This window comes from Semicossyphus pulcher, unplaced genomic scaffold, assembly GCF_022749685.1.
Source record: "Semicossyphus pulcher isolate SPU_LCO1_2020_fin unplaced genomic scaffold, fSemPul1.0.p SCAF_10, whole genome shotgun sequence".
Taxonomy (NCBI): Eukaryota; Metazoa; Chordata; class Actinopteri; order Labriformes; family Labridae; genus Semicossyphus; species Semicossyphus pulcher.
In genome coordinates this window covers 27667378-27787630 of record NW_027211604.1, presented here as the reverse complement: position 1 = coordinate 27787630, position 120253 = coordinate 27667378, and the positions used below count along the sequence as shown (strand labels likewise).

Sequence of the window (120253 nt, the reverse complement as noted above, 5' to 3'; positions counted from 1 at the left end):
TATAAATTGATTGCTGTAATGGTTCTGCAGCCTAACACATCCGTGTACAGGTACCAAGAATCCGTGCATTACCAACACCTGGCAGACATGTCGAGCAGATGAGTAACGTCTTGCAGGAGATCTATTCCAGGCCCAGCGGTCAGAGATTAACCCTTGGCTTGGGAGAATTACGTCAGATCCCTTTAATCCCAAACAATTTAGCAGCAGCAGCGAAGGTGCCTCGGCAAGAGGTTCTCCTAGAGATGAAAGGCGTGCTGGTCCTGGTGTGATGGTTCATTGTGAGAAAGATAAAAGGCAGGAGTGTAGAATGTTGAAATGTGTGATGAGAGTCCTCATGACTCCACATCACTTTTAGATGTATAAATTTGAACTTTAAGTTAATCAAAATGACTCAAATAAATAAATTATTTCTTGTCATTCGGATTTTAAAAAGTGGCCATTGTGCTGAACCTAACAGTCGTACTTACAGTAGCAGTGACAGCTTTATTGCCTCCTTTTTTATTGTTGGCTCTCTGTCGACCTCTGGTGGACACACTGCTCTGCTGTAATTCAGTGTTTCAGCCAGCAGAGGGCGCCTGGACCATCTATACTGTTGTCCTCACGCGCCTCTCCTGCTCTCTTTTAAATCAGAGTGAGAAAAGCAAAACGTGAACAACTTTTAGCTAAAACTAACAACCGTTCTCTACGAATCAGTGCGAGCCGTGTCCAAGAAAAGTCGTTGCCTAGCAACGGGTAAAACGTCCCTGTCTATACATCTTCCCATTTCTTGAGCCTTTTGCACAGGAAGGATTAAATACAGGCCGGAAAGGAGCAAAGTAGACAATGACAGTGAGTTAATAAATGAAGAAATGGCATATTTAAATAATGTGTAGCACGAGTTTATATTTGTTTATGTAGAAATAAGCAACAAAGAAGAAAGAGTTGTAAAAGAAAAATAAATCTGGGTTAAATAGTAAGTATAGGCTACTTTAATGAGAGCATTAGATTAAATCAAAATCTAGTTTCATTACAAACTAAAAGCACACTTAAACATTGAGAAGGCTAAACGCAGGTTGGTTTTGCAGCAGTTTGGCCTCTGATTGGTTTAACACTAAATTAAATAACTCATTCTTCTACTGAGAATACATTACATCTGAAGAATGTAGTAGAGTCCTGTGAGAGAGTGTTGTCTGGCAGAAAACCAACACAATGCTATTACTGCATTAACATCTCCATGAGGCCCACATTGCAAAGGAACAGCTGCATAGATTTAATAACCGCCTCTGCAGGACAGAGGCAGCGCTACACCGGACACACATCCTGCTGTCTGACCCTCTTCCAAACACAGAGCGACGACTCCCAGGCAGGGGGAGGACTCACACACAACACCAGGAAGAAGAGAGGGAAGCATTCATGGGAAAATATGTAACCATTCAGTTCCCAAACTCAGATTACACACACTGAGCAGACTGCACTGATTTATAATGGGTTCATTTATGATACTGAATATATTTTAAAAAGTTCTGAGTAAGTTGACCTTAGTGGTCCTCCCTGTTGTTGTTGAGAATCAAACTTACACACTACAACAATGAGGGTGCTGTTACAGTTAACGAGAAGAATCGGGCAGGAACTGTCTGCCCCTCTGGAGTCTCTTCAGTGTTCATAATGTTGTTGCCCAGCAACATGAATTCTACCGTTTAGGCAGCTTCAATGAACATACATGTATAAATGTTCTGTAGGTTTCATAGTAGCACAGACCTTGGAGCTGCCAGGTTCACCACATTTGTCTCAGTGGAGTGCTGAATCTGAACAAACCACTTCTTCGAAAGATCAGCCCTAGTTGTTGTGTAACACTGATGTATCACACACGTAGCCTGAGGTCAGGTTTTTGCACTGCAAAAGTGTTTAAAAGCTTGACTCAGAGTAACACAATAAGCTGTGTCATGAGCTAGTCTTGTTTGGTTATGTATTTCATTTGTATTTCATTGCTCAAGATGCATTTCCTGTTCTATTTTGTTATTTACTGCCTTGTGATATTCTCCTTCCTGCCTCTGTGTGTTTTCCCACTTGTTTGATTGTTATATTCGTTTGTCTCACCTGTGTCTGTTCAGCCTCACCTTCCATGTGCATTCTTCCCATGTCTCTGTGCTAGTTCGTCGCCGTCTTTCCCTGTGATGCCCCTTGTGTTACCTCTCGTGACACTTTTGTCAACCGTTCGTGTCCCCAGTGTTTTCTCTAGTATGGATTTTTCTTTATGGTGGATTTTAAGTTGAATTGTGAGGATCTGCCTGGATTACAAGTGAGCCTTTTGCTTTCCCTTTTGACTCTTTGTTTAAATAAATATCCTATCAGTGTGTGCACCGGGGGCCTCTCCCTTTTTGTTTATACTCCTCACCTGAAAAAGCTGAACATTAGAAGAAGAATCAGCCTTTTGGTTCAAAAGTGAAGCCAATGCTTAAGTTCCTTAAACCTGCATTCCTGCTAATAGCCAGCAGGGGGCGACTCCTCTGGTTGCAAAAGAAGTCGGGTAGATTGGAAGTGGGTGAAACTGAGCCAACTTTGATTTAGTAAAAATTTTCCTAACTAGTTTATAGTCTCAGTAACTAGTTTAATGTTTTCTTTAGTGATGTTCATTTTGTAAAATATTCTTGAAAATGAATGAAAGTAGTCGTATCACGCTCTGCTGGAAGTGATGACACAATTTTTAAATCATCCCAGGTTTTTATATGGAAACATATACACATATACAGATATACTTGTGATAGACTGATAATATAGATTTATCACTTGAGCTCTTAAGTCCGGCTTTTTTTTTTTTTTTTTTTAGTTAAATCACAAAGAGACATTTAGCAAGTAGAGCAACTCTTGGATCACTGTAGGATAAGATAAACCTTTATTGATCCCAAAACGGGGACAGCAGCAAAGAAGTGACAGAAAGCACACACTCCGATACCTCAGTGTTACATAACAAATAGGGCAGATTTTTCACAGAAGTTGTTTTTTCAGATTAAACAGTACAAAAATGTGGTGAACCTGGTAGCTACAGTTGTGTGCCAACAGGAAGTAGGAGACGTGAGTTTTCTTTTCATAAAGTTTTACTGTCACGGTGCAGATCATGCTGATTAAACTTAGATTTCAACACCATTAGAAACAGTTGATGACTGTATAAATAACACAGCAGCAGCCCGCAGGTCTATTTGTACACTGAACAAAAATATAAACGCAACACTTTTGCTTTTGCTCCTATTTTTCATGAGCTGAACTCAAAGATCTAAGACTTTTCCTATGAACACAAAAGGCCTATTTATCTCTAATATTGTTCACAAATGTGTCTAAATCTGTGTTAGTGAGCACTTCTCCTTTGCCGAGGTAATCCATCCACCTCACAGGTGTGGCATATCAAGATGCTGATTAGACAGCATGATTATTGCACAGGTGTGCCTTAGGCTGGCCACAATAAAAGGCCACTCTAAAATGTGCAGTTTTACTGTATTGGGGGGGTCCGGGGGGGTCCGGGGGGGTCAGAAAACCAGTATCACCAGTCAGTATCTGGTGTGACCACCATTTGCCTCACGCAGTGCAACACATCTCCTTCACATAGAGTTGATCAGGTTGTTGATTGTGGCCTGTGGAATGTTGGTTCACTCCTCTTCAATGGCTGCCAAGTTGCTGGATATTGGCAGGAACTGGAACACGCTGTCGTATACGCCGATCCAGAGCATCCCAAACATGCTCAATGGGTGACATGTCCGGTGAGTATGCTGGCCATGCAAGAACTGGGATGTTTTCAGCTTCCAGGAACAGATCCTTGCAACATGGGGCCGTGCATTATCATGCTGCAACATGAGGTGATGGTCGTGGATGAATGGCACAACAATGGGCCTCAGGATCTTGTCACGGTATCTCTGTGCATTCAAAATGCCATCAATAAAATGCACCTGTGTTCGTTGTCCACAACATCTGCCCTGTAGTCAGGTGGAGACCCCGATGAGGACGAAGAGCATGCAGATGAGCTTCACTGAGACGGTTTCTGACAGTTTGTGCAGAAATTCTTTGGTTATGCAAACCTGTTGTTGCAGCAGCTGTCTGGGTGGCTGGTCTCAGACGATCTTGGAGGTGAAGATGCTGGATGTGGAGGTCCTGGGCTGGTGTGGTTACACGTGGTCTGCGGTCGTGAGGCCGGTTGGATGTACTGCCAAATTCTCTGAAACGCCCTTGGAGACGGCTTATGGTAGAGAAATGAACATTCAATTCACAGGCTACAGCTCTGGTGGACATTCCTGCAGTCAGCAAGCCAATTGCACACTCCCTCAAAACTTGCGACATCTGTGGCATTGTGCTGTGTGATAAAACTGCACATTTTAGAGTGGCCTTTTATTGTGGCCAGCCTAAGGCACACCTGTGCAATAATCATGCTGTCTAATCAGCATCTTGATATGCCACACCTGTGAGGTGGATGGATTATCTGGGCAAAGGAGAAGCGCTCACTAACACAGATTTAGACACATTTGTGAACAATATTTGAGAGAAATAGGCCTTTTGTGTACGTAGAAAAAGTCTTAGATCTTTGAGTTCAGCTCATGAAAAATGGGAGCAAAAACAAAAGTGTTGCGTTTATATTTTTGTTCAGTGTTTATTCCCTTTACATACATAGGCGTATATTCCCTGTTTGTATTCTTTATCTAACCATATGGCTATTAAAGCTAAAAGACCATTTTCATTGGAGGCATTTCTTTTCATTTGAAACATTTGTTTCCTTCAAGATTCTTCCACATTGGTGTTTAGTAAGGAGGGTGATGCTAAAAAGTGAATGTACCCATCTGTATGAGTGTGTGTGTGTATAAATCTGAACTTGGACAGCATTAGACTGGAGATATAAGCTAACATCTAAAATCTATTATTTAAAGACCTGATACTGGTGTTGGAAAATGAAAGTATATTGTGAATACATCAGTGATCATGCTGTGCGTGTTAAAGAAGCAATATGTTGAGAAACTTTAGTGTTAACTTATAGTTCTAACTGTCATTTCAGGATGTGTATCTCTGAATGAGGTGATTCCTGTACGGTGGCCTGGACAGACATGATGTAAAATATAAAAGTAGGTAAGTTCACATCCTTTTATTTCAGTTTAATAATTTGACTATTAACACGTTTCTCTTGTAAATGTGTGACTTGAATGTCAGACTTTCTGAATTATGAACCCCCTCCCCTGGCTCCTTATTGTTTTTCTTTACCTACAATTGTCCCAGTTAGTTTATTGTATATCACTGGCTAAAATAAAACTAATGAATACAAATAAGGGGATTAAATAAATGCATCTATAACATTTTATAGAAGCATATATATTATTACTAACCAAATAATCACATTGTTTTCATGTATGTATTAAATACAATCTAACAGCTGCTTTTAGAACATAAACACGACCAAGATGTGCAGTTTGAAGTGTCCGAATGTCACTAAATATCACATCTTTATCCAAACCAGCTTCTTGTTTTTTACTTTGCATGTGTACGTTCAAAAAACAAGAAATTTTACATCACCAGCAGATACACACGTGCTTTTCTCAGCCTAAAACCATTAGCTACAATTTGATTGTTCCCGTGAGGAAACTTGTCTTAAACTTGAAAAAAGTTAATTCAACAAAGTTACTCATTCTCAAGTGAATCTACAATCGCTGCAAAGATGTTTTGCTTCCGCTGCAGTCGTAGAAAGGTACGCACCAAAGTCTTTGTTCATTTGACTTTGACTTTGAGAAGATTTGACAATGTTCATGTTTTTTATCTGATATGTTTCTGTGAAACAGCTGATCATGTGTCTGTCATTTCTAACCTGGTTTAAATTGATTTAAACAGACAAAACATCAAGTCACCGTGGTGGTTGGAGACGAGCTCAGCTCCACCCCACAACAGAGGTAAGATATCATCACATAACTAAACCATTTGCTCTTAAAGCTATTTAATACGCTGTTTATTCCGTTTAGTGGGCAACACAGATAGTCTCACACTGTTTTTGTCAGAAATATATTAATATTTGTATCTAACTATGAAATCTTATACAGAGAACGATTAAGTCCTTGTTTGAAAAAGGTAAGTGGCATTTTGACTGCAGTACACAGAGTGATGACTTTAGACTGTATTTTCTCTTTATTTCCAGCGTCACTACTGAGCAGGACCCTGGAAACGACACCGTGCTCCCCAACACTCAGGCCACCTCTGCAGCCGCAGTCTCAGCTCCACCTGAGGCGCCAAACAAGAAAGTCAAAAAGACTTCCTGGTGGCGCAGGTTCTGCAAAAAGGTAAGTTTATCAAAAAAAGATATTGCAAAATAACGACTTACCTATCTCCAGCACCAACCAGGAAGAACCAGAGGGAGAAGAACAGGGAGTCCAGGACGTCTCACCTGCCTCCAACACCGCCAAGGAGGAACCAGACGGAGAAGAACAGGGAGTCCAGGACGTCTCACCTGCCTCCAACACCGCCAAGAAGGAACCAAAGGATGAAGAACATCGAGTCCAGGAGGCCTCCCCACCACTGACACCACCAAGGAGGAAGCTGAGTGTGGAGAAGCTGGAGCCCAGGAGATTACACCCAACCCTGACGCTCCAGCCTCAGCTGCACCTCAGACAGAAACTCCAAAAAAGAAGAAACCTTGGTGGCGTCGTCTCTTCTCTCGTCGTAAGGTATGTTCCACCTTCTCCTTGAAAAAAAAGGCACATTCACACATTCACCTCTACCTGGCCGAGTTTCCATCTGTTTGGTCTTGAGATGTATTTTATGTCCTTTTGGTTACATTACATCTGATGTGAAATCGTCTTTTCTATCTTTTAATTGTTCGGTCCACTTGGTTGAAATCATTCTTGATGTTGGGAATGTGGCGTGCAATGATGGATGAAAATGAAAATTACCAGTAATTCCCCTTAGATTCATGAAAGCTAAAGTAACAGGCCTGTTTTAAGGATGTGAGGAGCAGAAAGAACACATATTTGTTATATTCAGGAAGTAGGAGTAAAAAGTTGTCAGGTAGTCTTCTGTTACCTGAAAACTGGCTGTACTTAATCATGTTTGCTGTACTTGAACCCAACAGAAGAAGAAGTTGGAGAAAGCTACGAAAGAGGAAGGAGAGACCAGCCCTCCACCTGAGTCCACCAAAGTGCACAGTGACCCCCTCCCCACTGATGCACCAGAGCCAGAAGTATCCGAAATCCTCCCAGCTGGTCAGGGTGGGAGCCAACAGGCTGAAACAACAAATGTCAGTCTGGTGGTTACCCCGCCCGAAACAAAGACGTCACCAGTCAGCACAGAGGCCCTCTCTGCAGAAGAGCTCGTCTGCCTTGGGTACGTACCTGCACTGAGACTCACACACACACTGAATGTTTTAATATCTGCAAGTAATTCCAGCATTAGTTACATAAACTTTCACTGGAGCTCCAGTCTGACTTTGGTCCTCTGTCTTGTTGTGTTTTAGGTTTCCAAACCTGGCCAGACGTTCTATATGAACTCCACCCTGCAGGGCCTCCTCACACTGACTCCTTTTGTGCAGGAGGTCCACAACCAGCAGCAGGTGTGGAGGTCCCACCCAGAGTCTGACTTATTCAGGTACAGCATCTCCACGCAATCTAACACACACATTACTCTTTGGTGTCTCTGCTAACTCTGCAGGTCGACATTAAGCAACACAAAGTCAAAATATATATCTCTCTTTTGTCGTCTGTTCTCTCCTCTTTTCTTTTGCTCTCAGAGGGTTTGTGGATGTCGGAGTGTGCCGTTTCTCCAACGACAACAAGGTGAAAAGAGAGGTCCTCGCTGCCTTCAAAAGGACTGTTGCTGACTGTAACGTTGAATTGGAAGATGACAATCAGAAAGTAAGTGCTGTTTTACCGTCATCATAATAATGTATTTATCTTAGTCCCTTAGATAACACATTAAAGGTGCCGAGGTTCAGACAACGACACAGTAGACACAACTTAAAAAAATCACCTGGAAAGTTCAATAAAAAAACAAACACTTTCAAATGTGCTTTGAATCTGATTTGTAAAACTACTAAAACACTTTTCTCCACCTGCTCCCAACAGTAAAACCCAACAAAAGCTCCTCTGCTGCCTATAAACACCAAGATAAACATTAGACGAAGATACTGAATATTATATCTCGTCTAACTGACGTTGCCAGGACCAGCAGATACATCACAGAGTCACTGCTCTTGTGCAAGAAGCAGTCCAGAACATAAACTTTGTCAAACCATGACTTGTTAAGATTCACTGCTATAAATTGGTAACTGATTTTTATGTTAAAGATGTGAATACATCAGTGTGCGGAGCACCGGGTCTGTTAGACCTTTTAAGGGGGTAACGTTAGTGTATGGAGGCTTGCAAGGAGAAAGCAACGTCCGTAAATGCTGAAGTGTTTCGCAGCGATCCATCTAAAATCCAGCAAGGCAGCTTTTGGACTTCACATGAAGGAAAGAACATTTTACAGAAGTCTGTCCATTCGTTTGCTTTGTAGAAAACGGATTGAGTACTATGGCTGCAAGACAAATCTTAATACTCACCTGCTCAGATGGCAGGACAGAACCTGGGCGGCAACAAGGGTGCTTGCACACACAAGAAATGACAAAGACCCAAACAGCCACTCAGCTTCAACCCTCAAGCACTATCAACTATTCACTTCCAGCATGAATTCAAGAATCCAAACCTTAGAGGTCGGTGCAGCTCCTCTACCTCATCTCTCCCGGCCGCTGTGTTTACATCCCGGGACGCTTCCTTGACTGTGGGACCATCAACGCAGACCGATGACATCATTCCTATACAAATAACATTTGATTGATGGATTAAAAAAGAAACAAGATCCGACAAGTCTTTTGCATGATCAACTTTAATTTAACTAAACACAAACACACTAATAGTTTCTGTTGTTTACCCTGCTGTCGTTATTTGAAACAGTCTGTTCTCAGACGCACCATTGGGAGGCAGAAAATAATTGTTGGTGTTCCCTCTTTTAAAGAATTACAATAAAATGTGACTGTTTTCATAATGTTTCAATGTTATAAATATATATTATATATATTATTTATTATTTATAAATAAATATATTATATAAACGGTATTTGCAGGAGCACACTTCCCAGATATCCAGACAGTGTTGCATGTATGACGTCCACGGTTGGCTCCGGTTGTAACTCTTGATTTTCCTGGCTGACGGTCGCTTTCCTTTTCCAGTGCTGTCACACTGTCATGGCTTACGCTTGAATGGAACTAAAGTCAACATCTGCCTCTGCATGCAGGGGCGATTTAAGCAACACCTATTATACCTGCATGTAAGTACCAACGACCACATAAACTACAAACAATATAGATACATTTATTATAATTTAATTACTGAATTTATACAAATTTGCTGCTCTCCTTTCTGGTGAGAGGCCCAAAGTGTGACCCTTACTCAGATAATAGTTCTGTGAAAATTAAACTACACAAATTAGACATGCTTTTAAATACATACATATATATATATACACTGAAAAAAATATAAACGCAACACTTTTGTTTTTGCTCCCATTTTTCATGAGCTGAACTCAAAGATCTAAGACTTTTTCTACGTACACAAAAGGCCTATTTCTCTCAAATATTGTTCACAAATGTGTCTAAATGTGTGTTAGTGAGCACTTCTCCTTTGCCGAGGTAATCCATCCACCTCACAGGTGGGGCATATCAAGATGCTGATTAGACAGCATGATTATTGCACAGGTGTGCCTTAGGCTGGCCACAATAAAAGGCCACTCTAAAATGTGCAGTTTTATCACACAGCACAATGCCACAGATGTCGCAAGTTTTGAGGGAGTGTGCAATTGGAATGCTGACTGCAGGAATGTCCACCAGAGCTGTAGCCTGTGAATTGAATGTTCATTTCTCTACCATAAGCCGTCTCCAAAGGCGTTTCAGAGAATTTGGCAGTACATCCAACCGGCCTCACGACCGCAGACCACGTGTAACCACACCAGCCCAGGACCTCCACATCCAGCATCTTCACCTCCAAGATCGTCTGAGACCGGCCACCCAGACAGCTGCTGCAACAACAGGTTTGCATAACCAAAGAATTTCTGCACAAACTGTCAGAAACCGTCTCAGTGAAGCTCATCTGCATGCTCGTCGTCATTGTTGTGCCATTCATCCACGACCATCACCTCATGTTGCAGCATGATAATGCACGGCCCCATGTTGCAAGGATCAGTACACAATTCCTGGAAGCTGAAAACATCCCGGTTCTTGCATGGCCAGCATACTCACCAGACATGTCACCCATTGAGCATGTTTGGGATCAGCTCATGAAAAATGGGAGCAAAAACAAAAGTGTTGCGTTTATATTTTTGTTCAGTGTATTTATCTTAATAAGGAAACGTGTCACTCCAACTGAACTATCCCTACTTTTTCATAAAGGTGTCTTAAGGAAAAGGGGGGATTTGTTATGTTAAAGAAAAATCGACTTAAACGTCCCAAATAATAAGAAATATGATTGTTAATAGTTTATATGGACATAAAAAAACACACTGCATTCATCTGGTATAACTTCCCAATCTCATGCAGCCCTAGTGGGTGAAATTAAACTGTGAGTTCTCGACCAATCAGAAACAATTAGCACTGCAGGCCCCGCCCTGAAAGTTCCTGGACCTTTGGAAAGTACTATCCCCTGAGCAGGGACTTTTCAGGGGGTAAGTCAACTACCCTGGAACAAAATTTAGACCCTGGTTCCTGCTGTCGAAGCACACAGAGTTCCTAAAAAGGTTCCTAGTTCCTGGGGAAAATTCCTGCTGTCGAAAAGAACCTAAAGTTTGTGCTACTATGAAATTTATGAAAATGCTATGAAAAAACATTTATACATGTGAGTTCACTGACTCTGCCTCAACGGTACAATTTATGTTGCTGGTCTCATGAACACTGAAGAGACTCCAGAGGGGGCGGACAGGATCTGATGTGTTCCTGCCTGATTCTTCCTGTTAACTGTGACAGCACCCTCATTGTTAAAGTGTGTAATCAACATAGCTGAAAGACAAAGAAACAACCAACAAAATCTCACATCTAATCAACAGAAAATACACAAAAACAGGCGTCAGGGCGTCACTGAAAACAGCTACAGCAACGACCCTCTGCATTTGATATGTTACCATAAAAATATGAAAAACAATTGAGGTTCTTCTGCAGTGTCACAGGCCTTTTGTTCATTTACTTTTACTTTAAACAGGACCTCCGGCTAGCCCCCTACACTGTCTCAGATCCTGGTGGCAGAGGCCCAATAACAGGGTGGGGGAGGGAGGAGGAAAGAGGCAATAAAAGCATCAAAGGAACAAATAGGATCATTCATTTACACTAGTTGTTAGTGCCATCGTTTTCCTGATGTCTGGAATGCAAACAAAGTCTCACAGAATAACCACACATTCTTCATGACAGAGTTTGTTTTGTCGAGTGGATCAGCTCACACGTGAACAGGAATGTAAACTAGTCTCTACAGGAAGATATCACCATGGTTTGGCTGTATTTCCTTTAAATACAAGCAATATGTCTTTAAAAAAAAACACCACCTACAAGTGAAATTATCTGCAGAGAAGCTGAGAAAAAACAGATGAAAACAGCCAATATGTGTTTCTCTGCAAAGACAAGCAGTAAGTTCTGATGTGTAACTTTATTATGGGTCACTGGGTGTCTCCAGCTTGGCTATAATTTAAGCCTTTAGGGTAACTAAAAGGGGGAGGACTCTTCTCCCCCTCCCCCTGGATTGTCTGGGCGGGACCAGCCTGGAAAAAGATTCCAGTGCAGAGATTTTTATGCTCTGACTTACAACTTCTGCAACTCTCTCACACAGCTCTGCTTCTGACCTGTAGATACATAAACTTCACGTAACGCAGACCAGCACTGGTGGAGCTATTTCAAAGCAGCTTTGAGGAAAACCTGCCGAATATCTGACAGAACCTAATAAGGTAAGATAAAAGTAGTGGGAGTCGGGGGGGGGGAAGGGAGAGTCTCTTATGCTGTGTTCAACTAGTGGGAAGCGCCCAGGCATGTGAGAAGAGGCCACAAAGTCAGATCTGTGATAAACAGATAAAGATTCCTTTGTGGATTGAAGCAACATGGTTTGTCCAAGTTGTTGAAGATGTTTAAAAAGTAACAAAAACAAAAGTAAAAGAAATGTAAAATAACGGTGCAGGGAATTTGAAGTGCATCAGAGTTCAGACATTTAGGGAGTTGGCTGCAACATTTGACCGGGTTTCATATGTGACATGGGACATCTGCTTTTCCTTTAACACTGTCATTAACAACACACATTAGCCTAATCAGCTGACACATGAACAGTGTCTTTTGTGCGTTAAAACTGCAGATGTGATTTTTCATCATTCATTCATTCGTATCCGGTTGGATCATGTAATCATAGGTGACAGACGTAGAAGTAACGGCTTATAAAGGGCATAAACAAAGTCATAATGGGGTCAATTTCAACATTATGAAATGGTAAGGATCTGCAAAAGGAACAGGAATAAAAATATGTACAAACCATACCAATGTTAGTCTTTGGGTCATTTAAAGAAACAGTATGATTTTAAAAGGCCAAAAGCAATGTTCTTGTTGAACGCTACTGAGATTACGTCAACAGCATCTTATGGCTGTATTCGTCCATATTTAATCTGTTCTAAACTGTAGCTAGCAACATAGAGAACAGTTATCTTCACGTTATCATATAACATGGTGCTGTATTTGAAAAATGTTAACAAATGTAAGCTTTAAAAGTGATGTCTTTCATGCAAAGCGCCATCCGTATCTGTAGGCCGGTCTAAGCCTGTAACAACAAGTTTGGGAGACAGCTGAACAGATGTAATCCCTCCTTCTCAGGTAGACCAAGGTTTCTTTTATGCACTTTAATAACAGGCTTATTCTGGGTCAACTCATCTGCAAGAATACAAACAGATTTTATGAATTTAAAAGATATACAACTTCCATATGCCTTATGCACAAAGCCCCCTCATCTTAAAGCACTCTTCCCCGACATATACGTGGACTGAAACAAAAACGCTGACATTGGTTGTGTGTGCGCCAGCGCGTGGTCACGTCTACCACGAGGAACCAATCAGCATCAGCCAGACTCATTCTGCTAGAATTCTGTGTTGCCAAGACATGAAGAAGTCAGAAATAGCTGACCAATATTTTGGCTTACATGCTTTGTGCTGCTGCCTACGTGGCTGTTATGTAATCTCCCCTTGAGGTTTACTGGGAGAGCTTTAATTTAAATGGCATGGGTTCAAACAACTCTTTGTGCTATTATTCTGAAAACCTGCAGTGTAGGTCCAAATGTGCAATTAAAGGAGTTTGGAAAAAAACAAAACAAACAGAACCCAGCCAAAACTTTGTCCCTTTTCTTGGGTCAGTACATTATGTAAGGGATAATGTCCGACAATGTGTCCATTATCTAGGATTTAGAAGCCTTACCTCTCCAATACACAGCACCATGGTCACTTGCTCAAGAATAAAACAAATTAGATCATTCATTTGTTTTATATTTTCTTGTTTTTGTTTTTTTTAAATCAAAGCAATGAAAACCTTTCTAGTCTGTGGCCAAGCTAATAGAGTGCTTTGGCTAAAGTTATGCTCGCAAGACTCAACATACAAACAGTAAACATAATTTGACAGTATGTTCAACAACATGACTACTTATCTAAGCAACCATGTCTTGCTAGCCTTATGCTAGCAAGATTCAAAGTCTAGTAGTAAATTTACTCAGAAATTTAATTTGACAATATGCTTCACAACATGACTAGGCCTGTCTGTGTAACTAGCTATATCTTGCTAACAGTATGCTAGCAAAAGTCAAGGTAAATGACATTGTGTAAGGTTGAATTATTTGAATGTCTGTTTAACAACACGACTAGCTAGCAAACCAACAATGCCATGCTACCAGTATGCTAGCAAGATTACTTGTGAATAACACCAAGTACGGTGGACATAAAGTAATTCTAATTTGACTGTATTAGTCTGTTTAACTAGCCTTGTCTTGCTAACAGTAAGCTAGCAAGATAAAGTAAATAACATTGCTTATGGTTGATATATATAGTTTGACAGTATGTTTAAAAACAAGACTAGCTAGCTAACCAGCCATGTCATTGTCCCAAATTTACTTCAAGATTTTCACGAACAAATGTAGGCTAGGTCATGTTTACTGTCGGCTGCAGAGAGAGAGTTGAATAGTGAATGAGTCATGAGATTGTGGCTGTGAAATTCACAATCTCAGTAAGATCAGAGGGGCTGCGTACTTTCTGCAGATTGTGTGTTACAGGCGCCATTCTGTGGTGTACAGAGGAACAAAAGGACAACATTCATTGCTGTGAACAACAACTTTTCCCCCTCTTTCCCCCTGCTGCATCCTGGACATTTTTTATCAATCAGAGTGTACACCCAGTCTATGGTATAATGGCTGATGGCTGATGTTTTTACCTTTATGTTTCAGGTTTCTCTGATCAGCATTACACCATGTGGGTGACAAACCTGGTATCCCTGGTCCTCCTGGCCACGTCAGCCTCAGCTGCCACCTCGGCATCAGCAGACAAAGTCCTGAGTACCCACGCCACCATCCTGGCTGACAACAGCGCTAAACTGGCTTTCAGTCTCTACCAAAACATGGCTAAGGAGAAAGATGTAGAAAACATCCTGATTTCCCCGGTGGTAGTGGCCTCCTCTCTGGGTCTGGTGGCTCTCGGGGGCAAAGCCTCCACGGCCTCTCAGGTGAAAACCATCCTGAACGCAGCTAAGGTTAAAGACGAGCAGCTTCACTCGGGTCTGGCTGAGCTCCTGACTGAGGTGAGCGACCCAAAGACCCGTAATGTCACCTGGAAGATCAGCAACCGGCTGTACGGACCCAGCTCCGTCACATTTGTGGATGATTTTGTGAAGAGCAGCAAAAAGCACTACAACTGTGATCACTCCAAGATCAACTTCAGGGATAAGAAGAGCGCTGTGAACTCCATCAACGAGTGGGCCGCCAAGTCTACTGACGGCAAGCTGCCGGAGGTCACCAAGGATGTAGAAAAGACTGACGGGGCAATGATCATCAATGCTATGTTTTTCAAACGTAAGTAAGTATATAAACTGTTTCAGCATTATTCCTTTAAATGCTCTGAAAATTAACACACATTTTACCCCCACAGCTCACTGGGACGAGCAGTTCCATCATAAGATGGTGGACAACCGAGGATTCATGGTGTCCCGTGGCTTCACTGTTTCAGTACAGATGATGCATCGTACAGGTAGGTTGAGACTACAGTTAGTAGGTTAAGAAACAAAATTCTTTAAGTGATAAAACATAGTTCAAAATTAGACATATGTATATATAAGTGTAAGTCTCCCTTATTTTAATGTCAGTTTGTGGTCTCTGCTCTAAGCAGCAACTTTGTGGCCTTTCTAAAACATAAGAAATAGACATTGCCTGCTAGTTTCAAAGTGAAGCCAAGGCCGTAGTGTTAAACCTGCTTTCTTCATAATGGCCAACAGGGGGCGACTCCACTGGTTGCAAAATAAGAGATGATTGTATAGAATTCTTAAAACTAAACATTTTCCAGCTGAGTTTAAATTATATCCCCTAGTTTGAAGACAATAAAACGGGGTATGCTTGAGGCTGTGACTACCTGTGATTGACCTTTCAGCCATGATTGAGGCCTCGCATTGCACATCCACCCTCTTGTCCAAATGGTCACCTCTGGCTCCAGAACCCGAGACGGTGAAGACCTAAATGACAACAACCACCATGTAAAATAGCAAATTATTATTTTTAAATTTTCTTACAGATTAAGCATCAAGACATCAAGTAATAATTTGTGAGCTTAAGGGTTGTTGGGAGGTGGATTCTGTGAGCATGGGATAAACCAATTTGAATTATTTTCCCTAAAGCTAAGCTAAGCTAAGCTAAGCTAACCAGCTGCTGCTTTATATAAATGCATGAGTGTGATATCAATCTCCTCATCCAACTCCTCAAAACAAAGTTAAACATTTCCCTTAATTGTGAACTCATTTAAAGATTACTACAAGTGTTGCTCATCCAAAGAGGAACTCAGTAAGCTTCATATATTTCATGGCCTGTGCTGGTCTTATGTAGGCCTACTTGTATATGCTAAAGATAAGGGAGAATGACAGGTTGTCCATTATCTGGAATAACTACACAATGAATCTCTTGAAACAAGGTTAAACAATGAAACGACCAGCTTTACTGGAAAATTAGAAACCCCTTCATTTGAAATAATGTGAAAAACAGAGGTTCCCTAAAATGGACTGTTAGCAGAGATAATAATATTGATCATAGATTTAATTTGTTTCCTCAGGTCTCTATAGCTTCTATGAAGACAAAACCAACAAGCTGACCATCCTGAGCATGCCTCTGGCTCATAAGAAGTCCACTGTGGTGTTCATGCTGCCCTCCCAAGTGGAGCCTCTGGAGAGACTGGAGAAGTTGCTGACCAAGAAGCAGCTGGATACGTGGATGGGAAAGTTGCAGCAGACAGCCGTCGCCGTGTCTCTGCCCAAAGTCAGCATGGAAGTCAGTCACAACCTGCAGGTAAAAGAATGCAAGGCACCGACCGACATATCTGTCGGCCAATACTTTAATATGGACCTATCAATGATGTATTGATGTAAACTTTTTCTTTTATGTGAATTGAAATACACTTAAATTTTTTTCCGTTTAGAAACACCTCGGGGAGCTGGGCCTGACAGAGGCTGTGGACAAATCCAAAGCTGACCTGTCCAACATCTCCGGGAAGAAGGACCTGTACCTGTCCAGTGTGTTTCACGCCTCGGCCATGGAGTGGAGCACTGATGGAAACGAGATGGACACCAGCATCTTTGGCACAGACAAGCTGAAGAGCCCTAAACTGTTCTACGTGGACCACCCGTTCATCTTCCTGGTGAAAGACCAGAAGACAAACTCCATCCTGTTCATCGGCAGGATGGTCAGACCGAAGGGTGAAAAGATGAGAGATGAGTTGTAACCACGTGTTAAGTTAAATCCCTGACAATGTATGGCAAGCCCCTTTGACATTTAATCAGTAGGACTGACGAGTAGGAATACTTTAAAAAAAGACAAGTTTTAACAAGATTTCTTAATTGAAATATATATATTAATGATAGAACTTAATCCCAACGTGTTGAAAAAGTATTTCTTATATAAACAATAGTGTGTTCCTTAATTTCAACAAGCCAAAACTACCTTATTCAATTTAGATATGTAGGAACGTTTTTGGAGATATCTTCACTACATATTCTAACTTCTGGAAATTTCCCTTTTGAATATCTGAAATAAAATTCTGACTACTTATATAAAGAATTTAAGATATTGCAAAAATAGTTGTTGCTAGTAGGGATATAATTTCCTCTTGCTACAAGTATAATGCAGATATCTGTGATGAAATGTACACTTCCATTTATGATATGTGTAATGGCAGATACAAATCTAGATACAATTATCATTGGAACGAGTAAGAATTGCTGTTTTGTAATTCATATGTCCTCTTGTAAGAAATGGATTGATATCAATTATTTACACAGTAACTACTGAGAATGGAAGTCAGTGGTAGACGACCTGTTTTAATTAAGTTACAGATATCTTAACTTTTCCACTAATAAGAAATGTATTGTTTTATAAAATACATTTTAAAATATATATACTGTATGTCAAAATTAATTATTATTATTAATTATTCGAATTTCAACTAGTCAAAAGTCAATTGTTGAAATCTACAACTGCTGTTTGTTTTATACTGATTAAATTTCAAGGTGCCTGCCAGACACTGTGTGTGAATGCATATTTTCTCCTGCAGTATGCTGAGAGAAGTGGGAAATGAAATGTACATTTGTTATCCCACAAGAGCCAAGAACCAACAGCATTCCTCGATACATGACTGAATAGACGTGTTGAAACCTTTTCTCCTGTGTGTTAGTGAGCAGAGCATCGTGCACAGCCTTCATTTTATCTTGAAGAATATTTGATATCACTATGTGGCTTTTTATTTGTTATGTATTGGCAGATCACAATATGGACTGAAGACTTACATTAAGTATGAAATCCCTGATTAATGCCTCAAATGTAAATGCACCAGTATGTGTCATGGAGGAAAGAATACCTGTGGAAATATTTCTTATTGTCGAGTCTTAATCTTTGAATCAGATGTTCATTAATCTGACTTTTGAAGGGATTTATTGGTGCTTACTGTTGAATTCAACTAAACATATTTAAGTTGGCCAAGTAGGGCTACATTAAATCTGTAAATTCCAGTGATCTTCACAATTTATTCGCCCACCCTTTGCACTGCTTTCCATTATTGGCCACATTCCTGTATTTCTTGCTATTGATGTACCTTAAATGCACTGGTCTACACTGGCAAACAAACCAAATTATGGCTGATTTAATAAGATCTCTGTAACAATGTGTGCACACATGGTTTGAAAATTTCAAAGTACGAGTGGTTTTTCTGCAACAAATTCAGGTTTTTGAAATAAAAGCATGAAAAACTAACCAGTGTCATCTTACTGTTTAAGATATTTGGTGCCGACATGAACCTTTGTCTAGTAGAAGACCAGGATACCAGCTTCTCTTTGTCAGTTTGAAAGTGTGTTTGCACGAGCAGTTTGGCCTTGGGCAGCTCTGTTGAAGTCAGGCCTCTGGTGGGATTTTCCACCTGAATAACATGAGAAAATTCCAGTGAGAGAGATCGTGTGACCCCGAAGACAGCTCGAGTGCAGCGGGGAATGTCATAGAGCTGGAATGCAGTCTTTGATAAACATAACATCTTCATTATTTAGACTCACACAAAATATTTGTGTACATCCAGATGGGCTCTGAGACATCACTTGATAAAGGCCACATCATCAAACTCCCATTTCAAAGTTTGCATTAGGTCCTCCACGTAAAAAACAGTCAATGTTCTAATAATGGACTAGAATTAAGAAACGTATTTAAAAAAGATATATTACATATTAAATACAATATTATTTCGTATTTTAATTGTATATTTTATTGACCTATTCGGCAGTAGGAGGAGTACATGCTTGCTTTCTTCTTTTTAATTGTATTTTGTCTTTATTGTAATGTACCAAATAACTAAGACAAATCTACTTGCAATAAACCAACTTCTGATTCCGAATAATATAATTTCCTTTGCAAATGACACGATTTAAAAGTGTATTTTGTATTGTCATTGTTCAGGTGTCTATAGTCTGGAGCTTTTTTTGAGTGTATGACACCACCTAGTGGACAAATGGATTCATAAGAGAACACTGGCTGTTTTTTCTGTTGTAAACGAAATGCATGATTTAAACAATAATCATCATCATATAATCTCCATGAAGGAGGCTCATGTTTGCAGTTCATCAATCCACTGCAATCTGATGGACACTCTAAGAGCAAGAAATGGACTGCTTCCAAGACATCTTTCATTTTATAATCCTACAAGCTGTAACTGTATCTTTATGTCATTTTATTTTTGATGTTATTCTATTACATTATTATTATGTATTTTCTTGTGGCCTGTTGCTTTGATACTGATACTGTACATCCTGTTCTGTGTGTCATTATCTGTATTATATTAGTGATTATATTCAGCAACAGACTGATACACCCAGCCTGCAGGAAGAAGCCCTCTACCCCAGGTCTATCTTTCCAACTGCAGTAAGACTCTATAACATCAATAGTAATAAAATGCAATGCCAGGACTTCCATATGCAGAATTATGCATATTTACATATATCTATATATCCTTTTAATACTCTAATATATTTACAGTATAACTCTATTAATGCATGCTGTGCATTATTTTGTGCAACCTTTTCTTTGTACTGTGCATCATCACCCTGCAATACTTTATTTCATGTAGTCCTTTAATGCTACACACCATGTGTGTCTTTAACGTATTTATGCAGTTACCTGTGCAATCATCAAAAGTTTTATCTATGTAGTGTAAGGTGTACATAATGTATATAGTTTTTATTATTAGACATGTTATTATTATTTCATATATTATTATCTGACTTTGATTTTATTTCTATCACTTTCTTGTCTTCTCTGTCTGTGAGCTTCTGTTACCAAGTGAATTTTCCCCTGTGGTGGTGGATCAATAAAGATGATCTTATCTCTAAGGACCATGCATGCTTCTTGTCCCGAGTTTCTGTTTTGTCGGAGCTTCCTGGTAAATTTCTGTAAAATTATTGCTGATGTGGCAATAAAGCAGTCAAAATAATGGGAAACGCCTTTCTACAATAATGGATCATACGGGTATACCAGCAACTTGAGAATCTATCACATTTAAAGGAGCTATAGAGCAGTTTGTAATAATGAATGTGACTCAAGAGGTGTGTTAGGTAGGCCCAGCTAATGTAAAAATAAAAGCCTTTCATTTTGAATGTCACCAAAAAGAAGAATAGCTAGCTAGACATTAAAGTTTAACTTAACTTAAAGATAAAAATGTGTTTGAAATCACATTCATTTTTGATTATTTGTTAGATTAGAATGATGTGTAAAACTTTGCACGAGGAAAAATAATACACTTCGGTAATGTTTAACTATTGAATAGTGATGTACTGCATGTATCGATGCAGGATGTATCATGGACTCCTGTTGCTCACCATGAACAAATGATCAAATTCACCATGACTATATTTTCCATACTGCTTTCATTAGTCGTAACAGTATTTACATATTCATGTCTTATAGATGTTTGCATCAGGTTCTATCCTGCTTACAGAGATAATAACTTTATTTATATAATAGGCCTAACTTTATTTATATAGCACCTTTAAAAAAAAGAGTTTACAAAGTGCTTTGACAAACAAGCAATCATGAACCCAGTAGATAATGAACAAATACATGGGTATGGTTTTATGTAGGCTAAATGGACTCCAGCTAATATGATCACTGAATGTATGATTAATTTTCAACCAACAATACTTGACTGATGTTTTGAGTAGGCCAAAGTCATGCACAAACTATATCCTAAAGAGGATAAGGCCACATGTGGAAAACATAGTTTGAATAATGAGTTTAACCTCTCACTTTATTCTCAAAATTCATCTGTATTTTTAGAATTTTATCAGAAGAAAGTTTAAAGTTTTTAAAGTTGACATTCTGACTGCACTCATAATGTTGACTTAAAACTCAAACATTTTTATCTAAAGGGCATTTAAAGTGCATCTCAAATAAAATGAAAATACATACATTTTAATGGCATGATTACATACAAATGCATATTTGAGATAATTTGTACATTACATGGACAATTTTGATTAAATGTATGTTTAATTGTGCCAGGCAAAGGCTTTTAATAAAAAACAACAACAACGTAAATTTGTTCCAATATTACTCAGCACACAGCATAATGATTGATAATGACTAATATGTAAATAGCCTTTTTCTGTACTCGGTGCTCTTACACAGTAGTAGGCTGTTATTATCTGTAATTTATTGCAGAAGCACTTGTCCCGGACTTTGTTATCCGTGTTTCCGTCACCAATGAGGAGGAGAAGGAGGAGGAACAGGAGGGGAAAAGGGCTGGTATCGTCGCTGTGATGGGACTACAAATCCGTTAGAACCCACAGCCTCCTCCTTCTCTTCCATCATGGCTCCCACTATGGACAGACGAGGATACTGGGGGCACTCGACCTCAACGATTGACTGGTGTGAAGAAAATTATGTCGTCTCTTTTTACATCGCCGAATTTTGTAAGTAACGTCTAACTGCACCGTGTGTGCCTAAAAATGTGAATGTCGAGCTCGTTTTAGTGGAGTTTGCGGAAGGATAGCCGTACAGTGGAACGTACAGTCGCCCCTCAATAACGTAAACATGAAGTAGCAGCCGTAACAGTTTGTATCTATGTTATCATAATGGCTGATATGATTCGGCGGTTAGCTGTTATACGCCGACGTTAGCTCACACGACGTTAAACCAGCTGGAGGTGTAAAAACGAAAAAGAAACATGTCCACCAAAGACATAACAAGTCAACCTGTTTTCTGTCGAGCTGTTTTCCATAAAGGTTAGCTTTACTGTACGTTAGTATCAGCACGGTGCAGCGATGTAGCTAACGTTAACACATCACAGCTTAACGTTACTACTCAATACATTGCTATCACCAGTCAACTCTTGAACATGGTCTTCATTGTTTCCCTTCACTAGAAGCGTTGGCGTTCACAGGCTCAACTTGAAACTTGATAAAATGTTTCCTCAAAACTGTCAGGAAGCGCCTCGTTGCTTTGTCTAACGATAAGAACTGGTTCACCAGGAACCTTTATCTTAGATTCAGACGTTGTTGGTGTCCAACTGTTCAGAAAGCTGCCTCATAAAGTAATATCCTATAACAGAGACTTTAGCTTTTGCATTGCTTTTCTTTTAGGACGTTTAGCCAAAATAGCAAGAAGAAAGTACAAAGATCTAATATAGACATTATTTAAAAGCTATTATATTACATATAGGAATATTAGCTAAATTACATACAAGAATAAAATCTTGAAGGTTGAGGTGACGACCCATAAAAAGTGCAAACTCAGGCTGTGCCATACGGCCAAAATCCTTTGTCACAATATAGGAGTTTTCATATCTTGATAATGATATCACGATATAACATGTTTTCTGGTAATTTAACAAAAAAATTGATATAATTACCACATGGTAGAGCCTATTTTTGGATAATCCTGTGTGAATTAAATACTTGACAAATAAAAATTACTGAGTTTCCGTTTTCACTTGGGCTTTTCTGCCCGTTAATGTCCATGTTAATAAACAGCGCCTTCCTCTATGCTTCGCTCCAGGTTCACTCCCACGTGTAAGGATTAGAACGTAAAGCGACGTCAAAATGATGTAAAAATAGTCGTTAAACAGTTCAGTCGCTTTTTATGGTGACATCACGATGGAGACGATATAGAAAAACACATACAATAAACATTTTCGTATAGTTTTAAGGATATATACTGTCATATTGTGCAACCCTAGTGCAAAACTGACAAAAACACACACAATATATGTAAAACACAAACCTGGTGCAATCAGATCATCTAAACACCTATCTTAACAGGTAAACTTTTAGTTTAGTTTAGTCTAGTCGACAGGGTCAGCTGACCTGTTGACCCCAAACTACAATGGCTAACTATGTGGCTATAATCTCAAATCATTTTTTATACTTAAACTTTATAAAAAGAAAAAACATATTACTCCTCTCTCTTTATTTAATGCCTGCCACTAATACTGAAAGTTTGACTTTATTCAACTTACGTTTCAACTTTGATGCACATTTTTTAAAAATCCTCCTCCTCTCAGTGTTTTTTTCCCCTCATGCCTATCTCCAATACTATTGGTCCATTTTAAATTCACCGTTTTAATTCAGATTAAAGATTTAATTTGATTCAGTCAATTTAAACTGTATGTTAGAGGACCTACCCGTCGCTGTAACCATATGGTCTATGTTGCTCAGGGTACAAGGTGATGCAACTAAGAGTTCAAGGAAAGCTCAAGCAGATTAGATTACTGCTTTTAAGTTTTCTCTGTATTGTGCCCATGTTAAGAGGCCTAAAGTTGTAGTTATGTAGACTTTATTCTGTTGTCCTAAAAAGTCATTAAGTTTGGTACATTTTGTTGGCATACTGTAGCTAATCATTCATTTCAGTGAAACATTTTTTCACAAACATTGGCAATGGCCGGACTCCAGCATATCCAAGATACTGGCAGTTGAAGCTTTTGTTTGCACAAATGACACACGCTGGCCTTGCTGGGTAATTGTTTTCAGCCACAGAGGAACTGTTTGGCATTTGAACGGTGATGCAGGTTACAATGGCTGGAATGAGGCATTGTTTATGTAAAAAAAAAGAGATACCGACAGGGCTTTAATCCTCATTTGATGTCTGCTTTTGTGCATTAGCTCTGTTTTAAAGGATCAGCAAATAGTGACGTTAGAAAGCAGACAGAGGAAGGACACATTTCACACTGAAATGTGAAAAACAAAACTCTCTGTAGTCTTAAGCTTGTGTTCATTTATTATCAGTAACCAAAGTCCATACATTTTAAATTATCAATCCAAGGGCCCCAAGGGAACACCTTGACTTTTATCAGACCCCAGCAGATAAAGGAGAGCGTCCTGGTAGTTATGAAAATAGGCCAAGTGTTCAGCAGCATACGTTTTTAAACTGTTTAATATCCTGGTACGCTTGATTGTTTTCCGTGACTGAGTTTGTACATCACCACACCCAGAAAGAGTAAAGTGTGAATGAATGGTGAGCTGTCATTAGGCTCACTGTGGACCTGATGATGTGTACCAATAGCAGAGTAAGAATGCAGTAATGGCCTAGGGGAGGGAGTTTTACGTAAACACTGACACCAGTTCAACTGTAGACCACGTTTACAGATGAAGCTCTTAAATACCTTTTGCTTGAGGCAAACTTTAAGAAATTTGACTTGTTGAAGCGTTTTTCACCCCCACAGCCCAGGTTCACAGCCCAGGTTTTCCTCTTTCAAACCAGCAATGTTGTCGTCACACTCCAGTTCAACTAATAGACACTCATCAATAAGCTCATCTGCATTTGAGTAATAATGACAACATTGGCAATCAAAATAGTAGAGAAGTTCCTCTAACACCCCCCACCACCACCCAGCTGTATACTTCTAGCCCTGTGATACTATTGCTATCAGCGTTGTATGTCCTGTAAACCCTTTGTAAGAGCATGAACAAATGCATACAGAGAGTGAATGAAGTAGAATTTGTTTAATATCTACTATTAAAGTCCATCATTACTGGAAAACCACATAACAGAGCAGCAAGGAAGAATTCATTTGATTATTATAAACACCTTGTGTTGTAATCTCAAAGATCTCAGTTTCATTCTGTTTGGCAGCACCTGTGGCGATAAACGCTAATTGCAGGAGCACACTTCCCAGATATCCAGACAGTGCTGCATGTGTGACGTCCAGGCTCAATCACTATTGTGTTACCTCATTCGGCGATAGAAAATTACTTAACACAGGGGTTCCCAACCCCAGGGCTGCAGACCGGTACCGGGCCTTGGGTTGTTTAGTACCAGGCCGCAAAACCCAATAGGTGACTGTGACATCTCCTCCATACACAGAGTCAGAATCGTCGCAGTGTGCAACCACACAGGACCTTGCACCTGCAGCAATACTTCCAAAGTAGCCCAATTCAGCTGGAAAACCTGGCAACCCTGGCTTTGCATCCCATGACGTGATATGAAACTTTGTTTGATCATGAAGCCTGATGCTCCTCTACAGCTCTGTGTTATCAGTTATTTATTTACTCTTATTTGAACTACACAGCATATGGACATATGACAGCATGTGGAGACATTTAGTCTCCATGTAGACTTTAAACTATATTTAACAACTTTAACTATAGAGTGGATACTTTAACTTTGCATGGAAATACGGAAGTATCGTGACGTTATTGAGCGGGTACAGAGCATCAAAACACACAGGGGCAGAGCATGAGAACCACTCACAGATCGGTGTCCTCACTGCGCTGCATGATTATAAACTGCTCACTGCTGGATCACATTGTTATAATTGCTTGTAGATGACACTCTGGATCATCTGTCTGTGACCCGCGCCGTCTCTCCCTGTAGTCGGATCGGCCCGAATCAACACCCCCGCCCGGTCCGTCAGAAATATTATAGCTACTGTCTGGTCCATGTAGTCAAAAAGGTTGGGAACAACTGACTTAACAGACATTTATTTAAATGAAAATCTTTGAGATAATTACTTTAGGCTGCATCAGAGGCATTCCAGATATCTGTACTTTTGGAACTGCATTACAATTTATTGCAGCAACATATTGTAAAATAGTCGGCCTATTGTTTTCTTGATCAACTGATTAATTGCCTGGTCTATAAAAAGCTGCAACACTGTGTAAAAATGCCTTCATAATATGCTACAGCCCAAGGTGACATCAAGTTTGACTTGAAGGAAGATAACGCAACCCACTAGTATTATATGGTGACACATTATAAAGTGTCAGATACACAATAGTTTGAGTATTCAGTGCTCTGAATTCTGTTTAACGAATATAACAGACAATCCATGTAGGGTGGAAGCAAACAGAAGTGTGCATGAACTCTGGTGCAGTGATCAGGTTTCTGTAATAAGATACCGTTCATGTGGCTGTTATAATCATCACAAATATGTAACCCAGACTGTCCCTCTGAACTCTGAGTGCTCTCATGTCACCCAATCACAGAGGCATTCAGAGGTGTTCATATCACACAGGTCATTAAATATCACTCTTATGTATCTCTTTTGTCTTTTCAAACAGGGAACACTGTCAGCAACCTGATTATGATTATTCCTCCCATTTTTGGAGCCTTGCAGATGTTCCGTGACGGCCTTGAGCTTCGCTACATCTGCTCTTTCCTTGGACTGGCAGGTTAGTCTGTTTAAATCATACACTCAGTGACACACTGAAGCAAACACAGGTCTCGTTACACGTTTTAGGTAACAACAACTTTTCAGTTGTTAAGTACTTGCTTCTGATAATACATACACAGTATGTCCTGACTCTCAGTTTTGTGGGATTTTTTATCCAGTGGTTGGTGTTGGTTCCTGGTGCTTCCACATGACGTTGAAGTATGAGATGCAGGTGGGCTAAATTTTTTGATTGAACCATGTATAAAGATGAACAACTTGTCTCCATCTTCTCTTGTTGTACAAAAGTGAATCCAAAAATACCCCCGAGGCTGGCACTGCTATCTTGTGCATATGGAGCCAGAGTCTGCACTGAAGGGATCCGCCATATTGATGACCTGCCCCTTCTGCTAACCAAAACACACATTTCACTTTAAAACGGCAAAGATCCCTCACATCAGCACAGTCAACAGCAGAACAGCTTCTGTTGTTGGTCTTAAGCAGATGTTCCTCCTCTACTCTGCTACTCGGGAACAGAACGCTGCAGGATTTGTCAAAAAAGCTGTCAATCATGAGGTCACACTTCCTTTTTATAGCATCAAATAACTAATTGAAAGTAAACTTGTCAGAAAAATGAGCACTTGGACATAAATCAGCAGATAAGAACTAACTATAATGACAGAAACCGTGTTTGAGAAAAATGTATTTGAGGTGTTTGACCGTTTGATTTTATAGCTTGACTCATGTCCCATCTGTTAAAGGGGCCGTATCTTTTAAATGGATATTCTCAGATGGTGCATGGGTTTCACATGTTTGGGTGTTTATCATTCACAGTGAAAAAGTGAAAACTGCATAATTCCTGCTTTTCCAGAATGACATGTTTAAAAAGATGACGGCTCTGAAATGGGCCGTTCAGAACAGCTGCAGGTTTCTACGTAGAACCTTGCTTTCACTGAAATCGACCAATCGTCATTCACCGTCATTCACCTCAGGCTGCCTTCTCGCACTAGCTTGTAATCAAGTCGTCGTCAAGACTTCAACTTACCATTCCGATACCTCCTGATGAGTCTGGCTCGTACATATAAGGCCGAATAAAGGATCATAGAGCAGCCATGTTTTCTACAACTTTGGAGTGACAGTGCAGTGCGGCAGCTCCCCCGCGTGGGATCGCACATGTGGGGGAGGGCCTACAAGGAGAGGCTCCGAAAAATAATTAAATTAAAATATGTATACAATTCTTTAAACAAAACAAACTTTACCAACGTGATTCAAAAACACATTTCAATAATAGAACATTGATTGCATAGCTAAAATAGGTTCCCTTCAACATGGAGGAGGCGGGCTTTATGACCTATACTGCAGCCAGTCAGCAGGGGGCGATAGAGAGGTTTTGGCTTCACTTTTGGGGAGCTGTCATGTTGTCCATGTTTTTATACAGTTTATTCTTACTGATGCACGAAGGAGACTCATTGTTGCCTTGGAAAGTGTTGTTATGAAATAGGTAAAACTATTGCTGCCCTATTTCAATGTTAAAAAAATAATCCTGTAGTGATGCATTCTTTTTTTTTCCTCTTTGTTTTCATTCGCAGTTAATGGACGAGTTGCCAATGATTTACAGTACATGCGTCTTTGTCTACTGTCTGTAAGTGGCTCAACTTTTTGTATTTATTATTCATTGTGGCTCGAAAACGAACCAGTGAATCCCTAATTGATCCTCAAAAAGTACAGTGTGTCATCTTCTTGTGGCTGTAGAGTGTACTGAATCTAATGTAACTATTGATCTCTTCTCACCTCATCTCAGCCTGTTCTCCACCATGTTCACACTATCTCTCTGCCCTGCCTTTTACACATGTGCGAGGACTGATCTGATAAGAGGCAGCTGATTATCTGATTATCTAACACTTAGTTCCAGAGTTTAAATCTGATTTGGCTTTTCAGTACGAAGTGTTGCCTGTTTGTTCCTTTTTGCCACTTAGCCCAGAACCAAACTCCTATATCAGCCTACATGGGTATCATGTTTTACCTTTGAGAAACCAGGTGGCTGGTCCTTTGAATCCCCATGAAAACTTTGTGAACAAGCAAAGTAGAAAGTGTACAGCTTGTCGTGTTGTTGCTCCAGCATCTCTTTGTACATTGACACAACAATGAAAAACAAACCTCGACAGATGTTTGACAACAACATGACACTGCCGAATGCACCAGCTGGACGTTAAAAAACAAATACCAGTTGTAGCTGCATCCGGTCTTATGATGCGCGTCCACGTGAACACTCAACAGGCTGTGACTGTTACCAAGCAACACACGTCTGCACTCGCTAACTTCTCTCATCAAATGATCAACAGAAGATATGGATATCGAAAACAAAAGTAAGAAAAAAAAAAATGTACGGGTAGTGAAATGAGGAAACACAAATAATCAAGCATGCAGTGTCTGATGTGCTGATGCTCAATCAGCACCTGCAGGGTGGGGACAGCACCGCGTTTCTGTCCGACACATGCTGCAGCTGAGGGGAGAGCTATTTAATTAATTCAAACAGGAACAAAAACGAAACATTTCGATCAACTTACTGTCCGATCCCGGACGACTCTCTCTTGTTTTAATGCCCTTTTATTTATCCGGTATAAAAAAAAGACGTGCGTTTTCCTTTAAGGTTATGTGACTGTTACTTTTACCGTTTGTTCTACCTTGGTAAGTCTGACTTTCTAAACTGACACCTGCTGCATCCTAGGCGTAAAAGATACACCCGGGTGCAACACAAACGGGGCTTAAGTCAAACTGGTGCACAGGGTGTCAGTTAAAGTCTGTCTTAACTTTCAGCTCTAAGTTGGACGTAAGGTTACGACCAGGCATACGCCCAGCTGGTGCACTCAGCTCTGGGTGCTTAGCTATCCCATTTCTGATTCAGGGCCAGTAACCAAGAGGTTTAAAAGCTAGTAACCTGAGTCTACTGGATTGCATACAGTGCAGAACTGTCTGCAAAATCTCAGACTATTCCCACAGAAAAATGTGTACTCAGGCTGCACTACGACTATTTGGGCATTGCCCCTTAGAGGGCCAAGTTATTTGGCATGAGTTTACCCCATCCTGTGGCGAGGACTCTGCAGGGAGTACAGGCTCCAACTAGGGTAGCATAGGCCAATTTTTGGTGAGTATTTCGGCCATGGTGCCAGTGGGGAATGTTGAATCTGTACTCTTGCGCAACCCATTACATCCTCCACTGCCTCGAGGAAATGTTGGAGGAGTTTCAAGGCCCATTTTTTCTCTTTTTTTTTTCAAAGGTACTCCGTTTGAAACAGCTGATCTGAAATAGCTTCGTTTAAATTCAGCATTCTTGTAAGCCATTGTGTTTGCTTGTAGAATGAGGACTGCTGCCCCTACCTACAAGCTGATGCTCAGGGGTGTTTTGCCCATTTCTATGCCCTTACATTCCTGTCTCAATCTTTTTACCCTCTTCAGGACCATTTAGCAGGCTTGAGAGGGCAGTTCGAACTGTGCCCTGTCTGGCCTTAAGAGTTTGCTAGTGCTGAGAAGAACGCTTACTGGTGTTAAAGCATCTTCTTGCCATGATAAAGGATGTCTAAGTTTGTATTCAGATGCTGCATTTTTGTGCTGCAGAGCAGATGCCCAGTGAAATGTGTCATGTTTTTACTGGCTACACCTACACCTGCAGTGCCTGTATGTCGAAGGGTTGCTTTGCTGCTTCATGGGTCTATCTATGCCATGGGTGGGTACATAGTTTGTATTTGTCAATAGATCCTTTAATGAACACATAGGTGGCTTCTCTGGTGGTGGTAATGATACCATAGCTTGTGTGTAAGAAATGGACATAACCACATCGCATATTGGTTAGTTGACTACGGTTTTTAAGCCTTGCGTTCGTCATCATGACCGTCGCCAACTTGGTTTTTTGAAGCTAGAAGAGACTGTATTTGGAGGACAGGATGGATACCCATCGTTACTTCTCTATCCCGGTTGACAGGTTGCCATGGTTGCCATGGTGGTGACTTGTCAATTAAAGCCATGCTGGAAAGCATACCTTGCTTTATTGCCTATTTCACTCTAAATGGGACTATAATCTACTCAATAAACAGTCTTTATTTAAGAAGACTTTAAAGTAGCGATTGAGAGCACGATTCCATTAAATAAATGTTTATTGAGTTAATAAATCAAGCTTATTTGTCCGTTTGGTCTGACAATCAGACTTCTATTTACCTGCTGGTCTTTAGAAACAATGTCGGTTTAAGGTTGGCTTCACTTTTGAAACACAAACGCTATGTACACTACTTTATACGGTCTATGATTCAAACTGGGTTGCCATTTCTTGATCCTACAGAAGCAGTTAGACTGGATTAGTGTCCTCGCTGTGTGTCCAACAGAGTCTCCATACTTTTGGAATACGTAGAGTGGACAGAGAACCTGTGTTTCACATGCAACCTTCCATTACTTGCTTATTTACAGTTATTCAAGGAGCACATGTAAGATTAACTCACCTGTTTCATTTTTTCAGATATGAATGCTTCAAACAAGAAAACAAAATTGGCTATTTATCTATTGCGTTATTACTGTTCTTCAGTGTCTCAGTCTCTGCGGTGAGTATCTGTCCTCATTATGTGTCGATTACAGTCAGTTAAACCATTTTATAAATAAAGCTTAAGCTAACATTATATCCTCTTGAGTAGTTCTTGTATTTATTTTGCAGGTATACTTACAGTGGAAGGAGCCAATCTTTCACCAGGTAAGGGAGTGCTCTGTGTGTCGCTCACGTAGGTCACATCACTTATTGTTTGCTGTTAGGGCTCAGTGTACCACAAGTCATTTGAACCTTCGGTAAACATTGGGCTTGCCAGCTCAGCATGCAACATTCACTCTGGTGTATGCTGGATGACAAAAACTGAGCTCTAAACTCTGAATCCTTAAAATGGGATTAAAACACGTTCGACATTTGTCCCAAGAAGAAGAATCTCATAGCCACGGCTATAAACAACCAACCAAACCAAAACTAACCTCTAATTAAAACTACAGCCACTTCTCTTACACCGTGTCTGTACCTGCTCAGAGTCTCACATTCAGTGTGTGTTGCTTCACAACAGTAAGGACAATGTGACAAAGCTGCCTGTGTTTACTCTTCGGAGCTGGCTGTGTTTAGTAATCACACTGCTCTATGGTGGTTCATAAGGAGACTGAAAATGCTGTCCCTGCTCGAGCAAAGGGACAAGGAGAGTTTGGTTCGAATGTAGACTTTGTGTTTGAGTACTCTCCTACTTCTTTTAAATAGAGATCCCACTGAAAACATGTAACCCAATGTGTTGATTTGCCCAAGTTACTATTTAAAAGGGACTAGGGCTGTACCAAATTAAGAATTTCTAAAATTGAATTGGGTTTAGCTGTTCAACATGAAGTTTTGCACATACGTATGTATCCTTCTTTTCAGTTTAGCGCCAGAAAAAACTCTCATATCAGCTTACGTGAGTCTTGTTTTACTGGTAAAATATTAGTTTATCCAAGTTTTCAAAAAGCGCCGGCTGTCATCCAGACATTGTAATGCCAAATGCACTACTTTGTTAGTGTTTCATGTGAGAGTCGTTCTTTTACGTAGAAGAATTCATTTTGTCAGAATTAATTTCAGTCCGTTTCATAAGCAGAGAAAAACTCCTCACAGGAGCTTTAAAATGAGATCCCAACAGTGCAATATGATTTGCCTGAAAAAGAAAAACAAGCTGATTAAAAGCGACACCTCAACTTTCAGCCCCTAAAATCATCAAAACATGAAACAACTTTAAACAACAGCTCCCATTAATTCAGTAAAAACGTTGTTAATGAATGATGAACACTGAAGGAATCCTAACCTAAAAGCAAGCTGATAAAAAATATACAGTCTGCAGCTCAGCGTGCAGCCCTGACATCCTGCGTCTGCCAAACAGCGACAGAAAAACACTGATGTTTAAGGTCAAACTGTTTAAGTCAGCGTTTTTACTGGTTTGAATTACCAGGTCCTTTTGTTTTGGAGAGGAGGTGACCCCTGCAGTTAACTCAGCTCCCAATAAAAACTGAACACTGTTGACTTTTAGGGGGGAGAGCTAAAAGTCTTGAGCTTATGACCTTAGAATGAACTAGTAAATAGTCCATGGTCAGAATTGTCTTTTGTCCTGCCCCACAAGCTCTTGTGGTGTCTCGAATCCAGATAAGTAACTGTGTCTTCATCTTCTTCTAGGTCATGTATGGTACTCTAGTAGCTTGCCTGGTGATCAGATCTATCTACATTGTTACATGGTAAGTTAGCCTTGACATTAACATCTGCATGGAATGGTTGTTCATTCATACTGAATGAAATAACTCATGGTTTTCTTCATTGTTTTGTTGTAAACATCAGGGTGTACCCGTGGCTCAGACCGCTGTGTTACACCTCGTTAGGAATCTTCATGTTAGGGTTCCTCCTGTGGAACATGGACAATTTCTACTGTCTCACATTAAGGTGCGTAAATTTGTTCTCTCATAATGTTATAATGCATTAATTTACTTAATGTTGGAAGAAATGTTTATCATCGTCCTTTTTACAAGTTGTGTTGTTGTGAAAACAGTCACATCAACAGTTAGTAACTTTAACCTTGTTAAGAGGTCATGTAGATGCCTACAAATATTACCAACATATTTTCTGTGGAATATATCTAACTATACTTTTGTAAAATAAAAGATTTTCAAACATAGAAAAAAACACCGCTCACCCGGTATCAGACTTGATTGAGGTGTTAGAGCTATAAGTAGTGAAATATGATCTGTGCACAGATTTAAATGATTTAAAATGCATGATGCATGTTGAGAATTAGATATGAAAACATGACTATTAAATCAAACATGTAGATCAAATATTTTTCACACCATTGGCCTCCTGTCCTTCATAATCTCACTCTGTAAGAGATGCATGTTTGAAAATCAATTGAAGTTTAAGTCGTTTCATCAACTCTTTTTGTCTCCTCAGGACCACTAGATACAACCTTCCTCCTGTTGTTGGAGCAGTAACACAGTTCCATGCCTGGTGGCACATCTTCACAGGCCTTGGATCCTACCTGCACATACTTCTCAGGTGAGCTTTCCTAATGTGTTATAGCTGTGATAAACTGATGACATTTGTAGCTGAAAACATCAATTTCTTTTCACTGATACATCTTTATGTCCTGGAAACACACTTTAGCCATTTGTTCTGTCCTATTTTGTTGTGAACACATTATCTCTGGAACACCTGGAGGGAATAATCATCACTTTTGGCACAAATGTCCACTCATGCATGGACTGGTTAGCTTTTGGTGGTCAAAGGTCACTGTGACCTTGTGCTTTCCCATTCTTGTTAACCAATATCTCAGCAACAGACGGATTTCTTAAAAATCTGATTAATATTTTGTGGTTAATCTATCTGGGATGATGGTACCATCCCTGATGATTAGTAGGCAATCTACCCCATACGTACCTGTTGGTTCTGTTGTTGTGAGAAGGGTCTCTGCAGAGAAACACACAGAGAAAGACATTATCTTTTGTTATGTCCCTCCTTTAAATGAATTCGGTGCAACCTCTCCTGTTTGATGGAGGCCTACTTATAACAGTTTTTAGGGTAATGAATTCTTTAAAATATATTCAATTTAAAAATATATCCCTCGTCCAGGCCACAGTCCTTCTATGGGAATCAAAACTGCAACTTGACCGGCTTGTAGAGGCGTACAACCTCCCGGAGGCAATCCTTTTTGTGGTGATAAAAGTTGATTAATGTCTGTTCTGTTTTTAGCCTGCAGATCAGGACAACCTACCTCAAGTACAGACCAAAAGTGAAGGTATGTCTAACCTTATGCAATTAGATTGTAGCTGTTATTTAAACCCAATAATTGATTAATTTGTCTTGTGTTCTCCTTACTCTGTCCAGTTTGTCTTTGGAGTGTGGCCCACGTTGCACATAGAACCACAGAAGACGAGCTGAAATGAAGGGATGAGGACCAACTTCAGGATGGTGACTGCCAGGTCCAGGCACCATCAGCACAGGGACCTTTGATGCCCCCTGCTGGGAACTCAGCACACAGCAAGGGGGCAGGTGGACCCCAGGGCACCCCCCTGGGGACCCTTAGGTTCTGCACTGTGGGGATTAAGTAAGTACAGCACTGGGTCCAGATTTAAGAAATGGAAGATTTTTGTCTTTAATCATAATTTATTAGGGTAGCTTTTTTGAAGTGTAAAAACTTAATTGCTCATTAATTGTCAATGCAGATATGATGTGTAGTCCACTGCAGTGGTAAGTGCTGAAGGGGTTATGGATGTGATCCTATTTGTGATTTTGGGAGTAGGGAAACAGTGTCATTGAGAATCAGGATTCACACTAGTGTAATTATTGTTGTATGTTTGATTCTGCAGATATTCGAAGCCTAAAGATCTTTAAATAGACCCCTAAACTAAAGCATAACAAATGTGTAGTTTTACATGTAGCTGAGGGAGCTCTACTTACAACACAGTGTTGTCTAATCCCCTTTCAAGAACTATCGTGTTGTTTATGGACGTGCTCACTACATGTGGGACAGTAACCTCCAGCTAGAAAGAGATACTGTCTAACTGCAGCTCGTACGTCTTCATTTGCTTTGCCACTGGCTTCACTTTTACTTGAAAACATGCCAAGACTGGAATAACTTTTTTTTCTTTGCCAAAGTTGCTCTGGGAATTTAAACTGATTTGTTACGTGTTGGACATGCTAACCTTTGACCTCCGTATAATCAAAAAAAGGGATGCAGTGCTTTCAGTTTTGCTTCTCAGCCTCATAACACTGGATTTTAGTTTTACCGGGACAGGGTGAATTGTTAGCAGGTGCTCAGAGCAAGTTGAACCACTTTCCTCATCTCAAGTTTCTGTGGACAGAGAAAGACATTCACTCTCTTTAAAGTGATACTGCACACATTTGCTCAGGCCCACAGGGGCCAGTGTTGGGTTGTATCAGAATCACAATGAGCCTCATACATGGTGTGATGTGTTTAAAAAATGTTGCTAGGATTAGACCAGCATCTGATCTGATCAGACACAAATAATGCAACAGGCAGAACCATGACTGAAAACGCATCAGCTCAACATGAACATAGTCTGTCTGAAGCCGTTAGTGGTGATAAGATCATCAAACCCAACGAATCCAACACGCTAACAGAGGCAACCTGTTCCCTAAAGATTTCTTATTTGTATGGTTAATATTCAGTCAAAGGACCAAGAGGAAGAATGGGATATGTCTGCATCATTGCACCTTTATTGGCTTCAGGCAAGGGGGTGCGAGATGCGTAGCATGCATATTAGCAGCATATTGGCTATTTATTAGTCTTTAAAGGCACTTATTAATGCTTTATTCTGCATGACTTAAAAGGTCATTCACTTATATATTATAAGTAGAAACCTTGTTGTACTATCTAAATATGCTTTACGCAGTTTCAGCCCCAGTATACAAGTATTTATAATATTTAACTCTAACTACTAGTTGGACTCTTATTAACCGACACCTTTTCCAAAGTTTCCAAAGCAGATCCATTACTGCTGGCAACTATTGTAATTAACACGCCCTACTCCTTAAGAAACAGAGGTCTTTTGAAATGTTCTTTTCTCGTTCAGTTCTAGACGAACGATGTCAGCAGAAGTAGAAACATCTCCTGAATTGATGGAGGACTTGAGAGATATTCACAAATAACTATAACAAGTTTCTTCAAGGCTTAAAGAAGAAATCAGCTGCTTAAACCCTGAAATTTTAGCTGAACAAGCTTTCAGGTGTGTAAAGTATCACGCAGATTTTCAATAAATTCTCCATGTATTTGTCAACATACTGTTTGCTTTCATATGCTTGTCAATAGACCTCCAGTTTGCATAATTGTAGAATATAGTCATGCAGAATATGCCATTGTTAAAGGGCCAGTTTGCTGATTTTCAACCTCAGTTCTTTCATGCTATTATGGGGAGCTAATGCCATTATGGAAGAAATATAATGCAATGTTGCTCTGTGCCTTTGGAGGACGCTATCCGCTTCTCCAATGGGCCCTGGAAAACCTCCACCAGACTGCATAAAACGTGTCATCTGGCGGAGGCCAGGGAGCTCGCTAAACTACCCTTCCTCAATCCAGGACGCCCGCCTCCGATGTCATGTCTCATACAATCATCAGGTTTGAAATGTAGACTGCAGACCTGAAGATTTTTCAGACGATCCACCGGTATATTCTCGTAGTATTTCAGATTCTATACCGCTCTGAGCCATTGCTTGCAGTGAAACGGTCGTATTTCACTCCAGCGTCTCTCCTTTCAGAGGGAGGTGCGCAATGCATGCTGGGTGTTGTAGGAGTGTAGAATGGGCGAAACCTTGAGGTGTTTGTACAACTTTCTCCACAGCTATGGCGCCACTGTCAAATATTATTGCTTCTATTGATTACAGAGAACACCAGCTTTGACTGACAGTGGCTTTTTCCAGGGGAGAACTGCTCCTTTAAGTCCCTTAAAATGACATATAAAGAGCCAAACTACTACTAACATGCATGCTCACAAAAACAACTGGTGAATGATGCAGATGTGTAACATGACGTTAATACTTATCATCTCATTAATGCTTGTTTTGATGCTGTAAAAGTTAAACCAGTGTTCCCAACCTTTTTTCATAAGTCATAATTTCTCCAAGTACTTAATTCTATCCCACAGTACTACATTTCATTTATTACACTTTATTTATTAAGTGATTGAAGTTTCCTAAACGTCAGAAGGCACATACACCTTGTGAAGGAATGTCATAGTGAAACAGTTTATGATGCAACCACTAGGGGGCATAAATCTCCAGCTTATATTAGACAGTGCCATCATGCCATGGTGCATTGAAGAATTACCTACTGTAGACCTTTGCCTCAGTTTTCATGTGCTGGATCTGTGGTGGGAAATGAAGGGCTTTTCATTTAACTTTTGTTTTACTGTGAAATGATCGATATGTAACTAAAGAACCTGGAGCTTGAAATCATTGTGGTTAATCGGAAGATGCACAACATTATTATTTTTGTTTTCGTGGCCTCCTAAACTGCTGTGTGCTGGATTATCTCACACCTATATGCTATGTAACAAACTCTCATATAACAATGGTTTAAGTGTTACAAACAGTCATAAGCACAATGTATGAAAGATAAGTATTAGCATTGTTCAGATGTTTGCGTGGAATCATCCATGTTTGTCATTTTCTTGAACTCACGGCTCATCCACAGAGGTGAGCGGTGGTCAGAGAGGGTGCCTTATTGTTAACTCTGCAGTGTAATCCAAGTTGCCTTGATGTTCATGATACACAAACCATTCAGATGGTCCCCGGTGTTGTGCAGTGTGCCCTGATTATAAGCAGTAAAAGCATCATGAGGACAAACAATAACAGCTTCTAATGTAAAGTCTGTCCCTTCATTTATTGGCCTTCCATTCATTTCATGTGTCCAACCTCTCAGTGACGGGTTGTTCTAATGATGTTTACTGTAGCTGTACGTGATGATACTAATGTGTTGAGGCCAGAAGAGCAAACTCTGCCAACTTTTCTGTTCCACTTTGGTCATGTGCCAGTTTTAAACAATGTTCTGTGTTGTCAAATAAAAGACAAACGTGTCACAATGTATCTTATTGTTTCCTAATTCTGTTTCACGTCGACTTCATGACACTTTGATTGGAGCTGCTCGGAGCGTAAACGTATGACACATGAAACGTAGGCTGGAGTCTCCATAAACATAAGAGTACTTCTAAAATCTGTTACCTACAGATGTGAGCATCTTGTCACAGAGAAGGTTGTTGTTACAGGGTGTTATCTGGTTTATGTAACTTGAAGGTGTGGCACTCACTTACTGGCTGTGACACAAGCACAGGCACCAGCATATTCCCGTAATGCTCTGATCTGGATGGACCTGCATTTTTATTACTGAACTTTAAAGAAAAGATGCAGCAAATGTATATGTTAACTCAGCACAGCAGCTTTGTAAAATAAACTGCCTAAACTTGCTTCATAGTTTTGAGCTGGACAAGCTTTTTGGTTTGTGAAAGATCACACAGATTTTTCAAACATCTCCATGTATTTGTTACCATACTGTAAGACGTGCTTATAGAAAAGAAAGTCTAGGTAAATTGTAATATTTCTGAAGTACACTTTTAATTTACTTGTTCAAGAGCATTTCTTTCTTTCTTTCAAAAGATCAGACGACAATAAATGCACCTTGAAAGCCTCTTCCCACTTCAGTTCATTTAAGTACACAGATGTCCCACCCGCTCCAATACAAAACAATAGGATAGGCCAATCAGCTGTCAATAACAAACAGTGATGCTTCTGTCGAGGTTGTCAACGTCTGAACCTAACCAATCACAGCAATGTTGCAGCAACCTCCATCGACAGGTCAGGTTAGTTACACTGTACGCTAGTTGAGCTAAAGTGAGGAGTTTGGTGCTGTTAGCCTGTTAAGTCAAATTTATTTATTTATGATGGACAGTGAAGGGGGCCACGCCAAGAAAAAGCAGAAAACATACGATTTCCACGGGGAGGTGTGCCTCATCTGCGGTACCAGCGTTTCAGTCTTTTTATACAGTCTATGTCATATAAACTGTAAAATCAAAATCATTTTTCTCAAACATGGTTTCTCTCATTATAGTTAGTTCTTATCATGCTGATTTATGTCCAAGTGTTCGTTTTTCTCACACGTTTACATTTTATTAGTTATTTGATGCTATGAAAAAGGGGGTGTGACCTCATGATTGACAGCTCTGTTGAATTTTCCTGCTCCTGCAGCTTTCTGTTCTCGAGTAGCAGAGTAGAGGAGGAACGGCGAGAGGAGACGTACCTAACACTACAGTCACTGATCTTTCCATAAGTGTGAATATCTGCTTCAGACCGACACGAGAAGCTGTTCTGCTGCAGACTGAGCCCACCTGAGGGTCCAACACGTCAAGGCCACAAGGTAAAGGTGTGTTTTGATCTGTACTGCACAGACTCCAAATGCAGAGGATGGCAACGTCCGCTCCGAAGGTATTTTGGCGTCACTTTTGTGCAGCGGGAGGAGGTGGAGATGCGTTTACCTTCTTATACAGTCATTGTATGAAACCAGATAAGGAACTTAGCCTACTTCTCAGGTGATGTATTACCTCAGTTAATATTTTCCTAATGAGTTTGTGTGCTCTATCAATAGTTTCAAGTCTTTTCCAAAGCAGCATGATGTTCATTTATTAAAGTATGGTCCCATTTAGAGTCAATTAGAAGACAAAGCAGTGTGTGCTTAGGGTGTATCTACCGATGATGACAAGTTGACACCATGGCGGCCTGTCAACCAGGATACTGGAGTAGCATTGTTTATCCAATATCCACTATTCAGGGAAATAGTGTCACATAACAAATTGATCATTTTGTCATACAGCATAACAGTGCAAGCCACGCACTGCAGAGGTTGAGGCAGCTGTAAACACATCACTGCTGATAGAGCCCTGATAAACACCACAGTCCACAGGACACTGTGTTGTTTGAGTATGCATCACAGCCACTTGTCATCCCAGGATTCAGTTACTGATTTGATGATTTAGCAGGAAGGAACTTCCCCAAAGGTTCCAGGGAAGATGAAGGTGTGTGTGTGTGTGCGTGTGTGTGTGTGTGTGTGTGTGTGTGTGTGTGTGTGTGTGTGTGTGTGTGTGTGTGTGTGTGCTGGTTGTGTTGCTGTGTGTAGAGCCTGTTGGGACATTGACAGTTCAGGGACAGGACACACGGACTGACTATAAGGACAGTAATGTGAATACGACAACTTCAAGCTTTAAAGGTGTGACTGTTACAGTGGACAAAAGCAGCCTTAACCCAAGATTTGGATTTGTACTCATTCTGCAATATTCCTTTACGTCTAAGGTCCTTCCAAAAGGCTTTGAGAGGAACAATTGCAGGCAAAAAGACCTTTTAAAAGAGTCACTAATCAATCTGTTTGTTTGTAATGATGCCAATAAATTAAGATTCCTTTCGAATCTCCCTCTCTTTTTTCTTGTTATTATTAGTTCGTCACCTTAATGCCAAAACTCTTTTTTGCACATCATGTCTCGGTGAAATATATCATATATAAAAGCTAACACACATACTTACATAACATGTTTAGAAAAAGGCGTTGCAGATTTCTGGAGACAATGATCAGTAGCGTGTAAGTACTTGTCTTGATCCAGGGTTAGAAGGTATCAACCAATGACTGTATATATAGATGGACAACGCGTCTCCATCTGCCCCCGTGATAGGCGCTGCCATCTTGCGATGATGATGTCATTTAGAGCCAGAGTCTGCGCAGTAGAGACCAGCGGGTGGAGCCACCATAGCCACTTCTGCTAACCCAAATACACACTTACCAAAAAAACAGCAAGGATCCCGTGTTTAACAGCAGAACAGCTTCTTTAAGTTGGTCTGAGGTTAACGTTCACAGGTATGGAAACTTCAATGACTGTAGTGATTGTTTTTGTTACGTCTCTTCTCGCCGTTCGTCCTCTACTCTGCTACTCTGGAACAGATCGACTGCAGGAGCCCCATTTGTCAACAGAGCTGTCAATCATCCTTTTTACAGCATCAAATAACTCATTTAAAGTAAACTTGTGAGAAAAATGAACACTTGGACATAAATCAGCATGATAACAACTAAGTATAATGACAGAAACCATGTTTGAGAAAAATGTATTTGAGGAGTATTTGGATAGTTTGACTCATGTCCCATCTGTTAACATGGAGGAGGCGGGCTTTATGACCTATACTGCAGCCAGTCAGCAGGGGGCGATAGAGAGGGTTTAGCTTCACTTTTAGGGAGCTGTTACAATGTTACAATATCATTTAGCAGACACTTTTGTCTAAAGTGACGTACATCGGAGTTAATACAAGGGAGCAACAGGGGGAGCAAGGAGGAGACAAAGTGGCAACAAACAGCTTCAAGTGCGATGGGACACTGGAGCTGACAGGCAGTGTATCGGGCGTTTTTTTGTTTGTTTGTTTTTTTAAATCATCATCGTTAGTAACAAGGCTGTCATGTCGTCTATCTTTTTATACAGTCTATGGTATCAACCAGGCAACTAAAACACTAACACACACACAGACACACATGCATTTTGTTTATGGGGTGCTTAATGACCCCGTAAGAGCTACACTGAATATTACCCATTTGATGAACAGATGTAAAAACTATTAAATGAACAAAATAGAAAGTGAAGAATGAGTATGCTTAGTATCTTTTATTATTTTGTGATTCTGCATAATGATTAATTATGTTCTATGTTAGAACTGCATGATACAACATTAACCAAGGTCTGGACAGTAGCAGGGGCACAGGAGCCAAGATGTTTCACTAGCAGCACAGAGGTGGAAATAACGTATTAAAAGTATTTAAGTGTTTGTGTCCAGTGTGTTAATTATATCTCTGGTGGTTGTATCTGTGTCTTTTTATTTCTTTGACAGGGATAAAAGTTCTTTGTGGGAAGCAAGCAAATTAATTGGTTTTCTGTTTTAATGCTGTTTTATCGCATGTAAGCTCAATGCAAACCGAGTCTGAGTGTATTTTCAAACAATTCCTTATATGGCTTTCAAAACATGTCAGAATTGCTTTTCTTGGCCTAACTTATTTGACATCTACAGTGTAAATGAATGAGTAAAATAATCCAATATAGTGCATAATCTCATTTCTTATAAACATCATTCAGCTTCTTTGTCTTGTAATCCTGCACTCCCACTTTTCCAACAGCAGCAGGAGGAATCAAATCCTGACGTCTCATATACAGCACACATATGGACATGAAGATTTTCTTTGATATGATTTGGCTATTGCTGACATCCAGCCTCTTGACATCAGGAGCAAGTTAAGACAAAGAATCTTTTCCACATCCAAAGGCTGCACCACATTCCTGCCTGAGCATCAACCATAAACATCCTTATATAAAGTCAGTCGATGCTCAATGTTGCATCAGTCTTGTAATGCTGCTGCCAATTTTACTGCACAAACACCAGATAGTGTAATTTCACTGTAAGCACATCAATCAGGATATACTGTACACTAACAGTCAAAAGTTTGGACACATTTTCTCATACAAGTGAATGGGAAAGTGTGTCCAAACTTTTGACTGTTAGTGTACATACACACTAAAACACACACACACACACACACACACGCACACACTGTCAGTCAGAGTCGGTAGCAGAGAGAGATATCCTGACCTTAGCAGAGATCAAACCTGTCATTACTGAAGACACACAGTTCTGGATTAGAGTCAGACACACACACAAACACATCACACATGGCACAGTTTATTGGGCCTGTTTGACACAACTTTATGGGTTCCTTGAGAAAAGCAGGAAAACACCTCTTCAGTGTGGTAACCAGTCCGTGAAAATCCCCCTCCTCCTTCTCCTACAACAGGCATCCTGGCATGTCAACAACTCTTTTATCTATTCAAGACACTACTGCAAAAGTTTGGACTTTGATATTTGATGCCAAAAAACCTCCTCACGCAAACAAAAGGGGGAAATCATAATAATTAACAATTGTTAAATGATCATATATTTTCTACACATGAACACAGAAAAAATGAAATAACTTTTTTTGTCCCTAAAAGAGGAAAAGTCAGTGATTGAATCCACGGCTCTAAAAATTACAAAGCAAGACAGAAACCATGGTCTTGTTCTGGACATGCAGAAACATTACAGAAGAACTCAACTCAAGAATAACCCAGCCAGAAGGGAACGTTCCCATAACACTGGCTAACATTACCTACAAGTTCTAATTGTGTTAGCAAGAAAACGTTTAAATGTAATATTCAAAGAACATTTTAAGGATGTTTATCATTTCAAATAAAGTTATTGTAACGTTAAAACTTAATCTAAGACAACATTCTCACTGCAACTTTCTAAGAATGTTTTCAGAGAACGTTCTCCTGCTATTAAAAGGAACATTCTGGGAACCAAATGAAAACTTCCCACACAAACCATTACCAGAACATCTCACGTAACATTCTCAGAACATTCTTAGAACAAAACATTTCCAGCTGTGAAAGCACATCACACTGGTGCCTAAATCACTGCACTGCACTATAAAAAGCAACCTATTCTAATAATTCTTTATTTGATTGAGTACATTTTACACTATGTTTTGATCGAAGACAACCTAAATTTAACAACTATGATACACTAAAATAAATTAGGTACATTTTACTTAACATTCATCATTAGATCACAAAACTAATTACTTACTAAAAATGAGTAATAATAACTCTTGACACAGAGACAGACAACTTTTCACACTCACACCTACGGGCAATTTAGAGTCATTAATCTAGCAAGCATGTGTTTGGACTGTGGGAGGAAGCCGGAGTACCCAGAGGGAACCTACGCATACACAGGGAGAACATGCAAACTCCACACAGAAAGGCCCACTCGGTCCAAACAGGGGACTTTTGGGAATTCAAGATGCTCTAATTACAGGACTAGGTGAAAACCTTGTATGTGGCTCCTTATGAGGACGATGACAACGTGTTTGAAAGCAGGTGCGCGTTTCGGACACTGGTGAGGACAGCGGAGGAGCAGCCCCGCCTACTCCCCAAACAAAGTATCCAGAGCCGTATAGACAGAGAGTCGCGTCAGTGGAGGTCCAATATGCTCCATGATCCGCTATTGTGATGTTGCAACTCTCTCCCTCTATGGCTCTGAAAGTACCATCACTCAGTCATTTACTCACTCACTCACTCACTCACTCACTCAGTCAAATACAGACTCATGTTTGCTGACTTTAAAATCCTTTTACTTGTCTATAAAGAAACATGTTCCTTGGTCTGAATACATTTCTGATACACCTCTACTATCTACTACTCTACTATCTATTTAGCATCAAACTGTGTGTAATGAAGTAGTAATGAGAGCCATTAGCAGGTTTTTTCCCAGTACTCACACTTCCTTTGACTCACAGTGATTTATATTTACCGGAGCCTGTGATTAGTATGTGTTCAGGCACACGTTTTTGGTCCAGGTTCAGGTGCATGTCCCGGCTGTAAAACAGATTAAGTCAGGGTGACGCCTCGTCAGTGTTGATCTGACTCACGCTGGGAATGCCCGAGCTGCTGAATAGGCTGATTACTAATACGGGAAGCCTGGTGTTCCAGACGTCACTGAAGACACTCCTGGCAGACTTTCTGTTTGCTGGCAGACTTCTTGTTTTTTTAAATGTCACTGTACATTTTAAAGATACAGCACATATATGCACCTGTTAAGTGTATTCTTACATTAATGTGCCTGTGCATAAATATTATTTTTTCCTCTCTTCTTACTACAGTTTTCTTTCCAGCTTTATTTAGCTGAGCTCTATTTACTTGGTGCTTGATGATGAATTTCCTGTCTGTGAGGACAATTTGTACAACCACAGAAATATGATCAATTCACACAGAAGGTCAGTGTCTTGGTATGGTCACATGTCAGTATGGTAACATGCATTAATGAAATGCTAACGTAATGGTCACATGAATCATATATAATGTTTACCATGTTAGCCTGCTATGATTACAAGCAGCAAAACAGAGTAATATCCTATTACTGTGAAGGTATTTGGTCATAAATCATAGAGTGCTTATAAGTCAATACAAGGCCTTAACCTGCATTATTTCTGGCCAGCGCTGTTCAGTCAGTGTCTGAAGGTGTCAAGAAGGAGCAGCCTGATGGTATAAAATGGCATGAGGACACAGTCTCATTTGCCTCAGCACCACCACCACCGCCATCTTTCACTATATTAACCCTTCAAAACAATATCAGCTCAAACCACATCAGTCCTCATTATTGTTTTATTTGATCATTTCCTCATTATGCAGGATCATTACCTGAGAAAGAAAAGAAGAACAACAATAAAGATCAGCCATTTCTTATAATAATAATAATAATTATAATACATTTTATTTATAGTGCTTTTCATGATACTCAAAGGCACTTGGTTTTTTGGTGTAACAATGTGACAATAAACAGCATAGTGAGAGTGAGAAAAAAACAAATAAAGAAACAAAACAAAACAAAAAAAACACACGAAAAGAGTAAAAACAGTATCATTGTTAACAGTTTATGTGTTGATATCATAAAAGTCTGTGAGAAGAAATTATGTAGGCTGAGGTGTGTGTGTGTGTGTGTGTGTGTGTGTGTGTGGATGGTTGCATGATAGGTTGAGTTTGTGTTAAGTATCCTGGACAGATGAAAAAAATAAAATAATAGGTATAATGTTGCTGTATTAATAGAACTGTATAATAATTTTCATAAACATTAGATACTATATAACAATAACATATAAGCAATCAAATAATAATATAATATAACTTGATATATTACTGTATAATATTATATGATATATAATCATAATATAATAAGGAAGATGTAATATGATATAATGTATGTACAACCATATAATGTAAAACAATATAATTTCGGATGTTATGACATCGAGCAGCGGCGCCCCCCAGCCCCCAGTGGTATAACTCAAAGCCCCGACAGGAGACAGGCAGGACAGGTCAGCAAAGGCACTTTACATTTTTAAAACAACTAAAGAAACAAAATAAGAACAGAACAAACACAATAAGAGGAAACCAAACAATTAAAACAATGAAAAAATCAGCATGTTTTTTCATGTTGCAGGCGTTACAGACAGTAAAGATAAAGACTATAATAAGGGAATGTCTGTGGGTTACAAGCCAGCATGCCAGTCTCACTTTTTAACCCCTCAATTATCCAGCATCATAAAATAACAATGCTCTCTAAGTCTGAATATACACAGCTCCACTTATATATTTATATATATATCTATATGCTTACATAGCTATACCAAAAATGACTCACAGATGCTACTGAATATATAACATGGTTCATAGACTAGCTGGTATAAATAATAACTTCATCAAGGGAACCGGGGCTTTTTGGCAACAGCATGAATATTGCAATGTAGAAGATTTTCAGCTAAATCAAAGTCACTATGTTTTGCTGAATGAGTCAAAACAATAGTGATTGGGAAATGTGTTGGCCAAGTCATTGCATCTGCAGTATTCTTTGTTATTATGAGCTGGGTGTTGAGTCATCATTTGTGGTGTCTATCACCCATTATCTTCACAATCTGTCATTGTGTGAGAGGCGGGGTACACCCCGGACTGATCCCCAGTCAATCACAGGGCTGACACATAGAGACAGACAACCTTTCATGCTCACTCTCACACCTACAGGCAATTTTTAGTCACCAAGAGACGATCAATGATGACAAGAAATTTGGGGTTCATATGAAGACAGCAGTCAAAACCATCTGCAGAGATATTGTTTTGTCTGAAATGTTTATTGCAGCAGCAGAACATAGGTTGTGTTTGGCATCTAGGCTCTGACCTCACAGATTTTTTTTATATTATGTTCGGAATAAAAACTATAAAATCATGTTAAATATTAAATACAAGTACTCAAGTCCTTGAATGACCCAGTTCTGGCAGTCTCACTTGACGCAGAAAAAGCCTTCGACCGCGTCGAATGGCATTTTATCTTTGCGGTCCTACATAAAATGAACTTTGGCCCAAATATGTTAAGCATGATCCAACTGTTATACCTTAACCCTACAGCCATGATACAGACAAATTCAGATGTGTCGCCTCCATTTTCCCTCTCAAGAGGTACCCTACAGGGGTGCCCATTGTCACCCCTGCTTTTCGCCCTAGCATTGGAGCCCTTAGCTATTGGAATAAGGACCCACCCCTCGATCTCAGGGGTCAGGGTTGGGGATGCAAAACATGTTATATCTTTGTATGCGGACGATATAATCCTGTTTTTGACAAATTTATCCACCACCCTGCTGGCCCTTGTGGACTTGCTTAATACATATAGTGAAATATCCGGATATAAAGTGAATATGCAAAAAAGTGTGGCCTTACCCCTTAACATGCCAGCTGAACAAATCCCACAGGGAAATTTCCCTTTCAATGGAATGCTCAGAGTGTCACGTATCTGGGCTTAGAGATTCCCACGAAGTTAGATAAGACTTTTTCACTTAACTATGACACACTGTTAAGGAATGTGGAGAAGGACCTGGACAGATGGATGCAATTACCCATTTCTCTGATAGGGCGCGGGAATTGTATAAAGATGAACTTGCTGCCGCGATTTCTCTACCTGTTCCAAACCCTTCCCATATCAATCCCAACTAAATTTTTTAAGAAACTAGAAGGTGTGATATCCAGGTTTATATGGAGGGGGAAGGTACCCATAATTAAAATTAAGACCCTGTATAACACTCCTCAACAAGGTGGGCTAAAACTCCCCAATTTCGAATTTTTTTACTGGGCTGCTCAGCTAAGAACTATCTGGTTCTGGCAGACAGAGATGCCCAACCCTCCAGCTTGGAAGCAAATAGAGCAATTCCATGCAGCTGATGGGCCATTGGCTGGTATCCCCTTTATTAAATCCTATCATACTTTGAAGGATGGCACAGATAATCCATTTATCAACCATACTTCTAAATTATGGTCAGTTATACAACTACGTACCCGTAGTGTGAAAATATTGCATAACAGCACCCCCTTTCATAATAACCCTGCATTACCACCTGTACTAAGGGATGGTCTCACTAAGGGGTGGCACAGTATGGGGATTAAAACATTTGGCAACCTTTATGAAAATAATATACTCAAATCCTTAGAACAGTTAAAAGATACCTTCAATCTCCCTGCTGTACATTTCTTCAAATACCTGCAGGTCAGGCATTTCATTTGCTCCCAACAGGGTGGGCACCCAACCCCTCTAGAATCTCCTGTGACTGATAACATTTTGAAGGGCATTCTACGCCCTAAGGGCATGATGTCCTTGATATATAGCAGAATACTGGACCTCCTGGCAAATAAAACTCTGAAATCTAGGGCTAAATGGGAACAAGATATCGGTTTCACCTTTAAAGACTGTGATTGGGAAGCGCTGTGTAGTGCAGCTCAAAATTTCTCGTACAATAGTCGTCATAGGCTTCTGCAGGTTAATCTCATTCATAGAACCTATCTCACGCCAGAGAGACTTCATAAAATGTACAGTACGATCTCTGAACTTTGTCCTAGGTGTAAGGTTGCAACAGGAAGTCTTGTCCATATGTTTTGGGATTGTGCAAATTTGAGACAATTTTGGGATCACATTCTGGATGCACTCAAGGGCATCACAGGGATCGAGATTCCTCACTCACCAAGATTGATTTTGCTAGGGGACTTATCTGTTTTACCTACCGACAGGATAAGAAAAACACGTTTTATTAGGCTATCCCTAATTGCTGGAAACAAATGCATTGCTATGTTGTGGAAAAGTGAAAACCCACCTACTGTCTCAATGTGGCTTAAGGAAGTTGCATCATACATGGCCTCTGAAAAAATTATGTTCAATGTGAAAAAGAAACCCCATCTCTTTGACAAATGCTGGAGTGACTTTAAAATGTATCTGGATAACTTTTCACAGTTAACTAGTTGAGTTCTGCCAATGATGTAGCGGCGGTCGTTGGTTGTAGCATACCTGTAGGAGTAGCTGTGCTTCTTCATTGCCAATGTCATGACCTGTGCTGCACGTAATTTGCTGTGCTTTGTATTTTCTTTATCTTTTTATGGTTTTAATTTATTTTCTTTATTAATTATTTAACTAATGTTTTTATTTATCATTTAACTTTCTTTTCTTTCATTTATTTATTTTCTTTAGGGTTGAAGGCAAGAGTTGGCCTATGGCTCGGGAGGGGGGGTGGATCTGGGTGGAATTTGAAGTTCTATTGCTGTTATTGATGCTGTGAACTGTATATGAAAAAATGTTAAAATGTAAATTGTTAAAAAAAGAAAAAATACAAGTACTCATTTGAAGGCTTTATTCATGTCTGACTAAGCTTTGTCTCTTGGTGCAACATGTAAAAGTCTCACCGTGTGGGGGTAAGATATAACATAAGATAAAACTTTATTGATCTCGAAAGAAATCTAGTGCTAGATTGCTGCAAAATTAAAGTACAAAATAGAAGTGAAACACAACAGAGCTTCACACATATGTGGAATATATGTGGATATATAAAATCTATCTAAAAGTGAAAAATGATCTAGTTTCCCCTCTGGAATCACATAAGTACACAATCTATCTAAAGTGTGTAATTGTTTAATGCAGGAAACAGTGCCAAATAGTCTTGATATTATTATTCAGTTAGACCTTCCTGGATCAAATTTAACGTATTCTTGTCTTAATATTTTTTACAAAACCAGTAAAACCTGTTCCTAGCGTTCACTTATAGCAGCAGGCTTATAGAAGCCACTTGTTCAGGGATAATGTACAGTTAGCAGGTTGTTATAGCGATATGGAACCCCCGGCACCGTCTGTTACACTCACACTGAGAGTTGTTTCCATAGCAACAGTTATAACTGTACTTTGCAGAAAAAACACATCAAACGATATTTATTATTTCAAGCAGAGCATTTTATAAGTCTTAAAACATGACTGGAGCTGGTCTTTGAACATCGCCTTATCCCGTACTGTGTTCCATTGAAGGTTTACTTCATGTGCTGTCTTCAGTTTTGTAGATCTGTCCAGGATAGTCAACATCAACTCTGTCATAGCCTTCAGTTTTTGCATCGTTTAACTTTATTGCTGTTCCATCTCTTTTTTTCCCTTCTGTAAACATACCAATGTCAAATTTACCGGACTTCTAGAGCATCATCCCAAGCCACGATCTGTTCTTCATAACAACGGTCTGTTATTGAGAAATAGCAGACCTCAGAATGCTGTGGTTAACCAGTCGTAATCAAGTATTTAACAACAACAAAAACAATAACTCTATTGATCCCCAAAGGGAAATTCACTTGTCTGGCATCTCATCTACCATTTACTGAAGAATTAAAAAGTCTGATGCTGTGGGTACAAAAGATCTTCTATATATCTCCGTCCTGCCAAGAAGAGAGAGGAGCCGTCCACCGTAGTTTTTTTGGTCCATCAAGGAACACAATAGCAACTTAACAACTTAACAACAACAACTGAACAACAACTTAACAATAACTGAACAACTTAACAACAACACAACTTAACAACAACTGAAAAACTTAACAACAACAACTGAACAACAACTTAACAACAACTGAAAAACTTAACAACAACAACTGAACAACAACTTAACAACAACTGAAAAACTTAACAACAACAACTGAACAACAACTTAACAACAACTGAAAAACTTAACAACAACACAATTTAACAAAAACTGAAAAACTTAACAACAACAACTCAACAACAACTGAAAAACTTAACAACAACAACTTAACAATAACTGAACAACTTAACAACAACACAACTTAACAACAACTGAAAAACTTAACAACACAACTTAACAACAACTGAAAAACTTAACAACAACTTAACAATAACTGAACAACTTAACAACAACACAACTTAACAACAACTGAAAAACTTAACAACACAACTTAACAACAACTGAAAAACTTAACAACAACAACTGAACAACAACTTAACAACAACTGAAAAACTTAACAACAACTGAACAACAACTTAACAACAACTGAAAAACTTAACAACACAATTTAACAAAAACTGAAAAACTTAACAACAACAGCTCAACAACAACTTAACAACAACTGAAAAACTTAACAACAACAACTTAACAACAACTGAAAAACTTAACAACAACAACTTAACAATAACTGAACAACTTAACAACAACACAACTTAACAACAACTGAAAAACTTAACAACACAACTTAACAACAACAACTGAAAAACTTACATGAGCCATCCGTTCTACATGAAGCCATCCTTGCTGTTCGTGTTGGGACACGAGCACTCAACATAACTAACAGGTGGTCCCTTCTGCAGCTTTGCATACAGCCCTGTGCATCTGCAGTGTCTGTGGAGCAGCTCCAAGACACACTGCCTTGCTGGGACTCCTGCCAGTCAAACATGAAGATGCTCTGGCTCAGTCTTCTGACTCTTATGATGCCCGGCCAGACGCCTGTCGCAGCCTTTCCTCTCCGAAGCCCAGACCTGCCTTTACATCACGACGCTGGACCGCCTGAAGCTGAGCAGAAGTTTGCAGAGGTATTTACCATTTTGCGCATGGGATATAGAGAGGGGGACAGCTAGATTCATACCTCTCTGTGCTGCGATAGTGGTGTTTCATTTATGGAAGACTTGCTCTGGACAGATTTATAGCTATATACATTTTAGTGAGTGCAGCTTTGCTCAGGTGTGGTTGTGATTTGTTTGTTCAGGTAATGGCTGGACCTTAAAAGCTTCCTGATTGGTCTTTTTGTTGACCCGCTGATAAGATGTTTTTGTTTCCAGAAAATGGCTCGAGATGCTTGTCCACAGGTCTAAACTATTATGAGTTTTTCAGTTTGCATGAATTTATTTTTGTATGGATCAACTTCTAAAATTGGACTAAAAAGTCTAAAAAGTTTTTACTAATTTAACTTGAACTGAGCAGCCGTTTTGTACATTTTACTCTTATCACATCACAGCTTAATCATTTTATTGTCTTTGAAAACACCGCTTTGATTTCTGGTCATGATATCATTAAAAAGTTTTGATTACATAAGTAATTAATTTCTGCATTTTCTACCTCCACTGAAGCTATGTGGTTATTTATGAGCTCTGCTTCTGATCGTCTGCCACTTGGCTCCAGTTTCACCATGATGACGCTCACTTCTCTGGAAGGCCGTAACAGTGGGAGACGTGATGTCTACAGAGGCAGCGTTATCTTGTGCTAACATATAATGAAGTCAGGAGATAACAGCAGTCAAATTATGTGAGCAGCCAAACACACACATTAACTGTTTGTCAGTACAGGAGCCAAGTGACACACGTTTTATGACTGCCAATCAGGTGATTAAATGTTAGTGTGATGTTGGATACGTCGTAAGAATTATGACTTTGTTTTTTGGCTTTTTATGCTTTTCTTGATAAATAGAGGACAGTGGATAGTGTCGGAGGCAGGGGAAGAGAGAGCGAGGGATGACATGCGGCAAGGGGCCGAGGGTGGGAGTGGAACCCCCATATCATAGGACGCGTGATTTAACCGCTGAGCTTAACCGGCACCCCTTATCATTACGTTTTTAATATTTCATAAAGTCAGCAAACTTTGAAATCATTACAATAAATCAGATTTTCAGGCTCAGATTTAAGCCTTCTACACACTGTTGGAGTGCTTAAGAAAATCTGTCTCGAAAGTTTAACGATCTTTGACATATTTTCATGAATATAAAAAAGTGAAAGAGTCAAATAAGTTTATATTATAGACGAGATATTGTCATGCTACACTATTCCTATTTCTTTTGTATTTGCCTTTTCGCTACTTGCGTCTTGCTTGTCTTTGTGCTGTTGCAACAACTGAATTTCCCCTCTGGTGATCTTATCTTATCTTAAATCAACACCCAATGTTGATACTATAATAATTGACTTTGTGTTAAAAATATATTCAGTGCATTTCTTCTGAACTCATTGGTATGAGCCTAATTTATCAGTATGTGGATAACACCTGGAATCTATGGGGGGACTAATAACAAAAATAAAATCTAACTTTTTGACACTCTTCCTGCCGTGCTATTCTCTTTCTGTAAAACAATAATGCTTTTGTTTTTGTTGAGTTCATCAGAAGATATCAGTCACAAACTATCAGCACTCACATTATACAGTAAAAGGAACATTTGACCATGGAAAGAAGTGTAATACGTAATTAGTGTATTGCACAATGTGTTTTCGCTGATCAAGGAACATCCCTCATTGTGATCAACCAATCACAGCATTCATCAGTGTGATGCTCCATTAGCTTCTATCAACACTTCTTTGTGCTTGGCAGTTTACCAAATTGAAATGAATAGAATTGAACAGAATCCATACCTGTATGTCTCCAACACATCAGTATTAATTCTTTAATGTTCCATATCTACCTTGAGCTGCAGTCATATGAGCTACTGCAGGGATAGCAATTTAGCTTGCTAACTTTAGATGCTATGCTAACAAGCAAGCATTCCAGTAAGCTACAATATTAGCTGTGTCCCAATCCAGGGGCTGCAGCCTTCAAAGGACATATATGAAAGGCAATTGCGTCACAGCGCGTTGAAGGCTCCTTCAGATCCTGCTTTTCCTGAGCCACGAAGGATCCATCGGGTGTATCCTACGCAGCCCAGTGTATGCCAAGATGCATTGCACGTCACTTCAAACGAGTTGGCCGACTCTTACACGGCCGAAGAACAAACATTTAAATAAAAAAGTTTAAACAATAGGTCAAGTTACGTGATGTTAGTTATGCTAGCTAGTTAGCCCACTAGCTACCGGTTGTTAGCCGACAGGAGTGGCTTTTGGTGTCACAAGGGTAAGGGCGGGAACAGCTGGTGACGCAGGAACACGAAATGCTCCATAGGCTTTAACGATCTACGCAGGCTATGAATCCTCCTTTGAAGGCTGAAGCCCCTGGACTGGGACACAGCTATATGTTAATTATCATAAAAAAGTAAAGAGTCTTCATCTGGCTTTGTTCAACATAAGTTATCATTAAAATCGACAGGAGCATTGTAATTTGTTTGGGCACAACTAAAGCAATACATTAATTTTGGTTGTGGCTGATTGAACCATACGTATAAATAAAAGAAGGTTATTTTTGCTTTTTCACAGGGGCCATGCTTATAAAAACAAGAAAAACATGAAAAAATATACCATTATTGTTTCCTATAAACAGGACTTATATCACTGACTTGAGTCAAACAAAGATCTATAATAAACACATTTTCACAGATTGCAGTGCTGGTGTTGATCCAGGATCATAATCGCCATGTTGACAAGGGGTAATTATTTATGTTGGGATGTTGATCCTCAAACATGTCCTACTTGGCAAATCACATTGTGCAAATAGTAAAAGAGCAGCAGTAATCCTAAAAGTCAGCGGCTGCAGCATCTTTAGTGCTTGTGTTGCTGTTGTGGACACCTACAATTACACGAGTGCAGCGATGTTTCTGCCCCAAACTGTGATTAAAGGTTAGAAACACGTCTGGAATGTTTACTGTAAGGACTGTAAGGCACGGCAAGGCTACTTTATTATTATAGAACAGATCAACACCATTATTCACACCGCTTTACAGGAGACAGTGACATTCAGAAAAGATATACAATTTATCAGTCTACTAAATTTCAGTATTTATTTATGATCTTATTTCATGTTGGGGCTCATATACAGCTCCGGAAAAAAAGAGACAACTGCAAAAATATGTTTTTTCTCTGGTTCTTCTATTTGTAGGTTTGTGTTTGTGTAAAATGTACCTTTGTTTTATTTTAAACAACATTTCTCCTACTTCCAAATCAAATATTCTCATTCTGGTTTTTTTATTAGCAGAAAATGATGACTGCTAAGATAACTTAAGGATGCAAAAAAGATGTTTTTCAGGCCTGGAATAATGCAAAGAAAACAAGTTCATGTTCATGTTCAAACAACAGTATACTAATGTTTTAACTCAGGAAGATTTCAGAAATCAATATCTAATATTTGATGAATCACCTGGTTTTTAATTACAGCTTTCATGCATCTCTGCATGCTCTCCACTTGTGAGCATCCATCTTCCTCTTGATCCCATTCAGGGGTTCAGATCTGGATTGGGCTGATTATGACATGTAGAGAGAGAATAAAATGAGGCAAAGACCAGCAGTTTTCTGGGGGTTTGTTTCACATATGTCAACAATAAAAACAGAATTATTTTTCTCCATTTGGTTTGGTTTTTGGGGCAGGAAGTAAATCTGCCCCGTCTGAGAGCTCTGTACGTTTAATAACAGAGCAGCAGACTAGCTTACATTCAGTACCAGTCGATATCGTAGTTGACTCTAGTAACACATAGTTTCGCATATTGATTTAACTATCTTCTTCAGGAATATCTACAGCACTTCTATGGCTACAAGCCCAAGTCCCAGCGGCAGAAGAGGACTGCAGTGAGAGGTGTAGATGCTGATTGGACTACTGAACTGTGTGATAAGGTCCAGGAGATGCAGCGCTTCTTTGGTTTGCCTCCAACCGGAGAGCTGACCAACGAGACTCTGGCAGTGATGAGGAGGCCACGCTGTGGTCTATCAGACGTGGAGCGATTTGAAGAGACAATTCGCTGGAAGAAGAAGACCCTCAGCTACAGGTTAGAGATAATGCTGAAGCATGTCCAATCAGGTTTAATCACAGCCTCCAACAATGAAGAGCATCCCATTACCCCCAGGAACAGAAGTGCTTTGAGCTAATGCTAACAAGCTGAGGTTTTGCATGTAGCCTTTTACCATCTTCACCATCTTATTTGTTAACATTTGCCAACTAGCACAAAGCACATAATGGTATGGGAATCAGTTAGAGAGTCAATAGTTTTCAGGTATTTTGTCATTAAAACAAAGGTATTGAACTAACTGTTGTACTTATCAAAACAGGGACGTATCACAACACATTGAGCCCTGTACCTTGGTACCTTCTCCCCACGTTTAGGGCTATTTATTCTTGTCTCTTTGTGAGTAAGTCTCAAATAAGGGCTTTGTGTATCCAGTCCCCCTTTATCCCCCATTTCAATGCTCCTGATGACGAAAAACGATAAGAAAAACAAAAGGTATTAAATTAGTTATTACAAGTTCATTAATGCCTGCAACAAATTTCCTCGAGCTTTCATCATAGTCTCAAAATTCACTTAAAACCACAAACAGTGAACCTGCTACCGGTGCTAGAGTAAAAATCAAAGAATCACCAACGTCATTATGAGTCATCATCTGGGAACCAGGAGTGTGTGTACCAAGTTTTGTGCCAATCCATTGAGCACATGTTGAGATATTTCTCAGGCAGGATAAGTCAGATATTGGACAGGATAGGCATTGCTGTCTGTATTCATACATTGGTCATTTTGCTCAGATGGCACTCAGCCCAGTTCAGATCAATGATTCGCAACGAGACTGGATGCAACCGGCAAAAGAATCCCCTGACATGTGATCATAAACGTTCTTAAACTGGGCCGTTCACATCAAAGCAATGCAACGCACACAGACACAGCTGACTGTCTCCATAGCAACGACATACCCCACTACTTCTGCGTTAATACTATAACGTTAGTATTAGGCCGAGGTTACATGAATTATCTAGCTGGATTTCTGTTATCGTTATAAAAAGAAGTGGATGACAGTGACAGTGACATGCTCATAATGTTAGCTGTAACACTGATTAATAAACGTCGAAGACAGAGAGTTTGGAAAAAGAGGATCTGAGCCATCTTTGGCTACTGCAACGCCAGAGACAGGGTGTCTACACCAATTTATGCTGTTTCCTGATTGGCTGAAGTTAAATAGCGACATCATTCAGTTCTTAAACTGCATTTGGAGATTTGACAAGTCAAATCTTCTGCAACTCCACGCAACGGCTTCAGACGCTCTGCAACTAACCAGTTCACACCGCTGCAATTTTCTCTGCAACATTCTAAAACTGTTTTGTTGCGTTGCGAATCATTGATCTGAACTGGGCTTAAGGGTGGGAAGCCAAGATGCCGTTGTAAAATGGATACATTCATACTGCTGTGTTAAAGGTTGAAACTCGTATAACTGTTGGGAATCGTCATCCAAAATGATCAGCAACTGAAAAGAAAATGGATACTGAAAATCCAGAGGAACATTGGGTCTTATGGGTTCTTCATAAACAACATATGTTATAACCCAATAGCTACCATTAGACAACAGCTTACATGTGCATTCAACTATTTTCTAGTGGGCGTTAAAGATCAACTTTTGTCACAGCCCGGCTCAAGGGACACGGAGAAGGAGAAGACCACACATGACTTTTAACCAGAGATAATTTAAACACTACCAATGTTTAATATCAGTAATATCAGTAATGTCCAGTGTGTTGAATGAGTGTAAATGAAGTGTGAGAAACCAAGAAAACTAAATAAGCAAACAGTCTAACCCAAACAAAAAACCATATACCCAGGAAGAGAGGGAGAGACTGGCTGAATCCAGCAGCTTATATAGCTGAGGAGCAGCAGACACAGGTGATATTAAGTGATAAAGTGCACTTCCTGATTCTCTCCTGAAAAGGGAAAGACAGCCCACGCAGGAAGTCAAGACTCCTCCACTTTCTCACAGTAGATTTCTTCAAGTTTTTTTGGGGAACACTTCATGGAAGCAGGCCTGGGATGCCAGCCTTTTGCATGCCACACAAAACATTCACTGTTAAAGTCCTTGGAACACATTTTGGTGTTGAATGTAAACTGTGTGAACATTACACGGAAAAATGTGTTCCAGTTATCATAAAGTAATATAACCTTACTGACTTAACCAGAACATTTCTAAGGTCAGATGAAGAGTCAGTAAATCAGTTAACATTATATTGCAAACTTGTTTGCAGTATACCAAACTTAGGCTTAAATAAATGTGTCATATCAGTGATATTTCAGAATTAAATGAAGCCTCTCTTATGGCACCTTAAACTGTAACATTTGCCAGGTTATGTTTGAATGCTGATGTCACCTGTTGTCTAATTAAAGGGTTATCAGATGTTCTGTTTTACCTTGATATCTGTCCTGATGTCTCCCTGTAACAGCTATGAAAAGAAAAGGTGAAACATTAAAGTGTCTGATACATGAATAGGAATTAAATAAAGTAGTAAATTTTGTCTGTGTTCCACAGGATTGCTGGCTATAACTCCCCCATCTCAGCCTCAAAGGTTCACAGAGTCTTCAGAGCAGCTTGGAGGATCTGGTCCAATGTGGCTCCCATGAAATTTCACAAGCGCAGCAGGAAAGAGGCGGACATAGTGATCTCCTTCCACAACGGTGGTGAGTGCTACAGAGACCAGATCTCCTCAGTCAAGATGCATTAACAGTAATCTTTACACAACATACGGCATAAAGGTTTTTCTGAATGTGAAGGTTAACTGCAGTGTTTGTTGCAGACCATCAGGACGGCTCCCCTTTCGATGGTAAAGGAGGAATCCTGGCTCACGCCTTCCTGCCTGGGTTTGGTATTGGAGGAGACGTTCATTTTGATGCTGATGAAGAGTGGAGTGTTAATTCTACCGGTATGATGTTACGAATCTTTACAAAATCACAAAATAAAACACTAACTGTAAGATTTTGTTGACTTTAAGGAATCTTTATTTGGAGTTTTTTTAAGATGATGGATACGAAAAGATTGATACCACGCTATGGTCATGTTGTACAGTAAAGGTGCAGCTACAGCCAGAAGATGTTAGCATAGTTCGGCATCAAGCTAAGCCTGGAGCTAGTCTGTCTCTGTCCAAATAAATCCCCAAACACCTGGCTCAAACTCAATAAGGATTTAAGTTAAGAATTCAAACACTAATACTGTACATTGTTTCTCATTCAGAGTGGCTACATGAAAAACTTAGCTACTCAACTAGACATTGTGTAACACAAAAAGATGTTCCCTGGCATAAGGTAAAACTTCCCAGCCTTCAAGTTGAAGGTGTAGAGCCATAATGTCAGTTTTTGTGATAGTAAAAGGAATAGTCAGACATTTTGAGGCTTAAGCCCATTCAGTTTATTGTAGATAGATGAGAACATAGCCAGTTAGTAAAGAGACTGGAGGCAACAGCTAGCATGGTCCTGTCTAACAATAAAAACATGGGCCTGCCACTGAGGCTTACAAAAAAAGCTTACATGTGAGGCATGAAGAAATCAGATTCATTTGTTTCTACCTGCTTCTAGTCTGTGTTAAGTAAGGGATAAAGCTCTCCACACATGAATTCCTGCTAATGGACACCATGAAGGATATTTACCTGATTAAACCTGATTATACCCGATTATGCTATGGTCACTGGTTGCAGTGGTTTTGTTTTCATGCGTTTTGCAAACTAAATTTAGAGGCTATAGCTTAATCTCCCTGCTTACACCTGAGGGTTTGACTAATATCTGAAACATTTCCATCCCACTAGGTTCTTATGCAAGGAACAGATTAATGACTCCAGTAAATGGAACAATTCTTTTATATGGCTTGGCAATGGCAGCATATTAAATCCAAATGTTAAAAAGAGAGATGGGAATCACTTAGAATCGAGTATTCACACAGACCATAGTTTGCCTATAAGCTAAGCTAATCGCCTGCTGACTGTAGCTTTATATTCAACGGACAGACTCAGGGGTTTCCCTCTTGCAATAAAACTTCTGAAAAAAAGTTTTGAAATGTTTCTTTCCAAAATGAGTGTCGCAACCATTTAAGCTGTAGTAGGTAACATTATTAAAACTAACTTTTTGTCATATTTGCTCAAACTGTCACTTTAAACATGCAGTAGTACATGAGAGAGATAATCTCTAAAAAAAATCATGTTCGTCTGGGTCCTCCTACTACTTCGCGTTCGGCGTGAACGCACAGTAAGAATCCAACGCTCCTGAAACACAACAACCAATCAGAGCCGAGCAGTCTCTCAGGCTGCTGTCAATCACATGCTGGCAGCACCACTTCTCCGCGAAAGCTCACAGGTCAAGCTCAAATTCTTCAGTGTGCGCAGCGTCAGCCGGTTTGTGTCCACGAAGGCTTAAAAACAACCACCAGGAATGAAAAACTGCCCATCCCTCTATTACCAACCAGACTTACACTACAAAGACCGTTACACTGAAGAAGAGAAATGAGGAGAAGGCAAGCTAAAAAGAAAGAGTTGGACCAAGACCAAAACAAATCAAGCGTAAACACTGGAGCGGCATTTCTGAGGTGGAGAGAGCTACGGGACCTGAAAGGATTAAAAAGTGATGCTGAGTTAGACAGTTCTGCTCGACAGGTAATTAACCCAGCTTCATTTCTGCTGTATTTGTTTCACATTGCTAAGATGTCTGCGGTTACTGTGATGTTACGTTGGTGTTGCAGTCGGGCTAACGTTAGCTTGTTCTCAATGCAGCTGCTGTTCAGCGTTGTTTCATGGCGGAGTGGCTGCATATGTCTTTGTGAAGTGTCCAGGCAGGTTACTGTTTTGGAGTTTCTCCTGATAGCCCTGTGTGCCTGTGCTCTCACAGCCAAATGTTCTCAACATCAGTGAGTTACTGCTTAGCTGGCTCTGTTTTTTCCACAGTCTCTATTAGCAAACTAAGTGCTGGTGGTTTTGCCAAATAGAATTAGCTGTAGATTACCGTTCACAGCAAAAACACTGTTTTCCGCTGGTTTGATGTGTATCTGCTTCGATAGTGTTGGTGGTGTAATACAGCGGCTGCGGTTGTTGTCATTTCACGTTTTTACATAGTGTATGTGTGGCTCCTTCAGTTGTTGTGGTTACTAGCCTGCACGCATGACAGCCTCCTCTGCAGTAAGGTCTTTGGAGGCAGGACTGAGCGCCGCGGAGAGAGAGGGGGAGGGGCCTGGAGGTTGTGAACTTTCAAATCCTTAAGTCCGCTCTCTTCTCCATCTTACCTACTGCAGCTGCAACCACAACCATTAACCACAACTATTAACAATAAAACATTAACCAACACCATTATCTATAACTATTAACCACAACCATTAACCACAACCATAAACCATTAACCATAAGTATTAACCATAACCATTACCTCCCTAAATGACCTGCCCTTCTGCTCCAGGTTTCAACCTTTTAGCTGTAGCTGTCCATGAATTCGGCCATGCACTCGGCCTGCCCCACTCGTCTGACCCCGGAGCCATCATGTACCCAGCGTACAACTTCGCCCCCACCCATGAGCTTCAGCTCTCCTTTCGTGATGTCAAAGATGTCCAACACATGTATGGTGAGTACAGAGCCGGATTCAAAATACAGTATGATACAGGGCATGCTTGGATTAGAAAAGTTGCCAGAGTTTAGCAAGTTTACCAAAACAGGTTATATTGTGAACAATGTAGATTTTATTTGACTTTATTTGAAAAGACAATGCAAATCTGGGATGGACATCTTATTGTTTCAGTCAAAAGACACTTAATTGGTTTACTTCTGTTTCCTGCAGGTATTAGTCCTTATTTTGCTTCACTCTTCTCAAAAAGACCTCCTCCAAGGACACCTGACAAATGTGATCCAGATCTGTCCTTTGATGCTGTGACAGAACTACAACAAGAGGTCCTGTTTTTTAAGGACAGGTACATCAGCTACCCCAGCACCTGCATGTCTGATGCTGTCTCCTTGGTTGAAGGTTATGGAACAAAAAGTCAGTGAATTTCATTTTGTTGATGACTTTCTGCTTTTTTTAGATTTATGTGGCGCAAACATCCTAAGTTTGAAGAGACTGGAATCACCCTGATCAGCAGTCTGTGGCCGGACAGTGTACCTCCCTACCTGGATGCTGTCTATGAGAATGTGGGCGGGAATGTCATTGTGTTTTTCAAAGGTAAGAATCATAAGGTGACTATTCCAATGAGAAAAAGACGGGTTACCTGTATACCACTCTGGTTTACCACTCCTATCCTTGCTTCCCTTCACTGGCTCCCTGACCATTTTATTTTTATGACACTGTGGTGGCATCTGCAGTCCGCTATGTAGTGGTCTGCTGGGGAGGAGGGACAGGAAGAGACTGAACAGACTGGTCAGGAGGGCTTTGGTCCATAGAGGAGGTGGGTGAGAGGTGGTTGTTAGCCAAGCTGACATCTATCATGGACAACCCCTCTCACCCCCTGCATGAGACTGCGGGGGCATTGAGCAGCTCCTTCAGTAGCAGACTGAGACACCCACCCTGCAAGAAGGAGCGCTACCGCAGGTCATTCATCCCATCTGCAGTCAGACTCTGCAACACCATCGTCACTGCCTGATCAAAATACTTCTCTGTAACTCAACAGTCACAACATGGCAGCTACTTTCTCACTTTTTCATGTCCAATTGTTTCTATTCGGTAGTATTTCATGTCACTTATATCCCCAATCATTTCGATATCTAACCATCTAGTGATAATGGAAAGGTGTACATAGTGTATATATTTATTTTTATCACTATTATTGTATTGTATTACTGTCATTTTGTCCTTCACTTGTTTTACCCCTGTCCTTTACTTTGAGCTGCTGTAACAAGTGAATTACCCTAATGTGGGATCAATAAAGTCTATCTTTATCTTTAAATGTAAGACAGTAGTGTTTTTGTTTCAGGTCATCAATACTGGATCTGGACTCTGAGGCAGTTAAAACTTGAGGAGGGATTTCCAAGAAACATCTCAGACTTTGGCTTCCCATCCAGAATAAAATCTGTGGATGCTGCTCTTCACTTCAGGAAAGACCGCTACACTGTCTTCTTCACTGGTCACGTGTGTTGGAGGTATTTAACATCCAGCTTCCCTCAGCTGTTTCCCCCGGTTTCCAGTCTTTATGCTATGGCTAATCTTAGCCAAACTTTAATATATAAATATCATTCTCTATGCAAGAAAACACAAATGCATCAAAAAACTTGTCAAAGTACTTCCTTAAAAATGTTACACTGGATGAGAAACCAAAGTGTTAAAATCCTTTGTTGTTCATCTCATCTCCGTGTCCAGTCTAGAGCAGGTTGTGCAATTTTACAAAAATATGAGATGTAAACCCGTGGGAATGGGCTTGTATTTCCCTTTTTTGTGTCACTGAGCAGGTTTTGATGTAACGCTGAATTACAAAATGCCTGTGAGTAAAGCAGAAGGACTTGCGGTCACTGGCTTTCTCATCAACCCAGTGTGAGCGCTCAGCTCATTGATCAGGATGACTCTGCAGTTTTTCTGATGTTTTCCATGTAACATTGCAGCCTACAAGCTGGAAAACAAAGAATTAAAGCTTCATCATGTTTTCTTTTTGTTTATTATGGAGGTACAATGAGCTGCAGAAGACGATAGGGGGATCACCAAAACTTATAGCAGAGCTATGGCCGGGGATTCCAACCCCAATAGATGCTGCTGTTTTCTATGAAGGTAACTACATCACCTTTCTTCTCTGCTTTCATATTTGTAACAGGTGCACCACATAACTTTTGAAGAGTTCGTTACATTTAACACCTTTAATATAAAGGCTCATAATTTTGATGCTCAGATTTGTCAAATATAAGGGTTCTCCTATTCATCCCATCACCACACCAAACTCTCTTTATCTAGACAAAAAGTGCCCCAAAATTAGGCGCTGGTTCAGCTTAGTAGGTAGAGCAGACATCCCATGTACAGAGGCAAAGTCCTCGACACATTAGCCGCGGCCTCGACTCCTACTTGGTGGCTCTACACAAAAAACATGCTACTAAAAAAAAAGGCCCCCAAAAGTAATCGATTCTTAACCTTTCTCTAATGAATTGTTATTCTAGTTAAATTTTTGCTTCAATCATGCTTTTGTTTTGGTGGTCACTTTCCAGGCTTAAAGCCCCCCTCCAGTGAAAATCCAGTGTTTAACCTTGTCAACATCTCCATGTGGTGTTTCTCATGTGCTACAAGACATATTAGGGACAACATCAGCATCATCTCCATGGCTGGGCCTGTCTGCTTTTAACCTGCAGTGTACAAAGGACAGGCTGAACAACAGATTTTCAGATTGGCAGGTTTGAGACGTCACAAAACTAAGGAGCCAATCCCGTTAATGGACGGGGTGACGCTATGCATATCATTATGTGTAACCTATGGCAACCACTTCGGCGTGCGCGAGCCAGCTGTAACCATCATCCTCATTTTTGCAAACTCATTACTGACTACTGTTAACGTTACTACTACTAATTACTACATTTCAAGCTAGCTAAGTTTCAATAAGATGCCACTAAAAGATGGCAGAGACATGTTTTTTTTTTCGGCTCTAATTTTACCAAAGGAGATACGTAGCACATAGTGGGCGGGGCCTTTGCAGAATCAGGAATTTTTAATGAGGGAGAAGAAGGAGATGCCTTGGGAGGTTTTTTATAACGTTATTAAACTTATTTTGCTGCTTGTCTTTAAAGACAAGAAACATTTGCATACATAGGATAAAAACAGAGGTGGATACAAATTAATGTTGCAATAATAACTTATTTTTGTCTAATAAAGTCAAATATAAAACAATAAAGTTAACATTCCCTAAACTGAAGCAGGAGCCCCATTTGCCAGTTATTTACCACAGGTGTCATGGCTCTGTCATTCAACCTTTACTTAAATCTCAAGGAATCGTTGAGGGCATGCCCTCATTTTCAATGATTTAGAGAGTACATCAAAACAAAAGAATAAATACGCGCAAACAGAATGAACACAAAGAATGGTACTACCACAACAGTTACATACAGAGGCAGATTAGTTTGTAGTCTGTTGTTGTTTTAAAATGACCTACAAGCACATATGTGTATGTTGTAAAGTGTTTCATGTGAATGCAGCAGAGCAGCTATAAGCAGATTTATCCAAATAAAGTATTTGCCCGTGGGACTTTGAGCAACAGCCAATTGCTTTTAACAAGGATCATATGATGTTTCTATGCCCCAGTTTCTGTAACACCTTCAGCCAAGCTTTTCGAAAAGCTGAACACAAACATGAATTTTACTTAAGACAAAATTGAATCTTCTTTCCTAACAGGATTTGTGCACTTCTTCAAGGGGAACGTACATTACAAATACGACCCTAACGCCAAACGTGTCGTCTCCACCGGGCCTGTCAATGATCAGCTGGACTGTAAGCGGACAGAGGACAATGAGATACTGTCTGAGAGGAAATAGCTGAACACTCTGCGTAGCCTGATGACAAAGTTACTTCTGCTCATCTGCGCTGTCTGCTCTATTTGTATACACCAAGTGTTGAAAAACTGTACAACAGCAATAACCGCAATGTACCCAATAGTAAAATGGGAAGTGATAAAATGTCTTAAAGTGTTACATCAGAGTGTAATACATGTCGTAAAATGTCATTTGTTCCTTTTTTAAAATAAAAGTAGTTTTTTTGCGTTGTTTTGTTCAGATTTCTGTCAGTATTTAAAGTTAATGCTACAATAGTGTTTTTTTTTTTTTTGCATTTATATGTGTGCTTTTTTAAAGATATATGTTCAAACCAAACCAACCATGGCTGACAAAATGTAAAAGTAATGTAATAACTTTGCATCACCGTGATCTGTTGGTCATTTACTGTATTTTCAGTTCTTTTTGTTCAGATTTATATTTTTCATGATTAAAATAATGTATTGTTTCTTTTTTAGTGCATCACTTTTGTTCTCTCCGAGTGTCTGCTTCTACGAATGTTGATAAATCTTTCTGACAAATTACAGTCAGTCTTAGAGTGTCACTCTTCCTTTGTGTGCAATATTGTGTAACTGTGACTAAAATGTAGCTTTCCAGTAAAACTGATGAACAAATTGGTTGTAATTTATTACAGACTTACCTGGATGGAAAATAACCACCTTGAGTTGACTCACAAAGCTCTTACAACTAGATGAAATCCCTCATGTTTGCTGTGCATGCTCGAAAGAATCAACTCAATGGAATTAAAAGTATAAAAGATTATTAATCCTTAATGAAAAGTATCTGTGACTCATGTCGATGAACATAATAGTTACCACTGTTTGAATATTGTGACATGGTTAGTGGATTAAGTGCACAGCGTAGAGTGATCCCTGCCAAATTAAATAACCACCTGACCTGCAGGAACTTTTAATTTAGTGTTGTATTAAAGCTTTTGTTTGTAAGAACGTGACACAACATGTCTGAGTTTGTTCGCACACATCACTGTTTTACCAGAGGCAACAACTGTGTGAGCACGGCAGAAGAGGGTTTTATGCAGATGTCCCAGGCATGTCACCGGCACTAGGACAAAAACTTCAAATCATTAATTACTGAATCATTTTCAAACACATTAACTGTTGTTTGTATGGCAAATTAGACTGAACAATAAATAATAGTTAATTCTGAGACAGGGAGCCGATACAATTAAACCGTAATCAGACACCAAACACCTGAACCATTTTGTTTTTAGAAACCAAATGCTGTTTTAGATCCAAACTGAAACTGATCCAAGATTATTCATTAATATTCAAATCATTAATCAACATAAAAAGAGATGTGACACTTAGCAAAAATAGATACAAAAACCAAAAATCAAATCGATTCAAAGAATTAAGTAAAAATAAGATAAGAAGTTCTGAAGTGCAGCAGTACAAAAAACAGAATATATTCCCACTATAACCACTTCAACAGCATCGAGAGTCTTTGAAAGTGTAATTGATTTACAGACAATTATCTCAACGTTGTCTTGTTCAACTTGGTCTCTTTTTAGGTGTTGGGTATTCTCAAGGGTATTAAGTGATTATTGACCTGTAATCTGCTCAGCACGCATACCAAGATAACACAGCTCTGAAGTCGCAGACTAGTCTTATTTTCCCGACGGACACAGATTCACAGACTGCTCTTGCTGTAATCCAAATGGATTCTATTAATCCGCCCCAGAACGTTTTCCCAAGGAACAAAGCTCACAATTTGCTCCATCTGTGTCGGGTGCAGACCTTAGCTGCCCCCAAAACTTCCCCACAGGGGTGCTGTGATGGAGAGATCCACAGACGCAGTCTTTGTTTTTAGCCACATCACACAAAGTCTCCCTCTAGACTGAATTGTGGCATTTTGAAAAGAATTCGTAAGACTGCAAAATAATGTATATTAAATAAAAACCATGGCAGTTACCTGAGTGAACGTAAAAAATATACATACACAAGTAGTACTGCTTATGGCATCATCATGTCATGAAAATCTTCCAAAACACTGTGACATGTCATCATAATTAGTGTCCTGATGTGGGAAATTTTTTGCTGTGATGAGCAATCAAAGCTCCACTTCCTCTCTTCTCCTTAAAAGGAGTATTCAGTCAATGACTCAAGGAGGTAGTTGCTGAACACGCCCTCATCTCAGCCAATATAACAGCTGCCTGCAGGACAGGAACACATCAAACCAAAACATGGAGACTTTTAATGTGTGCATTCTACTAAGCCTGGCAGTCACAATTTACTGCGTGCCTCTGCCGCAGATGACTGTGCAGGACGAGGATTTAGCAGAGGTATGTACGCTTGTTTTTGCCTTTTTATGCATGTTGCCTGACTATTCTGCATTACAGTGCATCTGATAATGTTAATCTTCTGGGAATTGTGAATATTATGCTGCTATAGACACAGAAAGAAAACTGTTGTCCTCTGCAGTTAAGAGCTCTTTTCACATTAGCAAGCTGATAGCTTCTTCCAACATTTTACTTTTTAGAACTGTTGCATATTGAAGTTTCCAACTCTTGTTCTCTCTTGCAGAGCTACCTGAAGAATTTCTTCAACCTAACAGAGGAGACAGGTCCAAGTGTCAGACGGGGGATCAGCCCGGTGAGCAGGAAGCTGAGTGAGATGCAGAGATACTTCGGTCTACAAATCACCGGGGAGCTGGATGCAGAAACCTTAGCCATGATGAAGAAGCCCCGCTGTGGTGTTCCTGATGGCAACATTGGCCGATTCACCACCTTTGAAGGCTTTAAGTGGGATAAAAACAGCCTCACCTACAGGTAAATTATCTGAGAAGAGAACATTTTTGAATGACTTCTATTTTTAATCAGTTCATGTAATAATATTCCAGATTTCTTTTTTTACCCTACAGGATCGAGAACTACACACCTGACATGTCTCAGGCAGAGGTAGATGAGTCCATAGAGAAGGCGCTGCAGGTTTGGGCCGATGTCTCTCCTCTGAGATTCACAAGAATCTACAGTGGCATCGCTGACATCATGATCTCCTTTACCAGAAGATGTGAGTGCAAATTTACTTCAACTGTACTGTAACCTGCATTCTTTCTATACAGTAGGGGACAACTCCACACGTTGCCAAAAGAAGTCTGATTGTATAAAATGCTAAGAGAAAATTAATGTTCTTTAATTCGTTTATTACCTCAGTAAACTTTTTCTAATGACTTTATGGTCTTTATTACTTGTGTCAAGATTTCTTCAATACAACAACATGTTCATTTTGTAACTTATGCACCCATTTAGAGTAAATTAGGCGGTAAGCACCGTATACTTAAGGGCGTGGCTAGCTGTGATTGACAAGTTGCTACTATGGTAACCTGTCAATCAGGAAAGAGGCCTAGCAATCCAAATATGGTGACTTTTGGAGGCCTAAGAAACAAAACTCACATTCATAACATTGGTACTAGTATCCACTTATTATATATAGTCCATGGTTAAGTCTTCCTACAATCCATCTTAGCCTTAACTTTGTTTAATTTCTTGATTCACACTGGACAGCTGATCAATCTTAACACTAAAATGCGTTCTGAAAACGAGTTCTGATTTATTGTTTTTACACTATTACAGTTGATTGCTTGTAGATCTATTTTGCACAACTTGACCTGAATATGTTCTTTGTCTCAGCACATGGTGATTTTAGCCCCTTTGATGGCCCTGATGGCACTCTGGCCCACGCCTTCGCCCCCTCCCCTGGCCTTGGAGGAGACGCTCATTTTGATGAAGATGAGACCTTCACTTTCCGCTCACGGAATGGTCAGTTTGGTATTTATGCTCTGCTTGTGTCTCTTGTGCTCTGAACTACTCTGGAGCTGTAACTAACCTGTTATTTGACATTTCCTGCTGTAGGCTACGTCCTCTTTTTGGTGGCCGCCCATGAGTTTGGTCACTCCCTGGGCTTGTCTCACTCCAATGATCCTGGTGCTCTCATGTATCCTGTGTACATCTACAGAAACCCTGACACCTTCGTTCTGCCCCGGGACGACATCAATGGAATCCAGTCGCTCTATGGTGAGTACTGACTGATTGGTTTGCGGAAATAGAACAAATAGAGCCAAAATCCCTGAAGAACTGCACAATATTTGATAATGTCACACAACTCAATGATATGCTTATTTCATGAAACATCCAGGTTCAAACCCCGAAACGCCCCCCATTCAGCCTGGATCTGAGCCTCCCACCACCCCTGATTCCTGTGATTCAACCATGGTGTTGGACGCTGTTGCCACCCTGCGAGGAGAGATTATCTTCTTCAAAGACAGCTTCTTCTGGCGCAATTACGCTCAGAGCGTCAAACCTCAGCTGAGTCTCATCGCAAACTTCTGGCCCGATGCTCCTGTCAACATCGACTCTGCTTATGAGAGCCACCTGTTAGACAGTGTCTTACTCTTTAAAGGTACTGTATTTGTTCTCTGTAAGCTTCCAATCAGACTTTATTTTCAAGACTTCCTTACATGCGGATACTAAAAAGTTTGTTTCTATACAGGTCGTCAAGTGTGGGCTCTCAGTGGCTACAATCTTTTGCAAGGCTATCCTAAATCCATTTCCAGCTTTGGTCTGCCCGAAAGCGTCAAGAAAATCGATGCAGCCATGTATGATACAGAAACTGGCAAGACTTTGTTCTTTGTGGGCAGCAAGTACTACAGGTGGGTTCAAATAATGTGATGTAAGATTCATTCAGGTGACTGGTAGAGGTATGGTGATGGTTTATGAACCAGTCTAAAGTCTGTCTGTTTTCCTTCAGCTATGACGAGGCCAAAAAGAGAATGGACAAGGGATTCCCCAAGAATGTGGATCAGACCTTCACCGGCATGACCGGGAAGGTGACCGCAGCTTTCCAGAAGAGAGGTGAGTAGCATTTTAGAGTTTTTCAAAATCCAAATAACAGATATATCGAAACGTTTGCACAGCAACTAACACCGAGTCTCTCTTCTGCAGGTTACACTTACATCTACAGTGGATCCAAGATGTTTGAGTACAGCCTGAGGACCGGCAGGTTGTTCCGTGTGCTGGGGAACAGCTACTTCCTGCGCTGCACTAAATATTAGACCAGTTCAGCCACTAAGGTGTTTATGTAGCTACTCTGAAAGACAATGAAGGCACCATAGTGCTAGTATGCAATAATATGTTTTATGATATATAATTATATTGTTATGCACTGTTGCACTGTGGATTTATGTCCTTCCTGAGAACAGCACCTTATATTTTTTTCATATTCCTTTTTTTAATTTGATCTTTCCATCATTGCTATTTTAAATTAATTTAACTGTTTATCTTATTTTATTTATCTTAAATTCATTCATTATCTCTTTTGCTATTTGCCTGACTGTTTAAATTGTGTGTTTAAAGAAGTTTTACTGTGGAACATGTTACATACATTTATGGAACATTGTTACAGTCGCTCAAGGCAAATTGCACTGATTTGAACACCACTGTGAAGAACAGATGAATGTATGCTTGCATTTCTAAAATGTGAAAATATTTTGGCACCTTTAATTATTAATAAAAGAAAATAAGAAAAGATTCATGTTTATTGTTGTTGTTGTTATTTTAATGTTTTTGAGTATTCACAGTAAGTAAGATTTTTCAGCAATGGAAATCAGAAAAATGCTATGACATACAGTATCTGTCATAAGTCATAAAAACAAATTAAACTGGTAATTATATACAAATGTCCATAAACTTGTACATCCAGCTAATTGTCTCACATTTCCATCCTGTTCACCAACATAGTTTAGCAAGTTAGCATGCTAATAGAGTACATCTGAGGCTGAAGGGATTGCTATTAGTTTTGCAGGTTATGATCATAAAGTATTGGACAAATTGACCAATGGTGGCGCTGATTCACCCTGAGGGGGACATGAACATGTGAACCAAATTCAAAGTAATCCCTCCAATAACTGTTGAGAAATGTTCACTCTGAACCACAAGTGTCAACCTCGTGGTGGTGCTAGAGGAAAGGTTAGGGATCATCATAGTGGGCTTCATGGTCCGGTGATCATTCAAGTTTCATGGAGATCCAAAAAGTTATCAAATTGAATGTGTTGTGTCTTATCACAAACTTTTCTACATGGAACTAATTTCTACATAATTTCTTCAACTAATTTTGCAAAGAACCCATAAAAATATAATTGACATTTTGTATCGATGAGGACACAATGTTAATGGTGAACGTGAATAAGGTAACCTTATCAACATGTTTCTGCAGAGAACAACACTAACAGGTTACATGTTTTAATGATAGTACAGATATTGCAGTAGACTCCATAAATCTGAGTTCCTTGTTTTAAACCCATGACACTAACAGTCATAAATTCAATATTCCTTTACAAATATGATATTGTTCAGTTTTGACACTGACACTGACACTGTCACTTTATTATTGTAAAGCTCATGTTGGCAACTTAGGAGAAATCAGCAAAAGTAAACTAGATTTATTTTATTTAGTATCAAAGTGAAAATATGTCAAAGCGTCTCTCTCAAACAGATCAACATGCACTGCCTCACGACTGTTGGATGAGTTTTTAGCTCAAATATTGTATTGGACCTACATATTACAGGCCTGCAGCAGAGATAATAATCAAATTAATTTCATTTGTCTGTCCTTTCTGTCAGACTTATGTCGAGTCTTTGATTTGCTGATAGCTGTTGAAGGGTAAAGATAATTTCAACAAATATAACTTGCTAAATATAAATTGCTATTACTATATACATTTGTATTACTGAGGTTGTAGTTTGTAGAGCAGTTAAACTGGACTACATTCAATTGGGAGCTTTTCCTAATATTTTGCCTATTACATTTGAATATTTGATATTAGGAAAATATTAGGAAAAAGAGCAGATAAGTGCGTGCATAAGAGCAGATTATTAAACCACCACTAACAGTGTAAGTGTTCCCAAAAAAAAGGCATGTGAGTGAATAACTCACCTTGAATTTGTCTCTTCAAATAGGCAAAGTTGTGTAACAGGAATGATATTTTTGTTTATATTGCCGACGCATGGCAGCTAGCAAGGTCTGCTATAATAGCTTTGACTCAGAGCATCTCATACATTTTCTCGGTCTCTCTCTGTCTCTCTCCCGCTCTCTCTCTCTCTCTCTGTCATATTAATGCAGCTCTTTAACTCTGTATCTTCTGGTTCCATTAACATTACTAACCATATATCTTCCCGGGAGTTCTTGTGCTCCCTTGTCTTGAAGGTTCCTGGAGATCGTTGCTGCAGACCACCTGCTGCTGTGGACCTGCTCGACTGCAACAACTTCTAACATCAGTGTTCCCCATTGTATCATTATTGTTGCTGCTAATGCTAATAGTAGACCTGGGGTCCGTTTCACAAAGCAGGTTTATTGAAAACTCTGAGTCTGTTAACCCTGAAATGAGGGAGACTCTATGAACCTAACCTGGTCGCGAGCAGGTTTTCTTCAGGAAACTCAGAGTTTCGCTCTGTCTCCTCCCTCTAGAATATAAAACCCTCATTCGACTTCCTCATTCATTCAGCCCGTCTCACGCGTGTGTTTGAGCGGTTACCGAATTAAAAGAAGAAACGTTGTGTCTCTGTGCTGCTCTGACCGCTTTGCAAATCAAAAGACAAATCTGTGTCAAAGTCATTTTTAGATTTTGCACCACCACTGCCGAGAGCACTCAAATAAGACACCGTAAGTTATTGGATTTTTTTTTTTAAACTAACACATTCAGTTTAATCAACATGAATTATAATGTATGTGAAGTCAGCATCATGTTAGGGATAAAGTTAATGCACATTAAAACAGCCACTGAATGATATTTCATTAGATTAATATTTAAAATATGATTGAAGTGCTTCCATGTACGTTTTTTTCTCCCGCTGGATTGCTCCTAAATTAATATAAATTTTAGCTTCCGGTCGTGTTTAAGTATTAAATAAATAGACCAGTTCAAACTTGCAAATTTACTCGAGCAGCAGTTTCTTCCCACGCCGCTTCTCTCTCTGTTGCAGCTGCAGCCGTGTTACTTTATTTTTCTAAAAACATGCTCGTATTCGCTGAACGTCCGCGTGACGATTTCGAGCTCCACTGGTGTGACGTAGGAGGACCTCTTTGTGTACCGTTGCCATGGTGAATCGTGGTGTCGGGGCTCCATTAATGCTGGCTTTTTACAGTCAGTGTGCACACACTTAACTCTGGCTGAACCTACTCAGAGTTGATTGAACTAACTCTGATCAGCTGTTCTGGAACTGAAAACTCAGAGTTTCCTATCTCAGAGTAGATCGACTCAGAGTTCAGGGTTAGACTCAGAGTTTGTTGAATCTTCTTTGTGAAACGGACCCCTGTTGACTTCAACTGTTACAATTAAATTACCTCAGCCTTTATCATTACTCTGCTTCTCTCGCTAATTTATTTATTTACTTTTTTGCTAATCTTCACACTAGTCTACCACTATTATTGGCATTGTAACTATAAGTATGTGTCTGTTGTTGTTCATGTAACAAGGACATATGTTGTTGTTGCTCTCTTTGCCTGTCTCTATCCTGCATCTCCTTCTATCCCATTTTCGGTCCATCCAGTCGAGGCAGATGGCTGTTCAACATGAGTCTGGTTCTGCTCGAGGTTTCTGCCTGTTAAAAGGAAGTTTTTCTGCCAATGTGTCGAAAATGAAGGGATGAACAAAGTATAGGCAAAGTTGAAGGGATTTATTAACAAACTAAAGCAATAAGGAAACACAAAGCGAGCTTCTACTAAACAAAAGAGAAGCTGTTCTATAAGACAAAGCACATAGCATAAACCAAAAACTGCAAATAACAATACAACACTAAGGCCTCAAAGAAACGCCCTCTTTCCACTGAAAGAGTAAACCCGAACACGAAGACGTCTGTCACACACACAGCCGAATGGCCCACTGGCCTGGCTGTCTCCTCTCTGCTGCTCTTTATACTCCTGCCTGATTGCTGGAGTGGTAACAGGTGAGCCTGATCACCTGCTGCAGCAAGGGGAGATCAGCACCTGAGGAGCACAGGAGAAAGACACACACACACAAACACACGGAAAACACAACATAAAACTACGGCACGTAACAGTCGGTCTAGACCTGCTCTTTTTGTAAAGTGTCTCGAGATAACTCTGGTTATGATTTGGCGCTATACAAATACAATTTGATTGATTGATTGATGATACAGATGGATTCAACAAAATACTGTTAAAATAAACAATTACTAAACTGTATGGTTAGGACACACAATAAATAGTTAAGAGGAATAGATGATTTTTTACCTAATTTCTTTAACTTTATCTTGTTTACTTTGTTTTGAGGGTCAGCTAGTGCAAGTGGCCATTTTTTTCATTTGCTAGCTTGTGTCCCCCCAGAAAACAATATGTTTTTGTATTTCCAAAAAAAAAAATTTACTTTAGAGTTTTGTTTTGTTTAATATGGTGTAAAGTAAAATAAGATCAATCTTTTACATTTGGTATAATGTCGAATTTTAATGAATTTGCTCATTTTCAGTATCTCAACATCAGGACTACATTTGTGGGACAATAACAAAAGCGGTATATGGTTCCATAAAAAAAGGTTAATACATTTTTAAAAACAACCCTATTTAATCATCATTTGTATGTGCATGATATGACAAATTTTACTATAAATTCAATATAGTTTTAAAAAAACCCGTAGTTTCAGAAACACCCCTATACAGCTCATTCAGAAAGCTTTCAGACCCCTTATCTTTTTTCACATTTTGTTATGTAGAACATTATGATTATATAATTATAATATTTTCCCTTCCATCAGTCTACACAATAAACCCCATAATGGCAAAGCAAGAAGAGGACTTAAAACAATTCTGCAAGTATATCATTACAAGGGGACTTAAAAATCAAACATAAGTGTTTAGAACAGTAAGAGGAGTTCTGGTTATTTAAAACCTGGGCCTTGTTTTTACTTATTATAAAGTCTAAATAACTAATAGGTACAAAAGGTTTTGGAATTGTTCGATTTAATTGCCTCAACCAGCAGCTGCTAGACGGGGCTGTAATTACAGTAACCCTTTTTGTGGGCATATCCACCCTCTCAAAGTACTTCCACTAAAAGTTCTGTTTTTTGCAAATAAAAAGCTCAGATTGAAAATGTAAGTGTCAGACAACATTACTTAATTAATTGTTTTATTTGATCACCATTTGCACCTACAAACATAGCCAATACTCTTCCTGGTTCCCCTACATTACAGAAAGGATGGCAAAGAATCAAGGTAGCGGTAGACAAGCGTCTCCCTGTTCTGTGAGGTAAAATGACTGATTTGTCATTTGATTTTGTTGGTTTTGAAGAGAGGAATGTAACGGCTGTTTCTGGTCAATCTCAAAAAGGTGTATTTACTGATAGTTAATATTGGCCCTGGAATATTTTGTTGCAGGTATTACAGCCTTCTAGTGACTAAAGCAATCTACTTGAACAACTTCAAAACCTTTTGTACCCATTAGTGTTAAGGATGGTCTTTGTGTTTGGACCACTGTAGCTTGAGATGGACACGGCAAGCAGTTTAAAGGTGTTTATTTAATTAAGTGCAAAAGTGCAGGCAAAATTGGATGTTGACCATTTGTGGACAGCTGTTTTCAGGTCTCTCCTGAAATGTTTGATTGGATACAAGTCTGGGCTAGGGAAGGCCATTCACAGAGATCTCCCCCTTTTGTTGACTAGGCAGTGTGCTATGATTATTGTCATGTTAAAGTGTGAAAGTAAAGCCAATTCATGGGTACAGGACCAGGTTTTCATAAAGGATAGTTATCTACTTGGCTTTTTCAAGCCTTTCCCTGAACCTTGACCTTTCCCATAGTCCTAATGGTAAAAAAATGCCCCTGCAGCATGTGGCTTCTGCCACCATGCTTCAAATATGTTGCTCAGTTTCCATTAGACATTATGCTTACAAACAAGACCAAATAATTCACAAATGGTTTCATTCAGAATAATAATTTCACCCACGTCTCAAAATGTATTTTTTAAAATGCATATTACATACCTGCTCATAGGTGTTCCATCATTGTCCGTTTTAGTGACTTTTTTCCTTAGTCAATCTCTGCTTTTTATCTATTTGCTGATCCTGTCCTGTACATGTGTGTGTAGTATTTTCCAAAGAACAATCTCCTGCATACCTGGCTAATATTTTACTCACTGTGAAACTTTGCTGGCTGAAATGTAAATAGTTTTTTTTTACAAAAAGTTTCAGCTTAAAAAAACGTACTTACTTCAGGAAAACAGTTGTGCTTTCAAGCTGTCTTACCCAAGACAACATTAGTGATAAAGGTGTAGTCAGAGACCTGACTTGAGTTTTTCAAAACGCTTTAAACATTAGGACTAAGTTTACAGGTTTAAAAGTTTATGGTCCCTATGTTCATTTGGGAACAATGTCAAAACACACACGCAAACAGAGAGAGAGAGCATGATGAAGAAACAGCTCCAAATGTGAGTAAACGACAGCTGAGCAGCAGAGGCGCTTGTCGACCGGCGTGGAGAAATGCGCGTCTGGTGTGAAAGGAAGTGCTCTGGCTCACGCCTGTGGGGACCTATAGTCCTTATGGGGCCCAGTAGTCCTTGTGGGAACCTGTAGTCCTAGTGGGGCCCAGTAGTCCTTGTGGGGACCTGTAGTCCTTATGGGGACCAGTAGTGCTTATGGGGACCTGTAGTCCTTATGGGGACCAGTAGTCCTTATAGGGACATATGCTGGTCCTAATGGGACAAAACATCTATACGAGGTTGTGGGGATTAGGGGGATGGTGTGAATTGGGGTTCGGTAAAGATTAGTGTTAGACATTGAGTGGTTATGGCTAAGGTTAGGATAATGGTTAGGTTTGGCAGTCCACAAAGAATGGTATTAAATGCAATGTCTTTATAAGGTTAGCTGTGTGCTTGTGTGTGTGTGTTTGTGTGTGTGTGTGTGTATGACATACTGTACATCCGTCATTAACCACATTATGTCTTATAATACACTGGTCACAGATGAATAATGCCAGGAAGTGGTAAAAAGTGGTAAAATCAGCACGTAAAACAATGTTGTAATACTAACATTAATGATTTCCTCTAGAGTAGATACACATATTATAATATAGTGTCCTGGATACAGAAATGATGTCCCATGTTTTTCATGTATTATGTATTCATAATACATGAAAACTAATACTAATACTGTCATACTGTTTTTCTAAACCTTCTTTACAGAAGGTTGGTTATATGGTTATATTTGCATAGTTCATTCTTGTATATATATATATATTGCAAAATGTTCTTTTTGTGTCTGCGCTTGCTGTTGGTCTCCTTACCTGAGACAGAAGTTTCAAAATGAAGACAGTAGTTTTCCTCTAACAACGTACAAATGACTCATTATTCATAATGAAGTACATTCTTTAAGATATGTAATTATAAACCCAGTTTGTGCAAGTAAACATGCATAACTTCTCTTTAAACTGTAAAACAATCTAGTCTTTTATGTACTGCACCCAAATAGAATAGATTGCAGAATAAATCTTATTACTATGATCAAATAAATGAAACTTCTTATGTGATAAAGCCAGAAGTATTTAAATTGACTCATGACCATAAAACAAAATGTTATGGCTCTATAGCTGTTGTATGTGGTTGGTGAGTAAAGTTAAATAGCATGATGAGCAATCTGTGGAATCTCAAAATATTCCATTACATGTCAGAAAGCCCTGCTCAGGACATGACACAGCTTGTCTGTTTTAGCTCACAATGCACATCACTATCTTGTCGTCAGCAACATCCGCCTAAGGGTTAGTGTGGACAGGTTGTGAGTAAAGACCTTTGATGGCAGACTGATAAAAAATCTTTGGAAAAAAAAGCTGAATATCACTCAAAATATAACTTTTAGGAAGAGTTTTAGCAATCAACACATTTTTAAGATAAAATGAAGTAAATTTATTTCAGGTGTATAGTTCAACTATAAAATGGCACAGGGACAATACTGTATGAGTATGAAGAAATAAAAACAATATTGAGGGCATCATTGTGAGTTTAAAGGCTGAATTTGAAAGAAATATTGGCAACTAAGAATACATTTTTAATCAGAATACATTTACATCATTTAATTTAAAATGTGTTCTTCTGACATGGACATGACATCATACCATCATAATTATATCTTGTTTGGGGGAATTTTTGATGTTGCTGGCTGAGCAATCAAAGTCAATCTTTTTTTTTATCCGTATAAGGAAAACTTGAGTCACAGACTCAGGGAGGTTGCTCAACACGCCCACTCCCCAACACTTCCACTTCTCATCCTATATAACAGCTGACTCCAGCACAGAAACACAAGTTGCATCCAACGAGGAAGCATGAAGTCTTACAGTCTGTGCATCATACTGAGCCTGGCAGTCACAGTTTACTGTGCACCAGCATTACCAGTTACTGTGCAGGATGAAGGTTTTGCAGAGGTGTGTGTGTTTGCTTTCACGCTTTGTTTTTAGTTAAGATGTGTCTGAGATGTGCATATTAGGAATTTTCATCAATCCACTAAATCTGAAGACCATTACTCACTACTTAATCTCATCTTTTTTTACAGAGCTACCTGAAGAATTTCTTCAACCTAACAGAGGAGACAGGTCCAAGTATCAGACGGGGGATCAGCCCGGTGAGCAGGAAGCTGAGTGAGATGCAGAGATTCTTCGGTCTACAAATCACCGGGGCGCTGGATGCAGACACCTTAGCCATGATGAAGAAGCCCCGCTGTGGCGTTCCTGATGGCAGCATTGCCCGTTTCACCACTTTCGGAAATAGCCCCAAGTGGAATAAAAACATCCTTACCTACAGGTGAACTATCTGACAACAGAAAGTATGTGAAAGAGTAAATATATCAGTTCATCTAACAATATTCTTGATTTTTTACCCTACAGGATCGAGAACTACACACCTGACATGTCTCAGGCAGAGATTGATGACTCCATAGAGAAGGCGCTGCAGGTTTGGGCCAATGTCACTCCTCTGAGATTCACAAAACTCTACAGTGGTACCGCTGACATCATGATCTCCTTTGGCAGCAGATGTGAGTACATAATAACTTTCAGTGGTGAAAGAAGTATGCAGATGTAGTACTAAAGTAATAGTAAAGCATGATCTAATAGTACTCTTTTACAAGGAACAGCAAAAAGTTATTCAAGAGAAAGAACAGAAGTACTATCAGCAAAAAGTGCCTAACATCAAAAATAAAAGTATCAATTTGTAGATTGGTTTAATTTGTTTTATTATAATATGATGTGTTTATTAGACTCATAGACTCATTGCACTCATGGAGCAAATTTGAGGCACCTATTTTACTACTTTTATTAGTATAAACTATCACATACATAATTGCTTCTAGCTTATAATTTCAAATGGATGGAGTAAGATTATGTTTGTCTACTGAAATACTTCTGACTTGCAGTACAAAATATCGATCAAATATTACTTAAGCACAGAACTAAAGAAAATGTACCTTTGTGTTTCCACCACCTGATGAATAGAATAATGTTCTTGTCGTTAAAGTATAACTTAAATTTGTTAACAGATGTGAAATTTGGATGTGTTTGATTTTGTATTGCTGGTGTAAATATCCAAGTGGCCTATAGCACCTATAGCACTTCCTGTTTTGCATACTAGAGTGACATTTATCCTTTAATTGCAGGCACTTTGTATAGTTCCAGAACAGTTATGTAATGTGTATCACTCAACAAAACAAGGAAACAACAATCATTCCACTGGTGGCATGCCAGTGCTTGTAGCCATCCTGGAGCCAATTTTTTCTGGCGGTTGTTTTGTACTTGTTGCAATGTTTATCTTAACTCAGGGTCTTGATGCTATATCCCACAAGGAATCTGAGCAATACCCATAACATTTTACAAATGTCATTTTGCATTTGGGACACACTCGTCTTATGTAATATTTTTTCTAGTACACATTATCTGACCTGAACATGTTCTTTCTAACAGCACATGGAGATTATTACCCATTTGATGGCCCTGGTGGCACTCTTGCCCACGCCTTCGCCCCCGGCCCTGGCATTGGAGGAGACGCTCATTTTGATGAGGATGAGACCTTCACTTTCCGTTCAAACAGAGGTGAGTTGGTAACTTCAGACTTAATATGCACATTTACTCAAGTGCTATTGATGTAGTTACTACAGTAGTTACTTGACCATAATTGATTACAATATTTTAGAAAATACAATTTATTCTAACAACAGATATATATTTAGAAGTAGTTTTAAGTCAGTAGTATCTTTCATCTTAAACATTAGGGTTTCGCTTATACATGAATGCATCAGTATAACCAATATACTGATGTCTGAATTTATCACTCACAGGAGGTGTTTTGCTTGTCCTTCTTCCACACTGCCAAAAGATATTTTAATGAGTCACCCCACTGTGTGTATTCTGACATGAAAAGTTGCTTGTCATTTTGAACAACTGTTACTGTATTTGTTTCCATAGGCTACGTCCTCTTCATGGTGGCTGCCCATGAGTTTGGTCACTCCTTGGGCCTGTCCCACTCTGATGATCCTGGTGCCCTCATGTACCCTACATACGCCTACAGAAACCCTGACACCTTTGTTCTGCCCCGGGACGACGTCAACGGAATCCAGTATCTCTATGGTGAGAGCTAGATGTCTATAATATCAATCAAAGATGTTGGATCTTTGATGTCACACAACTCAGTGAGATGCTAATTGTATTTAACCTCCAGGTTCAAACCCCGTCAAGGATCCTGCTCAGCCTGGACCTGAGCCCCCCACCACCCCTGATGCCTGTGACTCCACCATGGTGTTGGATGCTGTCACCACCATACGAGGAGAGATGCTCTTCTTCAAAGACAGGTATCAAAAACGCGGAATGCTGAAACATCTGAATCTAAAGTCTGGAAGGGTTGTTTCTCACCACTTGTGACTTTGTTTATCTAAATAATGGTCTTGTGTGTTCTCAGCTTCTTCTGGCGCAGTTACCCCCAGAGCATAACACCTCAACAAAGTCTCATCACAAACTTCTGGCCCAATGCCCCCAACAATATTGACGCTGCCTATGAAAGCCAACAGTCAGACAGAATATATCTCTTTAAAGGTACGTTTTCTACTAATATACTTGAGGGATCTACCTGACACCATTTCAAAGTTAAACTAAATCATACGTATGATCTTCTCCTGCCTGCAGGTCGCAGAGTTTGGGCCTTCTCTGGTTATGATCTGGTGCGTGGTTATCCTCAAAGACTTACCAGCGTTGGTTTACCAAGAAGTGTGAGGAAAATCGATGCAGCCGTCTATGATGTGGAATCTGGCAAGACACTGTACTTTGTAGGCAACTATTACTACAGGTGTGTTCAGAGTATCCAAATTTCAGATTTCACTGAGATATTATTTTTCTTTTACCCTTACTGAATGTATCTATGTTGTCTGTGTTTCTTCAGTTATGATGAGGCCAGAAGGACCATGGACCAGGGATTCCCGAAGAGGTTGGATCAGACCTTCAACGGCCTTAACAGAAAAGTGACAGCAGCTTTCCAGTACAGAGGTGGGTAGCCTTTAAAGCTGACCTGAGCCTTTAGAAGAAAAGTGACATAAAAGGAAATGTTTTTTTGCTAAGAACTTGATGAGATGATCATTACCACTCTTGATACTTGTACACCAAAATTTGCCTCGCATAAAGACTAAAAACAGAGGCTAGCAGTTAGCCTTGCTCTGTCCTAAGTACACATAATCTACAGTCACACCAATAATTGTGATTTCAAACACATACATTTGGCTAAGTTTATTCCAGGCGTTTTAGAGCCACAATACGTAGATTTTTGGAAAAGCTGTCAACAGTAAAACTCCTGGGTTGTGACTCTTTTTGGAAGAAAATAAATGCCATTCCTTGTATCAACTAATACAGTTTAATTCTACATTTAATAACTCTACTACTGCCTACATGGCGCTAAGGTATTGTTTAAGCGTTTCCCATATTCCGGACTATGTCTTGGCTGGTTGCAGTGACTTTGTTGATTCTTGATTGGTTGCTTGTAAAAAACTGACGTTATCATGTCAATAGGTGCTAATAGGTAGATTCTAGCTGTTTTCCCTAACTAGTGCTCAGCTAAGCTAGCCGTCCTCTCACTCCAGCATCATATTTAACTGACAGATATAAAAGTCGTACCAATCTTCTCATCTGACTCTCAGCAAGAAAGTGATTGAATATATTTCCCTAATTGAACTGGCACACAGAAGCTAACATTGAATCTCTATTCTGCAGGTTTTACTTACATCTACAGTGGACCCTACATGTTCGAGTACCACCTGAGGAGCGGGAGGTTGTACCGTGTCCTGAGGAACAGCTACTTCCTGCGCTGCACAAATTTCTAGACAACTTTGTAAATAAGTTGTTTATGTAGGTGACACTTTGAAAGAAAATGAATGTACATTAACAGTGTTGAAGTAGAACACTTTAAATATTTCTATTATGCCAAATTTTATGTTTCCAATATTTAATTATATCAATATATTTAGAGGTGTAAACATACAGTATTAAAAGAGTGTATAAATAAAATGTAACATTATTTTTATACATTAAATAATAATTAATCTAAATGTCTGTTGTATTTCCTTTGTAGCATTGCTACTGTGTATGAGACTTATCGTCCATCTTGGCTGTTTAGTAAAAAAATATATAAAGTCAGATTAAAATTTTGTGACTCTACACCCACTAAGCTTTCATTTTCACTTCATTTAAACCAAATGAGCAGGTGCTTCCTGGTATTTAATGTCAGAACAGAAAAAATAAATTAACTGGCTCCAAGATGGCTGCAAGCACTGGCATGCCAACAGTGGAAGGGTTTTTGTCTTCCTGTTTTGTTGGGTGATACATATGTAACTGTACAAATGGCCCATGCCTAAATCTGAGAGTATTGGTTTTAATAAACATCCATGAAATATTCAGTGGTGCTTCTAAAGAACATTTGCTTCTTATCTTCAGTAGCTTCTAAAGCACATGTCCTTACAGAGGCTCAGGGTCACACAATATAAAGCAACACACTTAATTCTTGTCAATTAAAGAAATATTATTATTATTATTTTCCCTTTGAAGAAGAAAGGGTTTAAATTTGGTAAATCATTAGCTAATGTTAGCATTCAACCACTTCATAGCTAACATTACCATCTGATAGTGTGAAAGGCGCAAATTCCTCACTAACAGTAACATTAGCTAGTTATTAAATGGTAACATTAGCCAGCTGAGGATAATGTTGACTAGCTAATGTGAATGATTAAATGCTAACCTTTACTTTCTGATTGGTTATACAATATTTTGAATATTTTGAAATAAAGCCCACGTTCCACTTCCCATTGTCTTTTCAGCTGCTGATCAACCAGGAGGTGCTTAAATTATTTTTTAAAGTATTGATTTATCAGATTACATATGTCTATACAATTTTCAAACCTGGAGTGCAGGAGTATGACATTATAACAGCATTTGAGCTGCCCACTCTGACTGTGGCGTAGGAGAAAAATGGCAGTCGTGTTAATATGGTGAATTCTTAAGGCTGCTCTGAATGACTAATATGTGTCTCGCATCGATAAAGAAATAAAAAGACAATATTTGAAGGATTGACTTTTGCTACCTAAACCCTTGAAATATTGTCATCAGATTATTTTACATGAGCTGGAAGCAACCACATGGAACAAACTAAATCAAAGGGGAAATACTATCAACTGTTGGTTCTCAAAAGTGATGAAATGAAGCAGAAACTAAATTAAACAAGAACAGCTAGTATTACACAGGAGAGTAGCCTACGTGATGGGTGGGATGTTTTAAACTCTTATCTGAAGCAAACAAAATGTTTGCATAGTTAATCTCCATCATGTCCATGCAGGCACAATGTACTCGACTCCTTACCTCATGTTACCCCTACCACCCCTCCACTCCTGCTCTCAACACAACACTTCTCATCCTGTCCTTCTTAATGGGGCTGTTCATGTTGAGACACTTGCAGGAATGTTTTATTGCCCCATCATGCATCTTTCCCACTCATTACCTTAAATTGACAGTTTCAGGAAATAACCAAATAGTCCATAACAACTCTTCATCAGAGCAGAGCCGGAGTGGAAGGAAAGCCTGGAGTTGATGCTTCTCTGCAGGAGAATAAAGGAATCATGGAAGGTGCACTGGTTGTGATGATTGTTGTGTTTGTAGCACACGGTGGAGCTGTGCCACTAACCTCACCCAGCCAAGAGGAGCTCTCTAAAGCCCAGGTAAACATGAGGCGTTGCTGTTGCTAAAATGTTGAGCTGTTTGCTAATGTTATGTAACCTGTAAGGAAGGGAAGTGCAATAGTTTTTTTTTCTGTGATTCTGTAAGACCTGTGATTCTGTAAGATCCATCCTCTTTCGACAAAGACATACATAAGGTAACATAAGTTCAACTTTTTTTCCAACAGGAAATATATAAACACTACCCACTTTAAGAATATTCTTTTCTGAATACTACTTCTGATGCTTCTTTTGCCATTAAATATAAGATTTACAGTATAAAAAAAAACAATTACAACAATCTAAATTTAGATTTAAAGGTATGTATACCATATTTTTCTTCAGAAAGGAAAAACACCTCCCCATGCATTCTTTGAAATCTGCATCTAAACATCATTAAACACTAAGTCTGGAGGTGTGCACACTGCTTTGCATGCGATATTGCACCCTTGGTGCAGCATTGAAAAGAAAATGTTTAAAGATCAAATGGTTTTGTTTTGTAGGTTAACAGAAATCTTTCAGAGGACATTTCTTAGTGGCATTTTCAATAAACATGGTGCTTTTCTAAAAGAGAAAAATAGACTTTTCTCAGGGTTTATTTTCAGATATGCCGTAATTACATTGTATTTTATGACAACTAATGGCCTAAGATGGTATGTACCAGCATTTGAAAAAGTAAAGTAGAAAAATAATATATATATAGTTACTATAGTATTAAAAATCTGGAGTTCCAGTAGTGTCATGCATTATTATTTATGAAGAGAACAAGTGTACACTGTAAAGCCACCGATTTCTGCAGGTTTCTGCCGTAGGGAGGAAAATAAAACCCTTCACTACACAATGATACCTTACATGTCCAAATAAGGCGACTCTTCACCAGTCCGGGGTGTGCGAAGATTCAATTGCTTATTGGTTTCTCAGAAAAGGAAGTAGACTTGCCTAATAAGGAAGGAGGAAAGGAAACTTGACTAAAGTAATTAATATAATCCTTAAGATTTCAGGACTAAATTGGCAGACAGGGGGCAGCAAATGCTCCATGGACTGCTAATTTGTTTGAAATACAAACAGAGGAGCAACTGGTGGCTGTCATAACAGCACAACCAAACAGACACACATTGTTTTGAAGTCAGTCAATAATTGGACTTTTTCCATCACGCCGGGAGCAATGGACATCTGTTTTTATGATAAGCACGAGCGAGTAGTTTTCCACACAAAAGTGCAGTAAGCAGAGCTTAAGCTTGCTGAGAAGTTGGAAATGTTCAGCCTTTGGTTTGACACATTTAACTGTCTGTTCCTAACTGCTTCATTATTACTGAAATATTTAAAACTGATCCACTCTCATAAAAGTGTTGTCTTTTTATCGAAGCATTTTTGATGAAAAATAATTCTTAGAGCTGAGAGTTCAGTTGCGTGCACAAGATTATTATCATGTGCAGACCAATTACTATCTTGTGCACACACAATGATTGTGCACAAAATATGTCTATGTGGAAACAAGTTCATATCCACTCCAGCAAAGTCATGACAGACCTGCGCTTAGTGCTTAGCGCTGTTGCCCCGCAGCTAGAAGGTCAAAGTGGGCCTTTCTGTGCGGAGTTTGCATATCCGGGTACTCCTGCTTCCTCCCTCAGTCCAAAGACATGCCCGACAGATTCATTGGGGACTCAAAATTGCCAGTAGGTGTGAATGTGAGCGTGAAAGGTTGCCTTGTCTCTATGTTTCAGCCCTGTGATTGACTTGTGATCAGTCCAGGTGTAACAACGCCTCTCGGCCAATGCCCCCCTCCCCCACCCCCGCAACCCTGAACAGGATAAGCGGTATAGATAATGGATGGAAAGAATTATTTTCATTATCTAGGATGCCTAAAGCCAACAGGCAAAAGAGCTGACAATCCTTTCATCTGTTCGTCGTTGTACGTTTTTTGTATGTTTTCAATTACATACATATTGATATGCTTTCAGTTTTAAGGTGGAAATTCAAGGTGGAGTTCTCTATTACACTGTGGCTGTGAACACACCCGCAGTAGGCCGTGGGGCACCAACGCCACCAACGTGGGCATTTTTAGCTATAGAGGCATACATGAGGGTACATTGTCTCACCTGTGTGAGGAATGTGCAGAGGCCAACTGTTTTCCAGCATGTATCATTTATACACTGGAAGGGAACCCAGAGGGCATTTTTTTATCAATGACAGGGGCATCCATGAGGACACATTCACAGCTTTTTTTTCAGACATAGGGACACTGAGATTGCACAACAAACAAATGAGTATTGTTGATGTCTTTTTTTCTCCGTTCAGGCCTACCTGTCTCATTTCTTCTCTGAGGTGGGGGTCAGTGCCCCCGACAGTGTCTGGCGTAGTTCTCTGGATGATTTCGACGATACTCTGAGAAAAATGCAGCAGTTCTTTGGGCTGGAGGTGACGGGGCAGCTGGACTCCAACACCATGGAAGTGATGGCTCGGCCACGCTGTGGTATCACAGATGTGGCCAGTTACAGCCATTTTGACGGTCGACCCAAGTGGGACAAGACTGTGGTCACATACAGGTACTACACCAGATCTCCATGTCAGAAGACAGTCCAAAAGTCTGGGAATGTTCTTTGGTTAACTGTTTTTACTCTCACATCTGCATAGGATAACTCAATACACTCCAGACATGACTCAAAGTGACGTGGATGCCACCTTAGCCAAGGCTCTGAAGGTGTACAGTGACGTCATTCCTCTGGATTTCAAGCAGATCAACAGCGGCACGGCTGACATGATGATCAAGTTCAATGGTCAAGGTAATGCAGTGCCATCAGTTGAGAAAATGTTTAAAAATCTAATTGAACTAAAACTCTTCTCAACTCGTCTCAAAACCAGACCATGGAGATTTCGCTCCATTCGATGGGCAGGGTGGGGTCTTGGCCCACGCTTTCTCCCCGGGAGCAGGCCGTGGAGGAGACGCCCATTTTGATGAGGACGAAGACTGGACTCTCACCTCGTCAGGTACTGGCATTAAAGGCAAATGTGATATTTTTAAACCTGTGTCCTATTTTTGTAAATGACTAATAAGTACAAAAAAGCTTTGGAATTGCTCCAGTATTGCTTCACGTAGCAGCTCAATAAAAGCCGATATTGGCAGCAACATTATCCCTGGGGGTAAATGCACCACATCAGTCAGTCCAATAAAAGTGCTTCTTTTCTTACAGGTTAAGGATGTAATTTCAAATGTTTAACGGAGAAGTTCCGTATTTTTAAACCTTGGCCCTATTTTGTACAAAATGACTCACAGGAACAAAAACTTCATTCATCTCATCGATGGCCTCCCCCGTAGCTGCGATACGGCAAGGGATTGACTCTTTAAAAAAAGGACGATCTTTGTCGGGATCATTTCCATAATGTTGTCGGACACCTGGAGTAACAATCTGAGCCTGTCAGTGGCAAAAACAAGCACTTTTAGTGGACGTATTTTCATTGGGCGCAATTGCCCAGGATTATGTTGCAGTCATTACGGCCTTTTCGCGGCTACGGCGGAGGCTATCTACTGGACCAATTCCAATAGTTTTTGTTCCTATGAATCCTTTCAACACCCAAATTTGTTACAATATGGCCCAAGTTTAAAAATACCTTCTCTTTCAGCAACGTTACAGAAAGGGATCCTAAGGAAATATATTTTTTTTTACTAATGTGAGTTTAACGAATGTGTTTAATTGCTATAAACTGTTTACTGTCTAAACCAATGACCTCTATAAAGATGGACGATGCATCTCCACCTCCTCTCATTGGACAAAAATGAAACCGGAATACCCCCTGGAAGCTGATGCTGCCATCTTGCGCATTTTGAGCCAGAGTCTGTGCAGTACAGATCGCCTGGCGGAGCTGCAGTATTGACGTCGCGCCTCTTCCTCTACCCAAAACACACATTTACTTTGACAAAAAAAACATTAAAGATCCATCTTGTGTTGGTCTGAAGCAGATATGGAAAGTTCCTCCTCTACTCTGCTACTCGGGAACAGAACGCTGCAGGAGCCCGATTTGTCAACAGAGCTGTCAAACATGAGGTCACACCCCCATTTAATAGCATCAAATAACTAATTAAAACACATAATCAGCATGATAAGAACTAACTATAATGACAGAAACCATGTTTGAGAAAAAAAATGTTGACATGTATTTTGATTTTATAGTTTGACTCATGTCCCATCTGTTAACATGGAGGAGGCGGGCTTTATGACCTATACTGCAGCCTGTCAGCAGGGGGCGATAGAGAGGGTTTGGCTTCACTTTTAGGGAGCTGTCATGTCCATCTTTTTTTTTTTACAGTCTATGATGTTAACAATTGCAATCATGTTCAAGCTTATGCTTGTTTGTTATGTTGTTTAGCTGAGCTTATCTACGGGATCTTTGGCTTATAATGTGCTGAAAATGAGCCTACACAATCCACATGAAGATTTTTTTGTTTGTTTTTCAGGTTGTTGCTTGGCAAATCAGCCACTGATGACACATCACTGTATTGAAACCTCAAAGCCTTTTTCTTTTGCACTGATCAGGGGTACTGAAAAAAAAGTACTGAGAGGTGTGGCAACACGATAACAGAGTAAAAAAAAACCCTGCTGCTTCTGGTGAAAAAAAGCATCTTATCTCATCAAAACTGTCTACATCTGAAGGGGAAAACAATCCAAGCCTGCAGTGGCAAAATAGAAATCTTAAGTGGACGTACCTTGATTGGGGTCTTTTGCCCCAAAGGTTTCATTGCAGCAATTACAGCCTGAGCAAGTGAAGTGAAAGTAACAGAAGTGAAGTGAAACTTTTTGTACCAATCAGTCATTCAGGATCCAAGATAAATAAGACATATTGACTAGGTTTAAAATACTGTAAATCCCCCTTTGAGGAACCTTTGATATTGAGATGATTTAATTCAACCGCTGACTCCGTACCCACAGTAACTGTATCAGTGTGTATCTACAGGATCAAATCTGTTATTGGTGGCAGCCCACGAGTTTGGACATGCACTGGGACTATCCCACTCTAAGGACAAAGCTGCTCTGATGTTTCCCAACTACCAGTACGTGGACACTGAGAGCTACAAGCTGCCGGATGATGACAGACAGGGAGTCCAGGCTATCTATGGTAAGAGCTAATGTTAACTGAGAGACTGAATGACCTCTCCTACAGATACTCAAAGATCTTCTTTTGTGTCCCAAAGGAGTCAGAGAAACATCAGTCCCACCAACGACCAAACCCGACACAGATCCACAGCCCACCAAAGCACCGGTCCCAAAACCACAACCAGATCCTGAGCCCACAGCAGAACCTGATGAACCAGACGGGTGCAGCAGGTACCTGATCTTTGATGCTGCAACCTCCAACAATGGCATCCTTTACTTCTTCAAAGACAGGTGAGACATGTGTGGACCTTTTCTGTTTTTTAAACTTAATCTCATAGAATCTTATATATATATATATATACAGAAAAAACATTAAAAAATGGAAACATTGGACAAAACATGGAAAAGTTTTCCTTTAAAAAAAGAGAGAAAAGGGAGATACACATATAAAACACAAAGAGATCCATACAAGGAAGGGCATTTCGATAAAATACAGGTCTAGAAAAAAATAAGAGACCACTGCAAAAATATGTTTTTCTCTGGTTCTACGATTTATATGTTTGTGTAAAATGAACTTTTGTTTTATTGTTTTCAACATTTCTTCTAATTCCAAATAAAATATTCTCATTCAGGTCTTTTTTTTGCAGAAAATGTCGACTAATTAAGATGTCCAAAAGATGCAAAAAAGATGTTTTTCAGACCTTGAATAATGCAAAGAAAACAAGTTCATGTTCATGTTTAAACAACAGAATACTAATGTTTTAACTTAGCTGTCATGCATCTCTGCATGCTCTCCACCAGTCTGTCACAGTGCTGTTAGGCGACGTTAGGCCGCTCTTGAGGCAGCTCGTCTTTGATCGATGGCTTGTGACCATCCATCTTCCACATTCAGGAGGTTTTAATGGGGGTCAGATCTGGATTGGGCTGGCCAAGACATGTAGAGAGAGATGCTGATTTAAGGAACATTTAGAGTGGGCTCTTAATTTTTTGTATACGATTTTAGTTTCCCAAATATGAAAAAAAGACTTGAATTTAAAAAAAAAAGAAAAATTGAAAAAGAGAAATTGAACTGATTAGTTGTTGAAATAATCATATTCATAGCAATCACTAAACAAACTCAAAGCCCCCTTCCAGTGAAAATCAATCAAATCAAATCAAGGGGGGAATTTACTAAGAATGAATTGCGGCTCCTGATAGCTCCATAAATTGTGCATTATTTGTCCCCTCTATCTGCTCCGTCTAAAGGTCCAATTCACAAAGCAAACTGCACTGATGATGTGCAAGCGCAAACACGACCATAAAGTTCAGCAGATCTTTGACAGGACTCAAAAAAAGGACCCAAGAGCACGACTCAAAATTCAGAAAAATCAAAAGGTTTATTTTAACAAAGGAAGTCCACGAAAATTCCAAAGAAACACAAAGTACAACATAAAATCGCTGCTAAGCAGGAAAACTAAGATCAGGTTGAGAAAAACACAAAATCACAGCAATGCTGGAAAAAAGGCTTGACCAAAGTACAAACAAAAAATCACAGCTAAGCTGGAACTAAAGACCAGAGCAAAGACCACACTAATATGAACAAAGCTTACTTGGACAAGAGGGATCAGGACGAGACTAGAGACAAGACGATCTGACACAGGACACAGGTAGACACAGACTTAAAATACATGAGGAAATGGGAAACAGGTGGACACAATCAGGGGTGGAGCAGACAATCACACTGACGAGGAAACACCAGGGCAGGAAATAAAGTTTCTGAAACGAGAGAGGACAGTTACTACAAAATAAAAGCGGACATGGCAAACATGGAAGACAGGACTAAAAACATAAGACTTAACATAACCGACGAGACATGACAATCTTTGCAGTTTGCGCTTGTTTTGTGTCTGATTGTGGAGAGAATCTGTCTGCACCTCCGCTCTCTGCTGCGGGATGCTGTGCCCTCAGGCATTACCTGAGATCCACACTGACGGATCTCAACTCCATGCACAGATCAATGATGAGCAGGGAGAAGATGGGGCAGCTCTTTAACAGTTTATTGTAAAGTCCAGACTCAACAGGTGTTTAGTAGTTTAACTGTCTGTAACGCAGCTTCATTTTTTAAATGAGCAGCTCATCCATATAATAATAGTCTGTGCTGGGGTCAAGCCTTGCACAGCCCCAGACTGATGAATAATAATAATAATGACAATATATTATTAACAGATTGTTTTTACAGACAAATGTTTGCACTGCAGCGCACTTTGAGGTGCATTCAACCTTCTGCGTGTGCTTGGAGAAAGAGGCGGAGTCTTTTTGTCATTTAGCAGGCGCAAAAGCTGCTCAATCCTTTAGTGAATTCCCCCCTAAGTGTTTAACCTTGTAAACATGTGGTGTTCCTCAAGACATATCAGGGACAACATGAGCAGTCATCTCCATGGCTGGGCCTGTCTGCTTTTAAACTGCAGTGTACCAAGGACAGGCTGAACAACACGTTTTCAGACTGGCAGGTTTGAGACGTCACAAACCTAAGGAGCCAATCCCGTTAATGGACGGGGTGATGCTATGCATATCATTATGTGTAACCTATGGCAACCACTTCGGCGATGCGCGAGCCAGCTGTAACCGTCATCGTAATGTTTGCAAACTCACTACTGACTGCTAACAATAATGTTACTACAACTAATTACTACATTTCAAACTAGCTAAGTTTTAACAAGATGCCACTAAACGATGGCAGAGACGTGTTTGGTTTTCGTGACAAAGGGGGCGGTTGTAAATGTGGATAGTGGGCGGGGACTCTGCAGATTGGGGAATTTTTAATGAGATTGAAGTAGGAGATGCCTTGGGAGGATTTTTACAACGTATTTTGCAGAAAAAAACTATCAGACACAATTTATTATTTCAAGCAGAGCATTTTATACGTCTTTAAACATGACTGGAGCTGGTCTATTAAAAAAACACAACAGATAGAAAGTATTTTGTGTAATTCCATTCTTAACTAAGGCCCTTTTGTTTTGTGCTGCTTGTTTAGTTTGATGAGTATTTTACAAAAGACGTTTGGATTAAGATTCAGAAACAGTTGATTCATATTAGTTCCTTATTGAGCTATGGATGCTTTTTTTTTTACCCAACAACATAAGGTGTTTTTTATTATCTGAGGACAGCGCTAATCCAGAACTCGCAACAAAATGTTTAATGGTGTGAGTATAAATAACTTTTGAGTGACTAGCTTATTTTGGATATGAGTCCACAGACTTGTAACATATCCACATTAGAAAAACAAATGTAACTGGTCCTCTCTTCATTATTACAGAATCTCCATGAAAATTATTTTGCGTGAATCCAAAGATTCTGGTGTTGGAGTCGAATTGTTTTGCACTATTGTTTTTTAATTTGGTCATTTAAGTTTCACAGAAACATGTTGCTCCATTAGAGCAGTCATGTTAAAGTTTAAATGCACACGTTCTGCTTTTTATTTTAATACATGGCTGCTGTTATATTGTCATAAAAATGTTTGTTTCTTTGTCAGACATTTCTGGAAGAAGAGCAGCTCCTGGGACGGCATCAGTACGAAGAAGATTGAGTCTGTGTGGCCTGGAATAAAAAAAGTTGATGCTGCTTATGAGTACAAGACGGACAATACTGTCATTTTATTTGAAGGTACAAAAGAAGTTACTTAGTTTATAATCCAGAAAAGGCTTTTTGTGAGTTAAAAAGTAAATGATGTGACGAGTTCAGAGCATTACCATTATATCTAACAACAATTAATACTGAGCTGATTTGGGCCCATAGGCTCAGTCTCAAAGATCTCATATCTGTCGCTCTCTATAAGGAACATAACTCTTTCTTTCCATGTCACAGGGGATCATTACTGGGGGATCAGAGGAAACACTATCCTACCAGGTTATCCCAAACCTCTCAGTGACTTCGGCTTGCCTGGATCTGTTACCAAGGTGGATGCTGCTGTCCATGTGTCATTCATCAGCAGAACCCTCCTCTTTGTGAGGGGCAAATACTGGAGGTGAGTCGTCTCAGTCGTCACAAACATCTAAGCACAATCAAAATATAGAAAGACACCACATACTGATAAACACACCCACGTATTACTCACACAGCTACAATGAAAGGATGGGCAGGATGGACGACGGGTTCCCAAAAACCATTTCCACAGAGCTCAGTGGGGTCGGCTACAGCGTGGATGCTGTTTTTCAGAACGGGGGTGAGGAAAGGTCAAAGGTTAATAACAACGCAGCTTATACATTTCTGTTCGGCGTGATAACGTTGATGCTTGTCTGTTTTCAGGTTATCTGTACTTTTCATCTGGATTCAGACAGACCGAGTACGACTACAACCGCAGACGAGTGATTCGCACGCTGTTGAACAATGGATGGATGGATTGTAATTGAATAAACAAAGACCACATCCACTGACAAATACACAAACAGGCATACACACATAACGACACAATAACAGCTACTCCACTAACTGATCCTGTGTAGCTTGAGGGGCTTTTCTCTCCAATTCTACTTAGAAATAGAATACTTGACAAAGAAACATCTAATGAAACACTCTAATAATCTTATAGGCAACAAAAACTTGTTATTAATAATTTACTTCTTCATGCATCAATCACCAATCATGATATGATAACTCTTTTAAAAGTGCAAATAATCAAGATGAGTTTGAATGCTTCGTAATTATAATTAGTTATGAGTTTGTGGATCGTAGACTGTAAAAGAGGAGCGGATGTAGCCAACTTGACGTCACCCAAGCCTGGAGTTTGACATTTTGGCCCCCAACATGTTTGTTTTGGGCACAGAAGCGACCTATTTTGACGAAGGGGTGAGCACGCCTCTGTCCTGATTGAAAGGTCAACATGAGAGCTTTTTGTCACAGAGAAGCCAACCCTTAAAGAACACCCTGCTTTATCGTCTATTTGACTTTAAAAACACATTTAGTGACGAAACCAGTGATTGAGACCATATACTAATGAGGAAAAGGTTTATTGGGGTAATAAATCAACTGAGTGGGACGCTCATTTTCTGATAGAATTACATCGAATCAGACTTCATTTCAGCAGCGCCAAGATCGAAAAGTGGCTGATGGTGGGGCCTGCGGCATGAGCCGATCGCTAGACTGGTGTGGCGATCCCCTCAGTGTTAAAAGCTGTGAATGACAAGGAGTTAAAAAAAATCTATTAATAGTGCCCCCTCCTGAACGCAGTGATTGAGTTAAACTTCATCAGGTGTTATCAATACTTGCAGTCCAACGTCTACGTCAGTCATAAATATGCCGGGAAAAAAAGCCTATGTATGCTACGTTGAAAGCAACACATTAGCCATTCAAAGTATTTCCTCCAGGCGGGGGTTTCTATGATGTATTCTGTATTCTGCTATCAATTATTCTGACTAGCTGCGGTGGCTAGGCTAACAATAATTTTGTTAGCTGAGATAATCTTCGCTTCGGATACGGCTATGAAATTACTTTGTCATCCTGGAGGTGGTAGTAAACCATACCTTTAATATGCATGAAAGAGCAACATTTACTTTCCTTTATTTACACCACTATGTGACACTTACGTGCACTTTTTTGGCACTTGCTGACTTTGATAAGGCAACTGCTGTGTGATTTAACTTGTTAAGGTCATTTATCATTCCAGCAAAACCTCAGTGGAGGGCACATGGTAATTTTGACTTTAGGCAATTTAAGCTATGTGTGGGTATAGACTTTCTTTTTTTTTTCACTGTACAGGAGCTGTCATTAAAGCGAAACACAATAATAAAACATATAAAATACCAGACTGAGCCTAAGTTATCCACATACCTGAACTGCAGCACTAGTGGTTACAAACCTCTATTTCTTTACCTACAAAACCAGATATGTCCAGTTCCAGTGGGGTCATGACAAATGTTGAAAATGAGAACATCAGGTTTAGAATCCGTTTCATTGGCCAGATATTTGTGGTTTGACTCAGGTTTACATTGCTCTCAGTGTACCTTCCATCCATCATCTATAAATCTTTTGAAGCTGTACAGGCTAAAATACGTTATACAATTATAGAGAATACCTATCAGAATTTAAGACAATAAGACAAGTGCAATAATGAGTGCACAGGGTGCTATCATGAATCAGATAATGTAAGTTATTGCATGTGGCTGTCAGTGATTATATATTTTCATTATATTTCTGTTTGATTATATCTATATTTTTATGATAAAAACACGGTAAATATTAACAAAGATAATTAATTGTATAATTTTCAGGTTCACTGATTATTTTTGTTACAATGTTACAATATAATTTTAATGCAGACGGTTGTCTTTATTTGTTTGTTGTTATATTTTGAAGATAAGTGTCCAGTCAGTTGATATAAAACCATTACAAAACACGTACTGTGATTTCATCAGTAAAACTACAATAACCATAATGCCCAGCGAACGATGACGTCAGGGGAGCACACCTCTCACTGTGATTGGCTGATGTATTTATCTCCCCGCTGCATGGCTGAAGGTGAAGCGGCTGTTTGTGTGTGAGTCACAGTCCTGTCTGCCATCCAAAATGTCTTCCAGTGGACTTTTAAACATGCACGCTCAGATCTGTAAACGCCTGGTAAGTCAGGGAGTTTAAAATGTTGGTTTTGGATTTCTGCTTTATCGTAATATTGGAAAGGAATGCTAGTTTTTATCAACACTGTGGCTGTCTGGAACACAAGGCCCTGGTTAACTTAAAGCAGCACAGCTAACCCGAATGTGTCTGCGAAGCGTCCTTGATAAAAGTAATTCAGCAACCTGAGAACACCTGAGAACTGCTGCAGGTGTTTAAGTGAAGGTATCCCATATCACACAACTAACTAACATACGTTTTTCTAAACGGTTTAATAACAAGGTCAACAACGAGTGGAATGATAACAATGACAACAACAGTGGCTAACTAAAATATAGAATAAGAAAAATAAGAAAAAGCGTAATGTGACAGGTACATCAGACTTTACATAACACGACACCGAGCTGAAATGGCTAGCTGTTTTTTCCCCTGTGTCTTCATCATGTAACTAATGCTACCTGCATGTGTCTGCTCTAACTGTTAGCATAACATTAGCACACTTATTTCTGATGCTTCTCTCCTAGCTTGAACTAAAAGCTGGAGAAAGGCATACTAAATTGAAAAGATAGAATGACATAAGGGTTTTTTCATGCATCAAAAGGATGAATGATCCATAGTCACATCAACTATGCAGGACCCTTGCAAGAATGCTTAGGTTTCTCATTTAAACTCCTTATAGGTCCTGTTTTCGTGCATATTGTTTTATAATGAGGTATAATGAACCTTTTTTAAATATACTTTTACATATGTTTTACTTCTATTTTACATTTACCCAATTCAGTACTAGGGATGCACGATATTGGATTTTTGGACAACCCTTTTTGCCCATTTCGATACCGATATATGAGGCACATGTGTTTTTTTTCTCCACCTAATTGCAGAGAACATCAAGTCTCCCCTGTAGTGGAATTGATATCATGCTTACTCTTATTGTAGTGGCCCAATAGCAGGTGCAGAAATAACATAATACAGGGCTTTTTAAAATGTACACATTCACTGGGCAATATAAGAAAAGTACTTAAACTTGTATGTAACATTTTCTTTAAAATAAAACTGTAATAATCATCAAGCTTTTCAGGGAATCATTGAGCATTTAGGCATAATTAAAGCGTTGCTTTATCAGCGGAAAATAGCAGCAGACAATGACATATAAGCTGATGTCAATATGTTATTTTCAAGCCATAATCTGCAGATACTGATAACACATCGATAATATCGTGCATCCCTATTCTATACATATTTTTCGAAAATATTGGATTATTTTAGTGTATAATGCATATGTGTATTCTACTTCATTTTTAAATCTATGACTGCATTTACATGTGCACAAGTATCCTGATTATGATTATGTTTTTGTAGTATCTGGGTTGTGTGTTATGTTGTAAACGTCATATCCTGGTATCAGAAATCTGTCCTTGTCCTCCTTTTTGTTAAACCTGGATGTGCTATCCGGGTCAATAAAAAAAGAACAAAATGACAGAGATAGTGTGAAATCAAAACACAGCTGCACACTGAGGATCAGAAACCTTCATACTGTCACGATCATGTATACAGGGAGATAAATAACAAGGTCTCTCATGATCCATGTAAACATCACACCCCGAAGAAGATCAGATCCTAGATAAGGCTCAAAACGGGTACTTATGAGGATGAGATTCTGCCGCAATGTGATCAATAAAGTATTTCTGATTGTGATTATCCCTCTTCTCTAGGCTCACAAGTACCTCTCAAGAACATACACATCTCGCCCTTCTCTCAATGTAAGTATGGCCACAGATACTTCGAAGTCTTCACAGTTAAATGTCAGGACTACACACTGAAATGCAGATTTTTAATGCATGTTGTTTTAGGAAGTCGTCATCGTCAGCGCAGTCCGCACTCCAATGGGCTCCTTCAAAGGCAGCCTGGCAGCAGTACCAGCCACCAAACTGGGCTCCATTGCCATCAAGGGAGCCATAGACAAAGCAGGTACATTCAGATGGTTCAGTCTGATCAGAGAAAAGTATTTTTCTCCATTTAGGACGAAATCTAACATGATTATCAGCATCTCCTCAAAACGTGTTAATACATATCACATAGCTCAGCTAATATTTCACAAATGACCTGGCTTTTATGGTCTTCTCGGTTTGCTGCATGAAGGAGAGGATAGCTGTGTTTATTCAGTGAGTTTTCTTTGTTTCATGTGCGCAGGAATCGCTCCTGAAGACGTGAAGGAAGTCTACATGGGAAATGTGCTTCAGGCAGGAGAGGGACAGGCACCTACAAGACAGGCCTTACTTGGAGCAGGTAGGAGCACACATTTGTATTTTTGTCTTAATTTTAAACTTTCTAAACTGCTAATTAAAAACAACAATGCTTTTTTCAATGACCTGGCAAAAAGAGGAAAAAAGGTTAATGTTCTTTTTAACCAAACTGGTTAGAACTTTGGTACTTTTGATACTATCAAAAGTGGTATCCGAAAATAATTGAAGTATTGATACTTTTGACAACCCTTGCACCTACACACCTGCACACGTAATGCACACAGGTACAGAAAGCATGATTGCAATTTCCTTTTTATCTATAGCTGACAGCTGGAGCCAAACATCCTACATGCATGACCCAGGCTACAAAATCTAAAAACCAAAAGCCTGCAGCTGCAAAGGGACACAGCTTGAACAGTGCTTTTCTTGTATTTGTAATACAAACTTAATACTGTGGTTGACTTGTGCACGACTGACATAAAAGTATAACTGAGGTTTGTTGTTCTGGAGCCTAATATTCATTAATTCCTCTCACTGTATCTTTAGGCTTGACCCTTGGCACTCCAGCAACAACCATCAACAAAGTCTGTGCCTCCGGGATGAAGTCCATCATGCTGGCAGCTCAGAGTCTGATGTGTGGACACCAGGTAGCTCTAGCATTTCGTACAGTCTTGAACTTCTGCTCATTATAAGCTGCTTAAGTTTACAGTGACAATGCAAAGTCAGTGTACGTATAAAAACACAAATCTATGGCCTGAACAGATACTGGAAACTTTGTTATGACCAATAACAAGCTTTGTTTATGATAAGATGTTTGATAACTGGAAAACCTTAACAGTTTGGTCACCATTAACTCGTCCTTTAGACTTGAAACTACTCATATTTCAGTTCATTGACAGAATGGCGTTGGTAAACAAATCACATGAAACACAGAAAACATGACTTTTCATACACATTATAACGGAAACTTAGGTCCATTGTCAGACCAACAACCGACAATAAACTGAAGGTGTCACTGTCGATAAGTGTACGGCTGTCTTTGTGTGATTTCAGGATGTGATGGTGGCAGGAGGCATGGAGAGCATGTCCAACGTACCGTACGTGATGTCCAGAGATACTCCGTCCTACGGAGGAGTGAAGATGGAGGACCTCATCGTCAAGGACGGACTCACTGATGTCTACAACAAATTCCACATGGTGACTATCAGCCACATCTTAAGTATAGCCTTGGAAATCTGTAAACATGAGACATCTTTTATTAATTCTACTTAAAGTGTCTCGTGCTTCTGTAACTACATGGATTTCCCATTGACAAATAGGAGTTATGTTTAGACCTGGTGTAGTGTTTGATAATGGAATCACATGCAAAGTGGTTTATCATTATTGGAGGTATTTTTTTAGGATATTTAAATTTGGGCTGGGTGATGTGTTATCAGGCTTTGGCTGTCCTGTGTATCTCACACTGCCACACACTTAATATGCCTCTGTTTGAGATGCTGGGATAAATATGTTGTGTTGCTGCTTTAGTTGCCTAAACCTTGGGAAGCAGACAGTTGTTTGTTCAAGGTGGGATGCTGCAATACTGGCAAACCGGCAGACAACTGAGGGGCCTTTACTGGGAGCATCTCCTTACTTTTTAAAGGGCTAGCACGCGCTGCTATTTTGACATTTTACTCATGCCTTATTAAGAACCATAAGAGCTACGGAAAGCAGTAGCTGCTAGGAAAGCATGATTAACTTATTTAAAGTTAAAATCATTTTCAATTTTAAACATTGTCCTAACAGTCAAATGCCCTCTCTTCCTCCTTGTGTAATTTTTCATCCCTTTACGTAAAAGTGTAATTTCATCTGTTTCATATTCGACCTCTCTTCTGTTTTTTGTTTTATTGTCTCCAACAGGGAAACTGTGCAGAGAACACAGCAAAGAACAGCAGCATCACCAGAGAGGAGCAGGACGCGTACGCCATCGGCTCATACAGCCGCAGCAAGGCAGCGTACGAGGCTGGTGTGCTGGCCAAGGAGATCGTACCAGTGAGCATTCCCCAGAGAGGTACATGAGGACAGTCCGGGTCCAGTGACGTCGTCATTCAGTAACTTTACAAAGGACTGCATCTCTGATGTTGGCTTTGTTTTGTAGGCAAACCTGACGTGGTCGTGTCCGAGGACGAGGAGTGGAGGAAGGTCGACTTCAGCAAAGTTCCCAAACTGAGGGCAGTGTTTCAGAAAGAGAACGGTAATCAAAGAGTTCACTTTACTGACACTCATTCAGACGTTCATAACATGAAGCCTTTTTTGTCTGAGTTAGCTGATTTGTTTTGTTTATAATAATCTTACTTTAATTTTGTTATACAAAATGCTAATACTACTAGACTTGTTCTGTTCTGCTGCTAATTAACTTTGAGTTGTAATCACATGTTCACTCTCTGTTGTTGGCAAAAGTAACTTAGTCAATTAAAGTAATGATAATAGTTGCTTAAAGAAGCTTTTGTATTTTAATGTACATTTAGTTCTGATTGGTCATTTGCTTTTTTTAGGCACAGTGACAGCAGCTAACGCCAGCACACTGAACGACGGGGCAGCAGCTCTGGTCTTAATGACAGCAGACGCTGCAAAGAGACTCAACGTCACTCCACTGGCCAGGGTTGTGTGTAAGCTTTACACAAACACACACATGCACACACACTGAGCTTTTCTTGCAGAGCTTAACTGAAATTGAGGTTTTAACACACGGCAGTCCTGAAGATGAAAACAAGACTGTTGGTCTTCATTTTTTCAACAAGTTAATTACCAGAGAGGTTTGTATCCAGATGAAAGCAATGATGGTTTTGTTGGTAAAGTTGGATGTATGTGTAGGCTACATGCAAAATCAATTTCTGCACTCAAGTACAAAAGAGCTCCTCAGGTTAATGTTAAAACGGACCGATATACATTGATTTTAACACAAGAACTAAAATGAACAATCTTTAACCACAGACACAATTCAGTGGGACACGTTCTCTCAACGAACTGTACGCTGATGAAGTTTACTCTTTTATTGTTTAATATTAATAATAATATCAAATCAATATTTTAATCACATTTAAAAAAACAAAAAAAAGACTTTACTGTATCTGTCAGGTTAATATAAAACAGGCACTTGGTTGTGTATCTCCTGTTTTCAAATAATTGAAGCTTTATTAGTTTTTGTTAAATTGTTGGATTAACATATTTTATTTTATTAGCTTTTGCAGATGCAGCTGTTGCACCCATTGACTTCCCCATTGCTCCTGCATTTGCTGTACCAAAGGTGAGTATCTGCACGTTACTGAAGGTGTTATTTTTTTATTTTTTATAATCAAAATACGTTTTTGGTGATACAAAGTGATTAATGGTTTAAGCCTTTGGGCTTTCTCTCTAACTGTGCTGAAAAAATTAAAGCTGCAGTGTTTCAAACTTTGCAAGCACAGCGACATCTGGTGGCTTGGTAAAAATTAACCCTGACAGACTGGGGCCTGAAGCGTAACACAACCCGGCTGATTTCAATAGTTTGTCTAATGTGTGTGCAGCAAATGTTAAACAACCCTCCAGGTTAATTTTGAATCTGCCATACGTATATTCTATTTAAATGCTGCATTTTATGTCGATCTTTTAGAACAATATGTCACAGTTAAATAATAAATGAATATATTGTCCAAAATGCCAGTGTGTGCTTGTGTATTTTTACATGATGGCTGTTAACATTTGCACAGAGCCCATAGAAGTCAGGTTGCCACTAAGCCATGCATTTTGCTTACAGGGGTGAACGATCAGACACTGAATATTATCAGGCAGGTTTGGACAAAACCCACAGTTATCAAAGATTTTTAATCTGTATAAGCCCTAATACCGATCCTGGGATAGATTTGGGTCATCGCTAGTTAATGGCACTTTTTGGAGTAATATGGCCTCTTTAAATAAATTACATTAAAATTGTATAAACCCATGAAATAAAGTTGTTTTAGCAGGACAGTGAATGTGCCAAGGTTTATCAAATGTCTGGTTCTTGTTAAAGAATGTTATAACCCAGGCTTGATTAGAAGTGTGGTTAAAAACTGTGGAAATCTGATATATTTTCTTTGTTAGAGTCCAAATGAATAAAAAAAAAACGACGTACCAAAATCACAAAAGATATGTTCTGTCTTGATCCACTCTCAGCGCTGTTAGTTCAGTTCTGTGAAGACCTTCTAACACTTTCACCGTGTCTGTCTGTCAGGTCCTGGACGCTGCAGGGCTAAAGAAGGAGGATATCGACATGTGGGAGATCAACGAGGCCTTCAGCGTGGTCGTCCTGGCGAACATCAAGATGTTGGACATTGACCCTGCAAAAGTCAACGTCAACGGGGGAGCTGTGTCTCTGGGACACCCCATCGGGTAAGCAGCTGAGAGGGACTCATACAGACCAGCTGGTCTTTGTTTTTGGAATGATGTCATTCAAGTTCTCCGTCGCTACGACAGATTTCCGTCAATTTCCTAATTGTAATGATGTTTGTGGTCGGTGTCAGTCGGACGGAAGAAGAGAAATTGAGGGGAAGGAGGCTTAGTGACATGACTTCACCTGTAAATCGCAGTTTTTACTGTCAACCAGGTCATTAACGTGAATCGTGAGTTGTACTCCCTATCTGTGGCATTTCAGTTTGCCAGTCATTACTTTCATCTCCTCTGCCACGTGATGTCCGATTAAGATATTCCACTCTCAGCGATGAAGCCTTTATTTTGTTAGTGAGCATTAGCATACATGGCTGTTGTCATGTCTGAACTTGTCATGTTTGTAAACCACAGTGCGACACTTTATTCGCGCCGGCCAAAGTGAAATACAGGAGCATGATTGTCTGTCCATGACAGTCTGCAACGTTACAGGTTTAAATACCTGCAGCCCGAGCAAATAATCACGCAGTGCGCTGCTACGGGAAACACTAAAGGACTGAGGAACATACTTCAACATGACAGGTGAAACAACACAGCAACAACTGTCTCACAGAGCAACATAATATAAATAACGATAATTCTGGACTGTTTGACGCCACCTTCCTGATGTGTAATACTAGTTTAACTAGCACTAGCTTACTGTTGATTGGTGCAAAGCAGCTTTGCAATGTACATGAGTATACAGTCTGTACTAACATGTAACCTACTTGGGTTGGTCTATTTTCCTTCTCTGTAGTTTTACTCAACTTCATCTCAAAGGCATAAATGTTCCGTTTTACTCCCCTTCATTTATATGAACTCTTTATTTCTTCTAAAGTTCCTTTTCAGATTAATGATACAAATGATCATGAATAAATGATGATATTGTGCTAATTTATCTTTATTTGTTGCTAGGGGAATACACAGGGCAGAATGTGAAGTAATTAATTAAATGTATATAAATGAATTAAAATGAATTCCAGTGTTACCAGCTGCAACAATAATGTGATGTCCACATTAATGCATCAATAATAATAAAATAATAAATGTTAGGCTGAAATGTGTCGTTTTACATAAAAACTACTTTTTCCTTAAGTAAAAGTACAAAAGAGCAAACTATATTTTTGGATCTTAAGTAATTGTTAATGCAGGACTCACTCTTGTAGGAGAGTATTCCTACACTGATAACTGAATCTCAAAACGCTCTGAAAGGCTTCATTTGCATACTTCAATCATGAATGAATTTTTTTCTTCTGGGGGAGAATAGCCCCAGACCCCCTACCTATATTTTATATTGTATAGTTGCAGTTTCTAGGACACATGAAAGCAGTCACGAGTAATGTCATATCTGTTGCACTAGTTTCACTAGAAAAATACTACCACATAGTTTTATCCAGGAAGGAATCAGCTGAGATGAGGAAGTGATGGCTGCTGTTCCAAAAATCCTCCACGTCTTCTTTTCGTATGTGTCGCCATTTTTCAGTCTGATCCAGTACACTGAACGAGACAAAAGAATCAGACAAACTGACAAAATTTTAAGAAGCTATCTTTGTTATCCCTGTGGACATCAAAGCAGTTACAATCTGACAATGTCAGCAGATATTAAACTGCTGTATCACTTCTTAAAGCCTTTCAGCTGAGAAGTTTCTAGGTTTTGCGTATTATTTAAATATAGTGTGTTGTTATTTTTTTAGTATATAATCCCTATGAAAACAGATCTCCTGCTGGAGGTAGTAGAAGATCCTTGTTTGCATAATTCTGTCTGAATTTATCTAAAACATAAGCTCATATAAATAAAGCCTTATTTTTAGTTTTGCAGCATCATTAAATTTATGTTCTCAGATGACATAATTTTGTTACATAGTGTGCGATGTTAACGCAAAATGGTAGAAGGCAGCCATGTTACCACCGCAGGAGATTGTTGTTGGGATAATCCTGTTGAAATGGATCCAAATAGAAACACTTTTAGTGTAGCATCCAGTCGAAATGAGCCGGGACTGATGCCTTTTATTGACCGTAGTTGAACTTCTTACATTGTGACCAATGTAAGAGCTAAAATAGAAATTAAACAAACACAAGACACAGTTAAAGTCAAGCTCTGTTAGCATCATAAAGTCACAAAACACAGTGGAATTGCTTGCCGCAAATAAATGCATTAAACATAGGCTACCTTGTTGCCACTCTCGTCGGAGCTAACCTTTTTCGTATCCTGTCTCTGTTTATCTTCGTATTTTGTTTCTTTCCTCGTGTTCTCTGTTACCTTTCCGTTTACAACCGTATAGTCTTTCTCACCACTTACTCCTTGGTTACATGCAAAACATTTTTCAGGATGAAGTTCCTGTGACAGCAGGAAGTATAAAAAAAGAAAGAGAAAAAAAGCCTTAGAAAACATAAATTTCACAGATCAAAAGCACACTGTTAGGGGGTCATTTACATATAGCTAGAGCAGGAGTTAAACAAGTCACAAAACTTGCAGCACCTTTTAGTTCGTACAGATTTAAGGAATACGAAGCATTTAAAGATACTTCCAATTTAAAAATACATCCAACTTACAAACTCAGAAAGATTTTTGTTTGGCTATGTAAGCACTGAAAAATGTTTGTACTATGACCAGGTGATTCTAAAACAGGCTAAAGAGGCTTTTCAGGCAGTTATTTTTAAAATAGCTGATTTTTATGTGAAAGAAGTTTAAACAAAAAGACGTAAAGGAAATTTGAAAGATTTAGTTCATGCTTTCTCAAAGAGTGTGATGAAGGCCTGAATGTTTATTTTTTTATAATTAAAGTTAATTTTGGCCCCTTATCCAGACGAGGGCATTAATAATCATAAAAATCAGTTATTGAAAAAAACATCGGCATCGGCAAAATTGTTGTTTTAAACATCGGCCCTGATTCTCAATCAGTGCATCCCTAATCAGCGTATGCACTGTGTCTGTTGCAGATGAAAATAACTCCAATAGCTTTTTTAGTGTTAAGAAATATATTTTTCTTGTTTCTACATTTAGAATAGTTTAAGATCAATATCCTGTTTGTATGTTTTAATTAATGTAACATTACAATTGCTATATCAGTTATATGGTTTATTGACTTGTGTAACCTTGTATCTCGGGTTGTACAGATTTATGTATGAAGCGTTTAAAAATCCTCCAGTTATACAATTGCAATAAGAAAAAAAAACCAGTGTATGCAGTAGCGATCTAATGTTTTTGTAGAGGCAGATTATCATTATATGCCTTTTAAATATTGATGTGTATCCAATTATGTTTTGGATTGTAATTCATACTTTATTTTCTCTCCTCTTTCAGGATGTCTGGAGCGAGGATTGTGGGTCACATGGTTCACAACCTGCAGTCAGGACAGTACGGGCTGGCAGGCATCTGCAACGGAGGCGGAGGAGCTTCGTCTATTCTCATCCAGAAACTGTAGAAACCTGACTGACACTTTTCTCCCCCTGAAACACTTGTTATTCGTCTGTGTGTTGACTAGCTGTTGGCTCCAAATGATTAAGACCTCTGTACACTCTTTTTACTGTGAATGACCTGTTACATCTTTAATGCCAGTGGCCTTACTCAAACAGCAAAGTAGGACTTGTCATTATGACACCAGAGTTTAAACACTCCTTTGTTTGAAACATTGTGTAAAAAAAAAAAGAATTAATATTTAACTCTGATTGAAGTGGTTAAATAAATAGTTTTTATGAAAGCACTTGATGATGTGGTGTGACTTTGGGCTTGACATTTATTAAAGGTTTGACCTACAATAATTCAAAGTTCACGACAGGTAAACTGCTTTGGTTTGATATTTATATTTGTTGGGGGGGAAAAAATAAAGTTTTTGTTATCTATTCTTAAAAGTAATAATAATGTGCTGCTGTCACTGTAATTATCAAGTTGGCCACTGGATGCTACAATTGTCTCTTTAATGTGAAGTGCACTCAGTCATGCTGCAGTAGATAACGTGTCAGAGCTAAACTTTATGATGCTCATATCAGGGCTCCTTTTTTTGCATACATGCAAAGCATCACAAATTACCAATCAGGCTTGTCTGAGCGTTAATGATTCATGCAGTGATGAAGGTATCAGGAAAGTAAACCCTTTTTACATTGCTGCATTATTCATGATTTCCATTCACAGTGAAAAACGTAATTATTTATCTCTCCTCCACCCATCTTTGGTTTTACTTTATTAAAGAGACTAAAATACAGTATGGCGAGAACAGTAATGTAATATTACTGTTTCAATATGTTTAGGGAAAATAATATATGAATAAAAAAACACTGGTTAGTTTAGCTCTCTGAGCAGAGATGTTCGACAGTGAAACGTAGCAGTGTGGAATCAGTGACCTGAACTGGTAAATACAAGTTTCATGAGGGCAAATGAAATAAAGCCAGGCAACATAATAACAAACAGAATATAGTATGCATGTTTACAGCTGGATTTAAGACAATTTCTTATCTTAATAAAAATATCCGTATACCTAATAGTACATTGATTTTAAAATGTGGTCTGAAAATCCTCAGAAGTCTGCAAATATGAAAAAAAAAGAAAATTTGTAAAATCATTTTGAAAATGTGGAGTAACCCCTTCATATTGCCTTCACAAAGCAGAAGAAGGAGAAGAATTAATCCCCAAGGGGAAATTTAAAATTTTCACTCTTACTACACACACATAGGCCTGAAATACACACATGCACAAACAGGATTCTACAGACATGCATTAATGGAGAGATGTCAGAGTGAGGGCCCCGAGCAGTCGGGGGATTCAGTGCCTTGCTCAAGGATACCTCAGCAGTGCTCAGGAAATGACACAGCACCTCTCCAGCTACCAGCCCCAATTTCCACGCTCGGTCCATACCGGGACTTGAACCGGCCACGCAAGTCCCTACAGACTGAGCTACTGTCTACCCCAAATTTCACAAGATTTATGGTTATATCTTCCAAAATAATTCTGACGTTAGTAATTGGGAGGACAGCCGGTTTTGTTGCGGGTTTATCAACTGAGGATTTGAGAACATTTCTTAAATTTGGGCCTGCCTCTTCAAAATAGAGGTCCTTTCAGCTTAGTGTGGGTGTCCACATTAACCAAGAAACAATGTGTAAATTGTAACGTGTTGCCAGGAAAGATGCAGTTTCAGGATTGAATATATCAAAACTTGGGAAGACGGGGTGCCCCGAATAAAGGCCTAGTGCACAAAACAAAATGAAACCTTGGAACATAACATTAAACTGGACTGGATACCAATGGGGGATAAGGAGAGATATTTTGTCATTTTGATTAACTCACTTAAGTTGATGAACATACGTACTGACAACAGTGTAACTAGTGTCTGTGAGTCTTTAATAATTGTTGCTTACACAGCAGAGCCAGGTGGGCTCAAGTAGGCCTTGTTTCTGAATCAGTGAGCTTTATTGGTCAAGCGTGTGCACACATACAAGGAATTTGACTCTGGTCTACAGGGCTCTCAATGTACAGACAAAATACACAATAATAATTTGATTGCATCCTCGAAGAATCCAGTACGACCCTTAGTGTCTACACTCACACTTCTTGCTTAACTACTTTTCATAAAGAGGAAATCTGGTTTCCACATACTTTTTTACACAATGCAGGGAACTTTACGAGTTAACTGCTGAGTCTAATTTCCTTTATTTGTCTGATACACAGTTGGTATGTTCCCTTTACAGTCAGTCTTTGTGTTTCCAATACATCATTTTAGATTAATGCAGTGATGGAAACGTTTGTCAAAGTTGTCGTTAGAGTTGTTCATGTGAATGTTCTTTTAATGCAATATGTTCAAAAGTATAAAAGGTGGAGCTGATATGTTTCAGTCTTTGGAACATTATGTTCTTCAGTCTCTTACTAAATGCCTCCCGTCTTTCATTCCTTCCTTTTCCTGCCAGTTAAAACTCAAACACTGAGTTAAATATTAACAAAGTCCTTTGGCCATCAGTATTTTGAAGCCCACTTGTCCGTTTGTACGGACGTTACTGATTAAACTGGGCGGACGCTGCTCTTTAGGAGGGAGAACAATGACATGCATAAAGTAAGAACAAGGTCTAATATGCTTTTCACTTGACTTAAATCTTTTTTATCCCGTCAGGCTGAATGACTGAGTCTGGTATGTCAAACAAGCAATGACCACACGTAACCTGTTTTCTCCTCTCAGTCATCCTCTACGTCACACTGTGATTCTTAAGGAGCGGCAGCAGGACAGCATGTTAATCATCTTTAAGAAATTGCCATCTGACGTATGGAAACTTTTTTGGCTTTCGTACAGTAATATCAGGGGTGTGTCCAGGGGGGTGGCCTGGGTGCCCCCTCTGAAATCTGAAACTATGTAAAATGTAATATCTATAGGAATGACTAAAACTAAACTATAACTGTCTCTTTGCCCTGTCAGAGGCGGGACTTATGTTGGAACTTTTTGGGCTTTGTTGTAACAGGCTGCTTGTTGCTTTAATGACATTTCAACGTAGCACAATTTCCTTTGTTGGTAGTTTGAACTGTGACTTAGGGATTTAACTTCTCTTTGAGTCCTTAATAACATTCATGGAAGATTTATATGTTGTCACTCTGTTGTGTTATTTTTTAAATAAAAAATGCTATACACAGGAATGTCACCTTAATGTAAGTACTGTAAAATCTGTAAAATAAGATGCAGTCGGTTTTGGGGGGTATCCTAGAGGGAAAAAGGTTTTCTATAGCCACTTATTAATAGAAACATACAAGTTATTGTATAGTATACAAGTTATTTAAACACTATTTAGTTGTATTTTCATATAAAACACATTCAAAACACCCAAATTGCAGCCTACCATGTTAAGTTTGCAATCCTGCTAGCTACCGGTGCTGTAGCTAGTGTTAGCTGGCAGCCTACGGTAACGGTGATTGTTGTGAGGGTGGTGGTTGCACTGGCGATCATAACGGTACATGTCCGTGACGAAGCGTTGGCAACAATCAAGTTAGTTTTCCTCGCTTAAAACAGCGAGAAAAACATCACTGCAGCATATTGTAAGTCGGAGACGTTGTAGCGGCTGGGACTGAAATAGTTTAATGCGGAGATGTGACGTCACATCGTCTGGGTAAAATAGCGTAACACAATAACATACCTCTCTCTGCATTTTGTACTGGTATTTTGATCATACAGGTATATAGGACACTGTCTGTTTAGATAAAAAATTAAAAGTGCGCCTTATACACCGTATTTTACAGTAGTTGAAGTAGATATGATTAGTGGAGACAGTAATGGTATACAAATGCTTCTTGGAGATGTGTGTCACTGCCCCAGTCAGCCTCCGCAGTCAAATAATGTCTGGACACGCCCCTGAAAAACTTTCTAGTTAGACAGAGCAGATTTTACAAAAGAAAGCACTTAAAGACTAGTTTTATTATTCATTTCTATACATCTACAATGTCTTCATGCAGGTAAATGGGATTTCATATCACACTTGTACTGATGTGTGCTGCTCAGGTATTTGGCCCACATACTGCACAAACGTTCAGAATAAGAGAGGGCCTAGCTTTGATGGGGGAACAACATTATTGGTGCCCAAAGTAACCATAAACCTATAGAATATAATACACAGGACCCTGCTGCACAGGAATCCCAGTATATGTACACATCACACTGCTGGACTGATTATCTAACTTCTTTTCATGAATCCATACTCATTGCTGCCCCTGATTTGTTAACCAGAAAATAATGAGTATGAGCTTCGGCCTTTGTCGATACCTGCTGTTTGCCCATGTCAAGTGTTGTGTACACCAAGCGGCACACAACAGGCTGGCTTGTGCACACTGTGGAGAAGGTGTGGTCATGGCTGATGATTACATGGAGGAATGGAGAGAACAAGATACACAGACAGAGGCACAGAGACGCAGAGAGAGAGACAGGGAGCATAGGGACAGACGGAATAAGCGAGCGCTGGAGGAATTTGAGAGAATTTAAAGGAGATTCACATCAAGAGAAAACGTGGATAAAAGTTTTTGTTATCTGAAGAAAATCTGCACACTCAGGTGAGCACTTTTGATATACTTCAGAAATGTGGAACAGGTGTCAAATCAGCCTGTAGCATGTTGTCTAGTGTTTGTTGGGAAAGGAGTCTTTCGTGTATAATTATTTGTTAAAGTAGATTTTATGCTGCAGTTGAATGAAAGGGTGTGTGCATATTGTACTTATGGCCTTTATTTACTTTATTTATTGTTTAATTAACAGTATAACCTTTTACAGGTTTGACGGGGCAGTGTCACCAGTTCCATCATGAATACTAATCAGGTAGGTTCAGTTTCATAGTAAAAGGAAATACAATGTTTTCATATATTGTTCCTTTTTAAACTCTTTATTTTAATTTCCTTGCTCACCAAATGCTAACATGAAATCAATGTGACCAAATCTTTTGTGTTACCTCATGTTCTTTTTATAAAATGTCTTTATTACCATCTATTTTCTCTACCTGCAGGCAAATGTTCCCACCTATGACAACATAGGGTTCCAGCACGAGGACAGAAGACCCCCTCCATACTACCAACAACATGACATGTACCCTGCCATCCCTCAGGAGACCCCCAGCTATGTTGCCGTCACTCCGGCGCCCATCAACACGCACCACACCGCTACACCTGGAACACCGCTCAACACGGGACAAAAGAAAGGTACAGTAATGTTTGATTTACGCTCTTTGACGGGCCTTTTGTGACGTGACGGGGGGAAAATGTGGGTAAATATTGACTATGGGTTGATCATAAGGCAAATATCCACTTATATGAACGTAGTTTAACAGAATACTTTCATTATTGTTTTATTTTGACTGTAAAAACATAATGTCCTACTTAGCGTGACTATTTTGAAACAACTTCTGTTGAAAATTCCATATATATGGAAATTATATATACAGTATCCTGCCGTGTAATGACTTTATGACTCTTCGTTAATGGTGCTTCTGTTTTATTGTTTATTGCACATGATTAAATGTTGTATTAATACATAAAGTCACTGGTGGCCACAGTAAATAACCTACAAAGTTACCATCCCCCATTTAATATGATACTCTCCCACTGATTCTCATATTATAAAAACTGTTGAAAGGGTCAAAAACACAAGAAAAGCAGACAGAATTAAAACACTTTCCTTTTCTTTAGGTGAGTCAGGTCATATCTGCTGAGCCTCATATTTGCATGTGTCATGGATGTAAATCTTGGAAGAAGACCATTCAATTTGCATTTTATTATGAAACTCATATCAGCCCGTCAGTGACTGGATGTGTGTCCTGCCCTGCAGGTAAAAAGAAATGTTACTGGAAAAACATCCTGTGTGCGTCTCTGTGTGTGCTTCTCATCCTGGCAGTGGTCGCCCTCTTGCTCTGGTACTTCTGTAAGTTTATGTGAAGAACTTTATAGTTTAATAAAACAATTAGATAATATAATCCTGTGTGATTCATGTGTACATATGTTTTTTTTAGTATACTACCAGTGTTTACTGGGGAGGTCATGTGGGCATGGTGGAAAATGTCTAATGTTGTCCCAGTGGTGTGACGGTGTTGAGGACTGCTCTCATGGAGAGGATGAATCTAAGTGCTGTAAGACATTAACACCAAAACATTAAATCTTTGAAATGTACTCTGTCAGTTCCGATTCAGTAGTATTCTTCTGTCTGCTTCACAGTTCGTCTCCACGGGGCAAACTTCATGCTGGAAAGTTTGTCCTCTGACAGCCAGAAGTGGATGCCGGTGTGTGCTGACAACTGGAACAACAACTATGGGCGCACTGTGTGTGAACACATAGGATACAAGAGGTAATGATAATTTGCCTCATGGGTTTTTACCCCCCCCCCTTATTTATTAGCAGCAGTAGTCATAGTACAAATATATAAATTACACTAAGGGATCAAACTAAAAGTAAAACCAAGGCAAATGTGTAGGTTATAACTTAAAAGTTGTCCCAGAAGAATAACCACAAAAATTGCCAGCAATCGAATGGGAGAGGGATAAATACCAAAATAATGACAAGCTAAAAGCAAACAAGCTCCTATCACTAAATAAGGCTTAGATAAGGGCAAATTAAACCACCGTTGCTGAGCAGCTGACAAGGAAATAAACTCTCAGGGAGCCCGAGGAAACACTATGAAGCCGAAACACAGTGGTCACCAGGAAAGCCTTAAAAGAGAAACCTCAAAGGACTGGGTTTAGAAAACACCTACCCAGCACCAACAAACTACACTCTAAGAGAAGCTAGAAATGGACTTGTGCGGACTCACACACCCCTACACAACAATGAAAACCATGTTTATCTCTGAAGGTGTGATAATGAGTCAGCACAGAACACTGGAACCCATATCTATTCTTGTCTTAATCAGGGTCAATTAGAAACAGCCTGCACTGAGCTGATTCCCTCACCAAATTCAATGAGTGGCTAAACTCTATTTACAGATACATAGAAATGTAGAATCTGTAGGCAGGGATGAGGATTTTAGGGATGGCAAGTGTTCTGGTTTCCGTTTGTAGTCCGTGTAGTGTTGACCAATCACGTTTCAGCAGGCTGTGGCGTATGCAGGAAAAACAGTCCACATGGAAAGCAAATACAGGTGGAGCGTAATTCACCATAATGCCATCCCGACTCCCATCAGCGTCATCTGATGATTATTTATCTTATTCATTTCTATAAACAGACATCTGCATGCTAACAGCTAACAACCTTTTCTAGATCTAAAATTCAACTTGAGATAATTTCCCTGACTTGGCATCAAGAAAGCCATGCAGGAAAACCAGCGTTCAGATTTCCTGACTTCCTCGAATGCATGAGAAATGATGGATCCGATGTCCGTTCAACAAACGAGCATTTTAAAAGTAGATTTCTTCTCCTCTTTGACTTTTTACAAATCTGCATCATGATGTTAAAATTTCGGCAAAGGTAAGACCCGTTAATGAAAGTCAATCACAAGAAAAATAATCTTTTTCTGTAAAAATGCAGCACGTGGAAAATGTTCACCGTTGTCCCCAAGTATGCAGCGTTGTCCTTATAATGTAATCTTGTCACAAGGGAAAATCTACTTCAACACCTTTTTTAAAACGTTCATTGGACACTAAAGCTACAAATTACACAGATTAGCAGCAACATAAAGCAGAGAGACACACAACACACATTTTAGTTTCAACTGACACTTGACAGATGAAAGGCTTAACTTCCTTGTTCCTCATGTCCATCCCACAGGCAGGATTATGTGTCCTACACACACACCAGTGCAGGTTCTGCCTCTGACGGATACATGAAGCTGAAGTCTGGAAGTGGCCACACATCACGGATACAGTCACAGCTCACCTACAGGTAATACAACTAGGACTGCACGGTATGAGGAAGATATATAATTGTTCAGTATTGGGTTGATGATACGACATGATACAAATATCAGTTTCACATATTATCAGTAGAGTTCCTGTTTCTTACTGTTGTTGTTAAGAAAGCCCTTTTACTGAAACCTCTTTAAAGAAGAGCTGTTCTTTTGCCACCCTTTGGTTTTCACCATCAACAGTTTTCTAACCCTTTCTTCTTTCGCTTTAGCAATCATGCTAGCTAACCCAACAACTACCTGTAACAAGGATGCCAATGTTTTTTTTGCCGTGTGAAAACAAATGTCGATGTTAGATATGTTACCCAAACATGATCTATTTCCTAAATCTTCCCAAGTAGTGTTGGGGCCTTCACCTTTATGGTTAAAGTTGTGAAACAGTCATAGTTTGGAAAAAATCTAGGTTTGAGCTCAAACAATGTTCAAGGTTGATATTTAATCTTGATACTATCGCCCCCGGGTGAAAAAAGTCCATGGCTCAGGGCTGTTTGAATGGCAGCCATGTTTATCTGACTTCACATTCAGGATGGGAGGTTCAAATTTTGTTATAATTTCATGGTGAATCATAAAAATCGTGAGCATTCCACTGCTTGGTTATTGATCAACAACTGAAAGCCAATTGATAGTGAAATTCTGCAGGGACATCATGACCATAGACTGTATAAGTAATGGACGTAGACACAGTGACGTCACCCATTGGTTTCTCGACTGCGCAAATGAAGCCGAAATATGGCCGCAGTCATGTTTATTTCTTGGAGCCTGAAGTGACCAAATGTGGACGAGAGGGTGGTGCTGCAGAAAAGAAAATTGTGAAATAGCTAGTTTAACTTTCCCAGGAGGAGACTGTGTTTGTGACGGTGACTGACTGCAGGTGTTCATTTTTCAGACTAAACAAGTAGCAGTGAGATAGCAGCTGGTTAGCGACACGTAACCGGAACCTTAAAATAACCACTTTCTCATCTCTAGGGTCCGCTGTAATGATTAATGACGATTATATAAATGTTTGATAAACACTGAACAGGCTTACAAGCCAGGTATGGCGAGCACAGTACCTGCTACTAATTGCAAAAATATATCAATACAATAATACTAGAATTTAGTCACCGAAAAGCTGGAGCTCAGACTTCTCACATGGTCAGATAGTTCATAATCCATAATCCCACAGAGAGATTATTTGTCCAAATTTTGAATGAAAAAATCCCCAAAAGTTTCCAACAACACAAACAGGTGAAGTTAAGTTCAGTGACTGTGTGTCTGTGTTGACGTCTAGCAGACAGCCAGCAGGATCCACTCAAGTGAGCCGGCCCCTATGATTTGAGGCTCAATATAATTAAAACGGGTGTGTTATAAAAAACTTCATCCCCGTACAGTTATCTTTAAACAATAAAATTAGCTATTTATAACAAAATTGTTTTTTGTATCAAGCTGTAAACATAACATGTTTTTTCTGTTGTAAAAATTGGCATCTTCCCATCTGCTGTAATGTTATGTCTTGGTTTCTGGAGCCTTAAGTGGCCACTCGAAGAGCAGTTTTTTGCACTTCTGCATTGGCTTAATTTTTCAACACCGGATGTTGCTGCTTCAGCATGACATATTTCAAGTTAAAACAACTAATTTTGCCATCCATTAGCTACAGTCAGAGCTACCATTAGACAACAGCTAATTAGCATTCTACCAATTAATAGCTTTTATTACAGTTAGCTAGGAAGTGGCTGAATACTAACATTACCTTTGGAATTTGCTGTCCAGGGCGCAAGCTTAGCTCAGCGGTTAAATCGGCGACCACATGCAGAGGCTGTAGTCCTTGATGCGGCGGCCCTGGGTTCGGCTCCCGCCCTCAGCTCTTTGCCCTGTGTCATCCCCCTCTCTCTCTTTGCCTGTTTCCGACGCTTTCCGCTGTCCTCTCTGTCAATAAAGGCATAAAAGGCCAACAAAATAATCTTAATCTTAATCTTAAAGAAATTTGTTGTACAACAAGAAAGGGAAGGTAACAGTAACCTTAGCAAGTACCTTAAGTGGTTAAATGCTATCTTTAGCTGTTGCCTGATGTTACAATTTCTTTTTTTTCACAAAGTTAAGTGTGTTTACACTGTTCCTTAAGTGTTCAGCCCCTTTCCAGCTAATAGTTATATAAGCTAGGATGTGTCTGAATGCTAACGTTAGCTGTTTTCTAATGGGAGCTAATATGTTATCAAAAATGTTGTTTTTCTTTGAAATATGGCCTGATGTCCCCTCAGAATTACAGTCAGTTGTCTTTTCAGTTGCTTATGAATCATGAGGCAGTGAAACTATAACTATTGTCTGATAGCCTACCCTTAATTTATGTGATTTAACCTGGAAAACAGCAGTACTACATTATATGAGCATTTGAGCTTCCCACCCTGATTGTGATGTCACAGAAAAATGGCTGCCTTGTGAATATGGTCAAGGAAGACAAACTTTGAGGCAATGAGTACCAGCCAATCACAGCACACTAGAGTGGGATTAGGTGCGGTTTTATTTTGGAAAGTAAATCATGATACGGTTGCTAACAAATTGTTATTAATTAACCGAGGGCAGTTCATTTGATTGGCCAAATAGTGTGAATTTATGGCACATGTATCCAGGGCTCCATCTTTCATATTTCATGTGTTTGTGTGAATACATGGCACGACATAAAGTTGTTAAGTGTGTGTGCTATGGATCACGTTTCAGGCAATGTGTTTATCCTGCATGTTCATATAAAAATGTGATTTAACAATCCACACTTATAATAACTTCCCCGGCACTCGATTATGACTTTCTGCACAGAACAGCAGTGATTCATTTCCCACTGGGAGCTGTGTCTTTCATGTAATATGAAGAAAAAAAAGTGTTGTCTATCATGTTTTGGATTCGCTGTCTTTAAACCAATTTTTCTCTTCTTTTCCCCTGCAGCAAAAGTTGCTCATCCAGAGCTGTCAAACTTAAATGTATTGGTAAGTCACTGCTCTGCTTGGACATGAATACACTGAAATCTGAATTAATTTATGTTATTTGGGTGAATCTGGTCTGTTCAGATAAAACCAGACAGTTGCACTTCCTCTTCATATAATTGTATTGAATTTTTCTCCTTCATCCCCAGAATGTGGTCAAAGTTCAGCAGCCCCCAGCTCTCGTATTGTGGGTGGTACAGAGGCAGTAAATGGGGCCTGGCCGTGGCAGGTCAGTCTCCAGATTAATGGTCAACACATTTGCGGAGGCTCTATCATCAGCCCTGACTGGATCCTCTCTGCTGCACACTGCTTCCAATCGTGAGTCTTCATACCTTCACACACCTTTTTTGATCCTCTTATTTGACAGATTTTCACGAACATTCAGTAAAGAATCTGAGATTTGTGTTCTCTATGTTTGACCTTTTTATTTCATAGCGAATTGTCCCATGCTAGAAGGTGGGGGGTCTACTCTGGTGATGTGAGCTTGTCCAGACTGGGCTTTGGCAAAACAGTCAGCAAAATCATCAGTCATGAAAACTTCGACAAGAGAACTAATGACAATGACGTAGCTCTCCTTAAACTAAGCTCACCACTGACATTTACAAGTAAGTTCCTGCTAGTTAAACTCATATTTCATAAATTAAAAGATGATGTGAGCTGTAAGCACATTTCTGCTTTGATACCATAAACAAACATGTCCGTGTCTCAGGTACAGTGAAGCCAGTGTGTCTCCCCAACGTCGGTGTTGACCTCTCAGCTGAACGTCAGGCTTGGATTACAGGGTGGGGAGCCTCTAACTCACCTGGTGAGCCAAATGCTTAATGTTCACTTTATTTACCCAGATAGTACCTTATTTACCTCAACGTCAGAAGGCACAAGGCCTTTATTTATCTTTTCTTTTATTGGAGGCAGGTGTTATATCTAACTGCTCTGTCTGATCAGAATAGTAGTTCATCATTTGGTTACCATGTTCTGATTCCCAACTTGTCAAATGTGGCATCTCGGTCCTTGACCCAAAGCTTCTAAATATGACATGATAGGTACCAACTTGCAGCACATACAGGGCTCTGATGTCAAGTTAGTGATAATGAAGAAGCAACATCTGGTTTTATTGCCTGCCGACAAGAGTTTGATATTTAAAGATTAACTGCACACTTAAACATGCTTTTAAACATGTTGAGCTGTAATCTTAATTATATTGCTGTACTGTGGTGAAACACATCAATGCTGGTGTAATTATTGACAATTCTTACCAAATTTATTAAAATCTTCATTTCATGGGTTGGAAACACGCCATCTACGGTTTTAAATCAGCCCTGGACCTTGCCAGAAATTTATTTTTAAAAAAGAATGTTAAAGCCTGTCGATCAGAGGTGGGCGGTACACCCACGGGCCCTGTCTTTGAGAGGGAGTCTGTGAAACCGCGCTCATTTTCAAATATATCCTAATCGAGACACATCATTCACTAGAGTTTACACTATTTTTGCTAGCACATTGTACGTTAGCCTTCTAGCTCTCCACTTTTCTCTGGCCCAGGACGTCACTGAGCTTCTGGACACCACTTTAAAGGGATTGAACTTCTTAAAAGTAGTAAACATTTACTATTTGTTTCATATCTCCAGGATAAAAGTCCTGTAAATGTTGGAGTCATCCATCACCCCCAACTTCTACCTAAAGCAGACATTCACACTCTTTGTACCATGTTAGCGACCCAGTAATGACACTTGAGGGGTACCTACGCAGTCATATTTTGATGAGTTAGGCCACCGACCAAGCTACTGTATTTGACAACATGGGAATAAGAACTGGCTGGTTTTAGTACAAGGCCTCATTTGATTGTTTTTAACTGTATTTGACTTAACTGTATTAATCTCGTAGTAAAAACTAAAAACATCTTGTATTTATTTCAAATTAAAAGTCCTACAGCGTTCATGCTGCATTTCTGAACAAGCTTTTATTGTTTTGTTTTATTGTTTATTTGCATCAACGCGTTGTAGAAAATTCACAGATCCACAGTGCTTATACGGAACTCTAGCTACTCCCATCTTGTGGCACCTGTATGTTACTACAAAATACAGTTTAGCCTTTACAAAAATATTAGGAAAATAACATTTTATTTGTTGAACTTGGCCTGTACTTGTGGCCAACTCTTTATTAGTTAGTGTCAACCACACAGCTGAGCATAATTAGAGAATGGCTTTTATTTGACCCCCTTTACATCTGTAGTGGAATATAAACCATATTGGCTGAGAACCGACAAACAAAACACTCCTGCCTGTAGATTATTTGTTCAATTCTTTCAGGGGTCAGCTGCTCTTTAAGGCTTAAAGTACAAGTCAGAGAACAGTGCTTTTTAATGCTTGACTGAGCTAACTGTGGGGGTACAATCATTGATCTTTTCAGGACCAGCCCCTACCACACTAAATCAGGCCCAGGTGACTATTTACAGCAGAGAGACCTGCAACCAACCTCGGGTGTTAGACGGACAAGTCAGTGAGACGATGATCTGTGCCGGCAAACTGGAGGGAGGAGTTGATTCCTGTCAGGTTAGTCTGAGGTTATTCTCTGCTACACACAAACATGTGTATGTGTTTGTTCACACCTAAGTAAAATATCCATGTCCTGTGTACTGCAGGGTGACAGTGGAGGACCCCTGGTGGTCAAGGATGGAGATGTATGGTGGCTGGCAGGGGACACCAGCTGGGGGATTGGATGTGCATTGAGGAACAGGCCAGGAGTCTACGGCAACGTTACTTACTTTATCGACTGGGTGTACACACAAATGCAGGTACAGTAAGTTAATGAAACAGAGATATAATTATCTGTATCATATGTGATGTGGATGTAGCTTCTTTGTGTGTAAATTGAAACCAGTACAGAAGAGTCTTAAACCTCCAGCAGGGGACGACCCCATTGGTGGCAAGAAGAAATGAATATGTACGCTATCAGAAAATGAGCCTAGTTCCCAGTTGATTTATTACTTCATTAAACATTTCACTAATGAGATTATGCTCTCAGTCGATAGTTTCAATTCTTTCTAAATACAGAATGATGTTCAATTTATAAATTATGGTCCCATGTAAAGTAAAACAGCTGATAAAGTAGAGTATGCTTTAGGGGGGTGACTAGCTTGTGATTGACAAGTCCACCATAGAGTAGCGTTCCTCTCGACCAAATATGGTCACTTCCAGTTCTGTTACTCTAAGATGGTGATAGAAGGTGTAAAAAGTTAGTCACCAGTTCTTTGGTGCCTTTTTGGCTACGCCCACTTCTTGTTTACAGTCTATGGGACAAATGTCATTGGAATTTCCCAAATGCAGAGTTTTTATTTTGCAATTGATACTTATTTTAGCTTTTTGAATGTTTTCCTAAT

General features: G+C 39.4%; 8 protein-coding genes across 8 annotated transcripts; all 8 read left to right on the top strand.

The window, feature by feature from the left end:
- Window positions 1-11811: 11811 nt before the first annotated feature.
- Window positions 11812-18516, top strand: serpinh1a (serpin peptidase inhibitor, clade H (heat shock protein 47), member 1a). The gene is made up of 5 exons (XM_069669352.1): window positions 11812-11947; window positions 14464-15084; window positions 15161-15259; window positions 16328-16560; window positions 16691-18516. Exons 2-5 carry the CDS (start codon window positions 14487-14489, stop codon window positions 16991-16993), a joined length of 1233 nt encoding a protein of 410 aa, XP_069525453.1. The 5' UTR covers window positions 11812-11947; window positions 14464-14486; the 3' UTR covers window positions 16994-18516.
- A 3094-nt stretch (window positions 18517-21610) lies between these two features.
- Window positions 21611-38024, top strand: acer3 (alkaline ceramidase 3). Its single transcript, XM_069670018.1, is given in 11 exon segments — window positions 21611-21713; window positions 26298-26408; window positions 26569-26621; window positions 27976-28028; window positions 30894-30975; window positions 31086-31121; window positions 32598-32693; window positions 32695-32858; window positions 33363-33467; window positions 34161-34206; window positions 34296-38024. Coding segments are annotated over 11 exon segments (903 nt in total). The 3' UTR covers window positions 34350-38024.
- Window positions 38025-51338: 13314 nt separating this feature from the next.
- Window positions 51339-64989, top strand: LOC138601533 (neutrophil collagenase). The gene is made up of 10 exons (XM_069672880.1): window positions 51339-51476; window positions 55293-55549; window positions 58062-58210; window positions 58327-58452; window positions 60962-61123; window positions 61337-61466; window positions 61578-61714; window positions 62463-62628; window positions 63147-63247; window positions 64850-64989. Exons 1-10 carry the CDS (start codon window positions 51339-51341, stop codon window positions 64987-64989), a joined length of 1506 nt encoding a protein of 501 aa, XP_069528981.1.
- Window positions 64990-67207: 2218 nt separating this feature from the next.
- mmp13a (matrix metallopeptidase 13a) lies at window positions 67208-70549 on the top strand. Its single transcript, XM_069672879.1, has 9 exons — window positions 67208-67306; window positions 67548-67792; window positions 67885-68033; window positions 68654-68782; window positions 68876-69037; window positions 69159-69422; window positions 69513-69672; window positions 69771-69874; window positions 69965-70549. The coding sequence occupies exons 1-9, from the start codon at window positions 67208-67210 to the stop codon at window positions 70072-70074; spliced, it is 1422 nt and encodes a 473-aa protein (XP_069528980.1). The 3' UTR covers window positions 70075-70549.
- Window positions 70550-78338: 7789 nt separating this feature from the next.
- LOC138601501 (collagenase 3-like) lies at window positions 78339-82531 on the top strand. The gene is made up of 10 exons (XM_069672878.1): window positions 78339-78437; window positions 78566-78813; window positions 78897-79045; window positions 79968-80096; window positions 80469-80630; window positions 80722-80851; window positions 80959-81092; window positions 81183-81342; window positions 81436-81539; window positions 82257-82531. Exons 1-10 carry the CDS (start codon window positions 78339-78341, stop codon window positions 82364-82366), a joined length of 1425 nt encoding a protein of 474 aa, XP_069528979.1. The 3' UTR covers window positions 82367-82531.
- A 1464-nt stretch (window positions 82532-83995) lies between these two features.
- Window positions 83996-95469, top strand: mmp30 (matrix metallopeptidase 30). The gene is made up of 10 exons (XM_069672877.1): window positions 83996-84250; window positions 86546-86793; window positions 86882-87030; window positions 87110-87235; window positions 89198-89359; window positions 89436-89628; window positions 92849-92979; window positions 93181-93340; window positions 93435-93538; window positions 93622-95469. The coding sequence occupies exons 1-10, from the start codon at window positions 84152-84154 to the stop codon at window positions 93723-93725; spliced, it is 1476 nt and encodes a 491-aa protein (XP_069528978.1). The 5' UTR covers window positions 83996-84151; the 3' UTR covers window positions 93726-95469.
- Window positions 95470-95827: 358 nt separating this feature from the next.
- Window positions 95828-106239, top strand: acat1 (acetyl-CoA acetyltransferase 1). The gene is made up of 12 exons (XM_069670653.1): window positions 95828-95928; window positions 97635-97682; window positions 97773-97890; window positions 98113-98208; window positions 98712-98812; window positions 99219-99362; window positions 100065-100215; window positions 100303-100398; window positions 100700-100813; window positions 101387-101451; window positions 102397-102554; window positions 105892-106239. Exons 1-12 carry the CDS (start codon window positions 95878-95880, stop codon window positions 106010-106012), a joined length of 1263 nt encoding a protein of 420 aa, XP_069526754.1. The 5' UTR covers window positions 95828-95877; the 3' UTR covers window positions 106013-106239.
- A 4606-nt stretch (window positions 106240-110845) lies between these two features.
- tmprss2 (transmembrane serine protease 2) lies at window positions 110846-119677 on the top strand. The gene is made up of 12 exons (XM_069675970.1): window positions 110846-110860; window positions 111045-111237; window positions 111863-111955; window positions 112044-112160; window positions 112246-112375; window positions 113791-113904; window positions 116843-116883; window positions 117030-117198; window positions 117316-117485; window positions 117590-117685; window positions 119284-119426; window positions 119516-119677. The coding sequence occupies exons 1-12, from the start codon at window positions 110846-110848 to the stop codon at window positions 119675-119677; spliced, it is 1443 nt and encodes a 480-aa protein (XP_069532071.1).
- The last annotated feature ends 576 nt before the right edge of the window (window positions 119678-120253 follow it).

What these genes read in the sequence shown, in the direction of transcription:
- serpinh1a (XM_069669352.1), top strand. Translation starts at nt 14,487, where the DNA reads ATGTGGGTGACAAACCTGGTATCCCTGGTCCTCCTGGCCACGTCAGCC. An exon ending in CAATGCTATGTTTTTCAAAC is followed by an intron (nt 15,085 to 15,160) that starts GTAAGTAAGTAT and finishes TTACCCCCACAG; the next exon opens with CTCACTGGGACGAGCAGTTC. An exon ending in ACAGATGATGCATCGTACAG is followed by an intron (nt 15,260 to 16,327) that starts GTAGGTTGAGAC and finishes TTGTTTCCTCAG; the next exon opens with GTCTCTATAGCTTCTATGAA.
- mmp30 (XM_069672877.1), top strand. Translation starts at nt 84,152, where the DNA reads ATGGAAGGTGCACTGGTTGTGATGATTGTTGTGTTTGTAGCACACGGT. An exon ending in AAGACTGTGGTCACATACAG is followed by an intron (nt 86,794 to 86,881) that starts GTACTACACCAG and finishes ACATCTGCATAG; the next exon opens with GATAACTCAATACACTCCAG. An exon ending in TACTGTCATTTTATTTGAAG is followed by an intron (nt 92,980 to 93,180) that starts GTACAAAAGAAG and finishes TCCATGTCACAG; the next exon opens with GGGATCATTACTGGGGGATC.
- acat1 (XM_069670653.1), top strand. Translation starts at nt 95,878, where the DNA reads ATGTCTTCCAGTGGACTTTTAAACATGCACGCTCAGATCTGTAAACGC. An exon ending in CTCAGATCTGTAAACGCCTG is followed by an intron (nt 95,929 to 97,634) that starts GTAAGTCAGGGA and finishes CCTCTTCTCTAG; the next exon opens with GCTCACAAGTACCTCTCAAG. An exon ending in GGGAGCCATAGACAAAGCAG is followed by an intron (nt 97,891 to 98,112) that starts GTACATTCAGAT and finishes TCATGTGCGCAG; the next exon opens with GAATCGCTCCTGAAGACGTG.
- tmprss2 (XM_069675970.1), top strand. An exon ending in CCTCTTGCTCTGGTACTTCT is followed by an intron (nt 111,956 to 112,043) that starts GTAAGTTTATGT and finishes TGTTTTTTTTAG; the next exon opens with TATACTACCAGTGTTTACTG. An exon ending in CAGTCACAGCTCACCTACAG is followed by an intron (nt 113,905 to 116,842) that starts GTAATACAACTA and finishes TTTCCCCTGCAG; the next exon opens with CAAAAGTTGCTCATCCAGAG.
- mmp13a (XM_069672879.1), top strand. Translation starts at nt 67,208, where the DNA reads ATGGAGACTTTTAATGTGTGCATTCTACTAAGCCTGGCAGTCACAATT. An exon ending in AAAAACAGCCTCACCTACAG is followed by an intron (nt 67,793 to 67,884) that starts GTAAATTATCTG and finishes TTTACCCTACAG; the next exon opens with GATCGAGAACTACACACCTG. An exon ending in GTGGGCAGCAAGTACTACAG is followed by an intron (nt 69,673 to 69,770) that starts GTGGGTTCAAAT and finishes GTTTTCCTTCAG; the next exon opens with CTATGACGAGGCCAAAAAGA.
- LOC138601501 (XM_069672878.1), top strand. Translation starts at nt 78,339, where the DNA reads ATGAAGTCTTACAGTCTGTGCATCATACTGAGCCTGGCAGTCACAGTT. An exon ending in CACTTTCCGTTCAAACAGAG is followed by an intron (nt 80,097 to 80,468) that starts GTGAGTTGGTAA and finishes TTGTTTCCATAG; the next exon opens with GCTACGTCCTCTTCATGGTG. An exon ending in ATGCTCTTCTTCAAAGACAG is followed by an intron (nt 80,852 to 80,958) that starts GTATCAAAAACG and finishes GTGTGTTCTCAG; the next exon opens with CTTCTTCTGGCGCAGTTACC.
- LOC138601533 (XM_069672880.1), top strand. Translation starts at nt 51,339, where the DNA reads ATGAAGATGCTCTGGCTCAGTCTTCTGACTCTTATGATGCCCGGCCAG. An exon ending in GTCCTGTTTTTTAAGGACAG is followed by an intron (nt 61,467 to 61,577) that starts GTACATCAGCTA and finishes TGCTTTTTTTAG; the next exon opens with ATTTATGTGGCGCAAACATC. An exon ending in TGCTGCTGTTTTCTATGAAG is followed by an intron (nt 63,248 to 64,849) that starts GTAACTACATCA and finishes CTTTCCTAACAG; the next exon opens with GATTTGTGCACTTCTTCAAG.